Genomic DNA, 144,179 nt, shown 5'->3' with positions numbered 1-144,179 from the left:
ATATTGTACATACATACATACATATATGCCGCATATTAAATATTTATAACATACAAAGAGCCTAACTCGCTCACTTACTACCATAACCATCTTTAACCACAATAAAATCTGTATATTTAACATACATACGCATACATACATCTAAAATTGAAATATTTGTCTTTCTCTTCGCGGCCTCTTCTCACTGCGAACATATATACATACATATGTATGTACATATATGCGGCGCATTTATACAAATTATTTACTTAATAACAAGTGAATTTGCGAAAATTACCTACGGTCGGTTGATTCTCGTTTCGTCGTTTTTTCGTACCGCGAACATATATACATATATACGTATATATATATATATACATACGGGCGCATACACATATATACAATATATGCTACAAAACATACCCGATCGACATCGGGTACAATTTATAACAAAAAAAGAGTTGATAACATACTTAAATATGTGTACATATGTAAGTGTATTGTTACATATGTAGATACGCTACTGCTTCAAAGTCCACATTGGCATATATTCCGCGATACCCCTTGGTTTTCGTCCAACAAAACCAAGCAGGATTGCGTATAAAATATATTCAAAGTCCACATTGGCATATTTCCCGCAATACCCCTTGATTTTTGATCAACAAAAACAAGCAGGATTGTGTAAAAAACAAAAGCGTAATACATATGTATGCATATGTACAAAGTGCAGTGACCTCTAATACGAGCGCTCATTAGCACATAATAAATAAAATATCCACCTATAGGTATACCTTATAGGACATTGAAACATAAAAAATATATTAAAAAAAAAAAAAAAAATATGCATCGAAAAATAAAATACATAAAATATTTCCGGACATTAATAAATAATTAAATCAAATTTAAGCGATTAATTATTTATTTCATTTCAAAACTCTTATTAACCTAAAAGAGTTCGCGATTACATATATTACCAAATACGTTAAGCTTCATCTTTATTTCAATTTCGTTCAAAACTCTTATTAATTTACAAGAGTTCTCGTCTAATCATATACATAAATACATATATATACGAAAATATTTCTGAAAACTCGGCTAATCAAAAAGCCATTGGTTTATTGATTTTTTTTTTTTTTTGAAACTCTTTCATACAAAAGAGTCTTCAATTCAACATTTCATATACGAAACTTTTTCTAGACATCTACAAGTCTAGGTTTCACTAAGACGTTTTCATTTATTCGATACATCTTCTAAATGAGCTCAGATTCAAAAGAATCTAAAGCAATACAATCACTAAAAGTTCCGAAAATGATTTCAGAAGAAAAGAGCCCATGTACACCTGCTGAAGCTACACGCTCAAAGCAAGGTGCTACAAAGCAAAAAAAGGTAAAAGATATTTCTTATACAAAATTCATTGCTGAGAATGACAGTTTGATACGATACTGCACTCGATTTTCATCTTCACCGATTCAAGACAATTCTGAATCGGTATTAGAAATCAAATAAGACAATTTAGACAATTTTTGGACACGTCTCCAAGCGGCATATGACGCAATCGTAGAATCTGACGACTCAGACCTACCGGAAAATTTTAAATCCTCGGCATACACCAAGTATGAACACTGCCTAGACCAGTTCGAAGACACAAAAGCAATGATCTCTGATCAACTAAAGCTTTTAAGAGCAATTGCACCTACTCCACAACCGAGGGTAGAGCTGCCACAAAGACAAGCCCAAGAGGCAAGTTCAGGCATTCACCTTAAAGTGACAGTATGCGACACAGATATATTTCATGGTGGTTATGAACAGTGGCCGTCCTTCCGGGACATGTTTACAGCTGTGTACATAAACCATCCTAAATTATCACAAGCGCAGAAATTGTATCACCTCAGCTACAAAACCAAAGGTCAGGCAGGCGTAATAGTCAAACAGTTCGCTCTCAATGACGAAAATTTCAATTTTGCTTGGGAAGCTCTTAAAGCACGTTACGAAAACGAGAGAATATTGGTCGACAAGCAAGTGACGATACTAATGAATTTACCAAAAATTCAGAAAGAAACCAGTGAAGAATTCATAAAGCTTCAATCCACGGTTTCAAATTGTTTGTCTGTTTTATCAACACAAAATATTCCCACAGATAACTGGGACCCCATTCTGGTAAATATATGCACAGCTGCATTACCAGAAAAATCTTTACTTTTGTGGGAGCAATCGCTCTCATCGCGAAGAAAGTGCCCAACGAATTTCTTACTACCCAATACGAAATTGCAGAAAGGGTAGATAAAAAACTAGTCAGAACGAAAAACGTTCAAAACGACCTCAATAGAAGCTTCAATAGACCCCAAGCAAGTAGCCACAATAATTCAAATAGAAACTTTTTTAAAAATCAATCGTTCTCTTCCGAACAATATAAACAAACGTCATGCGAACTGTGCATAGGAGGTCACAAATTAAAATTGTGCGAAAAATTCAAAAAAATGAATGTTAGCGATCGAAACAATTTCGTAAGAACGAAAAAATTATGTACAAACTGTCTGTCACATGCGCATACGCTTAAAGATTGCGAAAGCAAATTCAATTGCGTTTACTGCCATAAAAGACATCATTCAATGTTACATATAACAAATTTTTCCAGCTCACCCCAAACAATGCAAACGTAAAACGAGCAACAGGATTAGCTTGCCACAACAAATTCTGAAAACTGCCAAGAAGCACCATGCTGCTCAAAGGCCATGAAAACCCAAACGCTACATAGCGAAAACCACAGTAGGGTACTATTACCCACAGCAGTTGTCTCCATCGAACACCGAGGAGAACTGTTTAAACTCAGAGCCTTAATAGACCAAGGATCACAACGATCATTTATAACGTCTAGGACACAAAACAGGCTACAGTTACCAACAAAACTGGCCAACTTTGAAATCACGGGAATGGGCGGAAGAGTTGTTCAAAACTCAAATAAAATCTGCCCCATTACCCTCTTTTCCCCCAAAGCGGATAAGCGCATACAAGCAGAAGCTATTGTCTTACCGCAATTAACCAACATGCTACCAAGCTATCATATAAATAGCAAGCATTGGCAAAAGGTTTCACACCTTAAGTTAGCAGACCCCAACTGCAACACTCCCGCTCAAATAGATCTCCTATTAGGCAGCGATCTCATACCACAAATTATTCTCGAAGGAATTGAGAAAATTACCAAAACACTTCTGGCGCAAAAACCATTTTCGGGTGGGTCCTAAGTGGACTAGTTGCGGAACCAGTAACAACATTGACAACTCAAGTTGAGGAAGTCTCAAATGAGTACCTCAATTCATAATTGAGAAAATTTTGGGAATTAGAAGAACTCCCCCCCATATCAGTCACAACCCCTGAAGATCAGTATTGTGAGGATTTTTACAAAGCCACAACTACTAGATCAGAAAACGGTCGGTACGTCGTACGACTAACACTTAAGCAACAATTTCCTAACACACTCGCCTTAGGTCACTCTCGCACCTCTGCAATTCAGCAGTTTCTAAGTATGGAAAGAAACCTACTTAAAAAAGGCGAACTCTAATCTGAATATGATGGTGTGTTAGAAGAATACCTCCATTTGGATCATATGGAGGAAGTAAACTCAGGGGAGAAAATCGTCAACGGCAAATACTACTCCTTTTATCTGCCACATCACGCAGTAATGAAGCCAGACAAAAAAACAACAAAAGTAAGAGTGGTTTTCAATGCCTCGAAAACCACTAGTTCAGGGAATTCCCTAAATGATATCCTATTTACGGGACCCACACTCCAACCAGATTTAATGCTTCTGATATTAAACTGGCGTATATTCAAATACGTATTCAATGGGGACGTTGAAAAAATGTATCGGCAAATAGTCGTACATAAAGACGACCAAGATTTTCAACGTATTATGTTCCGAAGATCCCCACCAGTCCTTTACGCGACTTCAAACTGAAAACAGTTACATTTGGCGTTAACTGTGCACCATATCTAGCCATTCGAACACTCCACGAATTGGCAGACAACACAAAGTCAGAATTTCCTCTGGCAACTGAAGTGTTGAAAACTCAAACGTATGTAGACGATATTCTGTCTGGAAGTCACACTCTTCCACAAGCATACGAGGCCTTATCACAGGTAATAAAAGCCCTCAATTCCGCAGGGTTTCCATTAAAAAAGATTACGGCAAATCACCCAAATATAATCAAAAATATTCCAAACAAACATTTGTTGGACACTAATTTCCTTATATTCGAAAAGGAAAGTACAACAAAAACATTAGGCATCCAATGGAATGCGATATCGGACCAGTTCTCATACACGACAGAGTCCATATCCGCATTATCAGCCATCACAAAAAGACAGATTTTATCCTCGGTGGCAAAACTTTTCGACCCCGCAGGATTGCTTTCGCCAATTATGATCCAAGCTAAAATCTTAATACAAGAACTATGGCTAGATGGAACCGACTGGGACGAACAAGTGAAACCTCTTCGCTTAGAAAAATGGTCCCAGTTCGCAAACAATCTGAATGATATTTCTCAGATACAAATTCCACGATGGGTAAACTACTCCCCCGAACACAAAGTCGAATTACATGGCTTTTGTGAGGCCTCAGAAAAGGCATACTGCGCTACTATCTATGTGCGCACGCAAAGTGACACCACGACCACAAGCCACTTATTAGTAGCAAAAGCTAAGGTGGCACCTTTAAAAACTATAAGTCTCCCACGACTTGAGTTATGTGGCGCACTACTACTTTCAAAATTAGTAGCCATGATGCAAATGCATTTAAATATGACAAAGTGCAAACTATATATGTGGTCCGATTCAGAAATTGAACTAGCCTGGTTGGAAAAACCACCTCATGCATGGAAGACGTATATTTCTAACCGAACGTCTCAAATTCTTGACCTAGTGGGATCAGCCACTTGGCGTCACGTAGCCAGTGCTGACAATCCTGCCGATCTAGGTACAAGAGGGTGCAAGCCTCTGCACCTTGCCACTACCACCCTCTGGTGGAATGGCCCCCGATGGTTGATAGAATCTCCTGATTCTTGGCCATGCGCAACATTATCGCCCCAAAAGGTCGAAAAATCGCCACCTTTCACACATTATTGGATGATATCGACATCCTTGAACGATTCTCATCGTTTCCAAGAGCTCTCAGAGTAGTTCCTTATATGTTCAAATTTATAGAACAACTCAAAAGCAAAGTTAAGGGATCACATAATTTCCCATGCAACACAGTGACGCACCTAGAGTTACAAAAACCAAAGGTCGCACTAATAACATATACACAAGCGCGCTATTTCAGCCGCGATATATCGCTACTAAGAGAATCGAAGCCGATTGATAAAAAGAGCTCACTCTTAGTCCTCAACCCATTTCTGGACACGAAAGGTCTGCTTCGTGCCAATGGTCGGCTTGCTAAATCGAGCCTAACATATAACGAACGCCATCCCATAATAATCCCAGAGAGGTCACCATTTGCCACACTGTTTCTCCACTACATCCACATCTTAATGCTACACGCCGAACATCGCCTCATGCAACAGATGGTACGCCAGGAGTATTACATCCCCCGTCTTAAGCCGCAAATCAAGAAGTGCATCTTCACGTGCAAGATTTGCACTATGCACAAACAGAAGAGGCGAACACAGATTATGGCAGCACTTCCACCGGAACGCTGCGACTTTGCTCCGCCTTTTACCACTACAGGTGTTGATTTTGCTGGGCCTTTCCAGTTAAAGGCGTCCATGTTAAGGTCTCCCACTCTCATAAAAGGCTATGTGGCTGTCTTTGTATGTTTCACGACAAAGGCAGTACACCTTGAGCTGTGTAGTAATCTGACGACGGAGGCTTTTCTCGCGGCATTTGCTCGCTTCGTCGCACGACGTGGCTACCCATCAAAAATCATGAGCGATAATGGCAAAACCTTTATCGGAGCTCAACGAGCCACAGAAAAGCAATTTGTGGATTTTTAAAACAAGTGTCATCCGACATCGTACAAAGGTACGCCCCTCAAGGTATCAATTGGCAATTTATACCCCCAAGCGCTCCTCATATGGGCGGTTTATGGGAATCAGCTGTAAAAAGCTTCAAATCCCATTTCAAACGGGTAGCTGGGAATTATAAATTCAATAACGAAGAGTTCACGACGTTATTAAATCGAATTGAAGCCGTTCTCAATTCACGGCCACTCACAGTATTATCGCAAGACCCCTCAGATCTCACCGCCTTAACTCCAGGGCATTTCCTAAAGGGAGCACCCATCCTGGCCATTCCTGAGCCAAGTGTGGAGTCGCTATCCCTACTAAATCGATGGGAACGAATTAAGATTTCAGCCGCCGATGGAAGAACGAATACATAAAGGATCTCCACAAAAGATACCGCTGGAAGACTCCTGAACAAGCGCCTAAACTTGGAGACTGTGTCCTCATTCACGATGATTGTCTACCCCCTACCGAGTGGCGGCTTGGCCGCATAGAAAAGTTACATTACGGCTCCGACGGTCACATACGAATCGTTGATCTCCGTACGCAAAACGGAACGCTAACCAGACCGCTCGTGAAGCTATGCTTTTTGCCAACTTCCGATAATCGCGAATCCGAAAACCCAAAGAACCAAACCAATAATATCGCGATAGAATAAAATCACTAAATTAAACACTAAAACGAAAAACACGCCCGTAACAAACGTTCGAATTAACACGCCGTATCAAATAATCAAGAATACTTACAAGTAATTGTCGATTAATACGACGACATATTCATGCCACATATCGTGGCACGATTGCCCATATCAATTTATAACACAGATATGTATCATTAACAATCTTCTCTACACAGATCACCATGGATGTAGATACACCAGTCGCAACCCCGACAACCGCTCGCGCTACCAATGCGCCACGCACCGGGCCCACACCAGCGCCACGAACTATGGCTACAACAACGCTGGCAACTGCACCGGCAACAACGCCGGCACCTGTACCGGCAACCGCGCCTGCAGCGCTCCTTCCAGCCGTACCTCGCAGTGGCACTCGACCACCACTACGCCAATCACGGACTTCGGAGAACCTAAGGTGCCCCATTTCTCGACTCCCACATCGCCTCCACCATTGCGGGATATTTAGGGGTATGCGACCCATGCAGCGGCAACAAGTTGCCCAGGCACACGGGCATTGCCACAATTGCCTGTCACATACACATGCGACTCCGGAGTGTGAGTCACGAGGGCTGTGCCAAATATGCCACAGGCCGCATCACACGCTGCTACACCGCAGCACGGCACGCGAAGTGAATCGGCCACCAACCCATCGCGGCCGCATACCCCGATTGCAACCCGCAGCTCGTGGCGCACGACAGCGAGGCGGAACCTCGTCGCGGCGACGACAGCCTGGACCACCATCACGTCGTTCTACGGGCCTGAGCAGCGTTGTGGCAACGCTGCAACAGCTGCAGCGCCTTTTAGGCTAAACAGTCGTTTAGGGGGGCCGGGATGGCTAAATGAGCACCGACCCCCCTCTTAATATAACATCACTACACCCCCACATACACACCATACTCAACACCATCTACATCATCCACATCTCATATTTAACACACCGGCATCATATACACCACACACGAGGACACCGAACACAATGAACAAAAGGGACTGGCGGACTGGCGGACATTCAGCCGCTTTTTTTAATTCGTCTCTTTTGCCGCTCAGTAGTCGCCACCACAACGGGTAAGTTTGCCGCGTGTCTTTTGCGAACAAAGACTTAAGAGTTTTAAATATATTTTATGTCCAAATGTCCTATAGGGTATACCTACAGGTGGATCTTTATTTATTACGTGCTAATGAGCGCTTGTTTAGAGATCACTGAATTTTGTACATATGCATGTACATATGTACATATGTATTACGCTTTGGTTTTTTACACAATCCTGCTTGTTTTTGTTGATCAAAGCCGGTGTTGCGGAATATATGCCCATGTGGACTTTGAAGCAATGTGCGTATCTACATATGTATGTACATATGTGACAATACACTTTTGTACAAATTTTAAGTTGTACCCGATGCAGAGAACGTATGTATATTTATAGAGAAGGTTCACGATGTCACGAATTTAGGGATATTTACTGTTTTGGATGAGCGTGTTTCACCACAGAAAATTATTAGCGTGTTTCACCACTTAACATCAGGGGACACGAAAATAGCAGAATTGAGCATTTTCAATGTTAAATGAGAAAACTTATGCTATTTGCGATGTTAAGGAATGTACGCTTACACATTCCCGTTTTTACTATGCGCAAACGATGCTGCATATGTATAATTTATAGATTGGTATACATATGTATATGTATGTATTTGTTATGAAAGCACATAAGTATGTACATTAGACCGGACTTTATTTTTTTTTTTTTGCAGAAAGAGCGTACCGCCCCCTCAATTTTTTCCTTTTTATGCCAATAACGAAATTCCAAAATCTTAGACTGATTGCCCTAGGTTAAGGCGTGGCACATGCCCACTAAAGTGGCTAAAACCGGTTACATGGATTTTTCAAGAGACAAGGCACAAAAATATAAGTAAAATGTTTCATATATGTCTTTAATATATTATTATATTGAAATTAACTTACGTTTAATGAATTATATTCTTTATAATCATTTAAACTTAAGCGCAAAGGTCTGATTTATTAATGCTACCGTATTTTGAAATATTGTTTTGGTTTAATTCATTCATGTTTGTTACTATTATTTTATTCTCATTATTTTGTTCTTTTTTTAATTTTCAACCATTTTTCTCTTTTCTCCAAGGTCTACAGCATTATCAAAAAATGAAAGACCTGCTGCTTCTGGTGTCAGGTACCACAAGTGATTCGAAAACTTGAGCGTTACTTCATTGCATTATTTCATTCAATTCATTGAATTTTCTTTTTCAAATAATGAACGATCGCATCCCACCATTGCACCAGGTCTACCTTCTTTACGTTGATTCTTCAAAAACTCTTTATATTCTTCTATTTTAATCAAATCTAACGCATTTCCGTGCGCAATGTCAAATAAGTTATTCATATTTTTAATAAACTGATCTTCTCGCATTTTTTGAAGTGGTGTGCTGCGTTTGCAAATTTTTTGCAGATTTTTCCATTCTTTATATAAAGCTTCAACTTTTTGAACACTTCTATCAATTTGCCGCACTGGAATACGGGCTTTATTCCAAAGAATTTCGGCCTCTTTGATAACCAGATACGCACTTGAACACTTTCAAAACTTGCCCATTGGAAGGCAGCTTAGATCCAACAATTTGGCTTTCGTCATATTCTAATAAACAAATTTTTTCACTAGCTCTTGTGTCCATTTTGCAAATACAATCAATATCAATTCTCTTTAAAGCAACAATGTTTCTATGATTCAAAGCTCAAAATAAATACACTTCACTTTTTACACACTTTTAATTGCCACGTGGCTCAAAATTAACGGTATTGACCAGATGTTGATTTTCCTCTATTGTTGCCAACATTTTATTTTACAACTTAAATATATGTTTACAGAGTTGCCTTTTTGCGATGTTTTTGAAGGCTTATGTCTTAAAACTTTTATGCAAACAGTAACTAAATATAGGAAAAAATACGGTAGCATTAATAGATCAGACCTTTGCGCTTAAGTTTATATGATTATAAAGAATATAAATCATTAAACGTAAGTTTATTTCAATATAATAATATACTAAAGACATATGTATATGAAACATTTTACTTATATTTTCGTGCCTTGTCTCTTGAAAAGTCCATATAAACCGGTGTTAGCCACTTTAGTGGGCATGTGCCACGCCTTAACCTAGGGCAATCAGTCTAAGATTTTGGAATTTCGTTATTGGCATAAAAAGGAAAAATTTGCGGGGGCGGTACACTCTTTTTGCAAAAAAAAAAAATTTCCCGTACAAAAAAAGACCAGTCTAATGTACATACATATATGTATATTTTAAAATTGAGCTATTTTATGATGAATTCCATATAAACTTTACAAATATATAATTCAATATATATAAAATACGACATATGTATATTTATATTCTTAAATAAAAATTTGCTTTGGTCATTAAACTTTTCGATATCATGTTAAAAGACCAAGCGATTGCACATTTGTCCATATATAATTATGTGTGGATGTAAACAAATACAGTCGAACTTCTATAACTCGAATCACTATTATCCCAAAAAAAACTTCGACTTAGGAAGACTTCGAGTTATAGAAAATTTTTTTTTTTTAAAAGAAACTCAATTGCTACTTTAGAGTATATTAAATGATGAATGTGTATTTGTTGCTTAAAACACACAATACAGAAAACTGTAATAAGTTACAGTGAAGTGAAGTATTCAGAAATTAGTGACTGAAAATTTTCTTGTTTTTTTTGTATTTTCAGTAAAAAATGACTCTAATTTGTTTAAAGCCGTATAGTGCTCATCAGTTGTAGTGTCATTTGTTTGCAAATATAAACTCTACCGATCCCTCGCCGTCACTCTCCGTTCCGCTTAATATTGGATCATCTAATTCAGGGCAGTAATTCTCAACAATATCAGCATCTGTAGGAAATCCAGTTGTGCAAAGGTCATTATCTACTGCAATATAATCCTGAAGAGTAGCACTGCAAGTTATTTTGTTTGCTTTTAACTATGCTTCGTAATCAGCTTCAATTACATTTCGATATTCATCAGTAGTACTTAAAAACTCAGTGGTATGTCATCTTCCTCTTCCCATTCAGAGTATTGACCAAATCCAGCTTTTTTGAAGCAATTCGCTATGGTTTGATTTTTGACGTCAATATCCCAAGCTTTTGTTACATGATTGATGCAATCCGTAAGTGTAATATCTTGTTTTTCGTTTGCCTCTATACGCTTTAGTGCTTCTTTTACTATTCTGGTACAATAAAAAACTTTCAAGTTTTGAATTCCTCCCTGATCCAGCGGCTGTAATTTAGAGGTCATATTCGGTGGAAAAAATGCCAGGTCAATGGCTTTCAGTTTGCTTTGTATGTCTTTAGAATGTGCTGGGCAATTATCAATAAACAATAAAATTTTTCGGCCAGTACTTTGAATGCGCTTATCCAAATTTAGAACCCATTCTTCAAAAATTAAGCCAGTCATCCAGGCCTTGGAGTTATAGGCCAGGATACTGCGAGTTGTACAATGAGAGAAAAGCACATTACTTTGAGTTATAGAAGTCATAATTATGTATTTTCGTTCGAGTTATGGAGAACTTCGAGTTATGGAAGTTCGAGTTACGGAAGGAAATTTATATGTTAATTACTCTCTTAATGCTACTGCCAACCCATTTAGTTCGAGTTAGAGAAAATTCGAGTTAAGGAAGTTCGAGTTATGGAAGTTCGACTGTAAAAAAGAACCATACGCATAATGTTTGTAAATTTATCTACACGCAACAAGCATGTAAATATGTACATTCAATTCATGCGAAATTTCCGTTGACGCGGACAACCAATGGCGAAGCTCATATTTTTGCTTTCATGTCAAAGAGTTAATGTGTCGAGAGACTGGCGCGACGACAAAGCTTCACAACATTGTGTTGTTGGTAGAAAATCCGAGCTGTGCCGAAAACACAAACGAACGATGGCCAATTGCCACTGCTTCCCTTGCCGCTGTAACAGCTTCTCCAACAAACCAGCGTAAATATGTATGTATGTCTGTGTATGAGTTTGTATACATATCGACGCAGATTTTTGCAAGCCGCGTAACAATATTCTTTCATTCCTTTACAAATACAGTCAATCCCGATTATGTGTCACATTCAAAGATACAGATTTTTGTGGTTTGTTAAAAATAAAAATATAATATGGTACATAAGCGAGTGCGGATACTTAAGCGAGTGGTACTTAAACAATAATTTGTATGTATTTCAAAAAACAAACCGTGTGATGCAGCAAGATATAGGCAGTTAAGAGGGATGATTTTCATTTAAGCGGAGTACTACTTAACTGGGATCCACTGTACACATAAATCAGAGGAATATTGAATATTTTTTTTGATACATTTCTTGACTAGAAATTCGACAAATGAACTATGTTGTCAATTTTATTCTAATATATTTGAATACTTATATTTGCGGCGTTGTCACTTTTTGATTCTCATACAAATATCAGAAATTGTTAAATTTATGATTTATGATTATCGTCGCGAAAAGACGCTTGTAGGCAAAGGCATGCTCGGGGAGATGTAATAGTTTTTACGTGATGGTCAAAATGCATTCAGTTACAAGTTGCATTTACTTGGCCCCACCTCTGTTGGTCTGATAACCGCCCTCGTACATTGTTCGTCGCCAACCCTTCCCGTCACGTCAACGTTTGTGTGTTTGAGTCGTGGTTGTCCGTTACATTTCTTCTCCGCCGCTGTTCGCTGGCACGTTGGGATTTCATTACCCAGGCTGCAACTTCGCAAGCAGCTTTCCACTTCTCTGTCGATTCGACCATTTGGCTTACCAAATTTTCGGGAGTTGGGTCTAAACCGAACACATCTTTTAGGTATTGCCTCTCAAGATTATATTTTGGGCACTGGAAGAAGGTGTGTTCCACATTTTCGACGGTATCGCCTCCGCAATAATCACATGTGTCGTTATTTTCGTGCCCGAACCGTTTCAAATATGCTTTAAAGCAGCCATGCCCTGTGAGAAATTGAGTTACGTGAAAATCTACCTCACCGTGTGGTCTATTTAGCCATATTTCGACATTGGGGATTAGCCGGAATGTCCACCGACCGTTTCCGCTTTCCTCCCAGCGCTTTTGCCATTGATCTACTGTCTCAGCCCTTGCTATTTCTTTTGATGTATTGTACGGTAACCTGTCATTTGTACAGCATTGTATCTCCTTGGCCAGGAGGTCTAAAGGGTGTAAGCCTGCAATAACTAGAGCAACATCTTCCGATACTGTGCGGAACGCAGAACATACTCTTAGTGCGCAAGTGGCATATATCGAAAAAAGGCCACGGCGATATGATTTTACTTCTAGAGCTTTTCACCATATCTGGATGCCGAACAGCGCGACTGACTTTAGTACACCAGCTAATAGTCGTCTTCTATTTTGCTTTGGCCCACGGGTATTGAGCATTAACCGGGTCAAGGCTCTGCACACTCTTGTAGCTTTTTCGCCTGTGTACGCTAAGTGATCTTTAAAGGACATCCTTGCATCGAGTATGATTCCCAAATATTTAATTGCCGGTTGTGTCGTAATGCTTACACCCTTTGCATTGAACGTGGGAACTTCACGGACTTTTCTGCCAGTGATGAGTACCGCTTCGGTCTTGCTCTCCGCTAGGTTCAGTCCGTTTGTTTCGAGCCAATCGCTTATTAACACTATTGTTCTGTTGGTTATCGAAACTATATCGTGTATATGTTTTGCTATGACCACAACAGCGATATCGTCTGCGAACCCAATAATATGAACGTTTTTCGGTACTTTCAGCCGCAGTACTCCATCGTACCATGACGTTCCATAGTAGTGGCCCAAGAACAGATCCTTGGGGTACTCCACCAGAGACTTTATATTTTTTAGAACCTTTCGCTGGTATTGTAGCTCAAAATTCTATCCTCGAAATAGCTTAGTATTATGTTGTAAAGGTATTGAGGCACGGAGAAGCGTTTTAGTGCACTCAAAATACTGTGCCAGGATGCCGAGTTAAAGGCATTCTTTACATCCAGGGTTACAACCATACAGTACTATATTGTGCCTCCTTTCCATCTTTTGCCGCTGATAGCCCGTTCGGCCATGGTCTTTACTAAATTTACAGCTGCAATTGTGGATCTTGGCTTTCTGAATCCGAATTGGTTGGGTGATAACCCACTGGCATCGTCGATTGCCTTATTTAGCCGTTGGTATATGATCCGCTCCAGAATCTTTCCAGCGGAGTCTAACATGCAAAGGGGCCGAAAGTGGGACGATTGGTGTGGTGTACTCAGGTGTACCAAGTGACCTTTGGTATAATCGCCTTGCTTGCTGGCATTCTTTGCGTAACCTGGCGATCGTCTCATTCCACCAATACACTGGGGAATGGTGTTTGCCTCGAGATAACTTAGACATTGAAGCGTCATGCACTCTTCATACCGCTCATAATCGTGTAAGCAGCTCTGTTAGCCGACAACAAATTGTCGGGAAGAGTAGTTGGCCTGAAGACTTCTACAAAAAGGTCTGGGTCGAACGTTGCGGGTCGCCAGTTACTTCTTTTAAGGGTCGGTAAACGCTGTCGTTCGTATGTGGTATTTATTTCGAATATGATTGCATAGTGATGACATATCTACATGTGAACGCATATAAGTATGCATGTTGTGTATGCATGATTTGTATGGGAATGTCATACGCACATATTTACATGTGTACGCATATTTGTATGTTGGTTTGTGTATACATTATTTGTTGGGCAATGCCGTACACATAAGCATATGTATGTACATATAAAGCAGTGCGCGCACACTTTTTACTGATAAATGATAATATCACGATTTGAATTCCAATTGTACTTACATACATATGTATGTATGGAATTATGTGCTAATATGTACAGTAAGCCGCAAAACTGAGGACACATCAATATATTTTTAATTTTTTTTTAAGAAAATTTTATTTGCCACAAAAAACTAACAAAAAACCATTCAAGATCGTAAAAATAAAATGTAGTAATTCAATCTAACTAAAAACTAAGGAACTTTGTTTCATTATTTGGGAAATATATAAAAAATATTAGTGTAACTTCATATACATATATGCACCGCAAAAGTAAGGGCACACCTATAAAAATAATAGACATTTATTAAAAAAAAATCAAAATTATTTAAAAATTTAACAACCTTAATATTTGGTAGGGTATCCTTTATTGTTTAAGACAGCTTTTAACCGATTAGCCATTGAATCTACCAATGTTTTTGTGGTTTCGGCGCTTATTTTGTTCCACTCCTCCATAAGAACCTGCTTCAGTTGTGGCTTGCTTCGAATTTCGTGTTTTCGCACATTTCTTTCTAAAATTTCCCATATGTGCTCAATAGGATTGAGGTCTGGGCTTTGTGGAGGGGTTTTCAGCATATGTGGGGTGTTATAAAGAAGCCACATTTTCACATTGTGGGCTGTGTGCTTCGGGTCATTATCTTGTTGGAAGTAGTAATCGTCAGCTAAACCCAATTTTGAAGCACTTTCCTGTAGATTGTGTTTTAATATATCCAAATAAACGTACTGGTTCATTGTTTTTTCAATAAATACGAGATCACCCACTCCAGACGATGACATACAGCCCCACACTATGACACTCCCACCTCCATGTTTAACGGTCTTCACTGTATTTTTTGGATTCAAAGCTTCTCCTTCTCTACGCCACACTTTTAAACGACCATCGGATCCAAATATGTTATATTTGGATTCGTCAGAGAATATAACTTTGTTCCAGAACTCTTGTGGCTTATTTATAAAGGTTTTTGCAAACTCGATGCGCTTTGCTCTGTTTACCTTGTTCATAAGCGGCTTCTTTCTTGGGACACGAGACTTCAGTCCCTGTTAAGCTAAGCATCTTCTAACAGTATCGGGCGAAACTTTAACGTTTTGATATTTCTCTAGCTCTGCTGCAATCTTTGGGGCGCTGGTAAATGGATTTTTTTCAATGGTACGTTTTATAAGTCGCTTATCTTTCTTACAGGTATATTTTCGATCCGGTTCTCCTTTATTTTGCGCTGGATGACTTTTCTAATCGTAAAGCGACTACAAGACACTATTTTACCTATTTCACCATAGGATTTATTTTTATTCTCGTACAAATTTATTATAATTTGCCTCTCCTCGAGAGTGAGCTGCTTACGCGGCATACTTTCAATTTTTTTCCAAAATATTAAAAATTTCAATAAATTTTAACTGCGATGCTCCTTTCACACTCCAACTAAACTTTGTTTCTTTGGTGCGTTCATTGAACCGTTATTCAAAGAAAACAACAAGTGTGCCCTTAGTTTTGCGTTGCCATATAATTGGTTATTTTGAGTACACATATGTAGATATTTTTAGGAATTTATTTAAAAGCCCACATTTTTTTACATAGGTATTAGGAACAACATTGAAATGAATAGTAAACATTAATATTGTGATTACATTTTTGAGAAAACTACTATAAAATTAGTAAAATATAAAAATACCCCTAGTGTGTCCTTAGATTTGCGGCTTACTGTATGTAGATGCGTATGAAAATTTAAATGAAGAAATGTAATTTACATACAATATTATTGTAATATATTTAGGTTTTTAGGATATTATGATAGCATTTCATATACATAAGTATGTATATCGCATATACATACATATATAAAAACATATTCATATATGAAATTATATTATATCACCAAACATAAGAAATATTTAAAAATTAACTGCTACTTACACATTAACTACAAATATATATTTTGAAAATAGCATAATTTAATTAAAATGTTATCAGTTGCGTATGTATCCATAAAAATTCGCAAAATGATAATCATATCAATTAATATGATGGCATGTAAACGAATAAAAATATAAGCAAAAGGCCAACATACGTTTGTAATAGCAATGTATATTTCTGAGCACAATTTTCATAAAATGCTCAGCTCTGTTCACGCGTCACTATTAAAATTTCTCCTTCTGAGCTAAGTAGCTGTGGTGGAACACGCTCATCGCATTTTGTTAGCTTTTGACAGTTCACACGCTTGGCCGTTGTTGGACCTTCTCTATAAATATAAGTTCTCTGTCCGATGTCGATGGGGTATATTTTTCAGTATACATATATTGTACATATTTATATGCGCCTGTTTGTACATATGCATATACGCATGTATATGTATGTACTTCTTCTTCTTAATTGGCGTAGACACCGCTTACGCGATTATAGCCGGGTTAACAACAGCGCGCCAGTCGTTTCTTTTTTTCGCTACGTGGCGCCAATTGGATAATCCAAGCGAAACCAGGTCCTTCTCCACTTGGCCCTTCCAACGGAGTGGAGGTCTTCCTCTTCCTCTGTTTTCCCCGGCGGGTACTGTGTCGAATACTTTCACAATACTTACAATATGACCTAGCCAGCGCAGCCGCTGTCTTTTCGTATATCTCGTACAGCTCATCGTTCCATCGAATGCGATATTCGCCGTGGCCAATGCGCAAAGGACCATAAATCTTTCGCAGAACTTTTCTCTCGAAAACTCTAACGTCGACTCATCGGTTGCTGTCATCGTCCAAGCCTCCGCACCATATAGCAGGAGAGAGAATTTTACTTTTCAATTGCCTACTCTGTCCGAAGTAGCACCTGTTGGCAAGAGCAATTCTGCGTTGGATTTCCAGTCTGACATTGTTGGTGGTGTTAATACTGGTTCCTAAATAGACGAAATTATCTACAACTTCAAAGTTATGATTGTCAACATTGACGTGAGAGCCAAGTCGCGAGTGCGACGACTGTTTGTTTGATGACAGGAGATATTTGGTCTTGCCCTCGTTCACTGCCAGACCCATTTTTTGTGCTTCCTTGTCCAGCCTGGAGAAAGCAGAACTAACGAGGCGGGTGTTGAGGCCAATGATATCACCGACCACCTTAGCGTACTATTCCTCAGCATCAGTTCGAGATTGGAATCATTCCACTCGTCTTTGCTGCCGAGGGTGACCTTAAACTTCTTCTTGAAGTTAACTGTTTTGGTAGTACTGTCCCTCGGGAGGAGGGCTGATGGTACATCGCCACTTAACTTTTCCATCCTCTGGGATGAGATTACCCTACCTTTGCCCCACCCCTCTGCCCTTATTTGCAGAATTGTGTGCTTGGCTACCTGACCAATAACCAAGTGAAGCGGGGTAAGCTCCGTCAGAACCTCCAGTGCTGCCGTTGGACAGGTGCTCATTGCGCCCGTCATGCAGACACAGGCTAGCCGCTGCGGCTTCGATAGCTTGGTCTTAACCGAAGTCTGCGACGCTATTGAGGCCCAGGCCACCGCCCCGTATGTGATTATTGGTCGCACTATCATGGTATACAACCACCTAAGGATCCTTGGCTTACAGCCCCAGGACTTTCCCGCCAACCGGTTGCACACCATTAAAGCTTTTGTTGCCTTGACCAGGGTCAGGTTTACATGCTGCTTCCACCGCAAAGTAGAATCTAGCATCAAACCTAGGTACTTGACCCTCCTGGTCATTCCTATCTCTCTGCCCCCAAGTGTGAGATTCCTGAGACCAGGTAAGGACCTGCGTCTCGTAAACAGGACTACGGTCGTCTTGGAGGGATTGATGTTTAATTCAACCTCTTTACTCCACATCTTCGCCAGGTTTAGACCTCTTTGTATTAGGTCACAGAGAGTGTCTTCGTATTTGCCTCTTGCTATAATTACAATGTCGTCCGCATACCCTTGGCAGCGGATCCCATTGTCCCAGCAGTACTAACAGGTCGTCTACAACTAGACTCCATAGCAGGGGTGATAACACACCTCCCTGTGGGCAGCCTCTTGTTGTACCAAGACGAATCCTCTTGTCACCTACTGTGGTCTCAGCAACTCTGGTACGCAATACAGATTCAATCCATCTGCGCACCGGCGCTGCCACATTCCTTTTCTCCAGTGCCTTGGCTTCACTTTTATGAGACGTTATGTCAAAGGCATCTGCGATGTCCAAGAACGCGTACTCGTCGGTCCTGTCCCCGCGCCGAGGGAGGAACATTGTCATGCTGTGCATGATAGGCACATCTTCCACCCTCTTCGCGCAGAGGACAGGGCCCGTCCAGCTTCCCAGCTTTGGAGCGTGCTCCCTCAGCCAGTCGGCGGACGACTCGTCCAGGCAGTCTACCTGCATCATACCTCCCCTGAAGTCGATGCTCAGGAAAGACGCCGTGTAGTCCTCTCCTTTGGACACCTCGTCAATCAGGATGTCCTGAAGCACGGTGAGCTCATCCGGTTTCAGCGACTCCGCCGGGTAATTGAAAGGCATCCGCATATCCGCGCCGCCCCTCCTCCACCCGGTGAGGAGCCGGTCCAGATGGTTGGCTCCCGGCTGCTTTTGTATCTGTGCCTCGCACCCTTTTGGATCGGGCGGGGGGGGGGAGGACTCCTGCGTCGTGATTTGGCCGCTCTTCTTTTTTTCGGCTTTGGAGTAAGTGCTCGCGGGCAGTGCCTTGCTGTCGCCCCGCCTTACGGTTCAAGTTGTGCTGACCGGGCCACGGTTGCTGATACCGCTGCCTTGTGCGCGAGCTGGCACGTTTTTGTCCTTTCCCTTTGCCGGAGACGCGTTGTTACCTTGGCTCTTGCTCCTCGCTAGAGCCTCCGCTGCCTCCGGGGTTTTCCCATCACGGAGGTGCCGTAGGTACCACTTCATGGTGGAACCACTCATTCCTTGTCTGTGAGGACCGTCGCACACCCGGGTTGGCCAGCTTCTGCGAGGGGGCGTTGCCCACCTCTTCTGCGCCTTCTCCTCCTTCTCTATCTTGCGCCATCAGGCTGTGCCTGATGCGACTCACTCGAGGCCGACCCACTGCACCTACCGGCGGGGGTCTTGGTGACATTCGTTTCTGTTGCATCGGCACCTGGCTTAACCACCAGGTGAGCTCCGCTGCAATAGGGCACGTCGTCATCATCCTCCCTGGCGTGGTCCTCAAACAGCGAACGCTCCTCTGGCGTAAGAGCGTCGAGGAAACTAAACATCCGCCTAGCCCCTCGACTCCCCTTACCTTCCGCTGCCCCGATCTCCTTCTCCTTTTCCACTTCCGTTGTCTTTTGTCGTTGCCCTTGTCCGACATCAAGCCCAGTGTTTAGGTTTGTTTCATTGTTATTGTTGTTCATCCTTTTCTTGCGACCCTTGGCTCAACAGGGTGAGCTTTCGAGTCTATGTCATCTTTGGTCACATCGTCCTTCTCTTCCGTCGGGGCGTGGGCGCAAATCAGCGACATGTTGAAGAACTTTGCTTTGATGCGGATTGTGGCTAGATGTTCATTCACCGGAGTGAATGATAGTACTCGGCGACGGAGGCTCTCTCCCACCACGAATCCAACACCAAACTTGCGCTCCTTTATATGGCCACTGTAGTAAATGCCACAAGGACCTACTCGTGTCTGTCCTTGTCCCGTCCATGGCGTTTCTTGGACGGCGGTGTTGTCAGTCTTTATTTTCGCGAGGACATCAACCAGCTGAGCAGCGGCACCTTCCCAATTAAGGGTCCGGACATTCCAGGTGCATGCCCTCAATTTGTAGTCCTTATTTCGTTTGCCATGGTCGTCATCAAAAGAAGGGTTTCTCATCCGAGGCTGTTTGTCATTTTTCATTGGGGTAGGCTTTTTACGTCGCGGGTCCCAAACCCAGCGCACAACCCTATGTAGGGGCTGTTTCGCCTTCTCACTTTAGCTCGCCTTCGAACGGATGTTCTTAGGCCACCCAGAGTATACTTGGTCAAAGACCGGAAGTTGTGAGCTGCTTGAGCCATGTGTAAAAGAATCGTTTCTGGCCACTCCCAAGTGAATGGCGATGAGAGAACTTTCCTCACTTGCGTGAACTTTTACACATGACTCCATCCAATATATGTATGTATGTTCAGAGAACGTATATTTATAGAGGAGGTTCTCGATGTCGAGAATTTTGGCATACTTCAATTTTGGGATATTTACTGTTTAGGATGAGCGTGTTTCACTACTTAACATCAGGGGACACGAAAATAGCAGAATTGAGCATTTTCCGTGTTAAATGAGAAATATAACGCTAATTTCAATGTAAAGAAATGTGCGCTTACAGATTCGTTTATTTTCTATGCGCAACCGACTCGTTATATATTTGGTATCAAAGCATATACTTAGAATATAGGTATGTATATTAAAATTTACCTATATATGTAGTTCATGATGATTCCATAAAATCATTAAATATACATACATATGTACATAATAGAGTAAATTTTCTATTATTACCCAAATAATTAATATAAGTTTAAGGTAATTAGTTTTAAATTTAATTTAACATTAAAAGTTTTCATATCATCCTAGAAGATCTAGCGGTCTCACATACATATATACATATATAATTACATATGTGTGCATGTAAACAAATGTGACAGACCATACCCATAATGTTTGTAAATTTGTCTACATGGAACATACATTTGTATGTACATATGTAAATATGTGCTAATATCTAGATGCGTATGAAAATTTAAATGAAGAAATGTAATTTACATACAATATTGTTGTAATATATTAAGTTTTTTAGGATATTATGATAGTATCTCATATACATATATAGCATATATACAAACATATTCACATATGAAATTATATTATAGTATCAAACAAAAGAAATATTTGAAAAATAGCTATTTTTCGTACATTAACTACAATTATTGTTTTGGAAATATCATAATTTAATTATATTATTATCAGTTTTGCATGTATTCATAAAAATACGCAAAATGATAATCATATCAATTAATATGATGGCATGTAAACGTATAAAAATATAAGCAATAGGCCAACATACGTCTGTAATAGCAATGTATGTTTCTGAGCATAATTTTCATTAAATGCTCAGCTCTGTTCACGCGCCACTGTTACCATTTCTGCTTCTGAGCTAGCTGTGGTAAAACACGCTCATCGCATTTTGTTAGCTTCCCTACAAGAAACTGCTGATCGTTTCACTAATACATGCACATTTTTTATGTCAGAGCTGACGAAAAAATAACACTCAAATGACTGTCAATGCTTATGTTAAAAAGAGAAACCTATGAATGATATTGCTTATATATGTAAGAATGAAATAGCTTAATTATTTAACGCTGTCATAACTGTCAATATTTATTTTTTTTTTAAGTAAACACTTTTCAACACTAAACATCGTTTATCAACACTGATGTGTATGCAGAATAGCAACCCTGTAAAATAAGATACATACAATTCCATATACATATGTACGTTTATAAAATGTTGCGCAAAAAAATGTTTACTGTTATTCTTGCCACAAACGAGAAGTGTTGCGCGTTAATTCAGTGAATTCTAAATCGAATTATTATATTTCGTTCGTTGTTTAAGTGATTTATGTTTTGTGATTAAATCTACAGTTTACTATATTATCAAGAAAAGATAAGTAAAAATGAAAAAAACGACATTTCGAAATCATTATAGTAAAGAAAAAAGGATTTTCAAATCCAAAATAATAAAATTAAAAAATTTGGTGGAATGTGCGGGGAAGTTAAATAGTGCGCAGAATAGTGAACTCATAAATACGATGAAATATGTTGCAAAAGAAAATTACGAAAATAGTGATGTTGTGAATTGCGAAATTTCAAATGAAACTTTTAGACATTTAGCAATAGATACTTCAGTTTCCTTAAGAGATTCTTTGTCCCAAGATAGCAAGTTAGATATTGAGAAGAAAGGGGCTTCTTGTGGGCTATTAGAAATAATATCTCTCAAAGTTTTGGAATGGTTTCGGCTAGTCAGTTAAGTGCTGACGTTATTGAAATTTTAAGAGAAGATATTGATTATAAATATTTTTGCATTCCTCACGTCGAACAGTTTCTTTCCATTCCTCTTTTGCATCATCTCTTTCACGATTTTTCGCAACAACCCGCACATTCTGCTTAAATGATTTTAATAACATAAATTTAATAAAAATTTTAATTTTACATGAGCTCTACAAGCAATATGTTTGGCGAATCAATCTTTGAAAGCCAAGAAGAAAATGGTAAGAAAACAGAAATATAAGGCAGTCGTATTCCATTAATAATATTTAAATATCTATTTCAGATCATCAGATATTGATCCCAAGGAAGTTATATAGTATAAAAGACAACGTATCAACAACCTCAACCCCTTCACAAGATAAGGAGAATGTACCAACTCAAGAATTAAATACGATGGCCATTCTAAACGAAATTCTGGGAAAGCAGAGTTAAATATTAGATAAGATACATACTTTAGAATCAAATGTAAGTAAATATTCTATAAATTTTACAATTTAGATATTAATGCGGCTCTTTTTAAAATACATAGCAACAGATATTATTCGATACATTAGGTTCACTAAATAATGGACAAATGTTGATAACAGGGAATCAGAAACAAATTACGGACAAATTGGAAACAGTGGAACAAAAAGTAAATATTTATATATAAAGATATAATTAGAAATAAAATAATTTATTTGTATTTTCACAGTCTATAGATAGATCGGAAATGCTAGCACAGAGTTCCCTGATTAAGGAATGTAAGGTGCATTTAAAAAAAATTGAGCGATCGGTGTGCCTCATGACCGGAGAGGAAAAAGACGAGGCTCTCGAACAGGTAGCAAGCCTTTTACCTATTCAAAACTTTGAGGGATGTTTGGAAGTGGAAGAAATGTTAGAGAAACTTGAGTTCGCACAACCTATGGTTAAAAACATTATTTATAATATCAACATCTTAAAAATTACTATTTACATTCAAATATTATTATTTTACAGATCAGTTATGTCCACAAACTTAAAGGGACATCGGACAATATTGAAAACTCTTCCAAATATATATTTGCAGACAGCCTACTAGAGTATTTCAATTTTGATGGAAGAGGAGAAAAACAAGCATTATGCAAGCTAAAAATCTTCGAAGAAGTTTTAAGAGGTAAATAAGTTAAATATAGAAAACTATTTTTAATTAATTTCAATTTTATAGTCGTTTACCAGCCACAAGGATCTTTCAATTTGGAAAAGAGTATACGGAGGTCTATTGAACGGGGTCACCACCGAAATAACCAAAAAAAATATATTAATAGGAAAAGAAACAATTAATATAATTTTTCAATAATTTAATTTTATTTTATTACCATTATGATTTTGAAACATGAATTATATGATTTAAAATTAATGAATTATTGTGATTTGAAATATGAATTATTATGATTTAATATATTATAATGTAAAATAGATTTAAAAAGAAATTTTATAAGATATCGAATTTAATTCTGATGTAATTAATTTTATTATATAGAGCTATATTAGTTTTTTACAACATTTTTGACATAAATGTTATTTTAATATTCAGATTATAAATGAACAAAGATAAAACTAACTTAAACAAAAAAAGGTGTCATCATTGAAAGATTTACAGTCATAAATGACAAATTGCAGCTATGTTAGCTTTTCAGTCATTATTGACAATTTTCAGCTTTGACAGATTTGTGGTCAGCAATGAACCAAGAAAAAGCATGAGAGTAAGCAGTAGAGATATATACTGATTTAATTCCGAATACCAGTGTGTTAAAGAGAGATGCAAGCTCACACGCATGCGTTTGTTTACATCAGTTTTTTCACTAGGCCCTTAAGAAAATTATAGAAACTTTGTTCTGCGCGCTGACTGAATTTCTTTCAGCTCTGACAGTCAAATGTACGTTCAGCTGACTGTCAGTGTTCTTGTAGGGTTTTGACAGTTCACACGCTTGTCCGTTGTTGGACCTTCTCTATAAATATATGTTCTCTGGTATGTATGTTCGTACGAAAAAACCACGAAAAGAGAATTAGCCGACCGCAGGTAATTTTCCAAAATTCACTCGTTTGTATGTACGCGTATTAGAGTGATTAAAAACAATTTTTTTTGAATGCACTACAAAAAAAGTCAATTATGAGTTTTTCGTTAACCCAAACGTTTAAAAGATATTAACAGTTAAAGTTTGATTATTTTTGGGAAAATTTTTAATTTCATATGAATTTTATAACTCAATGAAAAAAAAATATTATACAGTAAGTAAGTATATACAGTACCGGTTAGCGGTTTTTACAGGAAACTAAACCGAATACCGAAAACAGTTTGGTAACGGTTTTCACTTCTTTTTCGACCGTAATTTTGGTCTGAACCGTAAAATTAAGTTTTAGATATTTAACCATACGAGGTGTGTTCAAAAAGTATCGCGACAGTTTGTTGACAGTTTTCTTCGATTGCAGGGGCGTTGTGCATCATGAGTTCTTGCCACAGGGAAGAACGGTCAATAAGGAATATTACCTGCAAGTTATGCGCAATTTGCGCGAAGCAATCCGCCAGAAATGCCCGGATTTCTGGAAGAACAAAAATTGGCTTTTGCGCCACGATAACGCCCCTGCTCACACATCGTTGCTTGTGCGCGACTTTTTGGACAAAAACAACACACTAATTATGCGCAGCCACCGTATTCCCTAGATCTGGCCCCCTGTGACTTTTTCTTGTTACCTAAACTGAAGAGGCACATGAAAGGACGACGTTGCGCTTCTCTTGTCGAGATAAAGACGGCATCGAAGGAGGAGCTGAAGAAGATAAAAAAATGATTTTTTGAAATGCTTCGCAGATTGGAAAAACCGTTGGCACAAGTGTATAATATCTCATGGGGATTACTTTGAAGGGGACAAAATAGATATTCATGAATAAATAAATAATTTTTGAAAAAACACAAAATACGCGATACTTTTTGAACACACCTCGTACATATATGAATGTAATATATAAAAATTGAAAAGAAGCGATACTACTCACTTTGGTTTCCGCCAGGGGCTTTTGAGGATAATATGAGTGTATGTGACTATGTGTACATATGTGCCGTGCTTGTGCCTGTGCGTCTTTCTCCAATCCTCGTGGTGCTAGTTGTTGTTGTGATTTCCTGTGCCTTTGTTTTTTTTCCGTTTGTGAGTTATTTTTCATAGTACTTCACTGCACTGACTATGGCTTTATTGCACATATTATGTGCGTCTATTTTCACAGCACATTTTTCACCTGATGTAAGTTATGGGTTTACATGTCGAAAGTAAAAATTATCTTCTTTTTCTCTTCTTACGACCTTTATTGTTCAACCGCTCGCTTAACTCTGAACTTAACAAATTTTATAATTCTTATGGTAACTTAATGCGCCTGCAGTTCTGCTGACATCGGTTCCCACGTTCCGCTGGATTTCCAGAGGATCACGCCACACTGCGCTAGACGTATCGTCAGCACTTTTGCGAGTAGAACGGATGCGCGTGTCTTTTGGTTGCTTTAAATGTTATTGTTGCTAACTCCTCCCTTCTTAAAATCAGTTGTCCTCAATTGATCAAAAATATGGTAAGTTGTCAAATTTGAAGTATGTTATGGGGTTTGCTGTGTTTGGTACTATTTCTGGTACTGCTGGGTCCTTACCCTTGGACGATGTTTCTGATGTAAAGCTTGTTTGCAGGATTATCTTCTTTCTCCTATGGCAGAAGAATATTTTTGAAAAAGCTGCTAGTGTGAGAATGGCCATGATTGCCACAGAAGTTTGAGTGGTATTCGTATTATTCTGAAGGCAATCCAAACGTTTTATGTTGTCTATGAATAACTCGTGGATTGATTCCAATGACAAAAGATTTATTCTTTCCTTTTCCGCTGGAGCAAATTGTGTTCTGACTGGTAACGCCCCGGTTAAAAGCGTTTCGCCATTGTAGAAAGAATCGTTATTTATTTTTATGGTAAGATTGCTGAATTTTACGACGAATGTGCCTGCAACAGACATTTCTTCCAGGCTATTATTTACGGTACCATTAAAGTTGTTTAGTAGAATTAGTCCATATTTGCGTTGCTATATTGACAAGTTGGATTTTGTTTACTATTTAGAAGTTTTGTTATGCAGGTTTCATTAACTAGGCTAACAATTTGGTCTTTATTACAAATAGATATAGAATTTACTGTCTTACACTCGCTATTTATTCCAAGTATATTATTTTCTTTCTTAATAATATTATTGAAAACAATATTTATAATCGTATTATTTCTCTTAACAGGTTTAATTAAAATATTTTCATAAGTTTCTTTTTTCCGTAATTGGTATTTTTACGATATGCGCTAACATTGTTGAATTATAAAGGACGCTTGTTTCTGCAAAACTTAAGGCTTCTTCAGTTGATGAAAAAGGCATCCTTTCCTCTTCTAGTGTTTTTAGAGTCAATTCTAATTCTTTCTTGTTCAATAAAATGCTATTTACTATTTTTAATTTTTGGATGGCATATCTAACGTTTATAATTTCTTCTTTAACTAAACGTAATCTATTTTGAATACTTATTATTAGTTCGTCGTTGAAGTAGCTATCTTTTGTTATTGCGTTTGTTAGTTTGTCCGTAATTACTGTGAGGTTATTCATACGTTCTGTTAGTGATTGATTTACTAGAAATTGTTTATTGTTATTGTCGCTTAATTGTTTTGTGTCGTATTCTAATGCAGAAAAATCGTCGTGATCTGGGGTTCTAGCTAAATATTTCCATGCTATACCCAGGATGTTAATTGATCTTCTAATTTTTCTACCTGATGGTTTAGTAGATTTAATTGCTTCTTTGGTCTGTTCTATTTCTTGTTTTAAAGTTGAGTAAAATATACTGTTTGTCTGTATGTTTTTGTCCGTGAATTGCCTTACCTCTGACAAAAATTGTTCGTACAGTTCAACGTTGATAAGGTGCATTATTTTAAACGTTCCGTCTTGTATTTTGGTCAGTCCTTTGCTTATTTTAATTATATGAGCTGTTGAGAAGTCTGTAATTTGGAAGTCGGTCAGAACCATTGTTGTCGCTGTAAGCGTTAGTCTGCAAAAAGAAAAAATTTTGAAAATGTGTCTGTTTTATTTAATTTTATTACTTAGCTTTTAATATTACTCTTATGAACTACCCTATTTGACGCGGTCAGTACCATAGTCGACCTGTTTTCCTTAACTACTTCTTTTTATACCTAGGTGAGATTTTAGTTCCTAACCTATTGTGGACCTTCACGTAAATCGTTTCTCCTGGATTATAATCAATAATTGGTTGCAATTTGCTATTGTGATTTTTAAGATTTTGTTGTTGTTTATCTTTTATTCTTCGAATATTATCTAATCTAGCTTTTTCGAATTGTTCGGGATCTGTGCTTACCGTACGACCGAAAAAAATTTCTATTGGTCTATTATTAATTGTGCTGTGAATTGAGTAATTATATTCATAGGACCCTTTGTCTAAAAGTTGTGCAAATGATTGATCTCGATTTTCGGCTTTTAGACAACGCATAATCTCGAAAAATGTTGAATGGAATCTATCGATTTGGCCCTTCACTGCACTTTTATATGACGGGGTTTGAAAATTTGAATGTTTAATATGTCTTCCAACATAAAAGTAATAGTCGCTGAATTGAATGCCCTTTCATTATCAAAAATTACGGTTTAGAGGTTCTTTTATGTCTTGAGTAGCTTTTGATTTTATTGGTTTTACCTGCGCATATTTCGAGAATTTATCGACAGCGGTGAGCACGAGATTGCCTTCCGTTTTGTAAATGTCTATATGCACTATATGTCCTGCATATGAGGGGATAGGTGTCTCTTTTAAGACGGGCTTATTAGGGTGTCTATCGTACTTATTTGTTTTAGAAATACTACATTGTTTGACTATTTTATTTATTTTGTTATTCATGCTGGGGAAAAAATATTTCTCTAGTATATGAGATTTATTCTCTCTACCATTACGATGAGCTTTTCTGTGTGTTTCTATGATAATTTCTTCCTGCCTTTGTTCTTCTAATACATCTTCTACATTTCTTCGTGCAAACCTAATACGATATTTATTGAAGTGGATTGAAAAAACTTCTTGTATTATTCCCATTATTGGTTCGGGAGCGCTGATCCCATTTATGACTGAAGGGTTTAAATATTTTTTCAATAAAGATATGATTGTCTCCTCGGAAAACTCTATTTCTGTTATAGTGTGACGGTGAATAGTTGGAAAAACAATTTGAAATTTATAGCTTGATTCTGTAGACCAATTGAAAAATATCTGAATTTTGAAAACGTTGATAGGTACATCCACGAATTGAATCAAGTTTTGACCTGAACTGTCATCGCTATGCGTCATAACCGACATTGCATTTATTTGTGGCTGTGCTGTAATTCTTGATAGTGCATCAGCCACAACGTTAGTTCGACCAGTTTTATGAAATATATGATTATACTCTTCTAGTTCTGCCTTCCATCGTTTCATTTTACTATTTGTATTTTTGTTGCTTAAAGCAAAAGTTAGGGGCTGATGGTCTGTAAAGATTTTGGCCTTAGCGTGCCCGTACAAAAAATTCCGGAGAGTGGATAATGCCCAGACAATGGCTAGCATTTCTTTCTCGTTTGCGGCATAATGTTCCTTCGCCTTACTTAGAGTTCGCGAAATAGGTTTTCCACTTTGGGAAAGAACGGCACCAAGTTCAAAATTTGAGGGATCAGTTATGAGCTCAAAATCGTTATTGTAATTTGGAAAAGATAAAATTACCTCATCCGAAACCAATATATTTTTAATTTACTGAAATGCTTCTTTAGCTTGTTCATTGAATTCAATCGGTACTTTTGCGGACTTCTTTTTTGAAATTCGGCCTTCTTCGCCTCTTAGTAAGATTGTTAATGGCTTTGCTAATTTCGCGTAATCGCGAGTAAATCTACGATAATAGCCGGATAGGCTTAAAAATGAACGCAATTCTTTAATATTTTTGGGTTCGGGAAAATTAGTAATTGCTTCTACTTTTTTTGGGTTAGTTCTAATGCCCTCTTGTGATACTATAACTCCTAATAATTCTACACCCGTTTGAAAAAAGTGACATTTGCCCAGTTGAATCTTCATATTTGCTTCCTCTAAAGAATCGAAAACTTTTCGAAGATTCTGTAAGTGTTCTTCTTCAGATTTTCCGAATATTATGATATCATTTATATACACATAGCAAATCCTGCCTATATGTTCATGGAGGATATCGTCAAGTGTACGCTGGAAAATGAAGCTTTTTCTATGTCTGACGGCTTTAGTGGGATCTGATGGAACCCACTTTTGAGGTCTAGCGTGGTAAAAAACGAATTGTCGCCTAAATGCGATAACATACCCTCTATTTCGGGTATCGGATATTTATCCGCTGTAGTTAAACTATTTAAGTTTCTATAATCGATCACTAAACCTATACTGTTTATTTCCACTGGAATCGGGTTTTTTGCCACGAACCACACAGGGGAATTATAGGGGGATCTGGTTCGTCTTATAATGGATGGTCTTATAATGCCATCGCCTAGTAGTTTTTTTTCCTCCTGTTTCTCTACTTCGCCTCTAAGCGATGCTGGATATGGATAAAACTTACTATATATTGGAGAATCGGATGACGTTCTGATCTCTTCTACTACTTTGGTAGTATAAGTTAACCGTTTATCCGGTTCTGAAAATAAGTTAGGATGCTCTGTAACCAATTTCTGCAGAGCTTTTTTTTTGATGGGGAGTAATGTTGTCATCGTGTATTTTGATAGCATTTACTGCATCTGTTTTTAATTCTTTAATTAATATTTTTAAATTATTTTTAATTGTCAAGGTTCCCTCTCTAATGTTGATAACAGCATCTAGCTGCCGAAAGCTATCATAGCCCAAAATGCCATGAAAAGTTCTTAAAGGGTGTAGTATAAAAAATTTTAAAGTTTCTGTTTGATAAAAAAGCTGTAAAGATGTGTGGTGTTTTATTTCTATATCACCAGCAATAGTTTTCGCTAAAAATATATCTTTGTTTTCTAGTACTTTTTTGCTAAATTGGGTTGAATATTTGTTAAATGAGCTTCTGCGCCCCCCTCTTAATATAATCTCACTACACCCCACACATACACACCATACTCAACACATCTTCACCCCACACTACACATACCATACTCAACACATTGGCATCATGCGCATCATTTTTTTTCATCTCACACTACACACCGCATTCTCAACACATCGGCATGATGCCCGCCACATCATCAACATACACACCACATCTTCACACCACACACGAGAACACTGGACACCATGAACAAAAGCAACTGACGGACGGCGCCGAGGCTCTTTTGATAAAAGTGATAAAAACAAAAAAAAAATTACGGTCACGCGTCAATAAAACAATAAAATAATCGCGGTCACGCGGTAAAAAATTAATCACGGCAGAGAAAACGGTAGTGAAAAAGTGAAAAAAGAAAAAAAACCCGGTAGTGTCAAAACTTTGGAAAACCGAAAAAAAAAAATTTAACGAATGGTGACAAAAGTTAGCAAAAACGAAAAAATATATTTATGTATAAAAATGCATAACATATAAAACAGTGAACAAACGTGCAAAGTGCAAAAAGCAAACAAAAAAAAAACATACAAAACGTGCAGTGGGCCAAACAACAAAAAAAAGTGAAAAACGGTAGTAACAACTGACCGTTGGTGACCAAAAAACAAAAAAAAAAACGAAAGTCCCGGTAGAACAAAACCGGTAGTGTAAAAAAAAAACTCAAAAGTCAAAACCTGTGGACAAAGTTTGGAAACACAAAAAAAAAAAATAAGGCAAAGAGGTGAAACATTGTGAAAGGGAAAGGAAATCCAAATAAAATGTATATGTTGGCAAAAGTGTGAAGTGTGAACAGAACAAAAGTGCAGGTACAAAGAATAAAAGTGAGGTGACAAAAGTTGCGGTGCGGTTAAATACACATAAAATACACATATGTATGTATGGTGAAACTAAAAACAAAACCAAGAAAAAAAAGTGAGGTGACAGAAAATACAGTGCTGTGAAAATAATAAAATAAATTAAGACAAAGAGGAACTGAACTGACCAAACTGCTACACACCCGCTCAAATAGATCTTCTATTAGGCAGCGATCTTATACCACAGATAATACTCGAAGGTATTGAGAAAATTACTAATACACTTCTGGCGCAAAATACCATTTTCGGATGGGTCCTAAGTGGACTAGTTGCGGAACCAGTCACAATATTGACAACTCAAGTTGAGGAAGTCTCAAATGAGTACCTCAATTCACAATTGAGAAAATTTTGGGAATTAGAAGAACTCCCCCCATAACAGTCACAACCCCTGAAGATCAGTATTGTGAGGATTTGGAAAGAAACTTACTTAAAAAAGGTGAACTCAAATCAGAGTATGATGGTGTGTTAGAAGAATACCTCCATTTAGATCACATGGAGGAAGTAACCCCAGGGGAGAAAATCGTCAACGGCAAATACTACTCCTTTTATCTGCCACATCACGCAGTAGTGAAGCCAGACAAAAAAACAACAAAAGTAAGAGTTGTTTTTAATGCCTCGAAAACCACTAGTTCAAGGAATTCCCTAAATGATATCCTATTTCCGGGACCCACACTCCAACCAGATTTAATGCTTCTGATATTAAACTGGCGTATATTCAAATACATATTCAATGGGGACGTTGAAAAAATGTATCGGCAAATAGTCGTACATAAAGACGACAAAGACCAATTTTCAACGTATTATGTTTCGAAGATCCCCCACCAGTCCTTTACGCGACTTCAAACTAAAAACAGTTACATTTGGCGTTAACTGTGCACCATATCTAGCCATTCGAACACTCCACGAATTGGCAGACAACACAAAGTCAGAATTTCCTCTGGCAACTGAAGTGTTGAAAACTCAAACGTATGTAGACGATATTCTGTCTGGAAGTCACACTCTTCCACAAGCATACGAGGCCTTATCACAGGTAATAAAAGCCCTCAATTCCGGAGGGTTTCCATAAAAAAGATTACGGCAAATCATCCAAATATAATCAAAAATATTCCAAACGAAAATTTGTTGGACACCAATTTCCTTATTTTCGAAAAGGAAAGTACAACAAGAACTCTAGGCATCCAATGGAATGTGATATCGGACCAGTTCTCATACACGACTGAGTCCATATCCGCATTATCAGCCATCACAAAAAGACATTTTATCCTCGGTGGCAAAACTTTTCGACCCCGCAGGATGGCTTTCGCCAATTATGATCCAAGCGGAAATCTTAATACAAGAATTATGGCTAGATGGAACCGACTGGGACGAACAAGTGAAACCTCTTCGCTTAGAAAAATGGTCCCAGTTCGCAAAGAATCTGAATGATATTTCTCAGATACAAATTCCACGATGGATAAACTACTCCCCCGAACGCAAAGTCGAATTACATGGCTTTTGTGACGCCTCAGAAAAAGCATACTGCGCTACTATCTATGTAAGCGCACGCAAAGTGACACCACGACCACAAGCCACTTATTAGTAGCAAAAGCTAAGGTGGCACCTTTAAAAACTATAAGTCTCCCACGACTTGAGTTATGTATGCGCACTACTACTTTCAAAATTAGTAGCCATGATGCAAATGCATTTAAATATGACAAAGTGCAAACTATATATGTGGTCCGATTCAGAAATTGAACTAGCCTGGTTGGAAAAACCACCTCATGCATGGAAGACGTATATTTCTAACCGAACGTCTCAAATTCTTTACCTAGTGGGATCAGCCACTTGGCGTCACGTAGCCAGTGCTGACAATCCTGCCGATCTAGGTACAAGAGGGTGCAAGCCACTGCACCTTGCCACTACCACCCTCTGGAATGGCCCCCGATGGTTGATAGAATCTCCTGACTCTTGGCCACAATCCCCCGACTCTTGGCCACAATCCCCCATGCGCAACATTATCGCACCAGAAGGTCGAAAAATCGCCACCTTTCACACATTATTGGATGATACCGACATCCTTAAACGATTTTCATCGTTTCCAAGAGCTCTCAGAGTAGTTGCTTATATGTTCAAATTTATAGAACAACTCAAAAGCAAAGTTAAGGGATCACATTATTTCCCATGCAACACAGTGACGCACCTAGAGTTACAAAAGGCAAAGGTCGCACTAATAACATATACACAAGCGCGCTATTTCAGCCGCGATATATCGCTTCTAAGAGAATCGAAGCCGATTGATAAAAAGAGCTCACTCTTAGTCCTCAACCCATTTCTGGACACGAAAGGTCTGCTTCGTGCCAATGGCTTGCTAATTCGAGCCTAACATATAACGAACGCCATCCCATAATAATCCCAGAGAGGTCCCCATTTGCCTCACTGTTCCTCCACTACATCCACATCTTAATGCTACACGCCGAACATCGTCTCATGCAACAGATGGTACGCCAGGAGTATTATATCACCCGTCTTAAGCCGCAAATCAAGAAGTTCATCTTCACGTGCAAGATTTGCACTATGCACAAGCAGAAGATGCGAACGCAGATTATGGCAGCACTTCCACCGGAACGCTGCAATTTCGCTCTGCCTTTCACCTTAACAGATGTTGATTTTGCTGGGCCTTTCCAGGTAAAGGCGTCCTTGTTAAGGTCTCCCACTCTCATGAAAGGCTATGTGGCTGTCTTTGTATGTTTCACGACAAAGGCAGTACACCTTGAGCTATGTACTAATCTGACGACGGAGGCTTTTCTCGCGACATTTCTTCGCTTCGTCGCACGACGTGGCTACTCTTCGAAAATCATGATAATGGCAAAACCTTTATTGGAGCTCAACGAGCCACAGAAAAGCAATTTGTGGATTTTTTAAGACAAGTGTCACCCGACATCGTACAAAAGTACGCCCCTCAAGGTATCAATTGGCAATTCATACCCCCAAGCGCTCCTCATATGGGCGGTTTATGGGAATCAGCTGTAAAAAGCTTTAAATCCCATTCCAAACGGGTAGCTGGAAATTAAAAATTCAATTACGAAGAGTTCACGACGTTATAAAATCGAATTGAAGCCGATCTCAATTCACGGCCACTCACAGTACTATCGCAAGACCCCTCAGATTTCACCGCCTTAACTCCAGGGCATTTTCTAAAAGGAGCACCCATCCTGGCCATTCCTGAGCCAGGCGTGGAGTCGCTATCCCTAATAAATCGATAGGAACGAATTAAAATTCTCCATCAAGATTTCAGTCAGATCTCCACAAAAGATACCGCTGGAAGATTCCTGAACAGGCGCTTAAACTTGGAGACTTCATGATGATTGTCTGCCCCCTACCGAGTGGCGGCTTTTTCCGCATAGAAAAGCTACATTACGGCTCCGACGGTCACATACGAATCGTTGATCTCCGGACGCAAAACCAAACGCTAACCAGACCGCTCGTGAAGCTATGCTTTCTGCCAACTTCCGATGATCGGAGATCCGAAAACCTCAAAAATAAACCGGTATTATCGCTACACAATAAACGAACCAAATGAAACCAATAAAACACGAGAAAGTACGCAAATAACAAACCGTCAAAATACAATCAATCGCAAAAAAAAAATAACAAACCGTCGATTAATAGGGAAGAAAACTAACACAAATCGATCAATCATTTCGACGACCCATTTATGCTACATATCGTGGCACGATGGTCCATATCTAAGTATGATAGATTAATAATCAAAAATCTTCTCTATACAGATCATCATGGATGTAGATACACCAGTCGCAACCACGCCAACAGCTCGGGCTTCCAATGCGTCATGCACCGTGCCTACTCCAGCGCCCCGAACTGTGGTGGCAACGCCGCCGGCAACTGCACCGGCAACTGTACCGGCAACCGCGTCTGCAACGGTCCTTCAATCCGCACCTCGTGGTGGCACTCGACCACCATCACCCCCGTCGCGGACCACGGAGACCCTACGGTGCCCCATCTGTCGGCGCCCACATCGCCTGCTCCATTGTGGCATATTTAGGGGTATGCGACCCGTGCAACGGCAGCAAGTTGCCCAGGCCCACGGGCATTGCCATAACTGCCTGTCACATACCCATGGGACTGCAGCGTGTGAGTCACGAAGGCTGTGCCAAATATGCCACAGGCCGCATCACACGCTGCTACATCGCAGCGCGGCACGCGAAGTGAATCGGCCACCCATCCCGCGCGGCCGCATACCCCGCTTCCAATCCGCAGCTCGTGGCGCGCCCCAGGGAAGCGGAACCTCGTTGCGGCGTCGGCAGGCTGGACCACCACCTCGTCGGTCTACGGGGCTGAGCAGCGTTGTGGCAACGCTGCAACAGCTGCAGCGCCTTTTAGGCTAAACATTCGTTTGGGGGGCCTGGATGGTTAAATGAGTTTCTGCGCACCCCTCTTAATATAATCTCACTACACCCCACACATACACACCATACTCAACACATCTTCACCCCACACTACACATACCATACTCAACACATTGGCATCATGCGCATCATTTTTTTTCATCTCACACTACACACCGCATTCTCAACACATCGGCATGATGCCCGCCACATCATCAACATACACACCACATCTTCACACCACACACCGAGGCTCTTTTTTCGATCGATCCGTGCTCGCACATACATACAACCGACCAATTTGTCTTTTTCTCCGGAACGCTATCGCATCAAAGGTGAGTGCCGTGAGTTATGTTTGTCATCATTCTTTATAAATATATTTCTGGCTGGGGCCAGTGTCAATTAAAAATTTGAATACTTCGCCGCGCTTCGTGCGGCATTCAAAGTAAGGCAACGAAGAACTTTTTAACCTAAAAAATGGATATCGCTATATTCGTAACATTGTCCTTCATCCTGTATATTGTCGTCCGCCACACCCAAATAATCATTTAGATTATCTTCTGAGCCAGGGTTCGAGGTAGCGCTTGGAGTATTACTTATATGAAAATTGCGTTGCGCCTTTTGTGGCTTGAGATTTCTTTCAGAAGTGGTCTGTGGTGGCCTTTTGCCGAATGATTGATTATTTTGTGGCCGGTTCATATAGTTAATGCGGCGCGAGCGCAAAGTTTCACCTATCTCCATAGGCACCGGCGGTTTTGGGGGGCGCATAGGCGGTTGGTTAAAGTGTGTTTGTGCATTTAAGTTCCGATCAAATCTTTGATTTGGAAAGTTATATGAAATAAGTTGTGGTTGGTTAAATTGTGTTTGTGCATTTAAATTCTGATTAGGTCTTTGATTAGGAAGATTTTGTGAAATAATTTGTGGTTGTGGCTGTCGTAAGTAAGCAATTTCGGGGAAGAAATTTTCTGGGTTTACTTGCCTCCGAAAATTTCTTGAAGGTAAAGGTGGTGCGGATGGAGTCATGTGTAGAAGTTCACGCAAGTGAGGAAAGTTCTCTGATCGCCATTCACTTGGGAGTGGCCAGAAACGATTCTTTTACACATGGCTCAAGCAGCTCACTACTTCCGGTCCTTGACCAAGTATCCTCTGGGTAGCCTAAGAACATCCGTTCGAAGGCGAGCTAATGTGAGAAGGCGAAACATCCCCTGCATAGGGTTGTGCGCTGGGTTTGGGACCCGCCACGTAAAAAACAATACCAATGAAAAGGAAAACACAGCCTCGGATGAGAGACCCCCCTTTTGATGACGACCATGGAAACGGAATAAGGACTACGATTTGAGGGCATGCACCTGGAATGTCCGGACCCTTAATTGGGAAGGTGCCGCTGCCCAGCTGGTTGATGTCCTCGCAAAAATAAAGGCTGACATCACCGCCGTTCAAGAAATGCGATGGACGGGACAAGGACAGAGACATATAAAGGAGCGCAAGTTTGGTGTTGGATTCGTGGTGGGAGAGAGACTCCGTCGCCGAGTACTATCATTCACTCCGGTGAATGAACGTCTAGCCACAATCCGCATCAAAGCGAGGTTCTTCAACATATCGCTGATCTGCGCCCACGCTCCGACGGATGAGAAGGACGATGTGACCAAAGATGCCTTTTATGAGTGCTTGGAACGCACTTATGAGAGATGCCCCCGCCACGATGAAGAAGGTATATTTGGCACTACGGCCGGTAAATTCAGCCTCCACGACGGAACATCCCCAAATGGATTGAGGCTGATTGACTTCACCGGGGCCCGAAATATGGTTATCTGTAGTACTAGATTCCAGCATAAGAAAATTCATCAAGCTGCCTGGCTGTCTCCGGATCGAAAAACTACCAACCAGATCGATCATGTTGTGATAGATGGAAGACACGTCTCCAGTGTTTTAGATGTGCGTACGCTCCGAGGTCCTAACATCGGCTCGGACCACTATCTTGTTGCAGCTAAGATTCGCACTCGCCTCTGTGCAGCAAAAAACGCACGCCAACAAACACAAGGAAGGTTCGACGTCGAGAAGCTGCAATCACAATAGACAGCCGAACGATTTTCTACTCGGCTTGCACTCCTGCTCTCTGAGAGCACTAGTCAACAACTCGGTATAAGGGAACTGTGGGACGGCATTTCAAATTACTTACGTACAGCTGCAACCGAAACCATTGGTTTTCGGAAAGAGCAAAAGAACAGCTGGTACGACGAAGAGTGCCGTGTCACAGCGGAGAGAAAACAGGCTGCCTACCTCGCAAAGTTACGATCGACCACTACACGTGCGGGATGGGATAGATACCGAGAGTTGAAGAGGGAAGCGAGACGCATTTGCAGACAGAAAGAAGAAGAAAGAGGCCGAAATGCGTGGTAGTACGAAGAGCTTGATAAGCTGGCCGACAGGGGTAATGCTCGAAAATTCTACGAAAAATGCGGCGGCTTACAGAAGGTTTCAAGACCGGAGCATACTCTTGTAGAACCCCAAAGGTGATCTGTCACTGATGCCCAGAGCATAGTTAAATTATGGAGGGAACACTTCTCCAGCCTGCTGAATGGCAGTGAACGCACAACACCAGGAGAAGGAGAACCCGATTCCCAATCGATGACGATGGAGCAGACGTTCCATTACCCGACCATGAAGAAGTTCGGAATAGCAATTGCCCGCCTCAAGAACAACAAAGCGGCAGGGGCCGACGGACTACCGGCCGAGCTATTCAAACACGGCGGCGAAGAACTAATAGGAGCATGCATCAGCTTCTTTGTAAAATATGGTCGGACGAGAGCATGCCCAACGATTGGAATTTAAGTGTGCTATGCCCAATCCATAAAAAAGGAGATCCCACAATCTGCGCCAACTACCGTGGGATTAGCCTCCTCAACATCGCATATAAGGTTCTATCGAGCGTATTGTGTGAAAGATTAAAGCCCACCGTCAACAAACTGATTGGACCTTATCAGTGTGGCTTCAGACCTGGAAAATCAACAACCGACCAGATATTCACCATGCGCCAAATCTTGAAAAGACCCGTGAAAGGAGAATCGACACACACCACCTCTTCGTCGATTTTAAAAGCTGCTTTCGACAGCACGAAAAGGAGCTGCCTTTATGCCGCGATGTCTGAATTTGGTATCCCCGCAAAACTAATACGGCTGTGTAAACTGACGTTGAACAACACGAAAAGCTCCGTCAGAATCGGGAAGGACCTCTCCGAGCCGTTCGATACCAAACGAGGTTTCAGACAAGGCGACTCCCTATCGTGCGACTTCTTCAACCTGCTCCTGGAGAAAATAGTTCGAGCTGCAGAACTAAACAGAGAAGGTACCATCTTCTATAAGAGTGTACAGCTGCTGGCGTATGCCGACGATATTGATATCAATCGGCCTCAACACTCCGCGCCGTTAGTTCTGCTTTCTCTAGGCTGGACAAGGAAGCACAGAAAATGGGTCTGGTAGTGAACGAGGGCAAAACAGAAATATCTCCTGTCATCAAACAAACAGTCGTCGCACTCGCGACTTGGCTCTCCACGTCACTGTTGACAGTCATAACTTTGAAGTTGTAGATAATTTCGTCTATTTAGGAACCAGCATTAACACCACTAATAATGTCAGCCTGGAAATCCAACGCAGGATTGCTCTTGCCAACAGGTGCTACTTCGGACTGAGTAGGCAATTGAAAAGTAAAGTCGTCTCTCGACGAACAAAAGCTAAACTCTATAAGTCGCTCATAATTCCCGTCCTGCTATATGGTGCAGAGGCTTGGGCGATGGCAGCAACGATGAGCTGTACGAGATATACGACGACATTGACATAGTTCAGCGAATTAAAAGACAGCGGCTACGCTGGCTAGGTCATGTTATCCGGATGGATGAAAACACTCCAGCTCAGAAAGTATTCGACGCAGTACCCGCCGGGGGAAGCAGAGGAAGAGGAAGACCTCCACTCCGTTGGAAGGACCAAGTGGAGAAGGACCTGGCTTCGCTTGGAATATCCAATTGGCGCCACGTAGCGAAAAGAAGAAACGACTGGCGCGCTGTTGTTAACTCGGCTATAATCGCGTAAGCGGTGTCTACGCCAATTAAGAAGAAGAAGGAAGGTGGTGCGGTGTTTCGTTGCATCCCTCTACGATCCTTATTGGTGTTGTGTGCGCACCGTGTGCGGAATCCCTGATTTTCCAACTTCAAGCACAAGTGTAATGCTTGGGGCCGATCCATTGGTTCCTTCATGCCCAATAGTTTAGGCAAGTCGCCGTTGAGGCCGCGCACAAACGTATCTAGCGCCTTGTTTCTGTATGTGTGCGTAAGAAGATTACGAGCCTCGCTACCCACCTCCATACAGCGTAGCTTATTAAGTATTAAAGATAAATTGGAATAAACGGCCTGGCCAAATTCTTCAATTGACCTATTTCCCTGAACCAAAGAAGTGATTTGGTATTCTAGGGTGGATATATCACGCCTGTCGGCGTATTGTAAAGTTAGACATCTACAAATAACACCCCAGCCTAGGGGTGTATTGTATGACTCAAGGGCAGCATCCGCATTGCCGACGATTTTATTTCTTATCACGTTAAGGATTCCGTAGAATTTAGGTGTGCCATTACTCGCTTCGTAAATATTTAATACTCGATTTACACTTTTTTTCCACGAATTGAATTCGGCGGGATCTCCCGAGAATTCGCGTACACATTTTACCACATCAAGACACCTGTCTAAATCTGATAAGTTGCTTGCATGTTGTATATTGATGGTTTGGTCGCAAGTGTCTGCTAAGCCCGCATTCGGGTTAAGGGTTGCCCTAACTATGCTGGGCCCCTGCCTGTCACAATTTCACAATCTGGGTTTCACTTAATGTTCTTAATTAGTAATTATCACTTAACTTACAATACAATAACGACTTTAATTCTTTGCCTGATATTGTTGGTTGTTAATGTTGATAGGTGCTGATGAGTTGGCTTGCGTCCAACGCGTCCTTTTTGCTCTGCTACTAAGGGGCCTGATCTCACACTAGCGCAGTTGTTTTTATTATCACTCCACGTTCTCCGAAGAAGGATTCTTAACGCCTTTTGTTTTCCTTCGCGACGTAAGAGCTTATTTTAGCTCGGGCGCCAGTTATGGGTTTACTTGTCGAAAGTAAAAATTATCTTCTTTTTCTGGTCTTACGACCTTTATTGTTCAACCGCTCGCTTAACTATAAACTTAACAAATTTTATAATTCTTATGGTAACTTAATGCGCTTGTAGTTCTGCTGACATCGGTTCCCACGTTCCGCTGGATTTCCAGAGAATCACGCCACACTGCGCTAGACGTATCGTCAGCACTTTTGCGAGTAGAACGGATGCGCATGTCTTTTGATTGCTTTAAATGTTATTGTGGCTAACTTGTATATATATATATATTTTTTTTCGTTTTTGCCGACTTTTGTCACTACCGGTTGGTTTTTTTATTACCACAGTCCTCTTTTTTATTCCAAATTTTTTGTCACTACCGGTTTTTTTCCAGTTTTGTCACCAACGATTTTTATGTTTTTGTCACCACCGATTTGTTCTTTTGCAAACTTTTGCACTACCGTTCTTTTCTTTTGAATTTTGTTACCGCGCGACCGTAATTATTTTGTCACCACTAGTGCCGTCCGGCTCGATTGACCATGTAAATTTTGATAAAAGAATAAATTCCCGGCACTCATCTTTTGACGATTTAATTCGAACGATGAAAAACTGTTAAAGTCGGTCGGTTGCGTGTATGCGCACGGATCGAGAAAGAAAGAGGCTCGGCGCCGTTCGTCAGTCCCTTTTGTCAATTGTGTTTGGTGTCCTCATGTGTGTGGTGTGGAAGGTATGTTGTATAAGTTAAAGAACGAAAATATTGTAATAAACTGTGGGGACACACCAAATCTGGCAACACCAATTCGGTGATTTGGAATGACAGAATGTCGCGATAAAGCACATTTTTCTGGATTCTTTCGAAAGGTTACGCTTGCCTAGCACTGGTGGTAAGAGCTGAAAAAAATTCACTTACATAAAATCATCTTTTTCCTCATCTTGTTAAAAAATTAACTGGCGCCCGAGCAGGGACCGGTACGTGTAACGATACGACAAAACGTCCAGTAAGTTCGCGGCTTGCAATAACATTTGCAGCAACCGGTCAAACCGCGGATTGTAAAAAAACGCACCACTCACGAAAAATAAACATCGTATAAAACTACGATCACCGGCGGTATCCAAGCCTTGTATGCAAGGCCGCAGGACATCCACAAGAAGGTACACATCGCAGGAGCCTCTGTAGTAACAGGAAGCTTACAAAATTATTCCATAGTATTGGAAAATTAAAATTAATTAAATTTATCACTAAAATTATTATTATTATTAAAAAATCGAAATTATCATTATTGATTATTATTGAAATCAATTGAAAATTAATATAAAAAAATCAAACGTTACGATTTATGTAAACAGCCAACCACTGGTTATAAAGAACTCGAAAATTGTATCATTTCAACATAAATCACGGCATTATTTTCGAAATTTGCATAAAATTTGTTAACACTTTTAAACAATTTACTCATTCTCTGAACCGTAATTAAATTGATAATTGCGTGATTATTTTATGGCCAATCCAAACACCTAATCAGGCCTTCAAGACTTAGCGCATCCACAACACAAAACAGAATCATGGTCGAAAACGTTGACCGAGCTGCACTTGCAGCCACGATTAGTGAAATTATAGCGCAGCAATTACATGAATTATTAAGGCGACAGAATTCATCGGAGGAATTCGCCAATGTAGCCGATCATGTGATCGCCCCAGAACATGTCGGGAATCTAGGTGACTTAGATAGGGTACCAGATATAGGGAAAACAATACGTGAGTTTTCAGGTGACCCATCAGAATTCAGTTCATGGAAAAAGGGAGTAGATCGTATCCTAGAAGCATATAGTATTTATCAAGGTACACCAAAATACTATGGTATCTTGCACACCATACGGAATAAGATATGGCATTTGAATCCTATAATACCCCACATAATTGGTTAGCCATTTCCAAATGCCTGACATTACATTATGCGGACAAACGTGACATAAATACTTTAGAATACCAAATGACTATGTTAGTTCAATCCTCTAATCAATCAGTAGAGGAATTCTTCCAGGCAGTTTATAAGCACTTAGCCCTAATTTTGAATAAAATTGGTTGTATGGGGTTAGGTAGAGAAGCAGAACAACTAATGACAAAAATGTACAGAGAGAAAGCTCTAGATACTTTTGTACGAGGAATGCGAGGTGACTTACCTCGCCTATTAGGAATTAAAGAACCAGTAGACTTATCTTCAGCACTACATTTGTGTTTGAAGTTGGAAACCCAAACTTTTCGTGCAAACCACGCAGCAAACAAAGAACAAACAAGCAACTTCAGGAATCCGAATTCCAAACCTATACCTGCTGCACGCAACTTTTAATTTACAAATAGACAACAATCAGTCCTATTAAGACCTAACCAATACCAACAAAATGGACAACAACCTCCAGTCCCACCAAGACTTTACCAATATCAACAATATGGACTACAACCATCAATCACACAACCAAGACAGAACTTTAACAATTTCCAACCACTGGCGCACCTCGACAACCATTCTCAAATTGACAATACCAATACCAGACCCCACCTAGGCCTACGGCACAAAACCACTGCCTCGTCCAGAACCTATGGACTTGGACCCCAGTATACAAACGAAAATGGTCAATTACATGAACCGACCTCGCTTCGAAGCTGGCCAAAGACCATCTGACCCAATAGCAGATGTACATAAAAGACAGAAAAACTTTAACATACAAACCACTAATAAAGAAGAAGCAATGCTATCCGCTGAAACGTACGCTACAACGACAGAATATGAACAAGTAATTACAGATTACGACAACCATAATGATCTCGAAGAAAATTTGAACGAGTACATAGACCAAATAGACGAAGTCGACAACGAAATCCATGATAATAATTATGTACATTTTTTAGAAGAAAGAGTTCCTCCCTTCCATATGTTGTATACAAGATGAGGAACGGTCAAATTATACAAATTTTAATAGATACAGGATCAAATAGGAATTATATTCAACCGAAATTCGTGAACAATCCAATTCTAAATCAAAAACCATTCAATGCTACTCCGTAGGAGGCAGCACATTAGTTACACATCATAAAATAGCAAATATTTTTAACATTCATGACGTAGAAATAAAATTCTTTGTATTACCCTCACTAAAATCCTTCGATGCTATCTTAGGCAGCGATAGTTTAAAAGAGATAGGCGCCGATATAAAGATCAGCAAAAACATTATGACAATTAAAAAAGGAATTACAATTCGTATCGAAGAAAAAAGATTCGAAGCCATTAATGCTATAACTCCGAGAACATCCCATTTATTCGAAATACAGAAAACAAAATTTAACAAGTTACTTAAATCATTTCCAGACCTATTTCCTGACCCTAATTAAAAACTGTCTTACACAACTAATGTAAGGGCAGCGATACGAACATCTTCCGACATTCTGGTTTACTCAAAGTTTTATCAGTATCCTCTGACCCTGAAAGACGAAGTGAACAAACAGATGAAAGAACTTCTAGAAGACGAAACAATCCGGCCCTCTAGATCAGCGTATAATTCGCCAGTGTGGATTGTACCTAAAAAGGCAGATGCCTTAGGTGAAAAAAAAAATATCGCATGGTTATCAATTACCCTAAACATAAAAAAATTACCATTGCAGATAAATATCCCATTCCTGAAATAAATGAAGTACTTACTCAATTAAGGAACAATAAGAAATTCTCCGTATTATACCTTAAAAATTTCACCAAATTCAGTTAAAAAGCAGCTACAGATCGCTTTCTCCGTAAATAACGGAAAGTTCAAGTTTACACGACTCCCATTCGGTCTCAAAAATGCTTTTTCAATTTTTCAAAGTGAATTGGATGACATACTTAGAGAACATATTGGAAAAATACGTTGCATTTACATAGATGACATCATAATATTTAGCAAAGATGATGATACCCACCTAAAAAACTTGGCCACAGTTTTTTAAACTCAACACGATGCTAACATGAAATGTCAGCTGCATACATGCGAGTTTATGAAGAACAAAGTTAAATTTCTCGGTTTTGTTACTTCCGATCAAGGAACAGAAACAAACCCTAGGAAAGTCGCAGCGAAATGAACTATCCATGCCCTAGAACTCTGAGAGATTTAAGATCCTTCCTAGGCCTCTCCGTAGTTTTGTACGGGAGATTTGTACAAAACTACGCTAAATTAGCAAAGCCACTTACATCTCTTTTAAGAGAGGAAGACGGACATGTGTCCAAAAGAATGTCATCAAAAAATTTTTTACACTAGACAAAGAAGCACTAGAATCCTTCAGAAAATTTAAAAGTAGTCTTGTAATAAAAAGACATAATAAGGAATTCCATTTCACTACTCATGCTTCTAATTTCGCAATAGGAGCTGTTCTATCGCAAGATAACCAGCCTATATCGTTCCTTTCTAGAACACTCTATAAGGCTGAAGAAAATTATGCGGCTAATGAGAAAGAAATGCTTGCCATTATTTGGGCACTCAAAGCCCTTAAAAAAACCGTACGGTAAAGCTAAGGTTAAGATCTTTACAGATCATCGACCCCTAAAACACTCTCTGAGCAGTTAGAATGGAAATGCCAGAATCAAGAGATGGAAAGCCTATCTAGAGGAATGTGATTATAAAAGATTCTATTAGCCAGGGATGGAGAACGTCGTAGCTGACGCACTCTTCAGAATACCAACAGAACAAATCCATTCAATTGCCTCTGCACAGCACAGCGCTGAAAGCTCCAATCTCGATTTAATACCTAGCATTGAAGCTCCGATAAATGTATTCAAAAACCAAATATTCTTTTATAAAGCAAAAAATACTGATTACAAATTCACAATTCCGTTCCCCACCTTCCATTGACACGAGATATTCCGACCAGAATACACTTCACACGAACTAATAGCAGACCTAAAAAAATACCTTAATCCTTCTGTAATAAACGGTATTAAGACAACCGACTTGACTTCAACTATTTCACCAAAGTAATTTTAGAAGCATTAAAACACGCTTTTCGCAAACAAATGTCGAAGATTTGACTACTGAAACCCAACAAGAGGAAGAAATTTTGAAAACCCATAAAAGAGCTCACCGTAACGCATTAGAAAACAAAAAATAACTTTCAGAAAATTTTGATTTCCCTAGAATGAAGAAAAAAATTGAAAACATAGTTAGACAATGTAAAATCTGTAAAGAATCCATGTACGATAGACACCCCCCCTAATCCTGAGCTTAAAGAAACTCCAATTCCAGGATACCCCGGTCACGTACTGCATATTGGCATCTACTCAACCGAACGACATCTTGTACTAACGGCAATAGATAAATTTTCCAAACTAGATCAAGCTCGAATCATTGAATCAAAACCTACAGAAGATATTAGAGCCCCTTTGCGAGATATTGTATTTTATTTCGTAGTCCCTAAGCACATTGTTATGGACAACGAAAATCTTTCAATTCACAGTCCATTAAAATCATGTTAAAACAACTAGGAATAGAAACTTGTACAGCTCTACCATACAAAAGCACCGTTAACGGACAAATGGAACGATTTCACTCGACATTATCAAAAATAATGAGGTGTCTTAAAAAGGAATCCACTCATCGAGATTTTAAAGAACTTTTAGACAGGGCAATATACGAATACAATTACTCATTTCATTCAGTTACGAAGAAACGACCATTGGAGGTATTTTACGGAAGGAAAGTAACAACAGATCCAGATCAATATGAAAAGGCTCGACAGGATAACATCGTCAGGCTCAAGACAAAAAGAGACACAGACTTATTAAACCATAACAGAAATCGAATTAATTATCAACCAGGACATGTGGTATTTATAAAAGTAAATACCAGGCTAGGATCGAAGTTTTCCTCAAGATTTAGAAAGGAAGTAGTCAAGGAAAATAAAAACACCACTATTTTAACAGAATCAGGAAAAATAGTCCATAAAAGCCTGATCAAAATTTAACATTTACAGACTATTACTATGAAATATGGGCCAGTCATACAGTCATACAGTTACGATAAATGTCATGAACTATACCAACCCCCAAATCGTAACAATAAACAAAGGACTCGAGAAGTTACTGACTTCAACGACATAATTAATACACATACACCTTAACCAAATTCAAAATGCGCTGGATCAACTATATGATTACACCGAAAATAGTTTGAAACGTCCACTATATAGTATACCACTCATCACAACGAAATAAATACAACTATTTATACATTTCAATCAATTACAACCTTCCCAAAGAAACGTCAAGCCAGATCCTTCAATTGGACAAGATCAGGTAAGAAATATCTAGCGGGTAGACCAGATTACGATGATCTAGTAATAATAAACAGGTTATTATTAATAAACAATTACAAGAACGAATAAATAAACTCACGTCTATATCAAACGACCTCACTAATTCTATACAGAAAAGCAGTTCAGTTAGCATCGAGAGATTGGTTTGCATAATCATATTAGATCATTAAAATACGAAATAGTTAATATTAAATATATAACGCAATGGGCACGTTTAAACGAGTTAATTGAAATAGAGAACATAAAAAAATAGAATAAAAATAAAAACAAGTAAGGAAGGGCTAAGTTCGGGTGTCACCGAACATTTTATACTCTCGCACGATAAAATGATAATCGAGATTTCATTATCCGTCATTTACATATTTTTCAAATACCGTATTTGTGTAAAGTTTTATTCCGCTATCATCATTTCGTTCCTAATGTATATATACTCGTATTATACAGAGAAGGCATCAGATGGAATTCAAAATAGCGTTATATTGAAAAAAGGCGTGGTTCTTAACCGATTTCACCCATATTTTGTACATGTCATCCAGGGTGTTAAGAAAATGTTATATACCGAATTTCATTGAAATCGGTCTAGTAGTTCCCGAGATATGGTTTTGGTCCATAAGTGGGCGAGGCCACGCCATTTTCAATTTTTAAAAAAAGCCTGGGTGCAGCTTCCTTCTGCAATTTTTTTCGTAAAATTTAGTGTTTCTGACGTTTTTTGTTAGTCGGTTAACGCACTTTTAGTGATTTTCAACATAACCTTTGTATGGGAGGTGGGCGTGGTTATTATCCGATTTCTTCCATTTTTGAAATGTATATGGAAATACCTGAAGAAAACGACTCTGTAGACTTTGGTTGACATAGCTATAAAAATTTCCGAGATATGTACAAAAAAATTAGTAGGGGGCGGGGCCACGCCCACTTTTCCAAAACAATTGCGTCCAAATATGCCCCTCCCTAATGCGATCCTTTGTGCCAAATTTCACTTTAATATCTTTATTTATGGCTTAGTTATGACACTTTATAGGTTTTCGGTTTCCGCCATTTTGTGGGCGTGGCCGATTTTGCCCATCTTCGAACTTAACCTTCTTATGGAGCCAAGGAATACGTGTACCAAGTTTCATCATGATATCTCAATTTTTACTCAAGTTACAGCTTGCACGGACGGACGGACAGACGGACGGACAGACAGACATCCGGATTTCGACTCTACTCGTCGCCCTGATCACTTTGGTATATATAACCCTATATCTGACTCTTTTAGTTTTAGGACTTACAAACAACCGTTATGTGAACAAAACTATAATACTCTCGTTAGCAACATTGTTGCGAGAGTATAATAAAAAAACACAACATGGAAAACCTTCCGATAGAGGAAATCATGGAGTTTTCTGACGTTTCAAATCTACACAATAAAACTATAACTTTATACATTGTTAAAATACCAAATCTAGAAGAAACAGAATAACAAAATATACTTGTAAAACCAATAATGAAAAATAATTAAATCATACATTTAAACACAAACGAAATATTCGCTAACAAAAATTGTATATATAGCGTTCTAAGAAATTGTAAAACAGTACAACAACAAATAGTAAAAACAATATTGCTAATATAAGTAATTCAGATTATACTGGTGGAAGAACTCGACGAAGGTACCATTCTATTAAACAACTACAATGGTAACATAACCTGGAATGACACAGATTTGCATTTAGGGGGCACCTATATAATACAAATATCAGATGATTCGGTGGTAATCAACAACAAACGGTTCAGCAACTTGGAATCCACCATAATGAAGTCAGGAATTCTTCTCGTACAGTTTACACCTAGCGAAACTAAACGATTGAGGATATTATCCCTAGAGGTTCTAGAGTATTACTCTGGTAACGCTTTTTGGCATTGCTCTGACTCTCGTCTTGGCCATCACCGCACCACGAAACTGCAATGAATCAACAATCGAGATACGAAGTAACCTACCCCAATTTAATAACCTTCCGTATTTCTTGAAATCGCTTGAGGACAAGCATAAATTCGAGGGCGAAGAGTTAAAGAACGAAAATATTGTAATAAACTGTGAGGACACACCAAATCTGGCAACACCAATTCGGTGCTGTAAAATACCCCTTTTCGGACATCTGCTGTTGATTACCCAAGCAGAATGACAGAACGTCGCGATAAGGCAGATTTTTTTGGTTTCTTTCGGAAGATTACGCTTGTCTAGCACTGGTGGTGCTGAAAAAAATTCATTTACATAAAATCAGCATATCTTGTTAAGAAATTAACTTATATGCTGATGAGCTGAATGTGATGTTTGTAGTGTGGGATGAAGAGGTGGTGTATATGATGCCGGTGTGTTGAGTATGATGTGTGTATGAAGTGTATGGTGTAGATGTGTTATATTGTGAGGGGGGTCAGAAGCTCATTTAACCAATTATAAATCGACAACAGCTTTGTTGCCACTTTTCTCACTTCTTTCTGTGAAGAAACATCAGAAAGTTGTAAAATTTATGATTTTTAGCTTCTGCCATCGTCGCGAAAAGACGTTTGTAGGCAAGGGCATGCTAGGAGAGATGTAATGGGGTTTGTTTTTATAAATGAAGCGAGTCTGCCTGTTTAAAGTGCGCTTGCGATCATGAATGAAAATGTTGTTTTTGTGCGTTTTTCTTTTAATTTGTGCATCGATTATTTGGCTGCCATATTGATTTGTGAATAAATGATAGGATTTATGTAAGGTAATGTTCGTTCCAGTATCCCTTTTTGAAGAGGTTTTGCGCAAAAGGGGAGGGGCCGGGAGCTTGCTACCCCCCTCATTTGAAAGGTAATGAATGGAGCTGTTGAATAATAGCACCCTTCCCCCCCTAGAGCCACGGGGGGCTCCCCACATATAGTGTTTTTATCATTGTCAGGAAATATATCTAAAATGAAAAGTAATTAGTTAAGGCATTCAAATATATACCAGTAAAAAAACCTACCAAAAACTAACCCTACGCACTTTAGTTTTAGTAGGGATTCCTTCCTCTTGCGCCCCTCTAAATTGTAGTGGTACATTAGGTCGTCAGAAAACATACCACGCAGTACGCCGTCCACACTGCCTTTTGCGCACTTTGACTTCAATATTAGCCGCATCTGTAAAAAAAAATTACAGTAAATTATATTACAATCGCATAATATTTAAAAACGAAATATTTACCATAGCATCCGTGCTTTCCTTTTGTGAAAGTTTGTCTTCCACGAAGCTCCACGTAATGCTCGTCCTCCAAATCACCGGTGATGCGGCTAATTGAATTGTGCGTCCTTGCCGCTATGACGCGGCATTCGCGCAATAATTTACTTTGCGCCTGCACCTCGGCCTTCTCTGGCATCTAGAAAATTAAAATTTAAAAATTAGCTTATGTTTTATTTTGTAAATGTAAAACTGCATTACTTACTTTGTCTTTTAGGCTTTTTCAATTGCAGTGAGACGGGTCTCAATGGCATCCAGCTTCTGGATTATATCTGAAATACATAAATGTATTTTTTTAAGCAAATACTAATATATTTATATATTAATACATTATACCTGCATGGCCGCCAGACGATGGTGACGGTACCACAATATGTGATGGTTCTGCTGGAGGAGCGCAAACGAGATTGTAAGAATTTTTTTAAACAATAAAAAATAAAAAATATTTATGTTCAATACAGTCTCTTTGGGGGCCCAACGGTTGTGAGCATTCCACTTCGGAATCGATTTCTTCCACGAAGTCATCGAAATTCATTATATGAAAAATCATAAAACAGGTGATAAATGAGTGGAACTAAAATGAAATGTTAGTATTTTATGTTAATAATATTTTAAAGTTTAGTAGTTTATAGCAACAAATATTAGTTTGATAAACTAAAAGAAATGAAATGTTAGAACTTTATGTCAATAATATTTTAAAGTTTAGTAGTTTATAGCAACAAATATTAGTTTGATAAAGATTTTTGATTTGTAAATACTTACAAATAGTATATTACACGAGGAAAATATAGTTGAGAAGTGTCTTTTTAAAAGAGAATATCTACCTGTTAATTAATTTTTCTAAAATGAGAAAACATTATAAGGGAAATATTTACTGATTTACCGAAAACTAGTATTTCTATTTAGGATTCACAATTTAACCTTTTTTCATTTGCGAAATATCTTCTTGAGATCAACATCCAAGTAAAGAAGTTGTGTCTTTCAGCACTAAGGACAAGACTATATAAATAGTTTAAAAAAATTAAAATCTTAAAATTTTTTTTTGAAAAGACATTCCTCATTTGCTTGAAGTAAGCTTGAAAAAGTTTAATTTTAATTTAATTTAAATCCTGCTTAGGAGCAGAAATGCGTATATGTATATGATGAAACACTAATGTTGTTTTTATTTTAAACAATTTTAGATATTCTGCATACGAACAGATATCTTGGACGAACAAATGAACATTTTTAGTTATAGAGGAGGTTATCCAGTTCAAGAATATATATAGTTATACTCGCGGGAATATTCGAGAAATTTGCGTTTAAAACTGAAAATTACCACTATTTGAAGAACGTATTTTTCGATTTAAAATTAATTTTACACTTAGATATATTTCGCTTTTTATGTCCACTAGCACTTCACTAATTCGTGTAAATTTTTTTTAATATTAAACTCATTGTTCAATTATATTTATTTCAAATCAACTAAAGGATGCAATATTGATCTGAAGAACCTCCTCTATCCGACCATACCCATTTTATTCCCGAAATCCTGGGACGGTATTCTAAAGTCGACACAATTATAATTGTAAATTCGTTTCAATTTTTTACATTTACAGATGTATGTATGTATATACATTAGGCCGGGTCGATTTGTGGGGAGGCAAAAAAATCGCCCATTGCTCTATGAAAATCATATTCTAGGGATCAAAATAAGATACTTTGCCGAAGGAACCATACCTCTGAAACGAATTTTGATGTCCCCCAATTTGGGTCGAATCTTTGGGTAGGGACAAATTTTGAAAAATCCCATTTTGACCCATTTAGAGTGCTCCAATCGAGTCCAAATGTATGACCGACCCCCACTAACTTTGGACGGCCGATCCACCTATGCCCTGGAACTCCCCTAGGGGGTCTGGGCAATTTCGCACGGCTCTCTAATGTCGTCGCCATAACAGCTTCTACATTTTCCCGTAACGCTAGCTAGCAATTGAATATGTCGTTCCGTTCCTTGTATGTGTGATGGAATTTTTGGATCATTAAACGGTGGATCATCCTGATTTAAATATTCTTTCAATGTATCGTACGGAATGCTTCGCGTGAATGGTGGTTCAAATACGATATTTATATTATTCAAATTTATCATTTCCGTATAACTTGTGCAATTAAAGTTTATATCTGGTTTTTTATAAACTCTTAGTTCCATTGGCTCGTCAACATCGGTTCTATAGCGTAGAATTTTCTTGATGGCACAATCGCGCTTTTCTTTCCTATCATCAAACAACATTGATAACAAGATATTTTCCGAATGCGCATAATATGAATTATCATTAATTACTTGATTGACAATTTTGCGTAAGCGAGGTTCTAGAAATCGTGACCAACCAATGAACTTGAAAAATAATGCACTGCCGTACACGACAGAGCTGTAATACTTGATATTGAAGTACATTGGCACATAACATTTAATTATAAATTCAACCAGAATTCTTAAATTTCCATCTGGATTTTCCGTTGTCACATATAATCGCAATAATCTAGCGGCCTTGGTGAGCCACCGAGAATGTACAATTTTCCCTAGTTTGATGTTAGCCAGATCCGCCGGAACCACACCGCTAGAAATTGCATGGGCCATGTCGTATAAGTACTTCGAATCGGTGGAAAATTCTTTTTTTTCAGGAGCAGGGGGCATATTTTGCAACACAATTTTCTGGAAGCCGTCCACCACCTAAAAATACATAATAATAAAATAATTAAAAATGGTTGACAATTATAATAAATGAGTGATAGCAATAACTTACCGGAAGAGTTTCACAAGTTTCGATTTGACGGCTCAGTTTTCCGGTTGCCGATCTTGGTTCAGGGCTGGTTGATTTATCCAAAGCTTCAAACAAATGCCGAAACGGAAGTTCGTTGAAGTGTAGAAGGCAAACAAACCAATGCAATGGTCTTTTTAACAGCAATTCGAATCGTCGTATAATTCCACCGTGTGGGCCAGTGTTTGTTGGCTCACCGTCAGTGCATATTCCAATTAATGTATCCAGTGATATATTCTTATCGTTGAAAAAACCATTTAATTTGGTTGTTTTGTATTCAGCGGTTTCATGTTCCAGTCTTACGTAACCAATCAATTCAGAATTGGGTTCTCTCAAAATAACAAGATGAGGTTCTTTTACCATCCTTGTATGATACTTCTCATCGATTTTATCTATCGTTAAAGTATCATCTTTTCTGCCATCGAATGAAAACGCTAACAAATTGGTATCATCTAACCGTTTGCGAAGCACTTCTTGTCTACATTTCTCTTTTTCTCTGCGAACTTTCGATTTATCCATGATGAGAGGTTTCCCATGCTTCTCTTTAATTTTCAATCGTGCATGAACTCTTTGAGGCGTTCGGGAACCCAGCCGCATGCACATGGAGCTGCCTTCAAATCGCATTTACATGTTCCAATGTAAAAAATTTCAGGGATTTTACATACTCTGTAAATTGTTGGGTGTTGTTTCTTCTCTTGATTTGCTCTTGATACTTGTCAAGCAATTTATTCAATTTATTACATACACCTTTTTTCAGCATTATTTCCATACCAAGTTTTTCCCAAATTCCAATCAACTTATCTTGTACTTGAATAGTGAATGATTTATGGGAAAACTTTTTATGTTCTGTTTTACCACGTTCGCTTAAGTAAAAATAATATCTCAAGATATCCAGATGGGTTGGTAAATTAAAATCAGTCAAATCAGTAGACACACCAAAAACAGTAACATCATGCTTGGGTATATGACTCATTGGGTTTTCGATAGTTGTTGATGTAGTTGCTTCATCTTGCGGTGTAGAGGATGGTGGATTCATTGTAAACTTTTTGAGGTAATAAGAATGAAATGGTAATTGTAAAGTAAGACGCGTAGGGTTTCGGTTGTTAAATAGAACTCTGCTCTGGTTGCCCAGAGCTCCTTTATTTATAGCATTCCTTATCCTTATTTATGTATGCACCACATGCTGAGTGCATACACACATCTTAACACTAATCTAAGTACTGTACATACCGACAGTATGTACACATATCTTAAGCATAAGTAATTTCAAGGGCAAACACAATTGTCTATTGTTAGTTTAAGATCATTTGCGATCTTCAGGGCAAAGATAATTGTTTCTTGTCTATTCTTAGTTTAGGATCATTTGCGATCTCAAGGGCAAACACAATAGTCTATTGTTAGTTTAAGATCATCACTTAAATTAATTTTTTTCATTTACATATGTTCTGACTAAATAAATTTCTTAAGAGAAAAAAAAGATATTATTATAAATAAATAAATAAAAATAAAGAAAAAACATAGCAATTTAGCAAAATGCTGATTTTTTTAAATGATTGTATGGGGAACCCCCCAGGGGAGTTCCAGGGGGTGTGCCACTGGCATGGGTGGATCGGCCGTCCAAAGCTAGTGGGGGTCGGTCATACATTAGAACCCGATTGGAGCACTCTAAATAGGTCAAAGTGGGATTTTTCAAAACTTGCCCCTACCCAAAGGTTCGACCCAAATTGGGGGACATCAAAATTCGTTTTGGAGGTATGATTCCTTCGGCAAAGTATCTTATTTTGATCCCTAGAATATGATTTTCATAGAGCAATCGACGATTTTTAAATCGACCCGCCCTAATATACATATATATGTAGATATATATTTGAAATAAATATGCACTATTTAACTTTAATAATTTAAAACTTACTCCCTTATTTGTTTGTTGTACGCAACATATTTGAATTCTCCAAATGATTCCTGTAATACTAAAATGTTTAATTATGCACACAACATTCATTTCACAATGCTTACCTTTTTCTCCTTGTGAAGCTTTTTCGATTTCTCTATAAAAAAGAAATTAATAATATAAATATATATAATAGAAATTAATTATAAAATAATAAATTATCATGTAACGAACTTACCTCTTTAAAATCCAACATAAACTGCGCTTTTCGTTTTCTTCTTCTTGAAAAATTGGGTATTCGTCTTTCCTATTCTAGCAAGTTAACATTACAATATGTTTAGAATGTCGATAGTTTTTCTCTATCTTACTTACGTAATCTCCCATTCAATTGAAAATTCCAGAAAATGTAACAGTGTTAGGGAACAGCTGAAAATGATTCAATGTGTTTGTGCAATCCGTTACCTCCGTCTTGCAGGGTAGTTGAAGTACCAAGATAACCCAACCAACCATTTATTCAAGGTGTGTTTTCGCAATTGGAAATTTTTAATATAATAAAATAACTGCTTTCAAACTTTATAATGATGTCAAATAACCAATCAGGTAAATGATCGCGCGATTTTTTATTCCAAATTTTCGTTACATGGATGTAATATATTGCCCACTTTTCAGAGATCTAAATAACGTATTATATTCACCTGATTGGTTATTTGACATCATTATATAGTTTGAAAGCAGTTATTTTAATTAATTACTAGCTGGCAATGGTTGCGCGAGGCTTCGCCACGCCCGTCAAAATATGCAAAATAACAAAATATGAATAAAATAAAAAATAAACTTAAATCTTTAGACTGTTCTTTAGTTCAACTTAATCTTCAACATTTACAACTGATTCCAACAAAGCAATTAAACGGAATAGTTATATTTTTAATTTCAGTTATGCCTAAAGCTAAGTTAAATAAAAAAACTTAAGTAATCTCTTAGATTTTTATTGTTTGTTTATGACAATCAAAGCGTTAATTTCAAAATTTCTCAGTTTTTATGAACTGACTTGACTGCAAAGGAAAGAATTCTTAAGTAAAAAGTTGCATAAAAACTAAAATTAAATTCTCTTTAAAATAAGGAAAAAAAACCTGAAACCGGTGCACCGGTATATTAAATTATTGCTCTGTAAACAATATTTAGAACTTTTTTTTCAGGAGATAAAATAAAAAGATTATTTTTATTAGTGACTCGCGACAAAGCTACGTAAAGCTGGCCATGAGAGAAACAATTGATACTTAGGTCCAGTCCAGCGACTTCTAATGTTTGGCCTTGAGATTTGTTTATTGTCATAGCGGAACCAAGTTTTAAAGGAAATTGGAGGCGTTTGAACTGAAAGGGCAAGTCTGTCGGAATAATAGGTATTCTGGGTATTAATACAATATCTCCAGCGCCACATCCAGTTACAATCTTACACTCTATTAAATAATTTTTGAAAGATACTATGACCAAGCGGGTGCCGTTACAAAGTTTTGGGGATTTAGGTTTCTTAACAAAATAACTGGTGAGCCTAGTTTAAGATTAAGTTTGTGCGGAGGTGCGCCAGACGGATTTAATGAATTAAGAAATTCGGTTGGAAAATGAACTATTTGCTCAGAATCGACAACTGTGTCGACTGAATAGTAAGTCTTATTAGGGGCGTCAAATTTGCATTGAACAATGTCATTAATTACATAACATTCGTCATTTGTTGGAGTTAAAATTGCTCTCTTCTTAAACCAATCAATTTAACACGTACACAAAGACTTTGATTTATGTCTACTTTACAGTTTTTGTCTGTAATTTGCCCATGACCAACTTGCAGTAGTGTCTTACCGAAAATTTCATTTTCTAGACCTGGGGTCAGCCTCTTGTTCTTTTTTAATTTGACATTATAGATATGTTTCCACAACTTTGATCTTTTCAAACACGCATTTACCTCATCTTCCCTTGTTCCCCTAGGAACCACGGGCAAAATTTGACGAAAGTCTCCAGAAAATAGTACTGTGCATCCACCCATAGATGAAATTTTGTTGCGTAGGTCTTGCAATGTTTTATCTAAAGCCATTGTTGCTTCATCCCAAACTATAAGCGAGCAGTCTTGCATAAAGCAGTACTGCTTTGTTTAGGAATGTTGCAAATTTTTCTTATTTCCTCAGTTACCTTAAGTGGAATTTTAAACATTGAATGAGCAGTTCTTCCTCCATCGAGAAGAGTTGCTGCTATGCCTGAGGATGCAACAGCTAACGCGAATTTCCCTAAAGACCGAACTTTTGCCAATATTAAATTAATAAGAAAGATTTTCCCAGTACCTTCAGGGGCATCAAGAAAGACTATTTTACCCTCACAATTAAAAGCAGAACTCAAAACTAAATTATATATACTTTTTTGATCTGAATTAAGCTTATCTAGTTACGTCTAACAATTTCAAGTAGTTGATGTTGATCATATGATTTTTCTCTCTCGTATAGTCTATTATTGACAGTGTTAACGTCAGTTATCAGTGCAAGGGAAAAATCGGTAACTGTTTTACCGCAAAGAGAAATTAAAATTTTGTTAAGGTCACACAAAGCCTCATCAAAAATTAATTGATTGTAACCTAAATTTTGATTACCAGCTTCTCGTTTTTTTCTTTGCAATATGTCTTCTGACATACTTTCTTTAAATTTATTTCAAAGTTCAACAGAATCCGAAACTTGACAAAAAGACAAAATTATAGCAAATAAATATCGCGTCGAAACAGGCGAACAAACAAACCAACAAACCCAAAGCTTTGCAGGCTGCTTGATAGGAACTAAACGCCCTACCTTGAACAGTTTTCAAAAATTGGAAAGAAGTTGGGCCTTCGACTTTAAGTAAAAGCATCCTTAGGTAAAAGCATTCACTATTATTGGGATGAACGACATAAACTCTTCCCAAAGCGTCTCCTTTTTTTAAGTTTTCGTAACCCTCAACAGGAGAGCCTATTTTCCTACGTTGGAATTTTTTTGTAGATCCATTCCACGTGTAATAAGCAGGAACTTTGTCGTAGGTTATAGTTTTGGCGAAATCATCATTTGCCCATAACTTAAAAAAAGCCGTTAAAGTCGTATCTGTTGGATTATTAACAATATCACGCACGTTATTTTCGTTGAAATATGATGATGAGTAATAGTAGGATAGCGATCATGGATATCAAAAGAGAAAATTCTCCACAAAGCTTCCGACGTGCATATATCTATATCTTCCAGACTGAAATTCTTGAATTTCATCTTCCCAATTTATTGTAAAAGTTGCTTGGTCGCTACCCTTATGTATGTATTTACATACCTATTTGATAGTTTTTTAGAACTGCAGAGCTCGACATTGATATGGGCATTAAAAGCTTTTAATAACACAGGGTAATATGGTACCACCCAGCTATTATCAACAGTGTAGTTGCGCAACGATGCTGTTTGACCTCCTTCTGCTGGGGATAAACGGCTATATTTTGAATATCCATCGTCCCCACAGGATGTGGTATCTTGAAAAGTTTTTGGATATTTTTTTATACAGCGGTTCTCTTTCATACATGGAGCGTTAGGGTTTAAAGCACCGCATGGTCCATGTATCATGTGCTTCACTACCAAATCGTGCAAAATTGAATCGCATTGCTTATTCGGTAATTCGGCGGAAATAACACTATCAACTTGATTCGCTGTTATCTTATTTTTTAACCAAAGCAATAGAATGTGGAAGTCCACGCTTTTGCCATTCCACAGTATACATATGGCACAGAGGCGGGCCAAATATACGAGCTTTGTTAATTAATTTTAACAGCTTTTTAATTTTTAAGTTAAAAACTTTATTGATAATATCATAGCGCTGTTGAACAACAGTGTTTGAATCTAAATTGGTTTTAATTTCTTCCCAGTTAGGGTTGCATGTAATAGTTATGAACAAATCAGGCTTCCCATAATTCCTGACATAAGTCATAGCATCTTGCGTTTTTTCATGAAGATATCTAGGGCCGCCTGTGAATGTTGCAGGGAGAATAACTAATTGACCAATTTGATTTGGTTCTTCATTTGATTTTAAAGCATCCTTCAAATGAATATAGTTCTCTGCACGTAACTGTTTTTGGTTATTTCGTAAATACGCCAGACGCTCTGTCTCAATTTTAGCGTATTGAGCAACTATGTACTCATTCATTAACATTCCATACTTATGAATCGGGTTGAACGAATTTTCCTTTACCATTAAACGGTAGCAATAAAAGCTCATGCAGGAAACTGTTTTTGAGATAGGCTCTTTCGAATTAGGATCAATTTGTGGAATATTTGTGTAGTAACCATTTTTACCGCGACAAAATATTAGTTGGTATTGGAGACTATCATAACTACGATGAAGTTCAGAAATTCGAACTAAATTGTTGCACCGACGTTTTAAAATTATGTCCCTTTTATTAAATTCTTGACCAGTTATCATGACCGCAACTTCACTGGTACGTGGTGCATTGTATCGACCAGGATGACTTCCGACAGGCACTTTATTTGCATGAATAATTACTTGGAAATCTGGAGTATTTGGTGGAACACTTTCTAATGCAGTTTTAAATGACGAAATATACGCGTTATGTTCATGCAACATGTCTTGCAAAACCCTTACAACCCTGTCAACTACTTGCGCTGCTCTACTACACCTTACGGACGCGTGTGCTTCAGAGTCTGAAATAAAATAAATCTGAAGGAATTGATGCCCTTGGTCTAATTCCGGAAACAAACTACCTGCTAAGTGGTAAACTTGCCCTTGTATCTTAAACGTAGGCATGTAACCACGCTCGACAATTTGATTACTCCGAAATGAAGTAAATTGGAATGCATTGTTGTAGTTCTGTATATTTTGCAAAAAATGAGTCGATTTTGGATGATTACTGTTAATAAGGACTTTAGTGGTTCTGGTGGAGGAGGGATTTCTTCTAAATAGACTTTTCCACCAAGGCAGCACATGCCAACTGATTCACCTGGATATCTTTTGGTAGAACAAAAACTACAAACAATTGACATATTTCCAATTGAAATATATTGGTCATTTGCATATTCAATCGCAGCATCGTAGCGCATACCCGAAAGCTTTTTTTCACGCCACAAATGTTGGCTGGCTTCAAGCCGGCGCGCATGGTTTCTAACCCTATTTTGCATCAGGCGCGCCTCCCGCTGACTTTCTGTTTCAATAGTACGTGCATTGCGCTGTCTCTTCGCACGTACAGATAGTACGTCGTTATCAGTACGACGTCGGGGCATGCTTTTAATTAAATTTTTAGATTTAGTAGTCGCTATTTATTTAAAAATTCTCGCAATTTTGAGAAAACACGAAAAGCGCTCAGCTCTATTCGCTTGTTATAAATATGCCACTCATGTTGCCTCGCAGAGGAACGGAGTGAGAATTTATTCTTTTATGAAGTGTCGAACATGCTTGCAAACTGTCGTTCAGCATACAAATCCATACATACATATGGTGTTTTCCGCGACAATGCCCATATCCAGCATTCCATTCCATGTCTTGCCGCGCATGCACATATATACACACAATTATATGGAAATATAAGTATTAATCTCTACGTTGGTATATACAAATGTTTCAATACCACTAATATTTATGGGGCTTTGCGCGAACATGTTGTAATCAAACAAATTTCATGCTAGCGAGCAGGTTGCGCAAAATTGTTCGCCTTGCCGCGGATGCATAGAACATTAATTGATACATATATACCTACACATGTTTCAATTCAACTCTTTTTTTCATTTATGCTTTGCGCTTCTCCTGCATGCAGCAACAGGCGACAATAATAACAAAGCTCGCATAAAACAGAATAAAAAATGTTAAAAGGGGTTTATATTTTAATTTTTTTTCGTATTAATATAATGGATGGATGTAATATGAACAATGCAATAACTGATGCAATTTGCTTAAGAAATGTTCAATTCATTACATCGTTTTTTCCTTTCTAAATTGATGCAGTAGTTTTAAAGATATTGGAGTGTAAAGATAAAGTTAGTCTATTTTTGAGGTTTTTTTGCTTATTGTCGCGCCTTTATAAGCCAAAATATTTTTTAAGGTATCCTACGTTGGAGAAGAGGGTTCAAGGTATGTTTTGCAAAAAACCGGAATAAAATCGGTTAAGATTTAGCTGAGCTGTGAGGTAACATACACATTTTAAGGCTTTATTTTATAAGATGTAGAGATATTAAAACTTTCCAATTGCGAAAACACACCGGTTTTAATTAAGGCACGCGAATATAGTACGAGTATAATAAAAATTTGAATTCCATTGAAATCAATATACCGTTAATACAGAAGTAACCCAATCAACATTTTTTCTATAATTCTAACGTATTACTCCATTATTAAAATATATAGTATAACCTTAATTGAGCGTGGCCCTAAGGTTCAAGCGCAACTGTTAAGATTTCTCCTGCAGGGCTGGCAGTGGTGAAACTCCCTCATCTCGACCGAGTTAGCCAAAAATATTTTTACGTTCTCCGCGCCGTGAAACTTCTCAATGATACCCGTTCTCTGATTGCAACATTAGTACCACTATTGTGTTCCAATATACATACGTCTATTTCTGTTCGTATGTGCATCTTGGGACATATATGTATATGTTTACGGATGAAGGCATGCCTATGCATTTCTCCCACCAGCATACATTCGATATTGCATGAACACCTGGCCATAAAAAAGGTTTGTTCTCGTTGGATCCCGCACAATTTGACAATCGCTCAAAAAAAGGATCGTGTGGATTGGTGTAAAGAAATGCTGAAAAATACGATCGCGGTGCTTCAAAAGACGTTTATAAGATCGTCACAGGTGACGAATCATGGATCTATGCGTATGAGCCCAAACAAAACAGCAACCGACCGTGTGGGTCTTCCAAGACGAGCCAAATTCAACGAAAGTTGTTCGTGGAAGAAGCACGTCGAAGCAAATGGTCGCCTGTTTCTTCGGCAAAACAGGTCATGTGGCGACTGCTCCGCTTGAGCAACGTAGGACGGTCAATTCTGAGTGGTACAACACCATTTGTTTGCCTGAAGTCTTCGGAGAAATTCGAAAAACGAACAAGAGAAGTCGAATCATTGTGCACCATGACAATGCGAGCTCTCACACATCGGCTCAAACCAACGCCTTTTTTGCCGGCCAAAACATCGAATTGATGGGTCATCCGCCATACAGCCCTGACTTGGCACCCAATGACTTCTTTTTATGTGGTTTATGTGGTCAACGAATTTCGTCGCCAGTAGATGCTGTTGAAGCATTCAAAACCATGTTTTGGAAGTGTCTCAATCGGAGTGGAAAAAGTTTTTCGAAAATTGGTTTAAACGCATGCAAAAGTGTATAAATCTTGATGGAGAATATTTTGAAAAACAATAAAACCATTTTCGTTGATAAACATTCCAATTTTCATTATTAGGCCAGAAATATATATAGCAGCCCTCCTATGTATGGAAGTGTAGTACATCTAAGTCTGTTTTTACACAAAACATTGGTTACAAAAAAAAATAAATCGAAAATAGGTAATTGGTTCTTATCTGAAAAACCAATTAAAATTAGTTGAAAACAAGGTTTTTTTAAGAACAATAAGATTTAAATTTCAAATATGGTTGAAGGCATAAAATAAAATTTCTCTTCAGGAAACAACTACCCGATTTCGACTAAATTTAGTACGCAGTATTCTTTTCATATTCACATGTCACAGTGTGATCGGGCACAACCACGCCTACTTCCATAAAACACAATTCAAAATTTTGCGGTAATAATTCTTTTAAAGCCTTATGACCAAATATACCCAAAACAATACTTCACTGAGCCTTCACATACCTAATATCCAGATTTTAAACTTCCAGATGACTGCATATATCGGCCAAAATTTGAGTTATCTTAATAAAAATTTCAAAACATGTTTTATTCATAACACTATATAATTAATAAAAGGATTTTCGAACATCCTCATGACTTTACTCACTATGATTTGTGATTGTATGTTAGGTACCCTAATGAAACCCATGGAACATTTTTTTAGTGTGTGGCATGAGAATAGTTAGTAAATAAAATCGGGTCGATACTACCCCATCTCCTATATGCTACGTCTAATGATTTTCGTTTTTCTAATAAATGTTATGCCGAATCTGTCGGTCAGTGTATGAGTTGTTTAGAGAATATGTATATATCTCCCTTCCCCTTTTTTGTCTTTTGAGTTTCGCGGCTATATATAAAACGCTACAGAGCTCGTATCTGGCAATACTTTACATCTTTGAAAGGTCTTGACATAACCTACAAAACGACGCTATGCATAATTTGTTTGGATATTGCGTTCAAAAGTTATAGACGTGTAAACATGAAGTTCACTAACGCCGACATTCGCGCTATTTTAAAGTTTTCCTTCGTTAGGCAGATCCGCTAGAGAAACGTTCCGTGAGATTAATGGTGTTTTGGGGGATGGTACTCTCTCACTTCGGGTGAAAACGACGTCATGGATAAGCCAGCCGGCGGAAGACCTGTGACGACGAATACCGATCAAATCATGGAAAACATTGAGTTAGACCGGCAAGTGGCATCTCGTGATATCGTCCAGAAGATGGGAGTCAGTCACCAAACCATTTTAAGTCATCTGCAGAAAACTGGATACATAAAAAAGCTTGATGTTTGGGTGCCGCAACGGGAAACGGAACGAACTCGACCCATTTATGAAGCGGTTGGTGACTGGCGACGAAAAATGGATCACATACGGCAATATCAAGCAAAAACGGTAGTGGTCGGTGAATCGTCCCAAACAGTGGCCAAGCCGGGATTAACAGTCAGGAAGGTTTTGTTGTGTGTTTGGTGCGAATAGAAGGGAATCATTCCATATGGCCAGAAGCTCAATTCTACCATTTACTGCGAACAACTGGACCGCTTGAAGCAGGTGATTGACCAACAGGAAGGGTGTAATGTTCCACCAGGACAACGCCAGACCACACACTTCGTTGATGACTCGTCAGAAGTTACGGGGGCTCGGATGGGAGATTTTATTGCATCGACCATATAGCCCGGACATAGCGCGAAGTGATTACCACCGGTTCCTGTCCCTAGAGAACGCCTTTGTTGGTGTAAAGTTGAACTCAAAAGTGGCAGTCCGAATTCTTCGCAAATAAGGAGGGGGGCTTATGAAGGTGCCGTCTAGATGGAAAAGATTATCGAACGAAACGGCGCATATTTGAACTAAATCCGATACACTTTAACACTTTTTATAAAGCATAGAATAAAGATCAAAAAAGCGAAAATTGAGATATTTTCCAACCTAATATAAAATTGGTTAAATTCCGATCTTCAGTTAAAGTTTTACAAGGTATGGACGTTCCAAAGTAAACAGGACTTAAAAAAGAAAAAACAGAACAAATGGTTTTTTCGACAAAATCTATTTATTTTATTCAAACAAGTCTCCTTCTGCTTTAATACAGCTTTTTGCACGGTCCAAAAGCATATCGAACAGGTGTTTTAGCTCAATGGCCGCTATGGCCGCCGGTGCAAGCCTTTTTAATGGCCTCTACGTCTATAAACGTTTTCCTTTCATGGGAAAATGCATTTTCCCGAAAAGGAAAAAGTCGCTCGGTGGCATATCAGGTGAATACGAGGAGTGGTTAATGGTTAAAATATGATTTTTAGTCAAATAATCGGTCACAAGCGTCGACCGATGAGACGGCGAGATATCGTGCAACAAACGCCATCTTTCATCTTCGCGATATTCGGGCCGAACACGTCGAATGTTCGGTCAAAATACGATAAATCGATGTTTTGGAGATGTTCAATTCCATTTTTATGAATTTCAATGGTGATCACGGATTTTGATTGGCCCACATGTTGATCGTCATTTATGTCCCCACGACCACTTTGAAAACGTTGAAACCACTCGTGCACTCTGTTACGGGATAGGCAATCATCGCCATAATCTTGTTTAATCAATTGAATCGTTTTGGTAAAGGTTTTACCAATTTTAAATTAAAATTTAATGTTGGCTCTCTGTTCGAGGCTCTTTTTCGCTCCGATAACAAAAACATACTGACACCTTGTACATCTTAAGGTATTGCCATGGCTTTGAATCTTGCACGTTGCAAGAGTATAAAATGTTTAGTTGCTCCCGAACTTAGCCTTTACTTATTTGTTTTATATTGATTTTAATAAAATATATATATATTTTTAATTTTCAGAGAAAACATTATTTTCGGCCGGACGTAATAATTATATTTCGTCACTGCTTGAACGATTCATAATTTGAGATGAGTATATAATAGTTCACAAATATTCCTGAAGCATATCACAGAACAGTGAAATATTTAAACGGCAATGATCAAGTTTGTGTTTTTTGACGTGTGTGGCTGGGTTTTAGGGGTCGGTTTTATACTATGTTTGGACCGCAATTGAAAACATCATGAAAACATATTTGTGGATTGTGGAATCTAAGTCGTTCGGACCGACAATGTGTGTTTTCGAAGAGTTTTCACTGACAACTCACAAAATTATTTGCTTGTATTTTTGCTTTTCCATTTTTCAATATAAATAGGGGAATTCTCTTGCTCTTGCAAGATTGCACGATGACACAAAATGCAAAAATCCTACACCGGTCAATTTATTGAGAATGACTATTGAGAATGACTATTGTGCATGACTATTGTTAATTAGCGCACCTTCTGCACACATTCTTAGCAAAAAACTGTAACAAATCTTTATAATTTAAGTAGAAATTATAAAATCTATTTAAAACTTACCTTCCTCAACAATTAAACGACGAAATATGCCTTTATGTAAAATGGCAACAAAAACAGGGCTGCAATTATATGTTTACGTGTCATTCCATAAAAATAAACATGGGTTTTGGTCTGACATATTTTACAGCCATTGCAAATAATTTTCTGCGTGTGTTTGCTGTATTTATATATGGAATGTAAACAAATATCAAGTGACAATTTAGAGGAGGCAAAATATGTCTTCTAATAAAATCGAGTAAACTAGAGCAAGCACCGATTATAAGAGTGGAATGCAAGTTTTCAAGTAGTTTTCATCAAAAACTGGGTTTCAATGTGTTTTCGTTTGACAGATTTTACATGGACGAAAACACAAGTTTTAGGGCGAAAACCAGGGCCCGAATCGCGGCAGTCGTGAGCGAGCAAGTAATCGTATCGAATGAAATTTCGTAATAGAATAGAAATTTTATGAAATAACTTCCCTAGTGTAGCTCTTGTTCTTTGCACTTAGTTGTACAGGGTATACTTACGTGTGCCTTGGATTATAGATCCCCTTTTGTTTGCGCTTAATTGCAAAAATTTATAATTTAAAGATAAAAATGTAACAATTCAATTCACGTATATTTTTCGTTTCGGGGGAAACTTCACCAGGTTGACACTTTCGTATTCACAATGTTTTATTTTCGTATTAACTACGTATGTACAATATATGCATAGGTTTTATTGTAATTTTCAGGTAACTTCAACAATAGATATATGTTTTATTTGTATTATTTATTCTTCACTGCTATTGCTGCCAGTGCACAACCACACACGACCGAACTGAATTTCTTCAGAGTTTGGGCACAATTTCGACGAAAAGGGAAACAAGAGCTGGCGAGACGCGTGCTAAGTCTTCGGGCGTAAAATCGACTGGGTGCCGCCCCGATCTGGCCAATCCTTTTTACTCAGTTGGGTTGTGAGAACGATGTATGTTGTGGTATGGTGGTGTTCGGTGCGTGGGGTTGCGTGGTGTGATGCTGTATGTTGTGTATGATGAATGTCGTGTTGCGGGATGAATGTTGCGTTGTGGGATGAGTGTTGCGAGGATGAAAGTTGCGTTGTGGGATGAGTGTTGCGAGGATGAAATATCGCACGATCGGATGTCGCATAAACATCCCGGCCCCCCTAGGCGGATTAATCGCCTAGAAGTCTTTGCAACCGTTGCAGGGTGCTCACTACGGCGTTCAGTCCCGTTGGTTTGCGTTGTGAATTACGATGACCGTAGGTTGGTGCAGGTGGTCGTGAGTGCGCTCCCCTGGTGCGTCTGGAATGGTGCCCTCTTCGGCGCAGGACAGGATCCTCGTGTTGTCTGTGTCTGTTATTGGTGTGGATTGCTGGCGGATTGACTCGACGAGGGAATCGATGAAACAGGGTATGATGAGGGCGTTGACAGTATTGGCATGACCCGTCGGTTGGACATTCGAATGTGGTGTGGGAGTCTCCCAAGCAATTCATGCAATGGCCGTGTGCGCGAGCGATCTGTTGGCGCTGAGCTGGCTTCATGCTTTTGAAGATAGTGCACCTCTTCAGCACGTGGGGCCGATGGCATAAGCTGCATCGTGGAGGCAAGGTCTCTTCGAATGGATCTTCTAACGTATCCCTGGGTGTTGCAACAGATGATTGCCTTGGCGGACTCAAGACTCTTCGTGTCCTTGGTGCGGCGATGGGTGGCGCTGATGCTCTAGGTGCAGCAATGGCGGATCTCACAGTTTTGGGAGTAAGTTGGCTGTCTTCTATGTCCATTTCTATTGGAATAGGAATATGTATATTAAATATGGTTTGGCTAGTAGTATGAAACATGCTACTCATTATATATGTGTGTATATATAGATATATATATTTATGTATTATATATTATATATATGGATTTTATTGCTTAGTATTAACCGCGTTCATTATGCGTTTGGTTTGTACGTACGGATTGTAAAACGGTGTATTTTTAATTAGTTATTGTTTGATTCTATGTATGCGTTTGTGTTCGCTTGTTTTCGGTAATCGGTTCTTCGGTATTTGGAAGAAAACACAATTTCACTAATGGTCGAGTTAGTAGACCAGTTTGTGTTCGCACATCTACTACTCTTATATGACCATCACGTCCCCGATGTACCTTTTCAATGCGACCTAGTCGCCATTCGGTTGGGGAAGGCATTCGTCCTGTATGATGACGCATTCGCCTGTACTGGGTTCCTTCTGGATCGTTTTCCATCGATATCTCTTATGGAGATCTTTAAGATAGTCCTCCTTCCATCTGTGGCTGAATTCATGATGGAGAATCTTGATTCTTTCCCATCGATTTATTAAAGTGAGGGAGTCTCCTTCTGTCTCAGGTATGGCGAGAAGAGGAGCTCCTCTGAGGAAGTGTCCAGGTGTAAGAGCTGTGAAATCGGAGGGATCTTGCGAGAGTGGTGATATAGGTCTTGAATTTAATACGGCTTCGATACGAGTGAGTAATGTAGTAAACTCCTCATAATTAAATTTATGATTACCAGCCGTTTTCTTTAAATGGGACTTAAAGCTTTTGACTGCTGATTCCCAAAGTCCACCCATGTGTGGAGAACATGGAGGTATAAACTGCCAATCGATCCCTTGAGGTGCATATTTTTTAACTATTTCAGGGGAAACTTCTTTCATAAAGTTTATGAACTCCTTTTCGGTGGCTCTTTGAGCTCCGATAAAATTTTCCCATTGTCGCTCATAATCTTTGAGGGAAATCCGCGTCGTCCGACAAAGCGTGCGAATGCTGCGAGGAAAGCCGCAGTTGTCAGATCTGAACAAAGCTCGAGGTGTACTGCCTTTGTCGTAAAACATACAAAAACAGCCACATACCCTTTTCTAAATGTAGATGATCTTAACATTGAGGCCTTTATCTGGAAAGGTCCAGCAAAATCAACCCCAGTAATAGTAAAAGGTAGAGCATAATTGCAGCGTTCAGGTGGTAAAGCTGCCATGATCTGCGTGCGCATTTTATGTTTGTACAAGGTACATTGTTTACACATAAAAATCGTCTTTTTAAGTTGTGGCTTTAGTCGCGGTATATAAAATTCTTGTCGGACCATTTGCTGCATCAAGCGATGCTCACCATGTAGTGTAAGCTGGTGAAGGTATATTAAGAATAAATGAGTAAACCGGGATTTCTCAGGAATAATGATGGGATGTCGTTCGTTATAACTAAGGCTGGAGTTCGCCAATCTTCCATTTGCCCTTATTAATCCCTTAGAATCCAAGAATGGATTTAAGACGAGAAGTGAGCTTCCCTTTTCGAGAGGTCGCTTTTCGAGCAACTTTGATTTCTCTTTGCTGAAATAGCGAGTTTGTGTATATAATATTAGACTGACCTTGGCATGTTGCAAGTCGGAATGCGTTAGTTGTACGCAAGGATTATTTGGTGCTCCTTTCATTTTTAGTTTAAGTCTTTGAATGAATTTGTGCATGTAAGCGACTACTCTTAGTGCTCTAGCAAATGACGAAAATCGGTGGAGAATATCATCCTCTTCTGGAGTGATATGAAAATTTTCAATTTTCCGACTTTCCGGCGGTATTATATTACGAGCGGGAGACTTTGGCCAGAATTCTTGTGATTCTGTTAGCCATGTTGGACCATTCCACCAGAGTGTAGTGCTGGTGAGGTGCAGTGGCTTGCAACCTCTTGTCCCAAGATCCGCTGGGTTATCTGCACTTGCAACATGTTGCCATTTTGCTGGGCCAACTAAGTCTAGAATTTGGGATATTCGGTTAGATACATAGGTCTTCCAGCAATAGGGTGGTTTTTCTAACCATGCTAAAACTATTTCTGAGTCGGACCAAAGATATGTTTTATGATCGGTTAATTTCAGATGGGTTTGAACTATTGAAATTAATTTTGCTAACAGAAGAGCACCATTCAGTTCAAGCCGTGGCAGACTAAGTGTCTTCAAAGGTGCAACTTTGGCTTTGGCTACCAGGAGGTGTGAAGATATTTTATTATCGTACTGAGTGCGTACGTACACTGTTGCGCAATATGCCTTTTCAGATGCATCACAGAAACCGTGTAATTCTGCGTTAATGTTAGGAGTGAAATTTACCCATCGAGGGATTCGAATTTCAGATATAGTATGTAAATTGTTAGCAAATTGAACCCATTTCGCTAAACGTAAAGGTTTTACCTGTTCATCCCATTCAGTGCCATCTTGCCACAATTCTTGAATGAGGATTTTTGCTTGAATCATTATTGGCGAAAGCCATCCTGCGGGGTCGAAAAGTTTTGCCACCGAGGAAAGTATTTGGCGTTTTGTAATGGCGGACATTGCAGATATTGACTCAATTGTATATGAGAATTGATCTGTTATCGCATTCCATTGAATTCCTAGAGTTTTAGTTGTACTAGCCTTTTCAAATTTAAGGAAGTCTGTATCTAATAAGTCTTCTTTTTTAATGTCTTTTATTATATCCGGGTGATTTGAAGTAATTTTCTTTAGAGGGAAACCTGCTGAATTTAATGCTTTGATCACTTGCGATAGTGATTCGCATGCTAATGCGATACTGTGGCTGCCTGATAGAATGTCGTCCACGTATGTTTGTGTTTGCAACACAGAAGATGCTAAAGGCAAATTTGTTGCATTTGTTTTTGCCACTTCATGCAGAGTCCTGATCGCCAAATAGGGTGCGCAATTGATGCCAAAGGTGACAGTTTTAAGTTTATAGTCGCTGATTGGACTATTACTTGATTTGCGGAAGACTATACGCTGGAAATCTTGGTCATCTTCATGTACTAGAATTTGTCTGTACATTTTTTCTACATCCCCATTGAAAACGTATTTAAACATGCGCCAATTTAGAATTAGCAACATGAGATCAGGTTGTAATGTTGGCCCTGTGTATAGTACATCATTGAGTGATTTGCCTGAGCTCGTACACTTTGAGGCATTGAAAACCACTCGTACCTTTGTTGTAATTTTATCAGGTCTTATTACCCCATGATGTGGCAGATAAAAAGATAAATATCTACCTTTAGATACTTTTTCATATGGTACAGCTTCTTCCATATGATTGAGGTCAAGATATTCGTCCATCACATTATCATATGCTGATTTAAGCTCACTTTTTTTCATCAGGCTTTTTTCCAGGCTTAGAAATTGCTGGACTGCTGATATTCTAGAGTGGCCTAGAGCTATGGTTTCAGGAAAAGTTGGTTTGAATGGTAGTCGCACAACATAACGACCATGTTCGTTTCTTGTTGTTGTGGACTTGTAATAGGCTTCGCATGCCTGATCTTCTTCTGAAAGTTGAGTAGTCTGAGGTAATTCTTCTACTTCCCAGAATTTTTTGAGTTCATTATTCAAATATTCGTTTGAAATATTTTCAACTTCAGTTGTAAAAGAATTAATTTTTTCTGTGACTTGGCCACTTAATATCCACCCAAAGATTGTATTTTGGGCTAACAATTTATTGGATATTTTTTCTATACCTTCAAGAATTATTTGAGGTATTAAGTCACTACCTAATAACACATCGATTTGTGATGGGGTATGGCAGTTGGGGTCTGCTAATTTGAGATATGAGCATTTTTCCCATTGCTTTTTATTTACTTCACAGCTTGGAAGCAAATTTGTAAGTTGCGGTAGAACGATGGCTTGCGCATCTATTCTAATATCCGCATTTGGAGACACTATGGTAATTGGGCATATTTTGTTCGAATTTTGGATAATTCTTCCGCCCATTCCTGAAATTTGGAAATTTGAATTTTTGACAGGCAATTTTAGCCGATTTTGAGCTTTAGATGATATAAAGGATCTTTGAGAACCTTGATCTATTAATGCTCTTAATTTGAATAATTCTCCTCTATGTTCAATAGCGATGACCGCAGTGGGTAAAAGAATTTTGCTTTCATTCTCTGAATGAAGAGCTTGAATTTTTGCTGCTTTAGAGCAACATGGTTGTTCTTCCCTTTTTTCGGGGTTTAAGATTTCGGGATTATCACTTTTGGTTGTAGTGACTAACCCGGTGGTTTTATGAAATTGATTTTTCTTCATATTTTGAAAATTTGTAATATGAAGCAATGAGTGATGTCTTCGTTGACAGTACACACAACTAAATTTGCTTTCACAGTCTTTTGTCGTATGAGCATTCGACAGACAGTTGATGCAAAGTTTATGCTGTCTGACAAGATTGTTTCTGTCAGAAACGGATAATTTTTTAAATTTCTCGCAAGATCTTATATTGTGACCTCCTTTACATATTTCACATAATGGTTGCCATTTGTTGGTTTGGTTTGTCACAAATGTTTGGCTTCTATTAGCGTGCCTATTATATTGTGTATTATTGCTGGCTTGGGGTTTAAAAAAGTTTTTATTCGACTCATTTTGATTATTTTTTTGTTTGACTGTTTTTTTGTCAACTCGTTCAGCTATTTCGTACTGAGTTGTTAAGAAGTCTTTCATTTGATGCCATTTTGGCGATTTCTTTCTTGCCACTAGTGATTGCTCCCATCGTAGCAAAGCAGCATCAGGCAGTGTTGCTGCACAAATGTTTACTAGGATAGGGTCCCACGATTCTGTGGAAATCTTTTGTGTTTCTAACACAGATAAACAATTAGTCACTGTCGAGTATAGTTTTTGAAACTCTTGGCTGGTTTCTTGTTGAATTTTTGGTAAATTCATTAAGATTGTTATTTGGTTGTCTACCAATACTCTTTCATTTTCGTATCTTTCGACCAGTGCTTCCCAAGCCAGATTAAAGTTTTCGTCATTTAAAGCGAAACGCTTGACGATACTGCCAGCTTCCCCTTTTGTTTTGTACCTGAGATGGTACAACTTTTGAGCTCGTGAAAGTTTGGGATGGTTAATGTATACGGCAGTAAACATGTCCCGGAAGGACGGCCACTGCTCATAACCTCCGTGAAAAACTTCAGTATCACAAGCTGGCACTTTCAAGAATATACCTGTATCTATTTCTTCTTTTTGAGTCGTACCTACTCCCGGAGGAGGAGTAGTAGCTCTGCATGGCCTTAATAAATTTATTTGGTCCAATATCATTGCCTTCGTAATTTCATATTGTTCGAGGCAGTTTTCATATTTAGCTGACGCCGAAGCTTTTATGTTTTCTGGGAGTTCAGCATCGTCAGTATCTAGCACTGTATCGTATGCTGCCAGAAGGCGTGCCCATATGCTATCTATGCTTTGAATTTTTAAATTTAGAACCGATTCTGTGTTATCATTAATTGGGGAAGCAGTGAATCTTGTGCAGTATCTAACAAAACTGTCACTTTCAGTTATGAACCTTGACACTAAATTATCTTTGGTTCTTTTTTGTTTGGCACCCTGCTTTGAGCGTGTAGCTTCTGCAGGTGTGCTTTGTGACTTGTCATCATCAGCCATTTTCGGAATTTCTAATAATTGAGGTGTTCTTGGTTTAACCTCTTTCGATTTATCAGATTGCATTTATAGAATTAAAGTGTAAGCTTTGAGCTTAAAATTGTTTTGCTTTAAAATACAATTAAAAAATTGATAATAGGAGCAAATGTGTAATTAAAAATGAGAAGAATAATAGAATTGAATCTTTTATTATTAATTAATTGAATTATATAAATTTTCGAACACGTATTCACCGCATAAATAGTAAAATCAAAAAATATTTGTATATAATTATTTTATTTTATTTTTTTTTTTGTTACCGTGTATTGGTTAAAAGTATCTGCGATATACTCGCGATTAATTTGTATATTATTCCTTAGTACGTCTATCTTTGGAGATAAGAACGCAAAAGGAAAGAAATTAATAATGACGCAAAAATAAACGTATGTATGTATATATTTATATGCATATAGTTATGCTTAATGTTTGTTTGTGCTTTCGTTTTCCTTGTAGTTTCGTACCCTTGTCACATACATATGTACATTCATATGTATTTATATAATACGAATGTGCAATATAGGGAAATGGAATAATAATACTGAATAAGTATAAAAATTTTTATATGTTTGTGAATATGTTAATATTCAAGTAAGCAAGTATGTATGCAAATGTTTCGTTAATCTGCATACGTTAGTCCAAAGGAGCGTGAAAAAGAAATTTCGACAATTATACGATGTATGCACGTATGTATGTATATACTATAAGCAGGTATATATGTAAGAATGCGCATACGTAAATATGTGTGTTTTTTCCTTTTTTTTTATTTTTTATTTTCCAATGTTTGAATATGGATATCCTCCATGTACATATAATTTGACGATTTTTCTATGTTCCGTTTTTACGCCTTTCCCCTTTTTTTTTTTTGTTTAAGTTCGTTGACCTTCGTAATAAATATATTCTATATATTATTACTTGTATGTACGTACGTATGTATTTGTAGCCTTTATATTGGTATGTTGGTATATATTAAGGCCGAGAGAAAACGTAAGAGAGATAACCGAGAAATATGTAGTTAGATCGCGATATACATATGTATACATATGTACATACACAAATATCCACTGTTATGTTGTTGTTATATTTTTTTTTTTTCTTCTGCCTTTGCTTATTTTTAAAGCGATCCTGCTTGTTGCTTTGTTAGCACAAGGGGTATCACCAGAACTTGCAAGTAAGAATACTTGACTTTGAAAAAATTTTAGTTTTTTTTTTTTGTAGTGTGTTTGGAGACACGAAGTAAGCTTGAAGGCAGGTAGTTATGTAACAACAGTTTTTCAAAAAATTTTTACAGTTGATTTATGTATGTACCATATGTCCATGAATATATGTATTTTAATTACGGCATATAAAATTTGGCGCGGAAAGTTCGATTGCCCATAAATTTTTGTATGTATGTATATGCCCATATGTATGTATGTATCTCTTACACGATCGAGTACCTTTACTTATTTTTGTACATATGTATGTATTTGCATGTTCTTTTTTGCTCGCCTTTGCTTATTTATTATAGGCGATCCTGCTTGTTGCTTTTTTAGCCCAAGGGGTATCACCAGAACATGCAAGTAATAATACTTGACTTTGAAAGCAAAATTTTTTTTTTTTTTGATTTTGGAAAATTACAGTGTGTTTGCAAACACAAAATAAGCGATAGGCAGGTACCGCAATTTTTTCATTTATTTCGGTACCTATACATACATATGTATATACCGAACTGTCTAACCGATTTTTCGTATAGAACAGTTGGGTTATTTCTAAATAGCTGTATGCCGTCTTACAGCTTCAACTGTATATCAAGCATACATATGCGCATACATAATTTTATAAAAAATCAAATTGGAATGGACTCACTTTTTCTTCCGTCAAGGGTTTTTGGGCAATACTTTGTGTTCTCCTTAGTCGTTTTCCTCTTTTTGGTTTTTATTTCTTCTCTGATGTATTTTGTGTTGAGTTTGTATTCTCCTCTCTTCCCACGTTATGTTGAAATCACTAAAAGTGCACGTTAACCGACTCGCAAAAAGCATCAAGAAACACTAAATTTTACGGAAGAAGTGGCAGGAAAGGAAGCTGCGTCAGGCTTTTGCAACATAGTGAAAATGGGCGTGGCGCCGCCATATGGACCAAGAACCATATCTCAGAACTATAGACCGATTTTAATGAAATTCGGTGTATAATGTTTTCATAACACCCTGATGACATGTACCCGAAATATGGGTGAAATCCGGTTCCACCAACCACGCCTTCAATATGTCAAATATTTTGAATTCCATCTGGGTAGCTTCTCTGTATAATACGGTATATAAACATTAGGAACCAATGATGATAGCGGAATAAAACTTTACAAAAATACGGTATTTGAAAAATATTTAAATGACGAATAATGAAATCTCGATTATCACTTTACCATGCGAGAGTATAAAATGTTCGGTGACACCCGAACTTAGCCCTTCCTTACTTGTTGTACATATGTATGTATTTGCATGTTCTTTTTTGCTCGCCTTTGCTTATTTATTATAGGCGATCCTGCTTGTTGCTTTTTTAGCCCAAGGGGTATCACCAGAACATGCAAGTAATAATACTTGACGTTGAAAGCAAAATTTTTGTTTTTTTTTTATTTTGGAAAATTACAGTGTGTTTGCAAACACAAAATAAGCAATAGGCAGGTACCGCAATTTTTTCAATTATTTCGGTACCTATACATACATATGTATATACCGAACTGTCTAACCGATTTTTCGTATAGAACAGTTGGGTTATTTCTAAATAGCTGTATGCCGTCTTACAGCTTCAACTGTATATCAAGCATACATATGCGCATACATAATTCTTCCGTCAAGGGTTTTTGGGCAATACTTGTGTTCTCCTTAGTCGTTTTCCTCTTTTTGGTTTTTATTTCTTCTCTGATGTATTTTGTGTTGAGTTTGTATTCTCCTCTCTTCCCACGTTGCTTGAAATCCTTGTCTGCTTCGCCAAATGTTTTTGGGTTTTTGCACGTACATATGTATGTATGTACGAAATTTTCGTTGTTTTTTTTTTCACTGCACTGCACTCTAGTTATATATGTGCTATGTATTTTATATGTATGTATATGTACATGTGTACTTCGTTTTCTTTTCACAGAACTTTTTAGTATTTTTATTCTTACATTTGTAGCCAATATGTCACAATTTCGCACTTTAGTTTTTACTTTCTTTAGTTAGTTATTTGTATTACTTATATCGCGCCCGTTTATGTATTTTGTATAATTGAGGTTATTGACCTTTGTTTTATGTTATAACGCGCCCGTTTATGTATTTAAAAATATGTATGCCCGCAAATTTTTTTTTTTTGCACTTTTACTTTTTCTTTTTATCTTTTAATCTTTAATTTTCTATTTTTTGTTTGTGGTGTTTAACTTAGGTGCCTTTCGGAAAGGCTCGAAGGACCATTTGTTCTTTGCACTTAGTTGTACAGGGTATACTTACGTGTGCCTTGGATTATAGATCCCCTTTTGTTTGCGCTTAATTGCAAAAATTTATAATTTAAAGATAAAAATGTAACAATTCAATTCACGTATATTTTTCGTTTCGGGGGAAACTTCACCAGGTTGACACTTTCGTATTCACAATGTTTTATTTTCGTATTAACTACGTATTGTAATTTTCAGGTAACTTCAACAATAGATATATGTTTTATTTGTATTATTTATTCTTCACTGCTATTGCTGCCAGTGCACAACCACACACGACCGAACTGAATTTCTTCAGAGTTTGGGCACAATTTCGACGAAAAGGAAACAAGAGCTGGCGAGACGCGTGCTAAGTCTTCGGGCGTAAAAATCGACTGGGTGCCGCCCCGATCTGGCCAATCCTTTTTTACTCAGTTGGGTTGTGAGAACGATGTATGTTGTGGTATGGTGGTGTTCGGTGCGTGGGGTTGCGTGGTGTGATGCTGTATGTTGTGTATGATGAATGTCGTGTTGCGGGATGAATGTTGCGTTGTGGGATGAGTGTTGCGAGGATGAAAGTTGCGTTGTGGGATGAGTGTTACGAGGATGAAATATCGCACGATCGGATGTCGCATAAACAGCTCTAAATGACATTTTCGAATAACGAAACAAAACAAAAGAAAGAAGTATTTGAATTGGAATTGAACGTAAATATTCAAATTTATTATACGTTTGTATATAAATTTACTAAATTTAGTTTTTGCAGGCAAAAGAAATGAACCCTAACGTGTTTTTTTATTCGCGTTCATCTGATTCAGATGAAGAACATCACCAAATGGCCATAAGGTCCAGGATTCGTGACAAAAGTAATCCTATGGCTTTACCTGAAGCAGCGTAAGCACATTTTTAATTACACCGATTAACTTGGTATAGATCTTATTATTTTAAATCATTTACAGATTCAGGAAGCGGTTAAGACTGACCAAAGACGCATTTAAATTCATCCTATCGGAAAGAGAATTTAACGGGCATTTATCAACCGCAGTACCACCAATTCTTCAATTAGCGGCTACTTTGTCCCTTTTGGCGAGTGGAGGCTATGAACATTCAGTTGGAAACGACTTTTTAATTGGAATGTGTCAAAGCACAGTATGTAAAATTGTAGGGGACGAAGTTAATGAAATGGAAACAAAACTTTGTCCACATTTCATTAAGTTTTCGCCAAACCGTTTATCGAAGTGCACAGAATACTTTGTTGAGAAATATAAAGTTCCAGGAGGTATGTTTGCCGACTAAATAAAGATGCTAAAAATAAATATGCAAATGTTTAGTTATCGGATGTATTGATGGTACGCATTTTGGCCTTCAAAAACCAACTATGAATGAACATACAGTGTAATCCGGTTATAATGGACTCCACGGGACCTTGTCAAATTGTCCATTATAACCGAGTGTCCATCTAATCAGAATATAAAATTTTTAACTCAAAAAGTAAATTCAATGTGTTTTTTTGTTAAAGCAATAAAGTTTATGAATAAAAATATAAAATTAAGAAAATAATATGTTTAATTAAGTCTTTTGAAAAAAGTCAGTGATTTTCTTTTGGGTGAATGCCTTATTGGCAAAATCTTTTTATAGTTTGATTTCGAGTTTGTTGAGCAAATTGATTGCATCTGAACTAATCTCTTTTTGTTGAAAATATAGCTTCAGTTTCCTAGAATAATTCGTAGCGTCTTCTATTTTTATTATAGTTTCGGGCTGTGCTAAATCTTCATCACCGGAGTCTTCTTCAAGCAGCTCATGCAGAAAGTCTTGAATTAAGTCATTGTCTGAGTGTTCTTCTGTGGCTATAATATTCTCGTCAATCCTTGAATATTCATCAAACTTGCTTAAAACCACTACGTTATTAATTTCGATAATTTTGCTTAAAGGTTCATCGTCCTCCGGGGCGAAATCTAATCCATCAGGAATGTCTTTTACCAGACCAGCATGTCGAAAACAGTTTCTTATGGTTTCCTTAGAGGCACTTTCCCATGCAACATTTAACACATTGACAGCATCTCAAAGACTCACAGCTTTTGTCAGGTTTGCTTCTTCAGGAAGGTCCATAATTTTCATCAGAAGCTGCTTTTTATAAGATTGTTTCAAGCTATTAATGACGTCTTGATCCATAGGCTGAAGAACCGATGTAGTATTAGGCGGAAGAAAATGTGGTTTAATGTTGTGAAGATGAACTTGAGGATGAGCAGGGCAATTATCTACTAATAGCAAAATTTTAGTCTTGGCTTTTATAAGTTCACAATCCCATTTCTTTAAATAGTCAGTAAAGGTCTGAGGAGTCATCCAGGATTTGTTGTTTGCACAATAATCTACCAGCAACGTTTTAACGTTTTTAAAGCATCTGGGGTTGTTATATTTTCCTGAAAGCAGGCATTGTTCAGAAACAGCGGATTATATTAAATTGTATTTAAAACTTACCAATAACCAATAATTTCCGTTTTACCGTGCCCGATGCATTAGCACAAATCAAGGCAGTTATTCTTCTTTAGACATTTTTCCACCACTGTATATTTCACCTTTGATCTTATGTGTTTTCTCAGGTAGCATCTTATAGAAAATTCCCGTTTCGTCCACGTTAAAAATGTTGTCCATGGAATAATTGTTACTTATTGTAGGCCAGGTTTGTAATAGCCAGTCATTTGTAACACTTTGGTCCACAGAAGCCGATTCACCACAAATTTTGCCGAAGCAAATATTATGCCTCTTTTTAAATCTGTCTAGCCATCCAGAACTGCATTTAAAATTAGCACCGACAGCTTCTCCGAATTCATTGACTTTCATCATTAGCACTGGACCACTTACTGGAAAATTATTGGCCCTTTTCTGCTGAAACCATTTAAACAGTAATTCATCAACTTGAGGATGTGTCGCAAATCTTATTTTTTTTTCTTGTCGTTCTTGACTTTCCAATCATTTTTAATTTTTTCCCGATTAATCTATATGTTCGAAACAGTCTGTTTTTTTAGGTTTTTGTTCAAACAAATGTCAGCTTGGGAAGTTCCTCCTTCAATTTCGATTATAGCTTTCAGCCCACCGCAGAAGTTGTTTGCCTTCTTTGACTTATTTCCAAGAAAAACGGAACATTTTCTGCTGCAGAGACTGATTGTGTCTCTTGATCGAATTCGGGGAAGTACAAAATTTTGCTTATTGCTAACTGATTGCCAACTTTGTTTTAAAATTTGATTTTGAAAGCTTCGGTTATAATGGACAAAATCCGATTTTATTGTCTATTATAACCGGAGTCCATTATAACCGAGTCTATTTTAACCGAGTTTTTTACATATGTTTGAACTGGGACTTGACAAAGAGGTACATAATAACAGAGTTTCCATCTTAAGCGAGTCCATTATAAATGGATCACACTGTATGTTTTTCAACAGAAAAATCTTAATTCAATGATAGTAAGTCGCATATACACATGGATGTACTCATAAATACACAGCATATGCATTTATGTATATATTTGGATTTGTAGACCACATACTTACGAATATGTATGCATGTACATTACATATAGATATTTGCAGATTTGTGATTACGAACATCGAATTTTAGCTATGGATTCAAAATATGGTGGAGCCGCTCACGATTTCTTTGTATGGAAGCATTCTGCGCAGAGGAAATTTTTGGAGGAAGCATATAATCAAAACAATATGAGAAATGTCTGGATTTTGGGTAATATATGCACTTATACAGCTGCAAAATATATTTACAGACATATCTACGAATTTTCTCAATTAACAGGAGATTCTGGATATCCTTTGGAACCATGGTGTTTGACACCATTTAGAAACCCCGAAGTTGGCTCGTGCCAAGCACGGTTTAATGAAATCCATGCAGTTGTTAAACGAGCCATTGGTATTTGGAAGGGCTGGTAGAAAATTCGCAGTAATGACAACAGAAGTCGGTATAGTCCTGAAAAGATGGCAAAGTTCGGCAATATATGTGCAGCATTGCATAACATCTGCCTACAAAAAAAATCAACATATTGCAGATATTTTGTAAATGAAATCAATGATACAGAAATAGATACCGAAAGTGAGACTCAATTAACTAAAATTGGTCATAAAATTAGAGATCATATTATGTTGTCTTTAGATAATAATTGAATTAAACGTTCCAACAACATTTGAATTCATATTTAATTTTAACAAATATATTTTCAATAAAGTGAACTTGGAATTAACATATCTTATATACATATTGGTATTTATTTATGAATTTTTCTCTTTAAAATATCAAGCTCATGAGTTTTAATCTGCAGCTCCACAGCTTTTATTTTCATATCTGCAGTACGTACCTCTTCTTTTATTTGGAGAGATCTCTCCTTTAGAGCAAGTAGTTTCTCAATATTTTTATTTATTTGCGCTTGCGATACTTCATATGCGCGTAAATTGCATTTTAAAAGAGAAAGCTTTTCACTTTCGACAGTGGGCTTCGCTTTACATGATTTTGTCGCACTGCGACTGGTGGATGGTGTCGGATCTTCTTCTTCCTAGCTTTCTATAATAATTTCTACCAACTCATTTAATCCTTCTTCGGGCTCTACATTTCCAAAAGATTTTACTACGGTCAACCCTTCTACAGCAACATCTATCCCCGTAGCTTGGAGGAGTTGCTCTTCTGCTGCAGTTAATAGCTTTTTTCTCGTACGGACCACCACCAGTCCTTTGTTTCGACGCTTTGTTGAAAGAAATTTTCTTTTTTATGTTGTGCTTCTGATCAGCAAATACCTATTTTTGTATTTTATTATTATTTTAATCATCTATTATTTTATTTATCTTACTTTTCGCCAAGATTTAGCATCTTTCATCGGTGTACCGGCAGCCTTTAGTTTTAAAGTCAATGCCTCCCATAGCTTATTTGCTGCAACTTTGCCTTGCCCACAACTGGGCAAAATATTTTTTGGCAAGTCCTGATGCTGTAGCATAAAGTCACTCATAAAATTTTTTTTACGCATATTTATTTTGTTTACATTGGTGCTTAAATTATTAGTTATAATTATATCACACTAGCCGACCCCGCAGACGTTGTCCTGCGCGAAATTATGTCTTTTGAATTGAAAAGACAAAAATTCATATTGTGTCGATTATCATTTATTTGAGATTTTTCTACATTTGTTTTTCAATGTAACGCAGCTTGATAAACAACAATTTTTTGTTTCTGTTCCGGTGTACAGAAAAGATGGTTTTCCAACTCGTGAGCACGCCACGTATATCTGGCCGTGTGAAAATTATAGCATTTACACACAAAAATTATAGGTGCATCACAATCATATTGCGAAACATAATAACGACAGATCCAGCTTTGAGACGCAAATGATGCGGTGTCATACCAAGCCTCTCCAAAGCACTAAGAAATTCCCCTTTATAATTCGCGGCTTCGTCTCATTGTCAATACGTTCTCTAGTAAAAGGCATTTGCCAGGACTGCCAATCTTGCGGCAAAACATTATTTCATGAGAATTTGTATAGGCGGGATGTATCATTTTTTTTTTTGTTTTTTTTTTTTTTGCAAAACGTGCAATGATGCACACATTAAATTTCTTATGTACACCCTCCAAACAGACCCCAATTGCCCCTGAAAATTTCATTGAAATCGGGCAAGCGGTCTAGGAGGAGTATGCGAACAGGAAGTTTTGCCATTTAATTTTATATATATAGATGTTAAATAAATTAAATAAATGAAAAATAAGTTACATTTTGCCCCTCGGATTATTTTTAGCTGATATATTCAAATTTTTTTATTTAATTTGTGCTATAACGTTTCTCAAATAGCTAACGAATGAAATTTCGATTCTTTCGTACAAATGAGAACTCGTTATCGTATGAGAAAATTTCAAATTTCGAAAGTGCCTATTCGATAGCGAGTACAACGATCCGAAAACAAAAAAAAATCATAAATTTCGCTCGTTAACGTGTGCCGCGATTCGGGCCCAGTTTTCCTACGAAAACATATTTTCATTGTCGGTCTGAACATAGTGTGGGCACACAGACAAGACGTATCACATCTGGCAGCACTGTTTGTCAGTTATTCTATTATTTCATTCTTTTTATATTCTTCTTGGAAATTTACAGTTTCAACTGAATTCTAAGCTTTTAGTTTTAAGAAGCGTCACTTCTTGTACAGACGCCAACAAGTGAAGAAGTCTTTTGAGTTATCTTAATAAATAATCTGTAATTTTATAAAATTGTGGTGTTTAATTTCCCACATAATTGGTGACCCCTACAATTGAACAGCACACCATAATTGGTACAACTACAGTGTAACAACACTACATCACCTTGCCGCCCAGTTGCGCCTACGAGGCCGCGCAACTGCAACTGGCGCAAACCACCAACGCAATACGCCACCTGTACGCCTACGGCCTCGGCAGCGGACAAGATATCCAATGGCCATCCAGCACCGATCTTATGGGCCTCTCGCCAGCCATCATCGAGGCGCCAGCCGCCGGCGATGGTGCCACTAGCGCCAGCGATTTGTATCAGCCGAATTTGGCTGGTTCAGCGCAACAACATGGCCACAACCATCAACAACAACAACAGCAAAATCCGCACGTACAAATGCAACTACAATCGCAGGACCTGTCGCTGAAGCAGCGCACAGAAGTACAGTACCGCTTATCTACCAACAGCAATCATCATCATTATCTTGCTAGCAACAGTTCCTCCATATCCTGATCTACGAACTACCCAACTTCTGACCTCATCATCAACCAATATCACAACCTCCGACCACATATCAATTGTCGCAGGCACTACAAGCCGTCATCATGCAACACGCACAACCACAAATGACGCTACAAACACTGCAGCACATGTCAACGGTACATATGATCGACATCATTTAGAGTCCACAATGTATCGTTTCATCTGCAGTGAATTCGGCTCAACGCACTTTGCATCAGTCGCCGCCTCCACGCAACATGCCACACTATCAAGTGCACAACGCCACAATCAGCCCCCGCGCAGGTTGCCAACCGGCCACCACGTTACGCTTCAACACCCTACATTTCGCACTACCAACAATGGTAACCCATCGCCAACTATTCATTTACGACCTCACATCGAGTACGAATTTCCTCGTCGACAATGGCACGGATTTCGGCAACTCCGCTTTCTCGTAAACTCAAAATAGTAACTTCTTTTCGACTGCAAGCTGTAAACGGTAGCAAAGTCGGAACCTACGGAGATAAGGCGCTTAACTCAGTCTCGCACGTTTAGGCTCCTATGCAACCGTCGTAGCCCTAACCGAGAACTGCACAAATATCCAATCGGTCACTTGTAGACCCTAACCCAGTCTCGCACGTGTAGGCTCCTATGCAACCGTCATAGCCCTAACCGAGAACTGCACAACAACTACTTAACCATACAAATTGGCCAGTGACAACAGTACGCCGCACAGCCGTACTCTCACCGAGCAAATAAATTCGCAACAACTACTTAACCATACCAATTGGCCAGTGACAACAGTACGCCGCAGAGCCGTACTTTCACCAAGCAAATGAATTCGCTACATACATCAACCAGCCTAACTGCACCAAGCACCCGGACTAGGATCTAGTAAAGGAACGCAACCTTAAAGAAGTCCAGCAGGACTTTATTTGAGGGGGAGTACTGTGGGCACACAGACAAGACGTATCACATCTGGCAGCACTGTTTGTCAGTTATTCTATTATTTCATTCTCTTTATATTCTTATTGGAAATTTACAGTTTCAACTGAATTCTAAGCTTTTAGTTTTAAGAAGCGTCACTTCTTGTACAGACGCCAACAAGTGAAGAAGTCTTTTGAGTTATCTTAATAAATAATCTGTAATTCTATAAAATTGTGGTGTTTAATTTCCCACAATAGTATACAATAATATTCGATGAATGTTGTTTTCGGACGTGTGTGGCTGGGTTTTAGCTGTCGATTTTAGAATAACATTCGATGAATGTTGAAGAAAAACATTACCATATGACTATACGACGCGACTTGTAATATACGAAGGAATTGTTCAGATCGGCTTACTGTAGTATATAGCCCCTATACAAACTGAATGATCAGAATCTAGTGCTGGTATGGTCAACTTTTACATTTGACAAGATATATTCAGGAAATTTGGTATAGATTATTTTCTAAGGTAACAATATAAGCGCCGAAGAAATTATTCAGATCGGTTAACTATAGCATTTAGCTGCCACACAAACTGAATGATCGGAATCAAATGCTTGCATGGGAAATTTCTTCATTTGACGTTATATCTTTACGAAATTTGGTATGAGTTATTGTTCAGAGAAATAATGTAATATCGGAAGAAATTGTTCAGATAGGCCCACTATAACATATATGTAGCTGCCATACAAACCGAACGATCGGAATCAAGGGTTTGTATGTATCTTCACGAAATTTGACATGGCTTACTGCTTAAGGTAATCTCCGATATAATCTCCGAAAAATTGTTTATAACGGATTACTATAGCATATAGCTTCCAAAACACATATGTAGTTACTAAAAGAAATGCACCTGTGAAGGGTATGTTACCTTTGGTGCACCCGAAGTTAACGTTTTTTCTTGTTTTAAGATAATGTTTTTGCGGTATTCAAACTCAAGGTTGTTTTGATGTTTGTTTGTTTAGCATTCTTTGTTGTAGGGATAGTGAATTTCAATTGTTCCAACTCAAGGTTGTTTTGACGAATTCTGTTTACTGAAACAAAAGGTTGTTTTAATGTTCACTGGCTTCTCTATTTCTCTATTACTGATTTTTCTGAAACCGTGAGGCCTATAGCTTTTGTTTGGTGTTGCTAAGACAGCTGCCTTAGTTATTATATCATTGAGTTTTCTTATGATTTCGTCAATATCTCTTCCTATATTTTTTTATACTCAAAACTAGAGGACCCATCCACGCTTTACTGTGGATATAATATATAGATAATACTACTACTGCCATACAAGTATACAAGTATATGATTTCTATTAGTCGTCTTGTACGCCTTTTTTCATTCACAAGCTTTTCTATTACTCTACTTGTGTTACTGATTTTTCTGAAACCGTGAGGCTCATAGCATTTCTTTGCTATTGCTAAGACAGCTGCGTTCATTATTAATACATTGAGTTCTTAATTGCTTTCGTCAATATCTCTTCCTATATTAATTTTATACTCAATACTATAGGACCCGTCCACGCTTTACTGTGGGTGCTCCATAGATAATACTACTACTACCATATATACATACAATTTCTATTAGTTAGATTATAACTATTAGTTAATGAGATATAGTATTTTTGTGAAGCCACTTGTGTTAGTTTACAAAAAAATGGATCATAAAATATCGTGGTTAATAAAGCATTGCTTGTTAGGAAAAAACTGTTGAGTTTGGGCTCTTCACCATTCAACGAATGATTACTGAGCCAGTTATAATCCATTGCACTGCGTATTTGGATGCAGTAAACATATACTTTATCGTTCCCGTTTAAAAATTCCTAGCCAGAGAACTCCGATAATAAACGCGTCCGATCGCTGCCAAACTCAAAGTGCTATAGGGAGAACCGCGGCCTCCGACGCGCTATTTATGGCACCCTTCCGTCGCCCCGCCCGGGCGGTACCGCCGCAAACGCTACGTACCGCAATTTTTAATTCTGCAATATCTTCGAAAATATTCGTTTAAATCAGATACTGTACAAGGCAAGATAGATCTATATTAAATAAACAATGTAAATAAGGTATTTAATTGGATAACGATAAATACTGCATTGGTTAAAATCGCTTCGAAAATTAGCCATTATTTGTCGTAAAAATTACAAAAAAAAATGTTATTGTGGAATATCCATAAGAGATAGAACTACCATCGCGGAGTTTTCTGTAGACCTTTTCAATGTGTATCAATATCTTCGGCATACGCCAGCAGCTGTACACTCTTATAAAATATTGGACCTGCTCGATTAAGATCTACAGCTCGAATTATTTTCTCCAGCAGCTGATTGAAGAAGTCGCACGATAGGGATTCGTCTTGCCTGAAACCTCGTTTGGTATCGAACGGCTCGGAGAGGTCCTTCCCGATCCTGACGGAGCTTTTGGTGTTGCTCAACGTCAGTTTACACAGTCGTATTAGTTATGTCGGCTTACCAGGAGATATTATGTCAACGTTATTGTTTCTATTTATAATAGTGTCTTCCTTTCGGGTTAATTAGTCGTGAGCCCAAATAAATGTGTTTTGCACTGTAATCTCCACCTGCTAGAAATCTATGGCCAAGCGATCCAAAAAAGTCTTTACACTCGATGTCTGTAATTAAAGCCGAAGTGGGCAGTCGAGATTAATTTTTTTAAGGATATTGTTGAAGCTTGTAACTGCACTGTAGCATGAGATTCTAATGCATGGTGGTTTAATCGTTTTCTAACCAATACTGCTGTTCCAACATGTGTGTGTGTGTGGGGGGTTTGTAACATAGAGACTAAATCCCGGTATAAAGAAATTGTTTTTATTCGTAAGATGAGTTTCTGGCAATAGCATTACATCTATATTGTTTTCATCCAGAAATCTAATAAGTTTCAATTTATGGCGATTTACTCCGTTAGCATTCCATATACAAAAGTTCAATACGCTCATTTTTTACTTAAAAAAGTTTTCAACATTTCGTTTAGAGCTTTGATTATCTCTTGAATCACATTTTGCATTGCAGACATAAATTGTGTCATACATTGTGTAAGGTTGAAAATCATAGTTTTAAACGTTGGTTTTGGGACAATTGCATTTGTGCAGTGTTGCCTTTCACCACATTTGCATAACTCCCTTGTGTAGCATTGTCTTTAAGATTTATCGGTTTTGAAATATGGACACATAGACACTGCGTAGAGTGAAATATGTGTTCGCGTCCATACTTATTGCATTTTGAGCATTGTAATGGGCCATTTCTATTACGTGGTTCTTCAACGGCAATTCTGCGATGGAGCAGATATTTTAGATTGTAAGTCGGATTTGTTTCATTTTTCTTAAGTTGATTAGAATTTGGCATCAATTCTATTTTGAACATTTTTTTGTTGGACTTTGTTTCTATTAAAAATATTTGCTACTGATTTAGTACTAAAACCACATTCTTCTAGTACTTCTTCAACATCATTACAATCTACCTTTTATCACAACGATTAGGCCTTTAGAGCTCTTCAGTTGGTAAGAGTAGTCATTCTTGCTATTCTTCTTCTTAATTGGCGTAGACACCGCTTACGCGATTATAGCCGAGTTAACAACAGCGCGCCAGTCGTTTCTTCTTTTCGCTACGTGGCGCCAATTGGATATTCCAAGCGAAGCCAGGTCCTTCTCCACTTGGTCCTTCCAACGGAGTGGAGGTCTTCCTCTTCCTCTGCTTCCCCGGCGGGTACTGCGTCGAATACTATCAGAGCTGGAGTGTTTTCATCCATCCGGACAACATGACCTAGCCAGCGTAGCCGCTGTCTTTTAATTCGCTGAACTATGTCAATGTCGTCGTATATCTCGTACAGCTCATCGTTCCATCGAATGCGATATTCGCCGTGGCCAATGCGCAAAGGACCATAAATCTTTCGCAGAATTTTTCTCTCGAAAACTCGTAACGTCGACTCATCGGTTGCTGTCATCGCCCAAGCCTCTGCACCATATAGCAGGACGGGAATTATGAGGGACTTATAGAGTTTAGTTTTTGTTCGTCGAGAGAGGACTTTACTTTTCAATTGCCTACTCAGTCCGAAGTAGCACCTGTTGGCAAGAGCAATCCTGCGTTGGATTTCCAGGCTGACATTGTTCGTGGTGTTAATACTGGTTCCTAAGTAGACGAAATTATCTACAACTTCAAAGTTATGACTGTCAACAGTGACGTGAGAGCCAAGTCGCGAGTGCGACGACTGTTTGTTTGATGACAGGAGATATTTCGTCTTGCCCTCGTTCGCTGCCAGACCCATTTTCTGTGCTTCCTTGTCCAGCCTGGAGAAAGCAGAATTAACGGCGCGGGTGTTGAGGCCGATGATATCAATATCGTCGGCATACGCCAGCAGCTGTACACTCTTATAGAAGATGGTACCTTCGATGTTTAGTTCTGCAGCTCGAACTATTTTCTCCAGAAGCAGGTTGAAGAAGTCACACGATAGGGAGTCGCCTTGTCTGAAACCTCGTTTGGTATCGAACGGCTCGGAGAGGTCTTTCCCGATCCTGACGGAGCTTTTCGTGTTGCTCAGCGTCAACTTACACAGCCGTATTAGTTTTGCGGGGATACCAAATTCAGACATCTCGGCATAAAGGCAGCTCCTTTTCGTGCTGTCGAAAGCAGCTTTGAAATCGACAAAGAGGTGGTGTGTGTCGATTCTCCTTTCACGGGTCTTTTCCAAGATTTGGCGCATGGTGAATATCTGGTCGGTTGTTGATTTTCCAGGTCTGAAGCCACACTGATAAGGTCCAATCAGTTTGTTGACGGTGGGCTTTAATCTTTCACACAATACGCTCGATAGAACCTTATATGCGATGTTCAGGAGGCTAATCCCACGGTAGTTGGCGCAGATTGTGGGGTCTCCTTTTTTATGGATTGGGCATAGCACACTTAAATTCCAATCGTTGGGCATGCTTTCGTCCGACCATATTTTACAAAGAAGCTGATGCATGCTCCTTATTAGTTCTTCGCCGCCGTGTTTGAATAGCTCGGCCGGTAGTCCGTCGGCCCCTGCCGCTTTGTTGTTCTTGAGGCGGGCAATTGCTATTCGAACTTCTTCATGGTCGGGTAATGGGACGTCTGCTCCATCGTCATCGATTGGGGAATCGGGTTCTTCTTCTCCTGGTGTTGTGCGTTCACTGCCATTCAGCAGGCTGGAGAAGTGTTCCCTCCATAATTTAAGTATGCTCTGGGCATCAGTGACTAGATCACCTTTGGGGGTTCTACAAGAGTATGCTCCGGTCTTGAAACCTTCTGTAAGCCGCTGCCGCATTTTTTGCGTAGAATTTTCGAGCATTACCCCTGTCGGCCAGCTTATCAAGCTCTTCGTACTCACGCATTTCGGCCTCTTTCTTCTTCTGTCTGCAAATGCGTCTCGCTTCCCTCTTCAACTCTCGGTATCTATCCCATCCCGCACGTGTAGTGGTCGATCGTAACGTTGCGAGGTAGGCAGCCTGTTTTCTCTCCGCTGCGACACGGCACTCCTCGTCGTACCAGCTGTTCTTTTGCACTTTCCGAAAACCAATGGTTTCGGTTGCAGCTGTACGTACGGAATTTGAAATGCCGTCCCACAGTTCCCTTATACCGAGTTGTTGACGAGTGCTCTCAGAGAGCAGGAGTGCAAGCCGAGTAGAAAATCGTTCGGCTGTCTGTTGCGATTGCAGCTTCTCGACGTCGAACCTTCCTTGTGTTTGTTGACGTGCGTTTTTTGCTGCACAGAGGCGGGTGCGTATCTTGGCTGCAACAAGATAGTGATCCGAGTCGATGTTAGGACCTCGGAGCGTACGCACGTCTAGTACACTGGAGACGTGTCTTCCGTCTATCACAACATGATCGATCTGGTTGGTGGCTTTTCGATCCGGAGACTGCCAGGTAGCTTGATGTATCTTCTTGTGATGGAATCTAGTACCACAGATAACCATATTTCGGGGTCCGGCGAAGTCGATCAGCCTCAACCCATTTGGGGATGTTTCGTCGTGGAGGCTGAATTTACCGACCGTAGTGCCAAATATACCTTCTTTGCCCACCCTGGCGTTAAAGTCGCCAAGCACGATTTTGACATCGTGGCGGGGGCAGCTCTCATAAGCGCGCTCCAAGCGCTCATAGAAGGCATCTTTGGTCACATCGTCCTTCTCTTCCGTCGGGGCGTGGGCGCAAATCAGCGATATGTTGAAGAATCTCGCTTTGATGCGGATTGTGGTTAGACGTTCATTCACCGGAGTGAATGATAGTACTCGGCGACGGAGTCTCTCTCCCACCACGAATCCAACACCAAACTTGCGCTCCTTTATATGGCCACTGTAGTAAATGTCACAAGGACCTACTCTTCTTCTGTCCTTGTCCCGTCCATCGCATTTCTTGGACGGCGGTGATGTCAGCAGTTATTTTCACGAGGACATCAACCAACTGGGCAGCGGCACCTTCCCAATTAAGGGTCCGGACATTCCAGGTGCATGCCCTAATATCGTAGTCCTTATTTCGTTTGCCATGGTCGTCATCAAAGGGGGTTTTCTTCCGAGGCTGTCGCTTTTTTTCATTGGGGTGTTTTTTACGTGGCGGGTCCCAAACCCAGCGCACAACCCTAAGCAGGGATGTTTCGCCTTCTCACATTAGCTCGCCTTCGAACGGATGTTCTTAGGCTACCCAGAGGATACTTGGTCAAAGACCGGAAGTTGTGAGCTGCTTGAGCCATGTGTAAAAGAATCGTTTCTGGCCACTCCCAAGTGAATGGCGATCAGAGAACTTTCCTCACTTGCGTGAACTTCTACACATGACTCCATCCTCCAATTCTTGCTATTACCTGATAATAATGTGGCAACATCTATTAAACTTTTTTCAGTGTATATTTGAATTTTTGTTTCATCTATGTTACCTTTTTTCAAAGGCACATTGTGAAAATAGTTTGTGCCTTCTATATTACTTGGCTTGGAGATAAACGTATTGACCGCTGATTTGATTGGACCCGATTTTCTTTTTACATTTATGTAGTGATCAATACCAGTTTGAACAGATGGTCCTTTTTTGTTTGGTACATTCTCACATTACATTTTGCTTTTCTTCGCTGTCCGGGTGCTTCCTGGTACCTGCATAGTGGTTGCTATCGGCGCATTTGTTGTTGGCCGATTGCTGTTTGCTGCTGCTTCTGCTGAATGCGTGCTCGACAAGGCTGAAGTAGGCATTTAAGTAATGCTTTCGGCTTTGCTGGTGAGTCTGCACAGCACTCATTATTGTTTTTTAATACTCTTGCAACCAGTTGAAACAGATCATTATAGTCTTGTTCACCTAACGCTTGTACGTATTATGTAAAACTAATCGAGATAGATATAGGGTATAAATAATCAGGATTATGAGAATAGTTGAAATCCGGTTAACTGTGTGTCTGTCCGTCCTTTCATCCGATATCTCGATGAAACTTGGTATGTGCGTTCCTTAGTACAAAAATAAAGGAACACCTGTGGGCGAAATTTTTTGAAAAAGCGGGCGTGGCCCCGCTCTCTTACAAGTTTAACCCTTCTGTTATGTTAAAAAAAAAGTTGCACATGTGATGTTAAGGTCACGGAATGACCTAGTCGGAGTTCTGTAAGGGTATCCTATAAAAACCTTCTGATTTTAGTTTTTTTCTAATATTTCTTAATTTTACTAACTACAAATTAAGTTTGAATTTAACATTTCATAGTTGTATTGATTATAATTTTATTTTGTTCTTAACATTTCTTAGATTTTTTGAATATAAATGAATGCGCAGGTGGCTCGCTGAATTGTTTTTCTCTTTTTTAGAGCAACATCCGCCGAAGTACTTGTCTATTCTGCTTCTGCCCAGATATTCCTGACAATACCAGCCGACAACTTTTTTTTAGGTACACGCTTTCTACGAGTTATTTCACCCTGAACAAGGTATAGGCCAAGTTTTTCGAGATAGTCTTGCGCTTATACATATGTTTTTGACGCATTCTAATTAGAGTGAATTTCTGTACATAAAACTAAGGCATTTAGCGCCGAAACATCCACAATATTCGAGAAGACAGCTAAGGGCCAACGATAAATTTGTCTCTTGCACGTATATGTTTCTACTAATTGGTCAATTGTGTCTACTCCAGATTTTGTAGAAATATAAAAATCTTTTATTTCCGACAACTTCTTGGGATGGTTTTCAATAAGACTTTTGTTATGAAGAAGAGTGCTCAATTCACAAACCATTTTACAAGTATACTTTATAGGAATGTATTGAACAATGATGATACGAGTATCCATCAAAGAAGAAACGACTGTTTAGTAGTGGTAATTGTCTTATTATTTCTAATAGTGCCCATCAATGTCATATTATTATTCAGTAACAGTAATGCCAAATCGAGTTGTAAAAAAGTGATCTGTTTGTTATATTCCGTCATTCATACCCACTTACTTCGAAGAACCTTGTAAGTGACATTAAAACGCAAAATATTAGTCGACCATGAACTTCATCTGAAAGACTGCGGAGACTTTCTCCGTACGACCGATAAACGCCTGTTTCTAAATTATACTTGTATGTATTTTAGCAAGTACATATTGCATAAATATGCCATTTCAAGTACCTCTTAATATCAACAAAATACCCAAAAATCCATTAAGTTTTATTTCATCAATTGGTTTATATTTCTCTCCAATTTTTTAGCGCCCTCGATGTTGGTGAACTCTAGCACAGGTCAAATGTTTCTTTTATATTTGATATTCGGTGAACTGAATGTACTGTAACCGGGGTATCGTCGAATTATATTTTCTATTCTAGCTCTAGTGCTATTGGTTGCCGTCGGTGAAAAGTACACGGGAGTGTTACTTATATCAGCTTCAGCAATACTGTCTTCTTCTTAACTGGCAATGTACCATACTTTTCAGAAGATTCGCCACCTGGCAATTCTTCCAATACATTCTCCTCGTCCTCAAAATCGCTATACCTATCAATATCCACAATGTCTTCCACTATTGTCTGTGTTTGGGAGACGACAAATTTGCTGAATCTCGGTTACGTTTCATTTTATAAAACATCTACAATGTCTGTCGTTTTACACTAAAATTAATTTGCAAAAATGGCGCGAAACTTCCTCTTGCCACTTTGAATAGCAGATGGTCACTTAATGACCTTATGCTGCACACACGTTAGACTGGATTCTGCCATGTTTTTTATCAAATTATAAAAAATATTTTGTAGTTTTTCAAAGCGATGCAGGAGTTTGTTAAAAGAAATCCCAAAATTTTGTGTCTTTTATGAAATATAAGCAAAAATAACATAAAAAGGTCACGAGATGACCTTAATGTAACAGAAGGGTTAATGTACATATCCCGAAGTCATTTAAGCTTCAACAACCAAATTTGCTGCGCAAAAATCTTATAAGAACTTCTACCGGCAGGGTGAAAATGGAAAAAAACTACTTAAAGGTGAATAAATCACTAACTAAATACGCCAGAGACATTAAATTTTACCACCGGGATGGTATGAGAGAGCTTATGTGGGTTTGCAAATTGGACGACCGCTTTCGACAAAATATAGTAAGTGGTATTATTTTTACATTATTATGTCACGGCGAGAAAATGGACAAAATCAGACGACAAACACGCCAACTTGCCATGTAGCACAATTTTAAATTTCAGTTTTCAGTACACAAATCAATAAGCAACTAATATAACGGAATAAAACTTTAGTGTGTGCCACCCTATGACTATAAATTATTTAAAGCCAATAAAAACGGTTCAAGCCCCCATGTATTTAGAATCTGGTACCATAGTTGACTTTTGATTGAAAATGTCGGTCAATATATGAGATATACAAGGTGCTTTCCAAAGTAAACAGGACTTTTTGAATCTAGCTCCCCACTGGTGCGATTGTGCAGTGAAAATTTTATGACATTTCATAGATTCGAAGTGAAGTTATTGCATTTTAAGTGTGAGTACGTTTGTGTTAGCGGTGCGGAAATGAGCTTCGAACAAAGACCCGACATTAAATTTTGTTTTAAAATTGGTAAAACTTTTACCGAAACGATTCAATTGATGAAACAAGTTTATGGCGATGATTGCCTATCCTCTAGCAGAATGCACGAGTGGTTTTAACGTTTTCAAAGTGGTCGTGACGACATAAATGACGATAAACATGTGGGCCAATCAAAATCCGTGATCACCGGAAATTCCATCGAAACTGTGCGAGAATTGATCAAAAATCAGCCCGTATTCACCTGATATGGCACCGTGAGACTTCTTCCTTGGGCATTTGCTCATGAAAGGAAAGCATTATGCAGACGTAGAGGCCATTCAATAGGCTTGCACCGGCATACTGGCGGCCATACCGGCCAACGAGCTAAAACACTCATTCGACATGCTTTTGGACCGAGCAAAAAGCTGTATTGAAGCAGAAGGAGACTATTTTGAATAAAATAAATTGATTTAGCCGAAAAACCGTTTGTTCTGTTTTTTCCTGTTTACTTTGGAACGCACATTAAAGGTGTTAGTTTGAAAGTTTGGCTTGATTGGATATTTATATATTACAACAAAGGTGTCTTCATCAATAACTTGAACATTTTGTTGTTCGGTTTTCATTATACTTTCATTTTCTTCTATATTGATTGCTGCAGAATAGAAATATCCATTCTTTGCAAAATTTATTGTAATTCTCTATGGATTGTTTGAGATTTTATTCTTTTGATGTTAAACCTCTGCATTAGGGTTTCAAAGTTTGAATTTATTTTTAGTTGTATGTTATTATTATTTATTAAATCGTTAAGGGTGATCTTGATTTCTCTAAGATCGTATTGATCTGGTACACCCGTTATGAATTTTAATACTGAACCCAGGATATCAATTGATATTTTACGTCTGTTATTTGCGAACAGTGGGTTCCTGAGGATTTCCATATGATTGACTAAGGTTCCGTCAGTTACGTCTTGCTTTCCTTTTGCTTCTAACATTCCTTGTATCTCGTAGTATGGTTTCAGGATTGCTGTCAGATTCGTCATATGGAATAGATATTATTCTTTCTCGAACACGTGGGTTGGATCTGTTTCCGTCAGTATGTATTTCTTGTCTTGCAGGCTCGTTATTTTCTGAGCTGTCATGGTGGACATCAGGTTGAGGATTATGATTAATTGGGTTTTCATTGTTGCGAAGGTTATCCTTGTATACGGTTCTCCCCTTGTTAAGATCGTGTCCTCGCGATTTTCTTTAACAGTTTGTTTAATGTATCGTCGAGTGAATTCCTCGCGACGGTTTGGTTTTTCATATACCTCGTCTTCTAGTGTATATATTTTATTCTGCATTTTTGTTGTTGTGATATGTTAGCATAGACTCTTCTTTCTTTTTTATGTGGTCTTTAATTTCACTGAATCTGTTTCTTTCAAAGAATACATCCACTGGTTTGTGATTTGTAGCCGAATGTATGGTGCGATTATATTCTTCTACGGCACTAAATATTTCTTCGCCTGCGGAACTTTTATTTTTCGCGATTTGGGCACGAGTTATTTCTAATAATGTGGAATTCAACCGTTCAACTTCAGAGTTTGATGTCGAATGGCTGGGCGTAGTCAGCGCGATCCTTTTAAATATCGACTCATTCTCAGTCATGAGCTGTGAGCAAAATGAGTATATTTGTGTGAGAACTTCTTCTAAAATTTTAGGGAATTCTCTTTTGTTTTCTAGTTTCCTAATATGCGCATATTTTGAATATCTATCCATGCTTGTTAAGCATTTGGTATTGTTAATGTAAAATATGTCCATTTGTATGTATGTATGTATGTACCTATGCCTTCTGGTATTGGTGTTCTTCCATATACACCCAACTATTTTTTTACACGGTAGATACGTTCCTCAGAAATCCGTGTAAAACAAAACCGTGTAAAAAAGAGGCGCTTCCTATAGAAAAAGAGGGGATACGTTCCATGTCATCTGAAATCCGTGTAAGATTAAATAAAGAACAATTTTTACTTCGAAAAACCGTGTAAAAAATTTTGAGAACTATAAAAATTCAGATGCTTATGATTATGCGCTCTTTCGTGAGTGTGTTTCATTATTTCATTTTGTTTTTTCTCTACTATTATGTCTTCAATAGATGTTGGCAAAATACTTTTTTCGTTGAGTCAAATGACCTTACGAAATTATAAGTGTATTTCGTACCAAGTTTCTAGTTGCGTGTGGAAGGCTGTTGTGATATTTGGATTTATTATTTTTTTCAATGTTCCAATTAAATCATTTTGTGTTGTGAAATGGGCGACGAACCTTTCATGTTTCGGAAATATCGCGGTTTGTATTAATTGTGGTTCGCCTGATTTTTTTATAATTATTTGATTTTTAAATTGATTTATAGGAGCGGCTACTTCCTTTATTCTTACTGGAGCTGAGGTTTCTGCAGACTGCATGGACTCGTTGGTCGTTGGTGAATTCAAATTCTTTCTCGAACTCTTGCTGATATAATTCTACTTGCTCTTTTAATTTATTCTTTTAATACTCAATTGCTTTAGTGGCTTCTTCATTTAATTTTATTTTAATGTTTGAGCTTTGGTTTTTGATATATTCCCATTCCCGCCGTGCAAAAATATTGTGAGAGGTTTTGTTGTTTGGACGAAATTTTTGATAAATTTCCTGTAATATGAGGTCATGTCCAAGAATGATCTAAGTTCTTTTAGGTTTTCAGGGGTTTTGTACTTATCTATGGCTTCGATTTTTTTTGGGTTTACTGTAATCCTACCGTTTTTAATAATGAGCCTTAGGAATTCTGTTTTTCTCTGAAAAAATGTGACTTTTCGTCTGAGATTTTCATATTGGCTTCATGTAAAGTTTGTGTGATATTGGTAATGTCTTTCAAATGTTGTTCAGGTGTAGTTGAATATATTAGAACATCATCAATATATACATACTCATATTTGCCAATGTAAGGCCTAAGTATGTCATCAACACATCTCTGGAAGATTGAGAGGGCGTTCTTTAGTCCGATTGGTAACCTTAAATTCGTATTTCGCAATTTTTATTGAGAAGGCTGTTTTTCCCTGTCTTGTTCCTTGATCATGATTTGGTGAAATCCCGATTCTAAGTCGAGAGTGGTGAAATAATTAGCGTTACCTAAATTCTGTAGCAGCATTGTTATGTCTGGGGTAGGATATCTTTCTGAGATGGTTACTTTATTTAATTGAAAGTATATTGCTTTCCTTTTATCGTCTGTACCTTTTTTTGATACTGTCCAAATATGGACTTTTACTTTGTTGAATTATTTTATTTTTCAGTAATTTATTTATTTCTTCTTCTACAAACCCTCTTTCTGTCTGTGGGTACGGATATTGTCTTACCCATAGTGGTTCGTTAGTTTCAGTTTTGATTTCAGATTCAACCGTAGTTACGTATGGTAGTAATTCATTGTTATGATCGTCTTGCAATAAAATTTTAATCTCTACTTCATATTTTTATTCTCTTACAGTATAGTATGGGGTAATCGAAAATATTTATGCTGGTTTTCATTTGTTATATTGTTATTACTGACTTATTTCTTTTAGCATACGGATAATTTATACTCACATAATTTTCTTCTGAACCGGTATCTATTTGTAAAATAACTGGATTACTATTCGGAGATGTTCTTTGTAATGGGGGCAATCCATTTCTCTTTATAAAAAATGTTTTCTGATTGTTGTATTCACTTGTAATAGATTCATTGTATAGGGAATCGTTGTCGGATTGATCCCTAGTGATTTGATTTAGTTTCCTATCCTTAAGTCGTTGTTGATTCAATGATTCTTCTCGATCTCTCTTCCTGAAGTGGTTAATTGGATTTTGGAAAGAATTAAAACGTTGTTGTTGCTGTGGTTGTTGGTGAACATTCTGATGCACTGGTTGATGTTGAGGTTGCATCCTTCGGGCTGATTCTGTGACGTTTGCTGCACATATGGATTTCTCGTAGGTTGAAACATCCTTGGCGAGTATTCTAGGTTTTTTATATTGCGCGTGGTGTTGCATTGTACGGGCTATTGCATATGAGTCATTACTGTTTTACATCCTCGGGAGTATAGTGCATTTTTTGCAGCGATTTCCCGAATATTTCCACAGATAGCCACTAGTCGTTCACAAAACTGCAGAAGAACACCCATCAATGATCGTAGGAGATCGGGGCCTTTCAACAATTCGTCGTTCAGGCTGATGCCGCTCATCGTAGCTGCTGCATCTCACACGCTTCTCAATTTGTTTTTGTTAATGTTCTCAATTGTGAATATTGCAAGAAACCAAGACTTGCCTCCTTTTGATATTTTCTCGACATTTAGTTTTCTTATGTAACCCTTTTCGAAATAGTCATTTAATTTCCCAACAAGGTACTGCTTCAGGTCAGGGGTCTTTTTCATCTGCCTTTCCAGACATTGGAGACGGTTATGTGCCATTCGATATGAATCGGGCAAGTCAATAGGGTCGTATTTCCCATTTCTTTACACTAGCATAGGACAACAGTGTTTTCTCCATTATAAGATATGTACACTCGTCTGCCCTTGATCGAAGCGGTTTGATAATAGTATTGATTTCCACCGAGTCTATAGAGAAATAGGCTTTCATTAAGTTGTCCATCTGATCATATTTAGTACAGGGGCAAATCTGGAGCAGATTTTCGTCTGGCTGATAGGCGGACTTATCTTGACCATAAACTGATCAACCTGTTTTGCAACGCGCAGCTATAAAATCATGTCGCACTGAAGACAAGCTATGCATAATTTAGTTTGTTCTTTACACCCAAGCCCCTTTGGTATTTCCTCGTGCACGAAAACTCTATGCCTATTGCTCTTTTCTCACACCTTTTCTTCCACAGCGATTGGTTTCATTATGTGGCGTTACTTGGCTGGCACATGATGCCAGCGTAAACAACCATTCATCAAAGGCCACGTCATCTACCCTTGAGATGGTCATTCGTCGACGACTCTAGTATAATTTCATATCCCCAGGAAGTTTACTCAGCAACTTATTGGTAAGGATAAGATCGTGGAAATAGTCGTTCAGGCCTAATGCTTGCATGGTTGCTCTATAATTTTGTACACCAGTTACCGACTAAACCTCGTACTGAGCAGTTGAGTTAGCGTCTTTCTCTGAGTTTATAGCTATTCATATAGCTCTCTTTTGGTGTTCCTTTTTTTTGCACTACGGTCTGCTTACTTAAGTAACGCGATTAATACTTATTTTAAGTGAGAAATATAATCCAATACTTATAACAGTGTATTATAATTTTTCCACTATGCCCCCGGCGGGCTTCCAGTTCGTGGACAACAGGTTTGCTGCGCTGGCCCAAGGTCCCCAACCAAAACGTAAAAAATCGTATCAAAAACTGCAAGATGCTTTTCCTGACTTACCGCCAATAAAAAGTGATGACCCAAAGTACATTGTGATTAAATCCGACGAGAATTCTACACCCCTTTTGAAGGTTTCTTGTTTTCGTGTTTACAATGCCTTACTTACCGTGAGCAAAGATATAAACAAAATTAGTGAATTACGCGACGGCAGCCTATTACTGCTAGTGAAAAATAAGCAAGTAGCAGAAAAGTTTATAAAAACGAAATGTCTTTTCAACATTGGCGCTGTTAGCGCTAGCTATCATCAACATCTTAATTGTAGCAAATGCACCATTTATGCATCGTTTTTAAACGATGTGCCTGAAAGCGAAATAATAGAAGGACTGAGTTCTTACGAAGTTTCCGCGGTTTATAAGTTCACTCGCAAAGTTGAAGGTGTTATAAAGCCAACTGGTGTTATGCTAATATCATTCAACAGTTATTCCCTTCCAAACAAAATAAACATCGCATGGAGGATGACCTCTGTGCGACCGTACGTGCCTAATCCAATGCGCTGCAGGTCATGCCAAAAATTGGGTCATACGCAAAAACATTGTAAAGGTTCCCCAACATGCGAAATCTGCAATTTCCCTTCTCCACACGATAATGACTGCTTCCGAGTTATGTGTGCGAATTGTTCTGGCGAGCATCGTTCTTCTGACTATACGTGTCCAAAGTATATGCAAACCAAAGAAATTTTAAAAATAAAGACACTAGAAAAGTGCAGTATGCACGAAGCCCTTAAAAAGTATAGGGAAAATACTTCCCTCCCTTCCCTCACTGCTAGCTTTGCACATGTGCTTCAACCTACAAAAGAGGTATCCTCTGTATCCACCACACCAACAAAAATTTCAGCCATCAACAATTCCACAAAATCTAAAAATACTCATAGAATTGCCGACAATGACTTGCCTAGTACATCAAAACAAAACGCAGAGGTCACCTCTGCACCCCACTCATCAATAAACTCTTTAACTAGAAAAAATCACTCATCAAACGCCAACAACAAACATATTTCCATCAACAAGCCTGCATCGATCAGTTCCGACTACAACAACGTGTCACATTCAGCTAAAAATATCAGCGACAACTGTACCCAACAAGCCTCTTTCTTAAATCCCAAACTTTTCAGTCCAACAACAGCCTTTCTCATTTCTAACTTAAACAACTCCTTAAACTCGCTTAATAAATATACTGACTTCAACAACACTACTACCAGCACTACCGTGCAGTCTAATCCACCTAATCACGAAAATCTCTTTCCAACAACAAGCAATTCCAACGATAATCAATACTCTACTGAACATACTGAACAAATAGAAATTGACTCTGAATAAATACGCTTAGCTTTTACTCTCTTTTGAACTAGTACTCAATTGGTGACACTCAGCTTCAACTGACTGCTCATACGAGTTGATATTCTAGCTCTTTTCTGTTTCCATTTTTCTTTTTTTCCTACATAGATCTTATGATTTCATTATTGCAATGGAATTTAAACGGCTACACTAATAATTACAATGAGCTTCAATTATTAATATAAGATCATGCCCCAGCTATTATACTCTTAAATGAAACTCACATCTCTTTCAACTTGTCGGCTTTTACTCCTAAGCAGTACATTGGCATGTTTCACAATCTTCCACATATTAGCACAGGTAAAAGAGGTATTGCGATTCTCATAAGAAGAGATTTTCCACACAAAATTAATGCCATTCAATCCAACTTGCTGGCTATGTCGATCGAAATTATCTTAGTTAAAAAATCACCATTATCTGCACCTATATTGCACCAGATGAACATTTCACCAGTACAGACACCCTGCAATTAATCAACCAAGCTTCTACTCCTTTAATTTTCGCTGGTGATTTTAATCCATGGAGTCCACTATGGGGCATTGAAGACGCTTTACTTTCCTCCAACTTAATATGTTTGAATAACGGATCCGCGACACACTTTTCCACTCACTCCACTTTTTCCCATGTAGATCTTACAATGTGCACCGACACACTTGCCACAGAGTGCGAATGGAGTATACTCGATCACCTGCATGGAAGCGATCACTTCCCCATTGTACTAAAATTGCACCTAGGTTCAACAACTAAAAACCACAAAATAAATAAGGTATTCAAAACTGATTACGCTGATTGGGAGAAGTTTCAGACACATTGCGATATAAATGGCAATAATACCCCAACATCTGACAACCCTAACCAAGAAAGTGCGAGGTTAACAAAAATTATCCGTTCAGCAGCGAATTTTAGCATTCCTCATACAAAGCCAACAGCAAGTTCAAAGAGTGTTCCTTGGTGGAATAAAGAAATTGCTGAATTGCGGGCAAAAAAACAGACACCTTGGTATGAATACAAACGCGCTCGATCACTAGTCAACTTAATATCTTTCAGGAAAGCCAATGCTCTTTTCCGTCGTTCCGCGAAACAGGCCAAGCGTAAATGTTTTCAGGATTTCACAAGCAAAATAAATCTTTCGTCTAGTCCTAAGTTAATATGGAACGTTTTAAAAAAACTTTCTGGAGTGCCTAGAAATCTAACCATTCAATGCGTAAAGGGGCCAACAGGTTTGGTGACCAATCCATCCGATATTTCCGAGTTATTTGCAAACCACTATTCTGAAACAAGCTCAGATATTTCATTTAGCACACAGTTTCAAACCTCTAAAACCACCACACTGTCCGACACTTCCTACTCTGTCTCCCCTCTTTCTTTTTCTGCTAAACAAATAGAAACCAGCATTTCACTGTCTGAATTCGAGTTCGTTGCATCTACCGTTAAGGGTAAGTCCCCGGGGCAAGATAAAATTTCTTATCCAATTATCAGACATATGCCAAAAAGTCTCAAGCTCCGATTGGTAAAGCTTTATAACAAAATTTTCAATACTGGTGTCTACCCCCAATTTTGGAAAACGTCCTGTGTTATATCAATACTTAAACCACACAAATCCTCCGATGAACTTGCTAACTATAGGCCGATTTCCCTCCTTCCATGTATGGGTAAAATTTTGGAAAAGATCGTGGCTAACCGCTTGATGTGGTATGCTCAGCGAAACAAGTTCATATCACCGAATCAAGTCGCCTACAAAAAAGGTCAAGGTACGTTAGATGCTTTAATCCAACTAGACTACTTCATTACTAACGCTTTGTCCAGCAAAAACCACGTGTCCGTACTATCTCTGGACTTTCACAGAGCTTTCGACAAAATTGGAGCCCATATTATTATTCGACAACTTAGAAAATGGAAAATAGGCCAGAATATGATACGTTTTATTACTAACTTTCTCACAAACAGAAAACTCAAAGTCAACGTAAATGGTGTTCTTTCTTCAACACTCCCGCTTTCTAATGGTACGCCGCAAGGCTCACCTCTTTCAGCCCTCCTTTTTATGATTGCTTTCGATGATATTAGTATGATGATAAAAAATTACATAGGAGTTGAGCACCAGATCTATGCTGACGATGTCCTAATCTACACAAAAATCTCTGACGTTAATTTAGCTCAATCCTTATTTACTAATATACTCGCCGGAATTGAGACTTGGTCACTGGAGTCTGGTGCTTCACTTTCCTTAGACAAAACACATATCCTTCATGTATGTAGGAAGCAAAATTGCAACGGTATTTCACTAACCCACAACCAAACTAACATCGAATGTAAAACACAGCTTAAAATACTAGGTTTAATTTTTGACTCTAATTATAATTTTAATGCTCACTGTAAATATGTCAGAAACTCGTTAATGTCTCGTCTAAGCATTCATTTATTCATCCGAACACACTAGTCAATGTTATCAGAGCTTTGCTAACTTCAAAAATAGATTATGGGCTCCCCATATATGGCAATTGCTCCAAAAGCAGTATCAACCTTTTAAATGCACCTTACCATTGTGCAATACGGCGAAGTCTCCGGGCCTTTCCAACCTCGCCAATAAAAACGATAATGGCTGAATCTAGTTTACCAACTATTCAAAATAAAATGATAGATTCTTCGCTTCAAATTCTTGCGAAAAGGGCTGAGAACACCAACCCATTACTAAATACAACTATCACCCATGCCACGAAAAAAAGAAAAAATCCAAGAATACAATCGGCTCTTTCGAGATGCTTAAGTTTCGCTGCAGAAAATAATTTTTTACGTAACGCAACACGCAAGTTCACCACTCGACATCCTCCCTGTCTGATCAATGATAAAATACTACAGAATAAGCTTATGTTTTTGTCCAAGCAAAACACACCAAACGAAGTCTTTCAACAAATCTTTGGTGAACTGGAATCTAATTACACAAATAATGGCTGGAAGTTATTGTTTACGGATGGCTCCAAGTCCATCGATTCCACTTCGCTAGCAGTTGTCACTGCCACAGGAGAAATTATTTGCAATTGGCTTCTTCCCTCAACGAGCTCTGTATTTAGCGCAGAAGGATCTGCTATCCTTCATGCAGTTAATTACGCAAAAAAGACTAAAGTAAAGTTCCTCATCTGTACAGACAGCAAATCGTGTATGCAATAACGTCCCCTTCCAACCGCAATCCCATAATAGAAGTTATCAGGGACGCGATCATTAGTGCCCCTCAGAAAATCCAAGTAATGTGGATCCCTGGCCATGCTGGTTTTACAGGCGACCACTTTGCAGACCTCGCTGCGAAAAACGTAGCCAGGACTCCTGCCTTAACATACTACGTCTCATCATCTCATTCTTAACCTTTTTAAGCACAAAAGGCATCAAAAAAACGCAAGCGAATGGAAAACATTTAAACATCACTACGCGGTCATAAACCCAGCCAGAAATCGTATAATCTACTCGTCAACAGTTCCAACTAGCGCAATGAAGACATATACTCGATTAAGGATTGGACACACTATCATAACACACGCCCACTTACTATCGGGTAAGAGCCCATCCATTTGCCCCCTTTGCGATGACACCGCTTCTATCAAACACTTACTCACACTCTGTCCGATGCTTCACCCAACAGCCCACAACTCTGGCAACATTGATCTCATAAAACTACTAAGTGAACCTTCAGAAAAAAACGTGATGATTGTATATAAATTCTTAAAAACCAACGATTTGTTAAAATATATTTAAGCAACTTACATCTTTACTAACCCTTAGCAAATAGAATTTTTCACCTAGTTATAATTACAAGACGGCTGAAGGCCTCGTAGCCAGTGCTGCGTTTATGTATTTATATAATAAAACTCTTTTTGTTATATGAATTATTATGAATAAAATAAAATAAAATTTTGTACACCCAACGCGAGATCAATAAGGGTATTCAGTCGATCGGTCCTCACTACTGACATCTGTTTCAAATTCCGTTGTAGGGTGTTATGTATAACGTCGGGTCTCCCGAAGAACATGCGAAGAGTTTCGATGGCTCGATGAACTGTAGATGGCATCATCAATTTCCCTCGAACGGCCTCGATTTAAGCTTTCTCGTTCAGAAAACTTGCAGCGTTCTGTTGGTTGTTCGTAGTTCGTCATAAACAATGACCATACTTCTGGCCTTCCAGAGAAAGGTGGCAAATCTTTGCTTATCGCTTGTCTAGACGCTATATGTGATGGGATTAAACTCACGTCAGAATTATTCTGAACCTGCCTCCAAGTACTATCATTGATGGGCACAAAACCTCTTTCTGGTTGCCTGAAATAGTTGCGTGCAGAAGAGAAGGGGTTATATTGTGCAGCAGCACTGCACCCATCTCCATTAGCCAATGATATGAAGCGAGGTTGTGCATTTTGAAAGACCTTCCCTCCATAAGTGGACGTATAAACGGAACTCATTGGTACGTGCTGGATCTGACCAAACACGCATGCGGATGAATGAGCAAAAATGAGTTCATTTAGGGTCCACCAACAACTGAAGGCAGTCTGTTATAGAGCCCTACGCGGTTATGTTCCTTAGTTATCCTGCATATGTTTATTCAAAGCCATGTCATATCCCCAGGAAGTCCACGTCTCCGGACCCAAACGGCAGCGAAGAATGTGACGAAATTTTATATAAACCATGCGAGCATTGAGCGGGTGTAATCGTCCTAGTCGTAGCGGCGTATTTGGAATAAATTGGTGAAAAGTTAATTTGTGTCGATTTATATTTGGCATACTAATTAGTATTGTCCCAGTTATTGCCTTATCCACATTGAGAGGTGATTCTACATAGTTGGTATGCGCATGGGTAAACTTGATCACGCTATCATCAATAACGGAACCATCAAAATTCCGCAAGTTAGGCACAACGGCTTAGCAAATGGTACTCCGCAAGTCAAGTCAATTGTATGAAATTTAATTTTAAACGCAAATTACCACAATTGTATTAGGTCACAAATATCACGAATATTTATGATCGCTGTTGTGCCACTCCGCCAGCATGGATAAGATGATACGAAACTCTCGCATTTGCTCTCATTTTTCTCTCAAATGCGTTCCCTGATTATTTGACAGAGAAGGAGATCAGGGAATTTCGATCAGCTGATTTCAGAAAAGGCGGAATGCCAGAAGTAAACCGCTATATTTATCTGACGAAATTAGTGTGAAATGAAATTTCATTAAACTGTGCGAACATATTTTGGCAAAATAAATGTTTATGTAAATTAATTAATGATTTTGCATTTTAGCATTTATATAATACATTGCATTTTAATTTAGTGTTTTGTATAATTTATTAAATACCTAATCTAATATTTCTCAGCAGTGGCATCATTGGCAAATGTTATAAAAAATGCGAGTTTTGACGGCTCTCTCGAATCAAAGAGTCTCGTATCATATTATCAATGCCGCCAGCGAACCAAAAGAGAATGAGCCAACGCAAAAGGGTATGCCACTAGTGAGCTAGCACAGACAAATAGCGGGACATAGATCTACATGGTCGCATTTTAATGTACAATTTAAATTTAATAAATTCTTAGGATTGTATTTCAATGTTCATTCTTTAAGTTTAAATATTTTATAAAATTAGGGTTATTGTGGGCTAACAAAAGCCCTGAATGAAATATGAATTGATGTCATAGTTGATGACTGAGTACGGTAGTTAAAAGCACGGCTGTTGTAGAAAACTATTTATGATCTACGTTTTGAAATAAATAACATGCATAGCTACATGTGTAGAATGCATAATTTTGGATTACAAATTATTAGAGTACAAACCTCAATTGAGATATATACAAATACGATATGTACATAGATACAATGAAATAACTTGTCTATACTTATTAGTGTTTTTGCTCTTTATTTACTGTTAAATTTAATATAAAGTTTTGGGTAGTTTTATCACTATTTTGTATATGTGTGTAAGCGTGTGTATATTGCATACTATGTAATACCAGAGAACGTTTATAATAGAGAAGGTTCACGGCGCGAAGAACGTAAAAATATTTTTGGCTAACTCGGTCGAGATGGAGGAGTTTTACCACTGCCAGCTCTGCAACAGAAATTTTTACCTTTTTCTTGAACAGAGCTGAGCGTGGAATAAAAATTATGCTCAAAACTACATAAACAAATAACGCATACACAACATACATACGCATGTGGCATGACCACGAAACGTGCGTAAATATGTATGAAGATGTATGAGCGTGCATACATATCGACGCAGATTTTTGTGAGCCACGGAAAAATATTTTAGAATTGACAAATATAAATCGACAACAGCTTTGTTGCCACTTTTCTCACTTCTTTCTGTGAAGAAACATCAGAAAGTTGTTCAATTTATGATTTTTAGCGTATGCCATCGTCGCGAAAAGCCTCTTGTGGGCAAACGCATGCTCCGGGAGATGTGAAGATGGTCGCTTTTATGAATGAAGCGAGTTTGCCTGTTGAAAGTGCGCTTGCGTTCTTGAATGAAATTGTTCTTGTTGTAAGATTTACTACATTTGGCTGCCATATTGACTTGTGACGCCGCTGATGCTATTTCAGGCATTTGTTGTTTTTGTAGAACAATATTTTTAATTTTTGCGGGTGACACATCTACAAGTGAACGCATATAAGTATGTACACATTTTGTGCATGCATTATTTGTGTGGGAATGTCATACGCACATATTTATGTATGTACAGATGAGCAGCGCGCTCATGTTATTATTGATAAGTGATAATATCATTTGAATTCGCGAAAGCGAACATAAACACAAATGATCATGACACATGTGAATATAAGTTTTGAATGATAAAATATACGATTAATGTTCATTTATCAGTATTGTAATATATTTCATTTTTTAAATAATATTATGATAGTTTGTTATATAAATATGTAAGTAGGAATATATGAAATACAAAAAATAATTAAAAAAGAAAGGCTTTATTTTTACATTAACTACGAATATTGCTCTGAAAAAGTAATTTAATTTAAATGTATTCTATTGCACATGTATTCATTAATATCCGCAAAAGAATTCATACGAATACACATGTTTGCATATAAACGTATAAAAATATAAGCAAAAGAGCGAACATATGTACGTCTGTTAGAGCAATATATATGTAGTTTTTAGCATAATTTTTATTCCACGCTCAGCTCTGTTCGAGCAAAATGTTAAAATTTCTGCTGCAGAGCTGGCAGTGGTAAAACTCCTCCATCTCGACCGAGTTAGCCAAAAATATTTTTACGTTCTTCGCGCCGTGAACCTTCTCTATTATAAACGTTCTCTGATAATACTATACAATTTGGTCGAATATGCATATCGCTTTTGCTTCCATTATCGAAAATTCCTATAATACGTCTCGTATTTGTGTATAAATATTCTTAAGCGTAGAAATTATATTTAAAATACTACGATTTATATTTTACTTTTGACACAATACATTTAGTGAGGGAGACAATTTTGATTTGATTCGATCTAACGTGAGAATTTCGTGTTGCATTGATACAATCTCCAGATTAAAGAAGAAGGAGTATCGAAACTAATATCAGCGTCGAAAGTTAGGTAAAGGTGACGTCGGACTTAGTAGACAACGTATCTTACTGATTTCAAAATTTTAGTAAAGAAAATTTCATGTAAATAAAATTTCAAAACTAAATTTAAAAAACAAATACACAATGAGAAAGCTTCATGTTTTAGACTAACATTTTCCAAATTTCATTGTGATTTTTCATAATATTATTATTTAAAATAATTGCTATAATCAATCGGCAATCTGCAACACAGCTCGAATGAAAAAAATAATAATGTGGAACTATTTCAAACACTATTCAACAAAAGTATACTCTTTTGTATTTCAAATTTAATTTAAAGTAAATTTAACATTATAACCTCAGTCTATGGCGTAACTACCTAGGGGCTAGGTGGGGTCGTACCATGGAACCCTCAAGCTCAGGAGGCCCTCAAAAGTTATGCCCAGGGAATTCCCCTAAATTCGTTTTGTAGGTTGGCAGTGTTGTCAATTTGACGGAAAGTGATATATGCGTTTTATTGTGAATCCGAGTTAAAATTTTTTTTCGAGAATGGTTAAAAAATGAATGCTGTATCAAGAGTAAGTAAGCTAATGTCAATAAACCTTTTTGTACTGTAAGTTTTGATGTCCGTTAAGTCAATATATCGTGTCAAACCTATAGATTTCGGCTAAAGCTCATGGTATAACGGGAAATATTGTGAAAAACTGCAAATAAAATTGTACAAATTTACAAGTTTTTTAGTCAGCCTTCTGCAAGTACATCTGACCAAAATATTTCTATTGATAGTAACTCAAATAATTTGGTAACTACCGTGTTGGTTGAGAAGCCTGCTGAAGAAGATTCGACAATTATTGCAGTTGGAGATACCTCTGCCGTCGATCATGTGAGCGTGGATGATATTTGCATGACACACATAAAAGCAGAGGGTTTGGTGAAACCGCAGATCTCTAAATTTTTCGAAAATGTATACGACAAATCTTGTTATAACTTGTAAACGTCAACAACAGACGTAAACTAAAACAATAGGAGTTTTTAACAAGTAAGGAAGGGCTAAGTTCGGGTGTCACCGAACATTTTATACTCTCGCATGATAAAGTGATAATCGAGATTTCATTATACGTCATTTACATATTTTTCAAATACCGTATTTGTGTAAAGTTTTATTCCGCTATCATCATTGGTTCTTAATGTATATACTCGTATTATACAGAAAAGGCATCAGATGGAATTCAAAATAGCGTTATGTTGGAAGAAGGCGTGGTTATGAACCGATTTCACCCATATTTCGTACATGTCATCAGGGTGTTAAGAAAATATTATATACCGTATTTCATTGAAATCGGTGGAGTAGTTCCTGAGATATGGTTTTTGGTCCATAAGTGGGCGAGGCCACGCCCATTTTCAATTTAAAAAAAAAAGCCTGGGTGCAGCTTCCTTCTGCAATTTCTTCCGTCAAATTTAGTGTTTCTGACGTTTTTTGTTAGTCGGTTAACGCACTTTTAGTGATTTTCAACATAACCTTTGTATGGGAGGTGGGCGTGGTTATTATCCGATTTCTTCCATTTTTGAACTGTATATGGGAATGCCTGAAGAAAATGACTCTGAAGAGTTTGGTTGACATAGTTACAGTAGTTTCCGAGATATGTACAAAAAACTTAGTAGGGGGCGGGGCCACGCCCACTTTTCCAAGAAAATCGCGTCCAAATATGCCCCTCCCTAATGCGATTCTTCGTGCCAAATTTCACTTTAATATCTTTATTTATCGCTTAGTTATGGCACTTTATAGCTTTTCGGTTTCCGCCATTTTGTGGGCGTGGCAGTGGGCTGATTTTGCCCATCTTCGAACTTAACCTTCTTATGGAGCCAAGGAATACGTGTACCAAGTTTCATCATGATATCTCAATTTTTACTTAAGTTACAGCTTGCACGGACGGACGGACGGACGGACAGACGGACGGACAGACGGACGGACGGACAGACAGACATCCGGATTTCGACTCTACTCGTCGACCTGATCACTTTGGTATACATAACCCTATATCTGACTCTTTTAGTTTTAGGACTTACAAACAACCGTTATGTGAACAAAACTATAATACTCTCCTTAGCAACATTGTTGCGAGAGTATAAAAATCGTACTACGTTTCGTGTTATAAATATGTGCATTAATCGTGTTTGGTTGTGTTATTCCAAAATACTAGAAGCTGCCTCTTGTCAGTCCTTTTGGTTATTTGCTTCACAAAGGATTAATGTTTGGTGTACGGGAATTCGAGATTGGAAGCATTTATCAGAAAGAATTAAACAACACAGTTATCCGAATGGCCATACGGAAGGATGTGCTGTGTATGAATTTTAGAAAAAACGATACTAATACTATCGATAAGGAACTTGAAAATGAAACTCGCAAAGAAGCATCATTTTGAAAAATGTTTTTTCAAGGTTATTTGACATCATACTTACCTTAGCAAAAAGTTCTTTGGCTTTGAGAGGACATAGAGAAGACTTAAGGCAGGAAGGATACTACAGAAATTTGCTGTGCTTTGTACAGCTTGTGGGTCGATATGATTACATTTTGCGACAAGTTTTGTATATGCCCAAAGGAAATACTAATTATTTCTAAGCTTTTTAATCGTTTTATTTTGTTCATAATTATTAACTGTTTAATATCACGACTTTTTTGAAATTGTCCTTTTTATGTTTTTAGGATCTACAAGATATCTGAGGGCAACAATCCAAAATGAAATGATTGTGAGCTTGGAGACCAAACTCGAAACCCATCTACTAGAACAAATTAGAGTGTTACCATACGACATATCGAAGGTAAATCAGGTAAGCATTGTTGTGAGGTAAGCAGTTATAACCAGATCGAAAAATTGACAGAAAACTTATATAAAACTGAAAGAAGTGTTCCTAGCCTTTTTATGCAGCCATCAAACAGTGCGCAGTAGATTTAGTCAACCAAATGACAACATTACCAATTTATCGAAAAAAATATTAACTTAAAAAATGTGGGTTGGGCAAGGCTATGATGGAGCCAGTGTGATAAATGGTGTGTAAAATGGTGTGCAAAAACATATTAAGGTTATTCAGCCTAACGCAGAGTAAGTCCATTGTGTCACTCATAATTTAAATTTGGTGATAAATGATAAATGATGCAGTTGTGTGGAAATACAGATTTGTTTCGCAACGATGCAAGACTTGTATAACTTTTTCGGAAACAGCATAAAACGTTGGGATCTACTGCCAAAATTCCCTGGCGTATGGTCCGGTAGGGTCGATACAATATCTGCAATAAAACTTCGTTATTTTAATATTATCAAAGCATTATCAGAAGCAGTTCTAAAGAGTCCTAATAAAGATGAGCGTAGTGAAGCAGAGAGAATTAAAATGAAAATGCTAAATTTCAAGTTCTTATCGCTTTGCGAATTCATCAGCAGTGTATTGAACAACATCAATTATGCATCTAAAACATTACAAAAATGCGACATCAATTTGGGCGAAGCAAGTAAAGTTTTACCTGAGACCAAAGCAAAGTTATGGAAATGATTTCGAACTATTCAAATGAAACTGCAAGAAAATATGGTATTAATACCCACTTTCAAGTAAAAAGACTAACTAATAAGTCCGATTTTTGGGATAAATAAATACATTCAGGGCCAATCCAAAATGATTTATTTTATTTATTTATTGGGTGTATAATAGTTAATATAAATAAATTGTTGAAATGATACCTAAAAAATGTCCTGTATGATGTCCACGATTGCGGCCATAATTTTGATATAAGCAAAATCTTCAAAAAGATTAATACTCTGTGGGAAAGTCGCTTATCGCGTTATGAAAGCGATTTTTGTTTTTTGAAATTTGACAAAATGGCGGCGGTTTGAACAAAAAGTAGCGAATTTGGCCCTTTTTTCCGACAGTTTTTCAAGGAAAAAAGTAGGAAGTTAAAAAAAATCAAAAAAAGCTTCCATGGCGCGTTAGAGAATGACGCTAAAAAAGTTCCCACCAAATTGGAACTAGATATCTTCAAAACTCCTCCTTTGAGAATGGAAACCGTTTTGAAAAACACCATTCTGAGAAAAACGAATTTAAAGATTGGAGTTGCAGTGTTCCCCAATGTGTTGCATTTCTAAAAAAAACGCGATCTTAATAATTTGAATTTCGTTTTTAGAACCAGAGATAATGTTTATTACAGTGTATGCTATCCGATAATGCAACAAAAAACCGATTTTTCGAAAGTTTCACACTGAGACAATTTCTTAATATTTAAAGTCTAGTTTTACCTCAACTAATTCAACTTCACTAATTATGTAAGGAAATAATGAGCAAATATATGTAGTGCTGAAATGCGACCTAACGGAAGTATTTACAGCAATGTTATTTTTTTACAATTGCAGCAGCTAAAATGTCATTTAGCAAATAAGACATAATTAAAAATTATTTTACAAATAATATTTGCCAAACTCGACTCCAACATTTATCGCTAATAGTAATCGAAAAAAAACTGCATCAAACCTGGATTTCAACGAAGTCGTTGATACCTTTGCAAAAACTAAAGCTAGGAAAAAATTTTAAATATAATTGTTATTTCTTCAGGTGGTAGGCCCGACCTTTATATAATAATTTTCTGTTTCGTTTTATTACCCAAACCTACACCAAGTTTTTATTGTAGTTCATTTTGTTACTGTTTAATATTTTTCTTACCTGCCCTCCAGTGCAGAAATAGAGCTTAAGTAGCTTATCATTTTTAACGTATTTATATATATCATATTTTTATTTGATAAACCCTAATCAGTTTACATATCAGTGGGCCCCCATTTTTTAAATTGTCCCATGGCCCTTGGTTACCAAGCTACGCCACGGACCTCAGCATTTATTTGCTTTCCTAATAACTAATAGTTTTAGCAAATTTCCTTGATACGGAACATAAGAGGAAAGTGTAAGTTTCTCATTTTTGTACATACTATTCAATCCGTTCGGAAGAAATTCTAAAAGAGTTTTCAAACAAATCTCTTAAAGCATAAAATGATTAAAAAAGTATACTTTTGGGTCACCACTAATATTATACTTAGGCAGCTTTTATTTTTTATTTTTTTATTTTTTAATAAACCGAAGTTTCAAAATGCATTAGTACGAATAACATTCATACATCGTGTAAGTATGTATGTACAGGGTGTGTATTGAAAGTAATTGAACTACCTTTTTTTCGCCGCGACTGTACTTCGAAGAGTGCGCCCACCTAATGGATTCGGTAGAAGGCGATCCTAGCTAATGAACGAGTGGCTGGTCAGTTGTCTCCGAGCACCTGGAGGGTCAGGACAAACATTTTTGCACGACGTGTTACTGTGTGGTGCAAGCCGAACCGTGAACGCCAAGTTTTACGTAAATGTCCCCAAAAGACTCAAACGAAGGGTCAATAGGGTCCGACATGACATCGCAGCCGATTGGAAGTTGCACCTTGGCATCGTTTCGGCTCACACCGTTCTTTTTTGGGAAGAACTACCTAATCAAAGTCGGCATCCAATGCTTCCGCAGCCGCCCTACAGCGCAGATACGGCCCCGGCCTTTTCTGGTTCCTTGTCCGGAAATGCCGATGAAAGGCAAGCAATGTTGGCTAAGTCTTCCATACAAAATAAGCTAATAGCTTAATTTGCTGGTCAAATAAAACACGCCTAATATTGGCTAGATGAATTAGCGCTCAGCACACGTCACTGAACGATAACATACCGCACCAACGCGATCCACACATGAAGACACCACCAGAGAACTGCAACGAGTAATAAATTTTTGTTTATACTTAATAAGTATTCTGGTCTAGAAGCATGAATTTCAGGTAATTTTAAAGTGTCGTAAAAAAAGGCAATTCATATTTTCTCTATAAATATTTTTATTAGTTATTTGTTAAATTTAGAAGAGTACAGAAAAAAATTAAAAACTCAAAAAAGAAAAAAATTTCAAAAATTATGAGCTGGCGAAGTGGGGGGTCTCTAAAAAATTCCACGTGACCATACCCATGATTTCAACCCTTCTAGTTATTTGAAACCAAAAAAAAAAAAGATTATTATTCTTCTTCTTCTTCTTAATTGGCGTAGACACCGCTTACGAGATTATAGCCGAGTTAACAACAGCGCGCCAGTCGTTTCTTCTTTTCGCTACGTGGCGCCAGTTGGATATTCCAAGCGAAGCCAGGTCCTTCTCCACTTGGTCCTTCCAACGGAGTGGAGGTCTTCCTCTTCCTCTGCCTCCCCCGGCGGGTACTGCGTCGAATACTTTCAGAGCTTTAGTGTTTTCATCCATCTGGACAACATGACCTTATATCTCGTACAGCTCATCGTTCCATCGAATGCGATATTCGCCGTGGCCAATGGGCAAAGGACCATAAATCTTTCGCAGAACCTTTCTCTCGAAAACTCGTAACGTCGACTCATAGGTTGTTGTCATCGCCCAAGCCTCTGCACCATATAGCAGGACGGGAATTATGAGCGACTTATAGAGTTTAGCTTTTGTTCGTCGAGAGAGGACTTTACTTTTCAAATGCCTACTCAGTCCGAAGTAGCACCTGTTGGCAAGAACAATCCTGCGTTGGATTTCCAGTCGGACATTGTTGGTGGTGTTAATACTGGGTCCTAAATAGACGAAATTATCTACAACTTCAAAGTTATGGCTGTCAATAGTGACGTGAGAGCCAAGTCGCGAGTGCGACGACTGTTTTTTTGATGACAGGAGATATTTCGTCTTGCCCTCGTTCACTGCCAGACCCATTTTCTGTGCTTCCTTGTCCAGCCTGGAGAAAGCAGAACTAACGGCGCGGGTGTTGAGGCCGATGATATCAATATCGTCGGCATACGCCAGCAACTGTTCACTCTTATAGAAGATGGTACCTTCTCTATATAGTTCTGCAGCTCGAACTATTTTCTCCAGAAGCAGGTTGAAGAAGTCGCACGATAGGAAGTCGCCTTGTCTGAAACGTCGTTTGGTATCGAACGGCTGGGAGAGGTCCTTCCCGATCCTGATGGAGCTTTTCGTGTTGCTCAACGTCAGTTTACACAGCCGTATTAGTTTTGCGGGGATACCAAATTCAGACATCGCGGCATAAAGGCAGCTCCTTTTCGTGCTGTCGAAAGCAGTTTTGAAATCGACGAAGAGGTGGTGTGTGTCGATTCTCTTTTCACGGATCTTTTCCAAGATTTGGGGCATGGTGAATATCTGGGCGGTTGTTGATTTTCCAGGTCTGAAGCCACACTGATAAGGTCCAATCAGCTTGTTGACGGTAGGCTTTAATCTTTCACACAATACGCTCGATAGAACTTTATATGCGATGCTGAGGAGGCTGATCCCACGGTAGTTGGCACAGATTGTGGGGTTTCCTTTTTTATGGATTGGGCATAGCACTCTTAAATTCCAATCGTTGGGCATGCATTCGTCAGACCATATTTTACAAAGAAGCTGATGCATGCTCCTTATCAGTTCTTCGCCGCCGTGTTTGAATAGATCGGCCGGCAGTCCGTCGACCCCTGCCGCTTTGTTGTTCTTGAGGCGGACAATTGCTGTTCGAACTTCTTTATGGTCGGGTAATGGAACGTCTGCTCCATCGTCATCGATTGAGGAATCGGGTTCTTCTTCTCCTGCTGTTGTGCGTTCACTGACATTCAGCAGGCTGGAGAAGTGTTCCCCTCATAATTTAAGTATGCTCTTGGCATCAGTGATTAGATCACCTTTGGGGGTTCTATAAGAGTATGCTCCGGTCTTGAAACCTTCTGTAAGCCGCCGCATTTTTTCGTAGAATTTTCGAGCATTACCCCTGTCGGCCAGCTTATCAAGCTCTTCGTGCTCACGCATTTCATCCTCTTTCTTCTTCCGTCTGCAAATGCGTCTCGCTTCCCTCTTCAACTCTCGGTATCTATCCCATCCCGCACGTGTTGTGGTCGATCGTAACGTTGCGAGGTAGGCAGCCTGTTTTCTCTCCGCTGCGACACGGCACTCCTCGTCGTAACAGTTGTTCTTTTGCACTTTCCGAAAACCAATGGCTTCGGTTGCAGCTGTACGTAAGGAATTTGAAATGCCGTCCCACAGTTCCCTTATACCGAGTTGTTGACGAGTGCTCTCAGAGAGCAGGAGTGCAAGCCGAGTAGAAAATCGTTCGGCTGTCTGTTGTGATTGCAGCTTCTCGACGTCGAACCTTCTTTATGTTTGTTGACGTGCTTTTTTTGCTGCACAGAGGCGGGTGCGAATCTTAGCTGCAACAAGATAGTGGTCCGAGTCGATGTTAGGACCTCGGAGCGCACGCACATCTAAAACACTGGAGACGTGTCTTCCGTCTATCACAACATGATCGATCTGGTTGGTAGTTTTTCGATCCGGAGACAGCCAGGTAGCTTGATGAATCTTCTTATGCTGGAATCTAGTACTACAGATAACCATATTTCGGGCCCCGGCGAAGTCAATCAGCCTCAACCCATATGGGGATGTTTCGTCGTGGAGGCTGAATTTACCGACCGTAGTACCAAATATACCTTCTTTGCCCACTCTGGCGTTAAAGTCGCCAAGCACGATTTTGACATCGTGGCGGGGGCAGCTCTCATAAGCGCGCTCCAAGCGCTCATAGAAGGCATCTTTGGTCACATCGTCCTTCTCTTCCGTCGGGGCGTGTGCGCAAATCAGCGATATGTTGAAGAACCTCGCTTTGATGCGGATTGTGGCTAGACGTTCATTCACCGGAGTGAATGATAGTACTCGGCGACGGAGTCTCTCTCTTCTTAATTAAGGGTCCGGACATTCCAGGTGCATGCCCTCAAATCGTAGTCCTTATTTCATTTGCCATGGTCGTTATCAAAAGTGGGGTCTCTCATCCGAGGCTGTGTTTTCCTTTTCATTGGGGGTGTTTTTTTACGTGGCGGGTCCCAAACCCAGCGCACAACCCTATGCAGGGGATGTTTCGCCTTCTCACATTAGCTCGCCTTCGAACGGATGTTCTTAGGCTACCCAGAGGATACTTGGTCAAAGAACGGAAGTAGTGAGCTGCTTGGGCCATGTGTAAAATAATCGTTTCTGGCCACTCCCAAGTGAATGGCGGTCAGAGAACTTTCCTCACTTGCGTGAACTTCTACACATGACTCCATCCTCATTATTATTCTAGGTTCTAGAATAATGTCGCAATGGCCGGAACTACGAAAAAGTGGGACAATTTTTTTTCACAAAATGGCGACTGCCTGAAAAAAAAGTTTTTTTTGGATCACTTTCTCTGACTATTTCGAATTTTTTAAAAATAATAAAACTAAAAATTTGGGGATGGGGCTAGTTCCAACCATAGACAAGCCTATAAAGAAGACTCTATAAAAATTTCAAGTAAATCGGTCCAGTAGAACCTGAGAAATCGTGGGTATCGTTCCGAAAAAGTCAGTTTTGAGAAAAACGCGTTTAAGGTTTCGCGTAAAATCTTTTGTTCGATTAGGTCCGGCCGAACCAGTTTGGTTGCCGGGTCAGAAAAATGCCTATATCTCCGAAAATAATTTGAATTTTGAAAAATCCTCTTGTACACATATTCTTGAATAGTTAGACTTTGAAAATATAAAAAAAAAATCGATTTTTTAACCCTCATCGGCACCCTCAGGTCTGGCCAGCCATATTTTGTTTTTAAATGTTATTTAAATACATTTAGAGTGCAGCAAACGACTTGCGCTTCCAGGTAGCTTCCTAGAATTTTATTGTCTATAGAATTCAGAAAAAAGAATTCAAGGATATCGTATCGAAAAGGACAAAAAAAGGATATTCTAATATTACACCTTAGTGCACCAATGGTGCTTGGCTAGACCCCATATAGTTTGTATGAAAATATATGAACTTTTTATATGTTTCTATCACTTCGCACGGTTGACTTATCTGTTTTCATGTTCGTTACATGTCCAAATTGGTTTGTATGTTTATCTAGGTCAAATACTTTAGCCGCTAGTCCGTTTTAAAGGTTAAGAAAAATGTAATTTTTCTCAAAGTGTTACATTTTTTGTGAACGCTATTGCCACGCCCCTGGTAGTGATAGAGGGGAGGTTGAGAGCTTTCCTGAAAGCCCCAGGGGTGAACTAACTCGCAAAATGGTTTTGATCCCCCGCGTCCCCATACATTTCCTGAAAACTCTTTAAATTACCTAACCGGTGCAATTTAGGTCAAATACTTTAGCTCCTAGAGCGTTTTGAAAGGTTAAAAAAAATGTAATTTTTCTCAAAATGTTACATTTTTTGTGAACGCTATTGCCACGCCAAGCATGAACAAGGCAGTCAATTTGATTTCAACCAAATCTAGAGGTATGAAATTTCAAAAATGTATGTATCTATATTGTACATATATGAACGTAAATACAACACGTATTTCCATACAAATGTATGTAAACACCACTTGGCCTAGCCAAGCACCATTGGTCTCGACTAGGGTTAAATTTCTAGACCAGAATACCCCCTTAAGTACTGATCCGTTACTCTGTCTGATTCTTTAAGTTCAGTTCATGTACACGAAGCGCACCGTTTGTCTCCAAATCAGCGATAGGGAACAACTTTGAATCACTAGCGATCAGCTTTTACCTGATTTGTTTATAAACGTTCGCATCAGCAGAAAATTTCCGAAGTGCTGCAAACTCATGCTTCAATGATTGAAATGATCGACATCGTTCGGTGTGTATATCATCCCCTAAACACTGATTTACTAGTGCACTTCTGTTCTATTTCGAATACATATGTTTGTATATACAATATATATTATACATGTATATATGTACAATATATGTACATACGTTATATGTTTAATGGAAATTCCATCGCGTACATACATACAACAAATGTAGGTATATATGTATGTATGTACTTTCTCGATGGAATTTCCATTGTTTACACATGACTCAAATCAGTCCAGCAGAAAATTGTTGTTGTTTGCTGTACTCATAGATTTACCCATAGATTTACTCGTAGATTCACTTATAGTTTACCCAAAATTTCACATCAATTCAAACAATCGTCGCAACGCTATGAACTGACATGATACGATTGGAACCGAAGCCAGCCATACCATTTACTCGATCGTGATTGCCGAAGAACAGATTGTTCGTGTTGTTCTGATTTTATCATACTCGTTGCAGCTCTCTGGACACCACACATGACAAAATTGACAGTGTTTCTATCCTTTTTATGCAGCCCTCATGCAGTGCGCAGTAGATTTAGTCAACCAAATGAAAACATTATTTATCGAAAAAAATATTGACTTAAAAAAATGTGTGCGGCAACGCTATGATGGAGCCAGTGTGATGAACGGTGTGTATGATGGTGTGCAAAAACATATTCAGGTTATTCAGCCTAACGCAGAGTAAGTCCATTGTGTCACTCATAATTTAAATTTGGTGATAAATGATAAATGATGCAGTTGTGTGGAAATACAGATTTGTTTCGCAACGATGCAAGACTTGTATAACTTTTTCGGAAACAGCATAAAACGTTGGGATCTACTGACAAAAATTCACTGGCGTATGGTCCGGTAGGGTCGAAACAATATCTACAATAAAACTTCGTTATTATGATATTTTCAAAGCATTATCAGAAATAGTTCTAATTTTTTTTTATTTTCGATTAGTAATTTTCTATGTTTTAGTTGAAACATGTATTGATTTAAAAAGCTGTTATTAGATTATTTTTTTCCAATTTAAATTCAGAAGCATCAATAAGATATGATATTTTTACGTTACTTCTTTCCTACCTTATTATTTCTTTGATTTCTGCCATATCTAAAATTAAGGGATTCAAAATTCCTAGATTTGATAATGTTGGCTAGATCAGTTAGCGCTCCCCCTTCAACACACGTCACTGGACGATAACACACCACACGCACATGAAGACAACACACATGACAACTTCATACAGTTACGCGTATTCACCCTCCAGCAGATGATTGGTTCATACTCTCCGACGTATACAGAGTGTATAGAAGACTCTGAATACGTATTCTTTTATTGCCATCGGTTTTCAAATATAAGGGAAAAGCTGAAAACCATCTTTGGAGGTAGTATCACGGTGGAAAATTTGCCAGCACTTATGTATGTGCGAGTCCTTTATAAAGTGGAATGCTGTCAGCGAAGCGGCAAGCCAAGTTATGACTAAATTGAGACAATTAGAACAGATTAGGTGTGAGTCAGTCCGTGCAATAGAGGAGACTTAAACGTCTTCTTCTCTCCCATAAAGTAATACTTTGTCCAGTGGTCCCGTAGGAGAGCCATGAGGTGGGAGTAGGTTAGGTTTAGCGGATTAAAGTCCCGCACTCCGGCTTTCGATGCTTCCTCCTACTGTAAATAAAAACCCCAGCAGATCTTAAAAGTATCAACAAGAACGAACAACGTTAACGCTAATTGTGGAATAAAACCAGGTGAGGAAACATATGGTCCTTCGAGCCATAGCACTATAGATTTTTAACAAAACAAAAACAAAAATTTGTGCGGATAAATAACCACATATGCAAAAAAATATATAAATATATATACAAATACTTGTATGTGGTGTCTATAAAAGTGCTGTGCAATGGTGAAATAAAAATATACATACATACATAAAATACATAAAATACTGGAGTGCGAAACATAATAACAAAATGAGGTGAAATTCAACAAAACAGAAATATAAAAAACAAGAAAAATCGTTAAATTCGGTTGCACCGAAGCTAATATACCCTTCACAGGTGACGTTTTTTTAGTAACTCAGTTTGTATGGAAGCTATATGCTATAGTAATCCGATCTAAACAATTTTTTCGGAGATTATATTATTACCTTAAGGGGGGTGAGGTTTTAAAAATTATGTTTTCCTCTTCTGTTTTATTTATTTTTCTAAACGCCAATATGTCGAGAATATTCACATCGATTTTCCCGAAAACGTTATTTTTGAAGTTCCTGAACACTAGAACTCAAAATCTAATTAACCGATCCTTTTGAGAATTGGAACATTACTTCTTCACATAAATCAACAGGTAATCAGAGGGAATTTTTTTCATTTTTTTCTATTTTTTATTTACATACTAACCGCGCCTTTTTGAGCTAAAATCGGGCTTTTTTCTTTCAATAAAAAAAATATATATTTTTAACTTGAGAAATACATCACCTTTAAAACACATATAATTTTTTTTGTTTCAGATGATCCGTTAACGAGTTATAATGTTCACCGCTAAACCATTTTTTTTCAAGGCGCTTCTGGAGATTCACTGTCGCTGGCTTATTTATTAATATTTTTCATTGAACAATTTTTTTTATATACTTCAAAAGTTGTAAAATAATATGTCATTAAATTTAGTACAATTATATTACTCCTGTCGCGGCAAAAAAAAACACAAATATATCCGTTTTTTTGCCTTTAAAACCTTACCCAGCACCCATACCCATATCGGCAGTTCCAACAAATGAGCAGTTTCTTGAAGAGAAAATGACGTTTGCAAAATTTGAAAACGATATCGTATACATATATACAGACGGACAGACAGACGGAAATGGCTAAATCGACACAGCTCAACATACTGATAATTTATATACATACTTTATAGGGTCTCCGACGCTTCCTTCTGGGTGTTACAAACTTCTTAGCAAACTTAATATACCTTGTTCAGGGTATAAAAACTACGGTGTTAAACAATAGCAATTACAAAAAAAAGAATGGGCGCAAAATAAATGCTTAGCTAGAATAATATATAGCGGGCGCGAATCGCAACAAAAAGCCATATATTCTTACATATGTATGTAACTGCAAAGAACGGGCGCGAAAAAACCAAAAACATAAAATAACAACAACCACACCAAATCAGCACCTGCACAGGAAAGAATGGGAGGAAGAGCCGCAACAAAAGCCCACGATCAAACACATACACACACACTATAAAGCACATTGTCCATAAAATCCCATGGAGGAAATTAAAGTGATTCGTATCGATTCCTTTTAATATTTATTTCTATTTCAATAAACAAATGCATGTATATTTAATACTTTCACATTTGCGGTTTTTATAAAAAATCTGTTAAAATAAAATAGAAAAAAGAAAAAAACCTTGCTAAACTGTTTTAGTATTCGGTTTATTTCCCAGTAAAAACCGAAGTACCGCTAGAAAAAAAGGTTGGTAATACATGTAATTAATTATTGATTGTCAATAAATGCTTAACGTTGTGTTACGTATAGAACACAAAAAATATTTCCACAACAACAACAAAAAATTCTCAATTATTTACTCTCGCACTAATTTCCAGCAATACCCCTGATATTTACACTGTTACTGTTATAAATACCAAAGTGATGTCTGTCTGTCCGTCCGTCCGCCTGTCCGTCCGTCCGTGCAAGCTGTAACTTGAGTAAAAATTGAGATATCATGATGAAACTTGGTACACGTATTTCTTGGCTCCATAAGAAAGTTAAGTTCTAAGATGGTCAAAATCGGCCCACTGCCACGCCCTCAAAATGGCGGAAATCGAAAACCTATAAAGTGTCATAACTAAGCCATAAATAAAGATATTAAAATGAAATTTGACACAAAGGATTGCATCAGGGAGGGGCATTATTGGACGTAATTTTTTTGGAAAAGTGGGCGTGGCCCCGCCCCCTACTGAGTTTTTTGTACATATCTCGGAAACTACTATAGCTATGTCAACCAACCTGTATAGAGTCGTTTCCTTCAGGCATTTCCATATACAGTTAAAAAATGGAAGAAATCGGATAATAACCACGCCCACCTCCCATACAAAGGTTATGTTGAAAATCACTAAAAGTGAGTTAACCGACTAACAAAAAACGTCAGAAACACTAAATTTGACGGAAGAAATTGCAGAAGGAAGCTGCACCCTGGCTTTTTTTTTTTTAAATTGAAAATGGGCGTGGCCTCGCCCACTTATGGACCAAAAAGCATATCTCAGGAACTACTCCACCGATTTCAATGAAATACGGTATATAATATTTTCTTAACACCCTGATGACATGTACAAAATATGGGTGAAATCGGTTCACAACCACGCCTTCTTCCAATATAACGCTATTTTGAATTCCATCTGATGCCTTCTCTGTATAATATATACATACATTAGGGACCAATGATGATAGCGGAATAAAACTCTACACAAATACGGTATTTGAAAAATATGTAAATGACTGATAATGAAATCTCGATTATCACTTTATCGTGCGAGAGTATAAAATGTTCGGTGACACCCGAACTTAGCCCTTCCCCATTTGTTACTATATGTATCCCACATATATTTATCATATATCCCACATATACATACTTACATATATACTTGTATAACGTGCAAGGAGTATAATTTGCTCTTTTATGTATAACATTAACTAACATTACATATGAACTCCTTATACGAATAATACATATATGTATACTTGCATGTATATGTATATTCATATATGTATATCTACAAACAATTAAAATTACGGAAATTACCTACGGTCTGGTAATTTTCTTTTCGCGGTTCATCCGTACAGTGAACATATACAGTGCGCGAACTTTGGGTAGCCGCACATGCTTTTTGGTGGTTTAACATAAGAGTTATTGTCAAAAGTAACTGAATTTAGAATATTTCAAAATACTTCTTTATTGGGGAAGAGAAGAGAAAATAGTTTTACATTTCAAATATATTAAAAAAAACAAAAAAGTTAAAATATTGAAAATACAACGTAACTAACCGCGAACTTTACTTAGCCACATTACAAAAAATTAGATAATTAAGAGGTTTTTACAAAAGTTTAGCAAATTTTGCGCTCTTAATATGAAGTTGCACCCCTATTCTTATTAATTACTTGGAAAATTCCGTCTGGGATCGTGTCAATTAACTTTTGCAGTATAGCAATATTCAGATCCAGCCACGCCTGCGTAATTGCTGTTTTTAGCTCCTGCACGGCTAAGTACTGGCGCCTATTCGCATACACAGCCCTTGCAATTATGCCCCAAACATTTTCAATGGGGTTTAAGTCCGGACTTCGGACTGGCCATTCTAGCAACGGTATAGAGCGCGAAGCAAAAAATTCTTTAGCCTTCTTGGAAACGTGGATGCTTGCATTGTCCTGCTGAAAGGTAAACGCAATTTCGACGTTATTCTCCAAATACTCAATGAGCACATCATCCAACATCTCAATATATTTTTCCGAATCCATTTTCGTCGTAATAAAACATAGTTTGAGCTTTCCGTGGTAAGAGAACCCACCCAATACCATCATACCTTATTTTCGCGCAGATCATGCCAATAATAACTGAACCCATCAGGTCCATCTAAGTTAAACTTTTTTTCATCAGAAAAAACAACATCGTGCCAGCAATCGGTCTAACTCATATGCTCCTTCGCAAATATAAGTCTGGCTACTTTATGGACATGCGTAAGTTGTGGTTTTTTTAATTGCTTTTTCCACTTTATGTATCTGTCTGCAGCTAAAATCTTCTGAACTCTTCTTTTTCCAATTGGGAGATTTAATTTTGCTACTATTTTAGAGGCGCTCAACCGATTTTAGTAGCTTCTTCTTTAATAATATTAACTTGCCAGCGAGTTATCTTGCTATTCCTCCTTGAATTTTTATTGGATATGTCATATTTATCTCCTAATCTCAGAAAATTTCTCACGACTGTCTCTGTCCTTTTGATTTGCCGGCTGATTGCTCTGTTAGAAACACCATTTTCTTTCAAAATTTGAATTTGGCCCTTTTCCAAATAATTTAAAAACTTTTGTTTAGCCATTTCAATCACACTGTTGTCAACTGAATATAATCAAATAAAATAAGTGTAAATGTTACTTACCGCAAAAACGATAAAAATAAGACTGCGGCTAACCAAAGTTCGCACCTATTGTCACACAATATTCACAATTTGCTATTTTAGTACCGTTATGCTCTTGTTTTTGTATGCATGCTAACTTTCTATGAATATTACCTAGCAACTATTCTTTACAAAAACAAAAATATCAAAACTGTCGCGTGAACAGTTATTTTTTTATAATTTAAGAGTGCGGCTAACCAAAATTCGCGCACTGTACATACATACATGTGTACAGGCGTACTTATGTACATATATGCACATACGGGCGCATTATAAGTACGGAAAAACATCTGATAAAAAATATACCCCATTTACATCGGGTACAATTTAAATAAAATATTTTTTTTTTTTAAATAGGTTCCTAGACACCTCTATGAAAGGCTCTCCAAACATGAGTTTTTAATTGTAACGGGAAGGTCCTCCTACATACAGTTTTCTATTTTTTCTTATTATCAGACAGAAAAATTTATATCTCGCTTCCAACTACTTGAAAAAATATCTTGTTCCTTAGATTTTGTAGTAAATTGAATGCTCTACAAAAAAGGTTTACTATGATTTTTTCGTAAACCCAAACGTTTAAAAGATATTAACAGTTAAACTTTGATTATTTTTGGGAAAATTTTTTATTTCTTATGAATTTTATAACTCATGGCAGGTAAGATCATTGTTGCATTTTGTTATTAGTATTGCTTTGATAGTTTCCACTTTTATCTGGGATTTTCCATCAGTCCACACGTTGTTTAAGATTGAAAAGATTCTTTCGGTTGGGGCATTTGAGCCTGGCAAACACAACGCAAATTCAACAACTTTTAAAATATTTTTAAAAGGTATAGAATTATTTTTAAAATGCATAAACATTTCAACCCATTTGTCTATTACAGTTTTTTCACTGTTTTCCCATTCGTTTTATTTATCGGAAGTTAAATAATTTTTAACGAAAGAAAACTCGTCAAATAATTCACCATCATTTATATCAGTTTTATTTCTGATTTCCTTGACGTATATTAAATTTCCTTCCACAGAATTCCAAGATTGTAATTAACGCAGAAGTAGGTACCCATTCCATCACTTCTACGTCTTTAAAGGCTTGATCCCGCTGATTTAAAAAATCAATGTAATTACATATTACAAAATTTTGTAGAGTTACTATTAAATTCATCTGCATATTTCATTCCCGTTTTATACAACGCGGAAATTAAATTCCTTACAACTAGAGGTATAAAAATTTCGTTCGGTTATTTTAAATTTGAGTTCTTTAATAAGTAAGGCCACTTCTATCATAGAGATTTTCTGGGAATCAATTTAAAGAATATAAGTTTGGAAAAAAGGTGCATGAAAATGTCCAAAAAAAAGCCACGCTTCGGATGCAGGATCTCCAAAAAAATTGTATAAAATAGTCGGGCATTTGGGTTGTTGTAAAAAATATTCCTTCTATGGTTTATAAAGCTTTAAAATTCTTTCTATTGACGGCTTAAGAGTAAGCCATCTGGTTTTACTAAATCCAAGTAATTTTTCGTATTCAACATCAACTGCGTCACATATTTGCTTTAAATTTTCGACTCTAACTGTATATATGTATGTAGAAGTACGAAAAAATTTTAACTACAACTACTTCAATATCTATCGGCAGACAATCTATGGAGGCTTGAATACAATTATTAATAACACTAGTTTACAGTACATTTGTTGCCGAAGAAATTTTAGCTGTTGCTGACTCCATATAATATGCTATTTCCAAAAATATAATTTACATATTTTTATCAGCTCTAGTTTCAGAGTTTCAGCCATGTAGGTATTACACAGAAAAAAACTTGTATTTATTAAGAAAAATAATTAATCATTAAGTTCTAATAAACTTCGTTTTAAAGCTCTTCTCCGATGTGTAGACTTTGGAAAATGACGTATTAGAGACCAACAATAGTCACACATCATATTTGTATCCCAGAAACTCTGATAGCGCTCTTCCATGACGAGTAAGTCTTGATGTATACGCTCTCTCTGCTCTTCGCTCATATCTCCTAAATTTTCCGAAACCTGTCTAGGTGACTATGGAGCAAGTGGAGTTTTATACTCATATTGCATCCCATATTTTTTAATTGTAGCAGAAGGTCTTCTACAAGTTCAATATAATTTTCAGATTTTTTATTTCCGAGAAAATTCTACATCACAGATACGAATGCTGTCCTAGCCTTCAGTTCTGACTCAGTCATAGAATTTCTAAATTGAGTATCTTTCGTAAGTTGTCTAATTTGGGGGCCATCAAAAATTCCGGCTTTAATCTTTTCCATAGTGAGCTGAGGAAATTTTTGGCAAATGTAAGAAAAGCAGTTCCCATCTTTATCTAGTGGTTTTACAAACTGTTTCATGATGCCCAGTTTTATATGTAATGGTGGAAGGACAATTTTGTTACGAGCTACTAATGAATTGTGAACTATATTGTGCTTTCCAGGCTCCATTTTTTCTCTCAAGGGCCAGTTTTACTCACCCAATGCTGTTGTTTAGCTCTACTGTCCCAAAGACATATAAAAAAGGGAAACTTGGTATAACCACTTTGTTGACCGAGAAGAATGTTGACCATTTTTAAATCCATACAAATTTGCCACACAAGATTTACAAACACAATTGGGAGCCCAAGAATTCTTATTTTTATCCAAGAGCACCCCAAAATACTCAAAATAGGTATTTTTCACCAACTCTGTTATAACTTTTCTACAATTTTTAAACACATATTCTCTGCATATGTAGCAAAAATGATCTGGTTTATTTAAACAACGTCTTCTTTAACTACTCATGACGCAAAAACTTGAGAAACTAATCTTAACACAGTAAAATACGCCTGTTTTCGATTAATATATATGCTTAAATAACAAAAGTCAAAAACAAAATAACTCGAGCTGCTTAAAAATCTTTGAGGGTAGATTTGACAAAAACAAGTAATAAGTGAACAATATCAATCGCAGAATTCGCGGCAACAGACAAAAAGTTCAATTCTGTAAACTAGTGTAATGTGTGCAGCACAATTTATTCCAATAAGCATATTACCGGTAGACACAGTATATACAGTAGATAACCTTTTCGTGGTAGCTTTCTGAGGGGTGAATAGCGGCCATCTTGGATTTTCAGAGGTAGCAACGCAGTGCTGTATATATTGAGGCAGTAAATACTTAGCAAATTTATTCTAATAAATAACAAAAACTATAAGTATTGTTGCTTAATATAAAAGGAAATTGTTTATTAATGACATATACTTACTAATATTTGATTTAAACGCCATAGTGTGTCATGTTTCGCCCATAAAAATATCATTTACTGATAGTAAGATATTCATTATGTAGTGAGTTCTTATGAATAAAAAGCAGCCCTATTTTTAGATTTCTCGGTGGTGAGTTTTCTCCTGAATGTATTTGTTTACAATTGACAGACAAAAACATAAAACGGTTTGTATTCGTAAGTTTTTGAAATATTATTACCAATAATTTTAATTTAGAAAGAAGATATTTAGGCATTTGAAGCTGAATTTTTAATACATCGTTCTAATTCTCATCCGTATACTATTTACGATAAAACTGATAGAAACGGTACAATATTTATTTCTTTATAAGTATGTAAAATTGCATATAAATTTTTGAACTATTAATATTTTTTAGTCCCGTCACGAAATTTCATTGGAAATACCCTAAAAAAAAATCCCTGAAAATTTTAGCCCTTAATATTAACATTAAGAACTGGACGAAAGGTTGTAAAAATTGTCCATAGAAAATACACTACAATCGTTAGTTTTTAGCTTTAAATTCCTACACATCAGAGGTATTTTATGGCATCGCTTTGACTTTAGACGCATATCTCAGAATTGTTCACTCTACAAAAGTGCCCAGAGCAACAAAGTCGTAACTCACAACGGCGAGGTAGTACGGGGCTCTAAAACAGATTTTTTCAAGAATTTCGCATTTTTTTTTGTATATATCTCATATATGACATTTGCTATAAAAAAGGTTTGAGGTCAAAATCGCTATCATTAATACTTCTCGAGATATTCGGCTTTTTAAGTAAGGCTTTATAGAATTTTTATAGATGGTATGTATTAAAAAATCTATGAAAATTGCGGTATGAACGGCAGGCCTATTTTCACCTTTACAACTTAAAATAAACATAATTAATAATTTACATAAAAATTTAAATAATAATATTGTACAAAATAATTTAACAATTAATAAAGATTTCTAAGCTCCCACAATAGATGCATCCAAAATCCTACAACTCTATTAAATATAATGTATTAAAATACAGAAGCTAACTTTTAGAAGGGGGAGGTAGTTACCTACATATGTGAAATGCACAAAAATTTTATGTGCCGAAAATGAGGGCTGGCTGCCTGCCTAATAAAAATTCTTAAACAAAAATATGTTCTAATTCTTATAAAAAGTAATTTAAACTGTCGAGTTGTGAATTTTCGCAGCAATAAAAAGGCTCTACAATTTTTAATATAAACTTTATTATTAACACTAATATGTATTCTTATTAAAAACTTCGACATATCTTTCTTTTCAAACTCAATTTCCAATTGATGTTTTCCTATAACGGCTAACGAGTTGTCAATTTGTATATGTCAAACGACAAATTACCACACACGATTGTATCCTACTGCATGCAAACATTTAGAAATACTTGAAGTGTGTTTAAAAATTGCACAAAAAAAAACAACTGATTTAACATTAAACAACAAGTAATATCCCAATAAAATTGAACAGATATGTAAAGTAATTCAATATAATCACTTAAATAACGTAAACACTTGCATTATTTTATATCTTTTAAAGTCTCGATCATCAAAATTTAAAATTTATATGTTGTTTAAATGCTAACACAACACCCTGATTACCATGAAAGTAGCAAAAAAAGTGCAACACAACACCCTAAGATTTTCTTGAGGTGAGTATATGTATGTAAACAAAGAAAAGGTTTATTACTGTATATACTGAGCCGGTAGATTCTTTAAGCTTATGAAAAAGTTTTTTTTCCACGTCTTGCCGCTCCACCAAAATTGCAGTTGGTGTTATCCGCACATAAAGCGAGTAATTTTTGGTTCACATCAAATTTAAACAATACATTGGAAATTAGAGCTGTTAAAATACCTGACGATTCACCTGACAGTTCCTTTACATCCAATATTTTTATTTGTATCCCTTTTCCGGCAAGAAGTATCTGACAAGCACCGGACAAATCTTAATGCTGCCATGATTTGAACAATCGGAGAAAATGGAAATAAAATTAACTTCCCGCAAATCAGCTTCGACTTGCTGCAATACGTATGGTACTAATACATTACACACAATAGCTTCAGTTTTAGTGCGAGCGGATGAATAGTTTTCGTCAAAACATCTTTTAATTAATTTTGATGTGCAATCATTAGAACGAAACGAAAAGTTGTGGTTTACGGTGTGGTACGCCCAAGTACCTTCATTGATGCTGATCTTCATTCCCTGATCATCCATTGTACGTGGTCGCACAAAATTGAGAACGGATTGACTGGTTGAAGCTTCAAAATCAGCCTTACGATGTTTTTGCGATATCAAATGGCGTTCAATATCACATTTACCACCCTTAGCAATGGAAAAAACAGCACTGCATTTCAAACATTTCACTTCATTCTCATGTGCAGCCTTTTTTATAAACGCGTACTTCTCTTTGAAATTATTGTTGAAAGTGCATTTTCTATGTGGAGCCATAACGCTACAATAAAAAAAGTATTTAATTAAGTGTTCAAACAATTTTCTGAAGACTTACCAATTTTGTTTACTATTTCTTGTTCGATGGTCAATCGTTGCGCAGCATTCACGAAAATTGCATTGCATGAAACATACATATGTTCATTAGAAATGGTAGTTATTATCGATAACTGCCTACATTTTGATTAGTAAAGGGCTGCCACCGTACATTTTTAAGTATCGAATAAAATGCGGGACAAAGGCACTTGGGAGAAAACAGTACATTTTCAGGTTTTTCTGTTTCGAAAAATTACGCAGGACAGAGGTTTGAAAACAGTACGGTCCTGCAAAAAACAGTACGGATGGTCACCGAACATATAATATATGGGGTATTCCATACCAAATCGACCACTTTTGAACCCGACCCCTTTAGATTTTGCTGAAACTTATCCATCCTTTTCTATCCTTTGAAAAACATGTTTGAGAAGTTTTTAAAAATTTTTTGTCCAACTTCAAAAAAGTTATGAATTTTTCAAAAAAATGGCTTTTTAATTTTCAAATAGCCATAACTTTTGTAGAAATTGACTTTTGAGGACCTGTTTTTTTTTTAATTTCGGAGGGGGCCGATTTTTTTTATATTTTTTTATTTTTTTCAGTTTTGAAAATTTACAATATTTTTAAAAAAAAATAAAAAAATATATAAAAAAATCGGCCCACTCCAGAATTAGCAGGGATAATTGTCAAATTAATTGAACTTTCTTTCGAGGAAAAAAAAAATAAAAAAATGGCGAACTTACAAAAAAAATGACGATTTTACTTAAAAAAACCGATTATTTTATATAATTGATCGTGTTAAATTTTTTTCGTGTATATTTTCGAAAAGTTCATTCAAAAGCAAAAATTTAAAAGAAGAAGAGGTCCCCAAAAGTCAATTTCTACAAAAGTTATGGCTATTTGAAAATTAAAAAGCCAATTTTTTGAAAAATTCCTAACTTTTTTGAAGTTGGACAAAAAATGTTGAAAACATTCTCAAACATGTTTTTCAAAGGATACAAAAGGATGGATAAGTTTCAGCAAAATCTAAAGGGGTCGGGTTCAAAAGTGGTCGATTTGGTATGGAATACTCCAATATACAAAGATTTTTGCGGCTAAGAAAAAATAACTTAACAGAATTCAAGCGAAATTAAATTGAATACTCGGAAAAAACAACAACAAGTAATTTCAGAATATTAAAAAAAATACTGTTTTATCGATTTTCTTTGAAACTCTACTTACAAAAGAGTCTTCTTTTCGACCTATTATGCATATGTATATACGAAACTTTTTATAAACTTCTACTAATGAAGTTTTTACTAAATCGCTTTTGATTTATTCATTACATCTCTTAAATGAGCTCAGACTCAAAAGATCTTAAGCCAACTCAGTTGGTAAAGGTTCTAAAAATGATTTCTGACGAAAAAAGTCCATGTACGCCTGCAGAAGCTACACGCTCGAAGCAAGGTGCTACGAAACAAAAAAGGGGAAAAGACATGATGTGCAATAAATTCATTGCTGAGAGTAATAGTCTTATAAGATACTGCACTCGGTTTTCATTCTCGCCTATTCAGGACAACTCTGAATCGGCATTAGAAATCAAAAGGGAAAATCTCGACAATTTTTGGATACGACTCCAAGCTTCTTATGACGCTATAGTAGAATCTGATGACTCAGGGGTCGAATCGTTACATCCGTGAACGTATCACTCGTCACGTAAAAGTCTGTATTTCGTATTATGATATACGTAATCGTAACGCTTCTATCGTAATCTGGCATGATGACATACGTGAACAAGTATATAAACGTAGCCGTTCGTTCGAATCGTCGTTCGAATGCAAACTACCAATCGCAATAGATAAATTTATGGAAATGTGAGCAAAATTTTTTTAAATTTTGAGTTTTTTATAATTTTTAGGAATAAAGAACATAAACAAGAAACCAATGAATGGAATATCTCATTAAAAATTAAAAAAAAATATTATTTATATGAACAAAATTTTAGTATAATAGTTGACAATAAAAATAAAATTATTTACAAAATTAAGGATATATACAGTTTTGAATTAAAATTATTTATTTGGTCGACTGCAGTGAAGCGGTTCGCTACCCCGTTGTCCATTTCTTGAGTGTGATAAGAATCGCAATTTTTGAGAGTCGTAACTAATTGTAAATTTTATGCAGATGTTATGTAATGCCTCACAAACGTTAGCAAATCTTCCACTTTTGTGGGGAGATACCTTCCTCTCTTGCCATATCCTCAAATACTCCACCGTCTTTTTAAGATTTCAATGCTTTGTTCAATGATACAACTACAAAGAAATTTTTATTAATGAGGATTCATAATTTTTTTTTATACCTACGCTACTGCTACGATCTCCTAGCTATCTCTGCACTATTTTTTATGCCCATCACTTTCACTAGAGCTCAAATAAAAAAAAACAAAGTTGGATTCATTTTGATATTTAATTAGCTTTTGTTAGATTGTTGAAAATTTCGCAACAGTTTTGACAGTTCCACATCTATTGTGACTTAAAAATACGATCCAAAGCAATGTGGAATTTAAAAACTATTGTGAATTGAAAATACTTTACGATCCTTTTGTTATCGTATGTCATAATGCCAATCACTGCAAACGATTGACGTAGCAAGTAATTTTCTTTCGTATGTTTGCCGATCCGTGCACGGATGTAACGATTCGACCCCTGATCTACCAGAAAATTTTAAGTCCTCGGCTTACGCTAAATATCAAAACTGATTAGATAAGTTTGAAGGCACAAAAAGAATGATATTTGAGCAGATAGAATTAATTAAAGTAGTTGCGCCTACTTTACCTCCGAGAGTAGAGCTGCCACAAATTCAAAACCAAGAGGCAAGTTCGGGTATCCACTTCAAGGTGCCCGCATGTGACACTGAAATTTTGGTGGTTATGAACAATGGCCGTCCTTCCGGGACATGTCCACAGCCGTTTACATAAACCATTCAAAATTATCAAATGCACAAAAGTGCAGTAAATAACGATATTAATGAACTCGACAAAAATTCAGAAGGAAACCAGTGAAGAACATATGAAACTTCAATCCACTGTTTGTCGGTTTAATCGACAAACAAATCCAAAACAAAACAGACAATTGGGACACAATTCTGGTAAATATTGTTATTGCTATGGGAGCAATCTCTCTCATCTATGAAAAAATACCCCACGTAGCAGAAATATTTCCTCACTACCCAGTATGAAATCACAGAAAGGGTTGATAAAAGATAATTAAACCAAAAGGTATTTTCAATGACCTTAATAGAAGTTTCCAAAGACCCCAAGATAGTAGCAACAACAATTTAAATAGAAGCTTCTTCAAAAATCAAAAGTTCACATCTGAACAGCACAAACAAACGTCATGCGAGCTACTTGTATGCACAGTGGGGCGTAAACTTAAATATTCCGAGAAATTTAAAAAACTAAATATTACAACTTTCTACAACTATGCTTCCGCCGTTTCCCGATAGATGTCACTAGGGTCAAGCACTGGTCGATTAAATCGTTTTATATCGATCTTGGACATTTGTGTCAACATTAACCCAACAAAATATTTGTAGAGATCTGGTTGCATTACAAACTTATTCTCAACTGAAAATGTCACTTTTTGAGCCGAATTCTCGACATTTGCGGGAAGTTTCGCTTTTCTTTTTTAATTCAAAGAAAAGTGCGGCTGAGGACCCGTCCACGCTTTACTGAGGCTGAAACATACATAGATAATATTATTACTCTACTACTACCATCTATATGAATGTATGAAATGTAGAATTTTTGTAAAGCAACTTGTGTTAGTTTACAAAAAAATGGATCACAAAGCATTTGATGTGTTAATTAAGCATTGCTTTTAGAGGGAATAAGAGTAAACACTTTTGGAACGTTTTTATACAATAAAGCCTTAAATTTACAAAAAAAACGGAGGAAGCAAAGTTGTAGACCTAATATAATTGGCCTAAACAATTTTGTAAAGTCAAAAAGACTTTGTAAACCCTGCTTATCACATGCACATATGCTTAAAGACTGTGAAAGCAAACTTAATTGCGCTTATTGCAATAAACGACATCATTCGATGTTACATATTACCAATTTTTCCAGCTCACTCCCAAACAGCGCAAATGTAAAAAGAGCAACAGGTTTACTTGCAGCAACAAACTCAGAAAACTGCCAAGAAGCACCATGCTGCGCAAAGGCGTTAAAAACCCAAACGCTACATAGTGAAAATCACAGTAAGGTACTACTACTCACAGCAATCGTCTCCATCGAACACCGAGGAGAACTGTTTAAACTCAGGGCCTTAATAGACCAAGGATCACAACGATCACGAACGTCTAGGGCACAAAATAGGCTACAACTGCCTACAAAATTAGCCAATTTTGAAATTACGGGAATGGGCGGAAGAGTATTTCAAATCTACAATAAAATCTGTCCCATTACCATATTAATTTCCCCCCAAGCTAATAAGCTCATTAAACCAGAAGCTTGCCGCAATTAACAAATATGCTTCTAAGCTTTCACATACATAGCAGACATTGGGAAAAGATATAACACCTTAAATTAGCAGACCCCAACTGCCACACTCCCGCTCAAATAGATCTTCTATTAGGCACCGATCTCATACCACAGATAATACTCGAAGGTATTGAGAAAATTACAAAAACACTTCTGGCGCAAAATACCATTTTCGGATGGGTCCTAAGTGGACTAGTTGCGGAACCAGTTGCCACGATGATAACTCAAGTTGAGGAATCTCCAAAGAATACCTCAATTCGTAATTAATAAAATTTTGGGAGTTAGATGAACTCCCCTCCCTATAAGTCACAACCCCTGAAGATATTGTGAGAATTTTTCTTCGATCAGATGATAGCCGGTACGTCGTACGACTACCACTAAATCCAGAATTTCCCTACACACTTGCCTTAGATCATTCCCGCACCTCTGTTATCCAACAGTTTTTAAGTATGGAAAAAACCTACTTAAAAAAGGCGAGCTGAAACCAGAGGGTCGTAGAAGGATACCTCCATTTAGACCATATGGAGGAGGTCAGCCCTAGCGAAAAAATCATACAAAGTAAATACTACGCGTTTTTGCCACATCATGCAGTAGTAAAGCCAGACAAAAAATCCACAAAGGTAAGAGTTGTCTTCAATGCGTCAAAATCTACCGGTTAGGGAATTTCCCTAAATGACATTTTATTTACCAGACTTCAGCCAGACCTAATGCTGCATATCTCAAATTGGCTTATTTTCAAATACGTATTCAACGGGGACGTCGAAAAAATGTATAGACAAATAGTCGTACATAAAAATGATCAAGATTTTCAACGAATTATTTTCAGAAAGTCCCTCACTAGTCCACTACGCGACTTTAAGTTAAAAACAGTTACCTTTGGTGTCAATTGTGCTCCATAATTAGCCATTTGAACACTGCACGAATTGGCAGAAAACACCAAGTCAGAATTCCTTCTGGCAACCCAGGTGTTAAAACCCCCGACGTATGCAGACGATATTTTGTCTGGAAGTCACAGTCTCTCACAAGCATACGAATCCTTATCACAGGTTATAAGAGCATTCAAAACACCAGGGTTTCCATTGAAAATGATTACTGAAAATCGTACAGATATATCCATTTGTATGGAGGATAGCGACAAAAATAGTTAGAATAAAGATACTGATCTGCAATATACACAGCAAACAGCACAGCTGTTCATGCAAGTACGATATTCTGAAAAAATCGCAATTGTATAACGTTAAAATATCTGAGCATGTGATAAATTTTGTTCCAATTCCCGGATTTATTATTAATAAATAGAAAGGAAAACAGATGTGCCATTTAATTTTATAAAATTAAACAATTTATTTTTTACAGTTCAAATAAAAATTTTATTAATTTGGAAGAAAAATAAGGACGTTGTAAACCTCAATAAAAAATTCCTTTACGTAATTAGTCTTCCAACAATTCTATTGTAAATTTTAATAATGCGCTTTTCTTTTTGCATGGCAATTTTCGTTGACCTGTAATAAATGGATCTTACCTCAACAATAACATATTAAGTAAACCTGTATTTGTTGCAATTCGAGAAGTTTCCATCGTATGTTGAAGCCTATACCTCTTAATATCCTTGTTTTTGGCTTCCGCAGCTTTCTCTGAAAGTTATCCAATGGATATTATTGCACTTTCGATGACTTCGGAACCATGCACTAGGATCTTGTGAACTGAAGGTGGACGATAGAACCAAGGGTACTTCTCTACAAGCCCTTTAGCAGTTTCAAGTACGAATTGCTTAAATTTGTCCGCGTTTATTTTATATCCTGATGACTTAGCTTGCAGTAATGCTGCACATCTTAGTATGAGCTCTTCGTCAACGCCCGTTATTTGAGAAGCCAAACCAGCATTATTAAAAAAGCGTCTAGCCGTGTTGCCGTCGTTTGACGTCCCACTACCTCCTGTTTTTGGCATGTCCACTATTAAACCCATTTCTGATCTAAACTTATTTCTAACCTGAATTTTTTTTCATGAACTGAGTTTTATCTTCTGCCGACCTAATTTGCCATTTTTTGATATCTAGTCTATACGATACATGAATGAAATATTCAAAAAATCGAATATATGAATGTAAAGGTGATAAACCAAACTCATAATGTTCTTTGGGGACGGCTTTTTGTAGACATTTATCTATATTGTTCATCTCTTTTGGTTTGGCTTGGCATATGTAACACTTAGCAGATGATGTTTGACTTAGTGCATTGCATACTTTTCCATCAACCATAGTCAGTTGCAATTTGTGTTCGACGTTTATTTTCTGTCCAGATCTTAAATATTCTGTGCACTTTAACATATGTATCAATTTTCTTCGTGAAATAATTCCTCTCTTCAATGCAAATTTCTGTTGTCTCTTTTTTGAAACTAAATCATATTGGTCTGCAGTATAAAACTTTAGTATCTTGTAGTGTCGAAGATTTAGTAACTAATTTAAGGGGCACACAGGATGTTACAAATAAACTATTGTCTAGTAGAGTATTGTTACTAACACGTTGTTTATATTTACTGTATCCGGAGCTACCATCGAATTCCCACTTGCCTATCAAAGCAAGATTGTTTATATTTACATCGGGTATGACGTTCAACACTTCAGTTTGGAGATCTAATTTACGTGAAGCTCAAGTAAACTTTGTAGCTCCACTTTAGCCTGTGATTCACTCACGCTAACCGATTCTGCATCTGGATAATTTTTTTTCTTTTCACTTAAAACCTTTGTATAGCTGGGCAAAACTTTGTACGAAAGTTTAGAGTTTATAAAATCACTGATTTTTAAGTACTGATGTTTTGTTAAGTTTGTATCAATTATTAGTAAAAGAACTTCGGTGACATTTACTTCCTGAAAAAGTGGATTTGATTAAAAATGTACTTCACGTAAGGTATCCGCTACGGACTTATCAATTTCTGCCAATTTTGCTATTCTACGTTGCTTAGTCCGTTTGGAGCATGCAGAGAAATCAGCAGTTGGGCGACCACGTTTACTCGCTTCTACTTCTTCTTTTTCAGATAGCAAAGATAGAGTTTCGAGACTTAAGGTAACAACCTCTTTGTAAGAGAGCCAATCCGAGTAGTTTCTTAACACGTCTGACTTTACGCGATGGTTTTATTTCCACATCACCTCAATGCGTCTGCATAAATATTTTACACATTTCAATATATCATCAAACGGGTGTTCGTCACCTTCAAAACCTGTTTTTCTGACTATATCTTCAAAAACTTTTTCAAAAACTTCCTGACCTTTCGTCGTATTTGATCCATTTATGGAGCACCAAATTTCAAAAATATAGGAGCGAGAAAATATGCATTGATGAGACGATCCTACGATAAGAAATTTAAAAAATAAAAATCTCAGAGAGAGAGAGTGAGACAACAACAACTAATTCTACATTTGTTTATTGACATTACTTGCAAAAACCAATGCTATAACACGCACATTTGATGTACAAAATGCACTTTGAAACTAAAAAGTTAGGTTAGTTTAATGAACTTTATCTAGAAACCTGCAAATCCCTGCACATGAACTTAATATTATTTTAAACTATATACTTGTATCAACATTTACACACTAATCCGGTCACTGCATTCGGTTGACAAATTTACTAAATCTCCATATACATTTAACAAAGAACAACAAAACTGAATCAAAAGACACCGCATTAAAATTTGTTATTCTATAAACAACAGCACAATTTAAAAACTTGTTATTACTGAAAAATAATACTATTACCATCTACTTAAATTTCTATTTTCAGTATTTTTATTTAGACACTTTTTTAAATTAAACTTTTGCAGTTGAATGTACACGTTGCTTTCGCTTTTATTTTTGTCAACGGAATCGATCTGCAGTAGTCGAAGTCGATTAAGAATCGATTCTTGACATTCGAAAAATCGATTATTTTACGAGAAAACTCGATTTTCGAGTAGGATCGGAATCGAGTTTACCATCCCTACTGGCAGCCATCGCGTGAACATATAATAACCTCCGTACAATAACCACCACAAAAAAATGATTTTTTTCCATGTAATTTATATGGAAAACAGAAAATTTGAAAGAGGCACCTCTTAATATTAATATTAAGAGCTAATCTTTTGAGTGACTTTTTTTTACACATTTCGAAAGTTTTGAGCCTGTTTTTCAGTTGAAAAAAAAGGTTGCCTAAAAATGGCACACCCTAATCTGCATTATCCACCATTACAAAACAACGAATTCTATCCTCTGTGGCCTCAAGATGGCTTTCGCCAATTATGATACAAGCCAAAATCCTGATATAAGAATTATGGCTAGATGGGACCGACTGGGACGAACAAGTAAAACCACTTCTTTTAGAAAAGTGGTCCCATTTCGCGTTAGTTTCCATGGTGCGCATGAAGAAATTCAGACTGCATCTCTGGTCCGATTCTGAATTTTTTCTGGCTTGGTTGGAAAAACACCACACGCATGGAAGATGTACATATCTAATCGTACGTCACAAATACTTGACCTAGTGGGATCAGCCACTTGGTGACAAGTAGCCAGTGCTGACAATCCTGCCGATTTAGGTAAAAGAGGGGGCAATCTGCTGCACCTTGCCACCACCCTCCTCTGATGGAATAGCCCCCCATGGTTTTCTGTCTCGCTTCTTGTCCAAAATCGCCCATGCGCAATACAATGCACCAGAAAGTCGAAAAATCGACTCCTTTCACACAACATTGGATGATAGTAACATCCTTGAGCGATTTTCATCGTTTCCTCGAGTCCTTCGAGTTTTCGCCTATATGCTAAAGGTCATAGAGCGGCTCAAATAAAAATTAAAGGAAGTTCTCCCAGAATCTCCCCAATGCGACACATTGACGCACTTAGAACTCTAAAAGGCAAAGGTAGCTCTAATCGCATCCACTCAAATGCGCCACTTCTGCGGCGATATCTTTTTATTAAGATAATCAAAACCCATTAATAAAAAGAGTTCACTCTTGGTTCTTAACCCATTCTTAGACACGAAAGGTTTGCTTCGTGTGAATGGTAGGCTTGCCAACTCAAGCCTAACGTATAACGAGCGCCACCCTCTAATTATACCCGAGAAGTCGGAACTTGCCACATTACTTTTCACTTATATCCATTTACTTATGCTTCACGCTGAACATCGCATAATGCAGCAAATAGTTCGCCATATAAGCCCCAAATAATGAAATGCATTTTCATGTGCAAGATCTACACTATGCACAAGAAGAAGTTGCGAACACAGATTATGGCAGCACTTCCTCCGGAACGCTGCAACTTCGCTCTACCTTTCACAATTACAGGGATCGATTTTGCTGGGCCTTTCAGATAAAGGCGTCCATGCTAAGTGGCTGTCTTTGCATTTTTTATGACAAACGCAGTGCACCTCGAGCTGTGTGCGAATCTGACAAAGAAGGCTTTTCTCGTGGCATTTGCGCGTTTCGTCGTACGACGCGGCTTCCCATCGAAACTGATGAGCGATAATGGTAAAACCTTCATTGAAGCCCAAAGAGCCACTGAAAAGGAGTTTGTGGATTTCATCAAACAAGTTTCACCTGCGATTGTAAAAAGGTACGCTCCCTAGGTATTAACTGGCAATTTATCCCCCCAAGTGCTCCTCATATGGGTTTAAAAAGCTTTATATCCCACTTCAAAAAAGTAGCTGTAAACAACACATGTAATTACGAACAGTTCACCACTGTTAGTGAAAATTGGAGCCGTTCTCAATTCACGGTCACTCTCAACCCTCTCGCAAGATCTCTCTGACTTCACAGCCGTGACTCCAGGGCATTTTCTCAAAGATGCACTCATTCAAATACAATACCGCTCGTGAAACTATGTTTTCTACCGTATACTAACGAAACCGCATATAATGAAAAAACCGCCGATACTACCACAAACCAAACTTAATAATCAAATAATGAATCGCTGAACCCGCAAATAAAACTTAACTGAAACTACTAACGAACCTAATCGCATCGGTTGATCTACATGCCGACCCATTCGTGCCACATACCGTGGCACAATCGTAATTACAGTAACTTCTTCATACAGATCAAGATGGATGTAGATATGCCCAGCATACCAACGTCTCCATTACTCTGCCACGCCCTGGGGCAGCTCCAGCGCCACGAACCCCAGGGCAACGTCTCCTGCAACCGCTCCTCGTAGTGGTACGCGACCACTACCACCCTACTCAGCACCAGCAGCGGAACCTCCGCGCAGCCGATGCCCCCTGTGTCGGTGCTCTCATCGGCTACAGCATTGCATCATTTTCCGTGGCATGCTGACCATACAACGCCAGAAGGTTGCTCAGGCTCACGGGAACTGCCTAAATTATTGGGCGACGGTACACAAGACGCAGGAGTGTATGTCAGTCACCCTCTGCCAACTGTGTAACCGGCCACACCACACGCGCCAACTTTCCGCGAGCAGATCGCAGCAGACCAGCCGTCCGGGTCGGCAAAGAACGCTAATAGCCTCTACTCCAACCATATCGAGGCAAAATGAGGCATCATCACGGCGTCGACAGCTTCGGACGTCATACCGCCGCTCCACTGGCCTTAGTAATGTTGTTGCCACGCTGCAGCAACTACAGCGACTGCTAGACTAGTATTCGCCTACGGGGGCCGGGATGGCTAGATTACTTAGCGCTTCCCCCTCAACACACGTCACACAACACACCAACGCGATCCACACATGAAGACACTACACACGAAGACATCACACATGAAGACAACACACAAGACAACATCATACAGTTACGCCTTCACCACCCAGCAGACCTTAAAAGGATCAACAAGAACGAACAACGGCCCTGTTTTCGATTCCCGTTCGTAGCGATGACTACATTCTCCGACGGTCCGCAGAAGTGTAGCGAGTGGCGAAAATAGTTGCGGAAAATGAAATAAGTTGCGGAAATATTAAAGTGAACCAAAATTAAAGTTTATTTAAAAGAAACAAAATAAAAGTGTATTTAATTGAAATAAAAGTAAACGTTTCCTTTTAAAAAATTGTCTTGGAATACTGCGTCGAATACTTTCAAAGCTGAGGTGTTTCGTCGGACGACGTTTCGGACGACATGACCTAGCCAGCGTAGCCGCTGTCTCTTAATTCGCTGAACTATGTCAGTGTTCATCGTTCCATCAAATGCGATACTTGCCATGGCCAATATCATAAATCTTCCGCAGAACTTTTCTCTCGAAAACTCGTAACGTGGACTTATCAGATCTTGTCATCGTTCATGCCTCTGTACCTTATAGCAGGACGGGAATAATGAGTGACTTATAAGAGTTTAGTTTTTTTTTTTCTGCGAGAGAGGACTTTACTATTACTACTATTTGGAGTATGTACTTTTTGAATATTAATATTAGTTTTGTGTATGTATTATGAGTTTTCTTTGATAGGCAATGATTTTCAGATTTTTATGAGCAAGCTTTATATTACAATTTTGTTTAGTGTTTAGTGTTTACTTTTGTATTTTTATTTATTAATGTACTTGTGTCAAAACATAATATTCTATATATAATTCAATGTGAATGTAATAAAACTTTCATGTTCATATATTTATGAACGTTCTGCCAGGGGCCAAAGTTGTGTTTTAAATTTACTTGCATATTATGTTTTATTATTATTTTTAATTACGTCTAACTTGAAGTTCGAATGAAACTGTCACAGTTCTTGTTACACATTTGGATCTTATATGTATAGTAATTAATACATAATGCTATTATCAAAACTAATGTTAGCGAAACGTGACCACTTACATACGTGGTGAAAATTTATACCTTTTAATTTTATATTTTATATTTTGGGAGTTCTTTTTGTTGTTTAAGATGTACGACATCTTTGATATTGTTTATTAATGTTGAATCAAAAGGTTTTATTTGTAGTTCTGGAATATCTTCACTATCTTTAACTCAAGAAGAGAATAGCAATTCTTCATTAATTTCGGATTGTACGTGATGAGATGCTGTTAAAGTTACCCCTTCATGTCGTTCTGTACATCCCTCTCTTATTGTCATAATGCCTTGATTAAGTGCTGAACACATTAAGCGCGACATTGAGCGCGACACGACATGGCAGCACGACAGTGAACTGAAAATGGCGTCGTGAATCCTACTACATGAACATTTGTAAGAACGCAGCCACATAACAATGGCCGGCATGTACACAAAGCAACACAGCTGTCCATTATGTATGTTCACAATTTCGTTGTGGCCATACAAATACCTTTCACTTCAATGAAATTTTAATATTTTGTCCAAAGTGAAATTTTTTATGCAAGAAATAAGTAAATAGATAAATATTTTTGTTTTAAATTATCAATTGTTATTACAAATGATATAATAGGGCTATTTTATGCTGTTATTTGTAAAATAACGTCAGGTTTGTT

General features: G+C 37.7%; 1 protein-coding gene across 1 annotated transcript; it reads right to left on the bottom strand.

The window, feature by feature from the left end:
- Positions 1-66,869: 66,869 nt before the first annotated feature.
- Positions 66,870-131,348, bottom strand: LOC120779698. The gene is made up of 3 exons (XM_040112064.1): positions 131,287-131,348; positions 130,958-131,232; positions 66,870-67,700 (listed from the first exon to the last, which is right to left on the bottom strand). The coding sequence occupies exons 2-3, from the start codon at positions 131,226-131,228 to the stop codon at positions 67,090-67,092; spliced, it is 882 nt and encodes a 293-aa protein (XP_039967998.1). The 5' UTR covers positions 131,229-131,232; positions 131,287-131,348; the 3' UTR covers positions 66,870-67,089.
- Between the last annotated feature and the right edge of the window lie 12,831 nt (positions 131,349-144,179).

The sequence above is a fragment of the Bactrocera tryoni genome, unplaced genomic scaffold, assembly GCF_016617805.1.
Source record: "Bactrocera tryoni isolate S06 unplaced genomic scaffold, CSIRO_BtryS06_freeze2 scaffold_11, whole genome shotgun sequence".
Taxonomy (NCBI): Eukaryota; Metazoa; Arthropoda; class Insecta; order Diptera; family Tephritidae; genus Bactrocera; species Bactrocera tryoni.
Note: the sequence above shows the minus strand (reverse complement) of the source record. Positions and strands in the feature narration are given on the sequence as shown.

What these genes read in the sequence shown, in the direction of transcription:
- LOC120779698 (XM_040112064.1), bottom strand. Translation starts at nt 131,228, where the DNA reads ATGGCTCCACATAGAAAATGCACTTTCAACAATAATTTCAAAGAGAAG. An exon ending in GAAGATCAGCATCAATGAAG is followed by an intron (nt 67,701 to 130,957) that starts GTACTTGGGCGT and finishes CTATTCCAATAG; the next exon opens with AAATGGACATAGAAGACAGC.